The 105,820-nt window shown below is 37.2% G+C and overlaps 1 protein-coding gene across 4 annotated transcripts; it reads left to right on the forward strand.

The window, feature by feature from the left end:
* Positions 1-45,556: 45,556 nt before the first annotated feature.
* On the forward strand, positions 45,557-105,585 carry Arhgap5 (Rho GTPase activating protein 5). Of its 4 annotated transcripts, none has more exons than XM_048362944.1 (7): positions 45,557-45,627; positions 58,394-62,279; positions 81,011-81,158; positions 92,705-92,782; positions 95,711-95,842; positions 97,458-97,563; positions 100,624-105,585. In XM_048362944.1, the coding sequence occupies exons 2-7, from the start codon at positions 58,560-58,562 to the stop codon at positions 100,949-100,951; spliced, it is 4,512 nt and encodes a 1,503-aa protein (XP_048218901.1). In that variant the 5' UTR covers positions 45,557-45,627; positions 58,394-58,559; the 3' UTR covers positions 100,952-105,585. The 4 variants fall into 4 exon arrangements, with proteins under 4 accessions (XP_048218901.1, XP_048218903.1, XP_048218899.1 ...); XM_048362946.1 differs by lacking the exon at positions 45,557-45,627 and adding an exon at positions 45,734-46,021 and having other exon boundaries at positions 81,014-81,158; XM_048362942.1 differs by lacking the exon at positions 45,557-45,627 and adding an exon at positions 45,735-46,021.
* The last annotated feature ends 235 nt before the right edge of the window (positions 105,586-105,820 follow it).

Here is a 105,820-nt window from a genome sequence, read left to right on the forward strand (position 1 = left end):
TTTCTATCTACTGGTAAAGTTCTAACTTCTTCCTAATTAGTTTGAAATGTATAATAAGTTGTCATGGACTATAGTTACCAGAACTAATGAGAATCACGTATTCCTCCAAATGGGTATTTTGGTGACACTGAGTTGGGGATACTGGTGTTTAAACTCAGGGCCTAATGCTTGCTAGGGTATGGTTGTACCACTTGAGCCAAGCCCCTACCCTAGAACTTGGTGCCTATTATATAACCTCCCTCAGTACTCTGTTAGCCCTGCCCTTTCCAGTCTCCACAACCATTTTCTTCTATGAAATTTTTTTTAAACATTCTACCAATGGGAACATTCAGTTTGTCTTTCTGTGCCCCATCCCTGTTGATGCGAATGTTGGAATTTCACTCTGCATGGCTAAATAATATTCTGTTGCAATTATGTGCCACATTTTCTTTATTCCTTTGTCCATCAGTGAACACCTTGGCTTATTCTATATCTTGGATATTGTTGATAGTGTTGCATTAAGATGGAAGTTAAAGGGATCTCTTTAATACAATGACTTTTATTTCTTCTAGACATATACCCAGTGGTGGGGTACTTGGATCACAGGAAAATTCTATTATTAATTCTTAAAGGAACATCCGTACTGATGTCCATAGTGGCTGTTTTATTTTACGTTCCTAACAAAAAATTTAAGAGTTTTACTCCTTTCTAGCATTTATTATCTATTTGTTATTTGAAGGAAGGTGGCATCTTAGTGTGTTTGATCTGCATTTCCATGATGATAAGTAATGTTGAATGTATTTTATATACTTGTTGGCCATTTTGTGATTTTTATTAAAGAACACATATCATGTTCTTTAATAGGACTGAGGCAGGAATCCCATGTGTTTGACTTCTGACTGAGACACAATGAAGGTGGTTTACAGTGTGTTAGATACTTCACTGGGAGAATGTTACATGATCAGAACTTTTTTTTTTTAGTTTTATTGTCAAGATGATGTACAGAGGGGTTACAGTTACATATGTAAGGTAGTGAGTACATTTCTTGTCAAACTTGTTTCCCCCCCTCATTTTTCTCCCCAGGACATTTTTATGACTTGTCATTATCCCCTTAATTCAGGTCTCAAAGTTAGTTTCCTGATTCTCTGTAAGAAGGTGATAAATGGTACCCAATCATTTTTAATAACCTGGATTTCATCAAATGTGGATACACAATATTCCAGTAGATGATCAGAGGAATGCATGCACCATTCTAAACAGGAAAACTAATTGCAGTTGGTTGCACCAAAAAAGACCTAGAAAGGTGTATTGTATAGTGAGATAAAACAAACAAACAAACCACATGTTAAAGCTGTACTTTTCATCTAGAACAAGGAGAAAACCCTCTACTATGGCTACAGGAATCGTTTGGGTACTCATGCAAAGTCAGAAAGTGGGACAACCCCTTGCCAAGGAAGCGTTTGCCCCCTGTACACAATGCAGTTGGATTTAGGGCGGCTTTTGAGCAATGACTGGGAAGTGAAAGATGTGGTGTTCTGTTAGCTGGGATTAGGTCCAACATGGCTACCTATGCTTTAATTCTTTCCACGTCATTGTAACTAAGCTTTGCAACCTCTCCTTGGGTCAAAAACATATCTCTACTCTAAACTAGCTGTCATAGGTACAGATGGCTAATTTTCACCTTCATTAATTCACCAAACACATACTGAGTGTTTGGCATATCCCTAACAGGCCTTGAGAACAGTATAGTGCAGTATAGCACACCTTGTCTTCTTAGAGCTTTCAGTTTAGCATAGGTGTTCCATAAATTCATCAACTAACTGTATACTGTAGTTACTAGAGGGATTTGTCGGAATACAGAGGAGAGATGCCTAAGAAGGCCTTAGGAAGTCAGTGGAAACTGCTACCAGTTGCCAAGCAACAATGCCTATTCAGACTTGAGTAAAAATTCCCTTTGTGCATATTGTTCTCTTGGTGTCCAAGGGCACAAAAATCTCTTTTAGATGTCCACCATTTTTTTTTGTTTGCCATGAATGCCACCTCCCTATGTTCTGCTAAATGGGGTGGTTCTGGATGACCTATTGTAACCTCTTGCTTACCTCTACCTGGGCATGCAGGTCACACCGGTTACATGCTGTCTCTCACTTTTCCAGGCTTGGAACAAACGCTGTTCTGGGCACAGGTCCAGTCGAGGAGCCTGGCCTTCGTCATTATCTTTTAACCAAAGCACAATGTTAGCCTTGTCTCTTTTATTATGCCAGTAGCCTGCATTAATCAAATTTTAACATTGTTATCCTTCTATTCATTTTCTATAGCCAGCATTCCTTTGCAACAATGATACTTACTTCTTCAGAAAAATCGTTTTTATCTAAGATGGCAGAGGCAGAGCTAGAAAAGAAGCTAACTGCAAAAGATTTATCTAAACAGAGACTCATATAAAAACAGTTAATATCAATTCAATACAAATTAAGAATCTATTGCATGCTAGATATAGGCAACTTAAATTTAGAATCTATAACTTGACATGTATGCAAATAAATGAGTGGGGATGGTTGAATGGATGGATGGTTATGAATAAAAGAACAAACATATAAAGTAGAGACTTCTAGATTCTCTCCTAGATCCTTTCTACCCTTGTTCAGACCTATGCTAGTACTACAGTTACCATGTTTTCTCAAGGCTCCAAGTATTTGACATGCTTATGTGAATGAACCTATAGGATATTTGACACTGATTTCCTGAGAACTAGGACTTGGGTGCGCTCTTCCTATAACATGTAACAAAACAAAATTTTGGATTGATGGGTGAGGGAGAAAACAAAAAAAAGAGTTATCGTGAGCAAAGCATAATATATGCATATCTGAAATACCACAGTGAAACCCTTGGTGCAGTTAATACTCACTAAAGAAATGAATGGCAGGAAAGTAAAACAGGGTCTGCTAGAAGAGTGACACTGGCGGGAGGAGGGAAGGTGAATCAGGATGGACATGGTCAATGCAGTCTACGTGAATGTGTGAAAAGAGCAATGAAAACCATTCAAATTGTTTTAGGAAGTAGAAATAGGATTCAGGAGAGTGATGTTGATCTGGACTAATCATTTGCATGTGTGGGAAGCTCATAGTGAAACCTCCCGTGTACAACTAATGTATGTCAATTTAAAAAAATGCTATTAGACATGTCCAAAAAATCCTCAAGGCGTTCTGACAAGGAAAAGAAGGCTGCCTTGATTTGGAGATGGGGCTCAGAAGATTAAGCATTTGCTTAGCAAGCCATGAGGTCCTGAGTTAAATCCTTTGTACTCCCCCAAATTAATAATAATAAATTAAAAGAGGATGTCTTCCCACAGGAATGGGTGTGGAGGTTAGCTGGATTTGTTCATCAGGAAGGGGACAGAAAGAATGCTGAGCGAGGGCACAGAGGAGCCCAGGAACGCTGGAGGGTGGGGGTGAAGCTTGAGCCAGGATTGAGTTCATCCCGAGCTTCCGGGCAGTGAGGAGCCCAGGTGAAATGGGAAAATAGGAAAGAAGGGAAGTCCAGCCATGCCCCTTGAGTTTCACAAGGCAAACAAAACCAATGAGAAACCCACAAAACCCTTCTTTCCCAGCTCAGTTCAATTCCAGAAGTCAAGGTAGAAACCTGAAAGAAGTCTAGTATCTAGTCCAACACTTGCCTCTTCAAATGAGAAAATTGAATGGCTTTAAACATTCTACCCAGTGATCAAAAAAAAAAAAAAATGCTGCCTTGCTGCAGCCTTGCTGTGGCTTTAGGCGAGTTACCTCTCCAAGACAACTTCCCCATTTACAGTGGATGGTTAATGGGATAATTCAGTGATCATATATGCTAAGTACCTAGTATAATATCTGACATGTAGGAAGTATTGAATTAATACTAACTAATATAGTTATAAATATCAAAAATAGTAACTACAGTGTTATTGAAGTTCTTTGATTCTGCCAGCAGGGCTCAGATATGGTGGATCGTCTGACTCCCTTGGACATTTTAGGAAGTTGTAGGCTTCCTGGTTCACTGCAGACCCATGGAATCTGAGCTGGTGGGGAATCTGAACCTTTAGAACAAGGATTAGAAGTAACTGTTCATATTTGCTGCTGTTCAAATTTAATTTTCTTAGTCTTTAGATGAGAGCAGAGAAGCATTTTTTCCAGTGGTTCAGTCCTCCTCCTCCTCCTCCTCCTCCTCCTCCTCCTCCTCCCCTCCTCCTCCTCCTCCTCCTCCTCCTCCCCTCCTCCTCCTCCTCCTCCTCCTCCTCCTCCTCCTCCTCCTCCTCCTCCTCCTCCTCCTCCTCCTCCTCCTCCTCCTCCTCCTCCTCCTCCTCCTCCTCCTCCTCCTCCTCCTCCTCCTCCTCCTCCTCCTCCTCCTCCTCCTCCTCCTCCTCCTCCTCCTCCTCCTCCTCCTCCTCCTCCTCCTCCTCCTCCTCCTCCTCCTCCTCCTCCTCCTCCTCCTCCTCCTCCTCCTCCTCCTCCTCCTCCTCCTCCTCCTCCTCCTCCTCCTCCTCCTCCTCCTCCTCCTCCGTAGTTGTATGTAGGGATTACAATTCCATAAGTCTGGTTATGAGTACAACGATTCTTGGTTACTGTCACCCTTTCCTTTGATCTCCCCCCACCTCCCCCTCTGTCCTTACCACAGGTAATATAGTTTCCGGTGCCCTCCCTTTTGCCCCCTCCCCACCCCCACATGTTTTCACTTCCTGGTATTCGTTTTGATAAACAGAACTACAGGAGTTCTGAGTGAAGTGCCAGACACGTGAACCCCATTTTAGAATTAAACCCTGAGCCAATCAGATTTGTACCTGTGTCCTAATATTGCTTGCTTGAACACCTGATTGTTGTAACCTTGTTCTTTGCCTTTATAAGCCCTGTGTAATCACAGCTCAGGGCTCCCTCCTAACCTCCGCTGTGTCGGTGGGTAGGACGAGGCCCGAGTTGCAGCTCGCTTAAATAAAGCCTTGCCTTGCTTTTGCATTTCGGAAATGTCTGAGTCTCGGTGGTCTTCTTGGTGGTGGTCTTGCGACTTGGCACAACATGAGGAGTTACACCTTTGGATTCATTCCTCACATAGGCCTTCTGATTCCGTTACTTAAATGTAGTTACAGACACAAGAACTGATGGTGAAGGAAGGGCTGGGATTCTAGGGAGTTAGAAATACACATTTGTGATCAAAAGAAACAGTTGGGGATTGGAGGATAAGACTGGGAAAAGAGGTATTCATTGTTGGTAGAAATGATTAATTATGCCTAGGTTTGCATGTACACTTGCATGCTTCTTTATACAGTATAACATATGCAAATACAGCTTTAATAGCATGACTTGTTTGCCAATGTTGAATGCTAACTGTAAATAATTTTTATTTTCTGTAGTGTTTAGGAAACTTCAATATGGCATTTTCTGGCAGACAGTTTCTATCTTCTAGATTTAGCAACGTATTAAGTAATCATTACAAAAACATTTTTCACTTAGTACTAACAAAAGAAGTCTAGACAACAATTTGTGGTTGTCTATAGAAATGGAGCATAGGTAAAATAAGAATAATTTAAAGTTATTGATGAAAGAATTTACAATGTAGCCTATAGAAACTATGAGTGGCTCAAGTGGTAGAGTGACAGCCTTGAGGAGAGAAAGCTAAGTGAAGCTGTGAGCCCCTGAGTTCAAGCCCAGTCCCAGTATAATCACACACACACACACACACACACACACACACACACTCAGAGAGAGAGAGAGAGAGAGAGAGAGAGAGAGAGAGAGAGAGAGAGAGAGAGACTATAAACCAGGAAGATGATGGCTCAAGCCTATAATCTTAACTACTCAAGAGGCTAAGATGTGAGGATTATGGCTCAAAGCCAGCCAGGGCAGAAAAGTTCATGAGACTCTAATTGAAGTAATCACCAAGAAGCCAGAAATGGAGCCGTGGCCAGCTGGTAAAGCACCAGCCTTAAGCAGCTCAGGCCCTGAGTTAAAGCTCCAGTACCCTCCCACTCACTAAAATATGGCCTATAGTTTTCATTTTTTCCTTCTTTTTGCTAATGCTAAACAAAAATAGATCATAAAAGGTTCCACTTTTTTGTGGTACTGGAAGTTAAACTCAAGGTATTGAGCTTTTGAGACAAGCACTTCACTACTTGAGCCACTCCGCGCTTTTAAGATCCTCTTTACATTTTATGATGATGTCCATCAACAGCCAGCAAGAGGGTAGTAGAATGAAGAATAGAAAATCAGTAGTCAATGCCTAGAAATACAGTACAGACCCCAGAAGCCTCATTTTTTGCCTCATCCCTACCCCTAGACCATTTGTCATCCATCTGTATAAGAAGCTCAGAAACCCTTGTTTGACAGACGTCACCTCCAGAGATTCTGACACAGTCAGATGTCTAGACACAGTCAGATGTCTAAGGGTGGGCCTAGGGATCTGTGCCAATAACAATTCCCTTCACTACCTCACACAATCCTGGGATTTTAACACTTGGAGAAACAGTGCCCGGGGAAATGTAGAGCCTCGAAACTCAGTGGCATCAACAACCACATCACCTGAGAAATTTCGAAGGGTAGAATCTCAAGCCAAGGCCCCTCGGAATCTATACCCACAGGCACATTCAAGTTTCAAAAGCACTGGCCTAGGGCAGGCATCTTCTTTCCTTTTTGCCTGCATTACCCTATCAGTCTTTTCTCTTCCATCTTTGCTCTCCTAAGTCACATGAGATTGATTATATCATGGCTCTCAGGATGCAGTCCAAGACCTTGTAGGTCTCCCTTGGAGAAGGGCCAAGCAATACTAGCACAATTAATGCTATGGCCTGCATTTTTTCTTTTTTTGTCAGTGGTCGGTCATGGGGCTTGAATTCTTAGCCTGTCCCTGAGCACTTCAGCTCAAGGCTAGCACACTGCCACTTTGAGTCACAGCACCACTTCCAGTTTTCTGGTGGTTTATTGGAAGATAAGAGTAACATGGACTTTCTTGCCCAAGCTGGCTTTGAACAGCGATCCTCAGATCTCAAGCCTCCCGAATAGCTAGGATTACAGGCATGAGCCACTGACTCTTGGTTTGGCCTGCATTTTAAAATGAAATTTGTCAGAATATTCAGTATATTCTTGTGTTTACTTGTGTTTACCAAGTAGGCCAATGCCACCAGATGCACAGCAAATCACATACTCTTGCTCTTTATAGTCATTCCCTCAGAATCAGTCTTACAATATATTTACCTCCTGCTTCACTAGTGAAGAGGATGCATTGACTAATACAAGTGTCTATGGCAATGACCTCTTAAAGCCATTAATGCAATACTAGGCTCTGAGAACAGCCTGAGTAGTTACAGCTCAAACAGTTGAGTTTCAAATGAAAAATAACTTCCTGATCCTTGGAGGTTATGAAAACCTTGGAGGTTATGAATTTATATTTGTCACTCTCTGGAGAGTGATATGATTGAAATGGTGTGAGTGACAACTCCAAGGCTGAATGGAGCTCAGAAGAGAGCCCCTGAGCGTAGACTGAATGTACAAGTGCAGTGTGGTGGAAAAGCCAGGAAAAATATGACTGGACCACTGAGCAAGGCAATTTCAGCTGAGTGTATTCACCTTTGTTTCATTCTTGCTGGGGCTTTCCAATAGATTACTATTCCAAAGTCCTAACCTAACACCAACTACCTCTAAATTAGAGCGCTCTCTCTCCCTCCCTCCTCTCTCTCTCTCTCTCTCTCTCTCTCTCTCTCTCTCTCTCTCTCTTTCCTCATCTTTCCAAGTCATGGGCTCTCTGTCTTGGGCCGCCGCCCCCCCCCCCCCCGACTTTTCTCTTCCCTCCGCCCAAATCCCTGTCTTTCCTGCTCCCCCTCTAATTCCTTACCTCTTTTTCGTACTCTATGTTCCTCTACATCTACTTTCTCTCCTCTCCACCCTGGTCTGTTTAATGAAGATTCAGCTCACCTCCCAGAGGAAGTGAATTTCCATGTGGATCAGCCAAAGGCTTGCATATGTGTTTGTTGGTTCTGATTTTATGGAACTGGAGAGTTCTGTATTATCCCATTATCTCGTCTATGTTTTTTAATTTGCAAGTGTTTGCCATAGATTATTATCATGCTGTTTCTCCATGGAACGTGAGTACTAGTTTATCAAAATGTCAGCATTAAGACCAAAAGTCAAACAAATTTGCTACATTAAGGAAAACTGTAAATTTGCTGTCAGTTAAGGAATCCTCTTGAATTCAAAGTGCAAGCCCAACTGAACGTATTTCTAATAATTGTAAATGTGGGGAATGCAGTTGACCCAAATGTTCACAAACTTTAATCTTGTGCCTTGTTAAAATTTCTCAGTTTTAATAATTGGAGCCAACTATTTATGCTATGATTTCCAAGAGTTATCGGAGAATACTGAAAATATATAATCAGGCTCATTTTGCTAATTTCAACTGTTGGAACTAACATCTACTCCTCTTTTATTCTTTTGGAACACTAATGATGATATACTCCAGAATAACTTTCTTCTTCAAGTTTTAATTATAGTTTGGTTGGAAACTTGAACTATTTGAATATTGAAAATATTTGGCATTCTGGGTGCTGGTGGCTCGTGTCTGTAATCCTAGCTACTCACTCAGGAAGCTGAGACCTGAGGATCATAATTTGAATCCAGCCAGGGCAGAAAAGCCCAAGAGACTCTTGTCTCTAATTAACCTACAAAATTCTAGAAGTAGAGCTGTGGCTCAAGTGGTAGAATGCTGGTCTTGAGCAAAAAAGCTCAGGGATAGTGCCTAGGCCCTGAGTTTACGTAGCACCAGGAGAAAAAAATGACCAATAAGCCATAAAAACAAATGTTATAAAAGTTCTCATTGTCTTATCTTGAATTCAAGCAAAAAGAGACAGTGTACTGGAGGGGCTGGGTGCTTTCTCTTAGATTTTTCACTCAAGGCTGGCACCCTATCACTTGAACCATAGCTCTGCTTCCAGATTAACTGGAATTACTGGTAGGCAATTGGAGAGAATAGTCTCAAGGACTTTCATGCCTGCGGAGGCTTTGAACCCAGAGACTCAGATCTCAGTCTCCTGAATAGGATTATAGGCCTGAACCACCAATGTTTGTCCTAAGTCTTGTACTGGCTTAAGTCTGTCTGTTTGTCTCTCTTTGTCTGGCAACATTCAAAATAATGAAGTTCCAAAAAGACAAAAAAATTTCCCTGAATCTAATTATCAAAAAGCAAATTCATAGCCTGGTGTTTGTGGTTCATGCCTATAATCTTGGCTACTCTTCTGGCTGCGATTTGAGGATTATGGAGATCTAAGGATTATGGTTGGAAGCAAGCCTGGGCTGAAAAGTCTAGTCAGCTCTTATCTCTAACTGACTATTTAAAAACCTGGAAGTAGAGCTGGGATTCAAGTAATAGAGCTCTAGCCTTGAGCACAAAAGCTCTGAGACAACACCAAGGCCCCGAATTCAAGCCCCAGGGCTAGTACACACACACACACACACACACACACACACACACACACACACTCACACACACACACTCAGCAATTCATCTTGAATGAATATTTCAATCATCACATCCCTTAAGCCACTTTCTCAATTCAACCTCGTTTCTGATATATGCATTTTTATGTGTGTTATAATTTGGAGAAACTTCTTAACATATGGTGGGAAAATGCAGTTTTGCCTATGTCTTATTTCTTAATGACCCACTTTGCAGCAACTTCAGGAAAGTGGTGAAAGCTTCATCTGGCTTCTCTGGGAGGGCGAATCTACTGGGATAGAGCATAGATTTACATGATAGGTAGAGGGGCCTTTCTGGTATCAGCTACTATTGCTTACACACACAAAATAGTAGGCACTCAAAAGAGTGGAGTCATTAGTGGTTGCAAAATATCCTAAGGGTACGGAAGTGATTTAGTTAAGAGAGAATAAGATGGGGGCTTATGTGTCAAAGGGAACTGGATCCAGTAGTAGCATCAGTGCTTAAAAATGACATTGGTTATACCAGCTGACCTTGATTCTTTGCCTTTAAAACAAGGTGAGTATATACGTTTAATTTTATTGAAATGCTTCAAGCTATCAGAGCAATATCTGCCTAGCACATGGCATCTTTTCTCTTAAGAAAATTATTTTAGGTGAGGTTTGGCAATGGTTTTTAACATAGGCAGCTTCACATTTGAGATGCTGTATGTGCATGTCATAGGGAATATCAGCTCCTAATGGAAGAGAAGCATTGGCAGAATATTTTGCTTCCCTAAAAAAAGAAAGATGGGCTGGCTTGTTAGAAGTTTGTTCTTTTGAAACTAGTTAAAATTGCACGAATAGTTTAATAAATCAGTATTTTGTACTCTAGGTTGAATGATCCAGCTGAAGTTATTCCTATCAACTGTGAATCTCCTTGGTGAATCAATAAAACAAATAAAAAACCACAAGTACACAACCGAGGTCATCCTATGTAATCTTACTGTTAGGCACAATTGAGTTTCTGGAACCTTATTTCGAATCTTGACCTCCAAGTGTTTATATTTTAGGCTAGCACACTTCAGCAGAACTTCCCATGGTGAAGAAAACTGTCTATATTGAAGATGTCTTCAGTATAGAAGCCACTTGGGCAAATATGATTAGTATAATAAGAAAATTAATTTTTAAGTTAATTTTTAAAAATAAATTATAGTTTAAATAACCACATGAGCCTAGTGATTATCTTACTGGATAACCATTGTAATTGAATGCCCATAAAATTACTCATGACCATCCATAAGAAAATATATAAAGCAACTTTTAGATGCAGGAAAGCAAGCCTAATCCTGTAGAGACAGACAGTAGGAAAGAAAAGGGAAGATGTTTGGTCTTCAGGAAACTAGACCAGTGACCTAGAAACAAGAAGAACTTAGTGCTATTACTGAATAGTGAGGTGATCACCCTGATGGATGCTGGGCATTTCAAATGCATTGTATATATCTTAATCCTTAACCAACTGATGAAGTAATTACTACTATTATCCCTAGTTTATTCCGTGTGTGTGCACGTGTGTGTGTGTGTGTGTGTGTGTGTGTGTGTCTTGGTACTAGGCTTGAGCTCAAGGCCTGAGCACTTTCCTTTAGCTTTTTCACTCAAGGCTGGCACGCTGCCACTTGAGCCAGAGCTGCACTTCCAGCTTTTCTGTGGTTAATTGGAGATAAAAGTCTCATGGACTCTTCATTCTGGACTGGCTCGGAACCGCAATCCTCAGATCTCAGCCCCCTGAGCCGCTAGGATGACCGGTGTGAAACCGTCAGCACTTGACTTTCCTTATTTTATTCTTACAGACCAGATTCAGAGAACTTAAATCATTTCCCCAAGATCACAGAGTTAGAAAGTAGTATCAAGCTTTGGAAACTGGATAGTTTTCTTTCAGATGTCATATTCTCCAATCACTTCACTCTACCACATAGGTTAAAAATTAAAATCCAAAATTATCCTACTTCTTTTCTCGATTTGTAAATTGAGGGCCCAAAAAAGTATAGCATTTAAGGGTTGCTGGGCTAGGATGACAGAATGTATTCTATATGGAACACCTAGCAGTACCTGGTGCATAATAAGGATTCAATCAATCTTCACTCAAACTTATTATGCCAGAACTAGACTCAAAAAAAGCAAAGAAATTAAAGCTTGCTGCAGTAGGCATTAATCAACCAATGCAACTCTTGGACAAAGGATTGACATGTTGAAACTGTCGCCAAGGAAAAAGGGCAGAAGGAAAGAGGAGAAGGAAATCTACGATCAAAGAGGTCTTCAAGAGGCATTTGCAATCTTGACTAATTCAACAGATGGAAGGAATGGAATGCTATTTGCCTCCTAGAAACAAAAGTGACATGCATTGATTGGGGATCATTTTTTTTAAATTTCAGAAAAGGAAAATTTAAACCATCCAAAATACCATGTCTAAGAAATAATTGCCATCAGTATGTTGATATATGAACTTTTAGATTTTTCTGTTTGTGCCTATGTGTGCTAATTCACTCTGAGTTTAACTATATTAACTTACAGCAAAAGTCATATATTTGGAATGTCGTTCTGTAAGTTTTCACACACACACACACACACACACACACACACACACACACACACACACACTGAGGGGAGAAGGGATTTATAATCTCTGTCTTCAGTCCTTTCTCTTATTCCAATTCCCAGCCCTTGGTGAGCACTGATTTCTCTCTGTTTCTTTGATTTTTTTCCTTTATTGGGATGTCATGTAAATAGGTTCATGTATGTTCTTCCACTTAGCATGACATTTGAAATTCATCCATGCTGTTGCAAGTGTGATTGGTTCATTTTGCTTTATTGCTAAGGGATAATTTCACTGTCTAGAGATGCCATAGTTTGCTTCCATTTACTAGTCAAAGAACAATTGAGTTGTTTCCAGTTTTTAGTAATTATGAATAAAGGCACAAAAGAAATTCAGAGGTTTTGCATGGAGATAAATTTACATTTCTGTTGAGTAACTGCCTAGGAATAAATATTTAATTTTATGTTTTAAAGGCCCAACTGCTTTCCAGGGTGGTGGATATGACCTTTTTTATTCCCTTCATCAAGCAGGGAGTTCCATTGCTCTGCATCCTGACCAACACTTGGTATGACCCATTTATTAAAGCATCTCAAAAAGGTATGTCATTTTGTATGTCATGGTATTTTTCATTTGCATTTACCTTTAATGTTGAGCACCTTTATTCATGTAGCTTCAGATAGAGAACATCTTATTTCTTATTTCCTAGCGGTATGCATTTATTTCTGCTTCCCACCTTTTGTTATTTGCTAGGACCTTCAATTTGATGGTAGGATTGGATGTTTAATAAGAGTGGTAAGAATACAGGTCCTCACCTTGTCCTTGACTTATGGAGCAATTTTTCACATTTAATATGATACTAGCTATAGGGAGTTAGGGGGAGGGGGAAATTGGATATGTTTTGCTAAGTTAACCCATTTCCCTTTATTTTCTGGTTTGCTGAAAATGTCATAAATAAACATGGAATTGTTCATATACTTTTTATGAAAATTAACATGATCATATCATTTTTCCTTCTTTAGTCTGTTGATATAATGAATTGCATTGCTTGATTTTCTAATGTTAAGCTAGCCTTGAATTCCTAGGATAAGTTCCACTTTGTCATGATACATTATCCTTTCCATATGTTGCTGGGTTTGATTTGTTTGTGTATGATGTGTATTTTTTAAGAAAATAAAATCAAGATGACTTCACATACATATATACATGCATATGCTGATTTGTACTTTTTTTTAAATTTTATGTTTTTTTAATACAGAAGAAATACATTTAAAAGGAAGTGTTTTCAGATTATTTCAGTAGATTAATTTTCGCTATTCTGGGGGGCTGAGGGGTACATCATCCTTATTCATATTTTTTAAAAACTAGGATGAGAGATTTCCATCCCTATACACCAACTCTTCTAATTAGCTGATAGCCACTGAAAAGAATTATTTCCATCTTTGACAAAATGTGAAGAGGAATTTGCTCTAAATTTCCAAGGCCAAAATTTGTAATGCTAAGAATAAAGAAATGAGAGTAGATCTCAAAAAGTCCCCCAGCTGCTTGCTCATGTCTGAGGAGTCTAACAGCACTGTTGTACGAGAGTAGTCTTAAATATACATAAAAGAACTGTGATTTTTTTTCTTTTCTTTTTTTTTTTTGCCAGTCCTGGGGCTTGAACTCAGGGCCTGAGCACTGTCCCTGGCTTCTTTTTGCTCAAGGCTAGCACTCTACCACTTGAGCCACAGAGCCACTTCCAGATTTCTTTTTTTTCTTTTTCTGTTTATGTGGTGCTGAGGAATTGAACCCAGGGCTTCATGCATGCAAGGCAAGTACTCTACTGCTAAGCCATATTCCCAGCAAACTCTGATTTTTATAAAGAATTTTTTATTATAAAATACTTATGCTTTATAGATACATACAGAGGTATGGAGGGAGAGCATAGCAATCTTTTGATAAGTTTTTTGAAATGTGCTCTAATCTAGTGATGTTTCTTCCCTAGGGCAAGTATGTTTTGTTTTTCATGTTAAAAAATGAATACTGCCTAGTCCAGAAACATGCACTGAAGATGGGAATTTTCGGTATTCATGTCAGTCTTGTTTTCTTAGAAGTCCAACAACGTGATTTGCCCTCCAAGTTCTATTTTAGAACACGCAACTAGTTCCCCTTCCTATCCTCATGGCTTTGTTTTATATGTGAGACAGTGCAAGATAATAGCGCATCTTGCCAGAGGCCTCAAGGATACTAAGCATGTTTTTTTTGGAAGGTTTCTTTTGTCTGTTTTGCTTTTTAGGGATGTCTTTCATTCCCAATCTTCAGTTAAGATGACTCTGGGTCCTGAAAACATTTGTAAGAGAAGATGGACTTCAATGTTTGCATCATTTCCCCTGTTTTATACTCTCCTCGCATAGACCACAGCTGAGAGTTTCAGAGAAAAGGCGCTTTCGGCAAGTGCAAAGTGGTATTGTCGTGTTGCTACTGGAGCTGGCTGTGAGAGCCAAGAAAATAGGACAGAATAAAAAGGAAGTAAAATAAGTCATAGTGAAACCTTCTCCCTCGGAGAACGGAAAGCAAACATTGAAATATTGCTTTTTCTTGGCTTCTTATTAAAGGGGAAATTTGCCTACTGTGCTGGAAGAAGTCTTTTATTCATCGTTCAGGGGATGTAAGCCGTCCAGCCTGAGGTTGGTTTTTGTATGCATAACCCATTCTGTTTTTTAAGGTGAACCAGTTGACGGTGAGTATTGAACAGATTCAGCATTTCTTTGATTAGAAAAGATGTTGATCATTGAATCATTTTAACTAGACCCAATTTCTTGAAACAATTCCATTTAAATGTTAGCTGCAAAGTCTGTTTATATTTCTAAAATATCTTAAGTCATTATATGAGAGTATTCTTTTATTGTGGAAATAGATCAATGTGTATAAAATAAAATGCTACTTGCATAGTTTGTAGAATTTATCATAGCTTTGTCACTTTGAGAAATGTTTAGGTTTATGATATTGTAAATTAATCGGCTAATAGGAAAACACCACGTTTACAGGTGTAGAACTATAGTGCCACATTGCACAATTAAATATCCTAAGTTCTTTTTTCATGAGTCCAAAGTCATTGGTCTAAATTACAGTTATATGATTTCTGTTATGATTGCTAGTCATTGATATAATTTGACTAATTATTGCCTAAACAATAGAAGTTGGCTGGGACTAAAACTGCAACAAATGCTTTTTTTTAAATGTGAAAACAACAAAACTAAATGTGTTTTTCTTTTGTCATTCATCAAAGCTACACTTAATCATAAATACTGTACAGTGGTGGATGTGGTGAAGAAAGCCTTCTTTATCTTCTAAGCTATCTTTCTGGATGGAATAGAAGGCAACCCTCCAGAGAAAAATAAATGGCTATGTTTAGAGAAACATCACTTTGACTGACTAATTGGAAGGATAGTGAAGAAAAAAATCCCACAGGCAATGTTCTGGAGCCTGTGACTTTATAGTCAATACTCCTCTTCAGCAGAGCAAACATTCCTTTTAATGACATAAAAAATCCATTCAAATTGAAAGTACCATCTGCCTAACCTTCTAATCTGACCACATGTTTAAAAATTACTATTACCAGATAAGGAAATAGTTCATGAAACATAGGACAGATTTATGTCTAGATAATATCAATGTGCTTACAAATGAGAATGCTGCCTTTCAAAAAGGCTCTTAGGCAATTTTATGTGTTACATGATTTACAAAAAAATTAACATTTCCAGCCATTTCCAGTAATTTTGTTGTCTCTTTTGACCATAAGCTGCAAATAAAAGAGGAAATTTGGTCACTATCACTTTCCAAAGCCATGAGATCTGTGTGAGTGCAGATAACACAGAATCACCCAATTCAGAAGAGAAAAGCTAAGGAAGAAATGGTGTACACATAGTGCCCCTGAGATGCTATGTTGCTTGGATTTCTTAGCATCTGTTCTAGAGCCGAGAAACTAACTGGTCTCCTAAAGATGAGACTGAAGGCCAAGCACTGGTAGCTCACGCCTGTAATCCTAGCTACTCAGGAGGATGAGATCTGAGGATTGCAGTTCAAAGTCAGCATGCTCAGGAAAGTCCATGAAATTCTTATCTTCAATTAACCACCAGAAGTGGAGCTGTGGCTTAAAGTGGTAGAGCTCAGCACAGTGCCCAGGTCCTAAGTTCAAGCCCTATGACCAACAACAACAAAGAGGAGACTAAAGGTACTACCACTGAGATACTCCAAATCCTATGGTCAGAGATAGCAACCAATTTCTTCTAGGCACCACAGGTAGAGAGGTCTTCTCAACCAGAGTGGCATGAATAAGAAAGGTGATATGAATAAGAATGGTCACTTGTTACAAAATCTAGCTAGAGAGTTACTCATTTTTCTCAACTTCTTAGTGGAACTTTAGGATTTGGAATGTGTTCATAGAAACCATAGTTCAATTCTGCTGAAGTTGTTGATATCTTTGTTTTGTTTTGTGCTGGGGCTGGGGCTTGAACTTAGCACCTGGGCACTACTAAGATTTTTTTTTTGTTCAAGGTTAGTGCTTTACCACTAGAGCCACAGCACTACTTCTGGATTTTTAGTGGTTAATTGGAGATAAAAGTTTAATGGACTTTCTTGTCCTGGCTGGTTTCAAACTATGATCCTCAGATCTCAGCTTCCTGAGTAGTTAGGATTATAGGTGTGAGCCCCTGGTGCCCAGCTGAATTTTACATCTTTAAGTAAAAGAGTAACATTTGGAAAGGGCATGTCTTCCATGCTAGTATCACATTCCAAAATTAACGGCGTGTCTTCTGAAATACTGAATGAAATAAGCTTCCTTCAATGGAGTAAATATAGTATAAGTAAAAATGTAAATTCCTTATTCAAATCTCATTTAAATATTTTATGCTGTTGGGGGGAGGGAGGGGGGCATGAGGGACAAGGTAACAAACAGTACAAGAAATGTATCCAATGCCTAACATATGAAACTGTAACCTCTCTGTACATCAGTTTGATAATAAATTTTTTTTTTTTTTGGCCAGTCCTGGGCCTTGGACTCAGGGCCTGAGCACTGTCCCTGGCTTCTTCCCGCTCAAGGCTAGCACTCTGCCACTTGAGCCACAGCGCCGCTTCTGGCCGTTTTCTGTATATGTGGTGCTGGGGAATCGAACCTAGGGCCTCGTGTATCCGAGGCAGGCACTCTTGCCGCTAGGCTATATCCCCAGCCCCTGATAATAAAAATTTGAAAAAAAAAAATAAATATTTTATGCTGCTTACCTGAGATCTATTTCTCATTTCCTTAACAACTGATGACACACAAGCAAGATGAGCTGACTGTTGTAGAGCTGGACTTCTGAGAGCAGAAGGAAGCTTCCTTTTATTCCTGACTTCTGGAAATAGGCATGCCATAATGGTTACATATGTCAGATCTGGAACTGAGCTGCCTGGGTTAAATTTTGACTCTGCTGGTAGTGGAGTTTGAACTCAGAACTTCACACTAGCTGAAGAGTTCTTAGGCCAGTTTTAACTTGTCTGTAAAACAATATACAATTACATCTGCCTCAAAGAATTCCTGTAAAGATTAACCAACATCATTTATTTCAAACATTTGATAAATTTTAGCTGCCATTATAATTAGTTCATTTCATCTACTTTGATAGTCCTTCTTCTGGCCTTTAAGACAATAGCATTATTCAGAACTGTTACTATTATTCAGAATTATTTAGCATACCAGAATTCTGGATATGTAAAGACCAATTCTTGAAAGTGTTATTTGTTCTTTGGAGCAAATTAGATAAATTTCCAGCAAAGGCCTGTCTATCTTCCTCTGTCTGTGTGTATGGGCCCCAAACTTATAAGAAATTAGATAACTGAGTGCAAGTTTCACAGGCCAAGTTAATTTCAATGATTTATGTTTGTTTGTTTGTTTGTTTGCTGTCCTGGGCCTTGGACTCAGGGCCTGAGCACTGTCCCTGGCTTCTCTTTGCTCAAGGCTAGCACTCTGCCACTTGAGCCACAGTACCACTTCTGCCTTTTTCTATATATGTGGTGCTGGGGAATCGAACCCAGGGCTTCATGTATGCGAGGCAGGCACTCCTGCCACTAAGCCATATTCCCAGCCCCATTTCAATGTTTTATGAAAGCCACAATTATAGAAGTCCATGGTCTAGTGAGGACATACTCTTCTTTCTTGTATTAGTAAAAGGAGGTTTGTAGTTCTACCAGCCCCTTTCAGGCTTACAGAGCTGTTTTAGAAGGTGCAGGAAAATGAAGCAGCAGAAGGTGACTTAGCATTTATACAGCTGGGTGCCCACCTGGTTTCTGATGGCCCAGAGATAGTTTGTTTCTGAGTGTATGCTTTGAGTTACATGTGGGTAAAAGGCTGTTGACCAGAATTACTTTTTAAGTGGGGAAAAATAAGTTATTGACCTTTTAGGTCCAAATTTACAGGTATTATTTAATGACTAGTCTGGAATGTTTCCAAAATTAAAACTTTTTATGGTACTGGGTTTGAATTCAGGAACTTACACTCACTGAGTCCTTCTACCATGTAACACACTCTGTCAATCCCATTGTATTGTGGTTTTTGTTCTGTTCAAGAGAGGCTCTTACTTTATGCTTCGGCTGACCTGGATTATAGCCCTCCTACTTGTCCTTCCCTTTGTCTTTGAGATGATAGGTGCTCTCCACTTTACTCAACCATTGTGCTTCCTCCATAGTGTGGGACAATAGGCACACACCATTAGTTGAGATAGAGTCTCATAAACTTTTCTGCCTGGGCTGACCTCAAGTCCTAGTCCCTTGGTCTCCATGTCCCAAGTAGTAAGATTACAGGCTTGAGCTGTAACACCAAGCTGAAAATTGAATTCTTGACCTAAAAATCTAGCCTTTTCATTTTAACTCTTGAGCTTAACTTTAAATACAAGTATATAGACTATAGCACTATTATACTCTTTGGCTATAGAAAAAAACATTTTGTCTTTCTTAGATGGTAAAAAACCATAAACTGAAGAAGCCAAAGTCAATTTACAAGCTCTCTAATATCTTGTGAAGGAAATAGTTATCAAATACATACAAGAAGTATATTTATTCTTTTGAAACATGCGAAGTTATTTCAGTATACTTCCCTATGTGACTCTACTATGCTGTAAATCATATGAGATTATGAATGTATTGAGTTTACTTACTATGGTGCTTTGGGGAATGTAGTATAATTGAAAGATTTAAAGATAAAACTAGCATCAATTGAGTTGAAAAGTTCTTTTTTAAATAAAAGCTGTTATATTAAAACGTGTTGGAGAAAATATTGCACACAATCTAAATGAGAAATTAATGTTTCCTCCAACATTGCAATAAGTAGTGTATCTCAACCAAGTTCATAATTGGGTGAATTGTTTCTTTGTTATTGATGATTCAGATTTTCCCTGAAATAATATATCTCTTTATTGAATCTGCAACCAAATTCTGCTGCTAGATTAATACATTTGAACAAGCAAATGGGTGCCTTCCAGAAAGGTGTTGCTAAACCAGAGGGGAAAGAGGACTATTTCAAGGGAAATAAACATTTACAGTATTTTCTAAAGATGCAACAAGGTTATTTCATGATTTTCCTCACTGAGGTGGAGCCATGTAACCCTTTTGCTAGGGTCTTCCTTCTCTTTTATAACTTGTAATTTCATTTGTGTGACTCATTTCACTTATTAAGTTTGTCTCCATGGACACTAACCATGTAATGTACCATTCTGTGGACATTTTTATCCAAGATGTAACTCAGAAATTCTTAACTTGTGTTTTTAATATCATGAGGCATATTCATAAAACTCAAGGACAATCTTTAGTTCTTTAAAAGAAACTCAAAATAGCTTTGAACTTTGAGATGTTATTGAAAGTTAGAATGAAAGATAATAGAATAACTTGATTTCTAAGATTTGAAATACTATATGCCTGAAACATTCTTAGATACTGATGCAACTATCTGCTTGAGGAAATCGGTTACTAAGCAAACAACTGAATTGCTTTAATGATATAACTAAGTTGTAACTGTTTTCCTCTTTGGATTCTTATTATCTTCTCCTTATCCATCTAAAGCACTGTGGCAATGTTATGAATTAATAAAGAAACTAGACTGCTGCTTACATTTTGCCATTGAAATGTTTAGACTGTAGGGATTACTGGCATACTTTATTTAAAATTTTGGCTTTCCCCATCCAAATAAAATCCTAGATTTGTGATTTTAGAAACTCTTTATTTTACTTGTGAAAAAATTAGGTCCACAAATTTAAAGGAATTGTGTGTATTCCCAAATTTAGCAACAAAATTTTACCTAGAAGTTCAGGCTTCCTTACCAGTGTTGTATTTTTTTCCATCTACATCAGATCATCTAATTGGCATAGTACATATATCTTAGAATGACTAAAGTGACAAAGAAATAGTAAATTGAAAATTAGAAAATTGAGATTTTAATATTAATTTTCATTGTGTGGCCTGAGAATGATTTATATTAAGTATCTCTGGATGCCTATTAAAAATGTAGCTTCTTCCTAGTCATTAAAAGTATGGTGGGGGCTGAGAATGTGGCCTAGTGGTAGAGTGCTTGCCTAGCATGCATGAAGCCTTGGGTTCCATTCCTCAGCACCATGTGCACAGAAAAAGACAGAAGTGGCGCTGTGGCTCAAGTGGCAGAGTGCTAGCCTTGAGCAAAAAGAAGCCAGGGACAGTGCTCAGGCCCTAAGTTCAAGCCCCAGGACTGGCAAAAAAAAAAAAAAAAAGTATGGTGGTATGTACCGTTAATCCCATCAATCAGGAGGCTGAGGCAGGAAGACACAAGCTTGAGTCTATGTAGGGCTACATAGTGAGATGAAAAAAAGAAAAGAGCGAGAGGGAAGGAGAGAGAAAGAATGGAGGGGAGGAAGGAAAGGAGGCAGGGAAGGAGGGGGCAGGAAGGGAAGGAGGGAGGGAAGAAGAGAAAAAGAAGGAAGGCAGAAAAGAAGGGAAGAAGAGAAAGGAAGGAAGGAAGGAAGAAAGGAAGGAAGGAAGGAAAAGAGGGAGGGAAGGAAGGAAGGGAAGGAAAGAAGGGAAGAAGAGAAGAAGAGAAAAGAAAGGAAGGAAGGAAGGAAGGAAGGAAGGAAGGAAGGAAGGAAGGAAAGAAGGAAAGGAGGGAAGAAGGGAAGGGAGGGAGGGAAAGACTATTTCAAATCTTTTCTAGACCTGCGAAATATCAGTCTCTAGGCTTGGGATCCAGGAATACATAATTTAAACCATCTCTCTAGGTTATTTTTATGCACATAGATTTGCATTTCATAGGCCAACATTATCATGCATATTTTACTGGAATATTGTTTACTATGTTTTAACTTGGCATAATAACATAATATGTTTTCATTTGAGCAACATATAATGTGTTTACAGTGAATTCTCGGGAGTGATACTGAGAAGTACTATGATGAAAATGGAAGGGCATTGAATTTAGGTTTCAATCCAGATTTTACCACCCTGCTATGTGGACCTGGGCAGGTTACTGAATTCTTAAGAGTATCCAATTTTTCTTCTTTATAGTAAGAACAATGCTATTCTTATAGCATTGCTGAGAGATAATGGCTATAAAATACCTGGCAGGCATTCAGCCTGGAATAGTAAAAGGCATGCAACTATTAATTACTGTCATTACCTAGGCTGAGATAACTGTTATTTCCATGCCTCTCCCCCTTATCTTATAAAAAGTGGAAATACATGAAATTCTTTATTGTTTCAAGCCTGCATGACTAGTGAATTATTTCTGTCCTTTGCTCTTCCTGTTCTCCACTATCCTCCCTACCTCTTGGCCATGGTACTGTTCCTTAGTCTCTTCCAAAAGAAAGAGGAAAGAGAAAAGCCGAAATGTATCTCAAAACATCCAATTTTCTTGTAAGCTACTCGTTTTAGAAAAAGATTTGGTTTGAAAGAAAGTGGCTGAGTCACTGGCCAAGATAATATTTTTTCTGAATATTCTGAGTTTAACTTACCTGTTTTTTTTTCAATGGTTTCTCTTCCTGCTCTAATAAATGATAATCATCCACTTGAAATACCTTCATGCAAAAACAATGTTTTTTTTAACCTCATTGCTATAATGAAAGGATATTTACACATTTTGAATCTTGTTTCCTTCTTTTTCTTTTTTAGGGAAACCAAGATTTGCTTTAAGGAAAGTCATTAAAATCCTACTGAGAAAGAGCCCAAGTATGAAGTAGGTCCAATGGGAGCTCCTGGTCACGCCCTCGGGCATGCTGGCTAGAGTTCAGCTCATCGGAGGTGGGTGTGTTTGTGCCCAAGCCCTAAGGCGAAGGTGTCTGCTTAGAGTGTGCAGCTAGGAGCCTTGATTGTCTTCTAAAATGCTCCCGGATTGAGATTCTTCTTCTTGAAAAGCATTGTATCCTAGGTACTAGGCATCTTCTGATTGGAAGGAAAGACAACTACCACTGAGCTGAGCAGTGAGACTTTGAAGGTGGTAACCACTCAGAACATGACATAAAGGTGAGTGTGGCAAGAGGACCATTTCACATTAACCATTTTGGTGTGTAGTCAGATTCCAGCAAGAGGGTACAGAGCAGGCGTGGGAGTCCTTTGTCCTGATCTTTTTCTCTTTCACGCTTGCCCTTGTTTTCACACCCAGGATACCACAGTATATCTACATTGGTACTGAGAGGAACTAGAACAGAGAACAAAGGAAGAAGGAAGTCATGGGTTTACCTTTGGCTTGGTTGACTGAATCTAATTATCTGAAAAGCACTTTCTCTTCAGATAAATGATTGTTCTTTTCTTTTTATGGTATTCAGGGCCTCCTACATGTCGTCAGGACTCTTACCACTGAGCTATATCCTAAATCTTTCTTAAACTTTGAGACAATGTGGAGTGACGATATTTTTTAGTCCAAGTTTTATGAGGTTCCTGCCACTGCTAGGATTCAGGATCTACCCGGGTAGTAATAATACTAGCAAACTAATTAGATTGGAACAATAATAATGGTGATGATGATGAATAGTAAAAACAGAAAGAACAACATCTAATGTTTATGTAGCACTTGTACCTTGTGGATTATCTTTTCCAATCCACTTGCAATAGTTAATGAATGATAATAATAATTTAATGGCACTTTACCACAGCATTGTGAAGCTTGATGCATGGTATCAAGGACTTTCAGTCATAGGAATGTGATGTGAACAGAGCCTTAGGGCAACAGACTAGGCTAGTTTCTCTAAATTAACCCTGTTTGTATGTGTGTGCATGCACACACCTGTGTTTCTATGTGCATACATATTAATTCATAAAGCCTCAAAATCATTTAGGTAGTTATGTTGATTCTGGGAATTGGGTTGCGAGGTACAGCTAAGTGAAATTTTTACCTTAATATCGCATCCTTTCATTCAGATCACAGCTTCCTGGGAAGTTTCCAATACCGCAAGTGCAAATGACATACACATCTCTAGAAAATTCTATTGGCAGTGCACCAACAAAGGAGAATTAGAGCATATTCTCTTAAGAAGTCACAACTAGCCCTGCATTTTATTTTATTTTATTTTTATTGTCAAACTGATGTACAGAGAGGTTACAGTTTCATTCGTTAGGCATTGGATACATTTCTTGTACTGTTTGTTACCTCCTCCCCCATTCCCCTCTCCCCCTAGCCCTGCATTTTATAGACCTTTGTTATCCTTGTTTTCTCACTTGTGTTTTCTGCTTTAACACTTTATTTCTTAAAGGTAGTTTATTTAAAATCAGTGAAGACAAACTGGAGTTACTGTAATGTCCTTGAACATATCCTCTGTGGAAAGGCTATAGATTTTGGAGGAATGCCTACTTCGGTGGTTTGGACTCCACAGCTCTGCTCTTGCTATCACTTATATGACCTTAAATAAGTCTTTCAAGAATTAGAATAATCTACAAAATGGACAGTGAAACCTCAGGGATATTGTGAGAACCAACTGAGATATCTGTGTAAAAATTATTAGTATATAACATGGCATAAATGATCTGTAGTCAGGCATCAATCATGCCTGTAATCATAGCTACTCAAAGTCAGCTATTCAAAGCCAGCCAGAGCAGGAAAATCAGGGAGGCTCTTAACTCCAATTGTTGAGCAAAAAGCCAGAAGTGGCTCAACTGGTGGAATTCTAGAGGAGTGAAAACACTCAGGGACAGCTCCCAGGCCCCAAGTTTAAGCCCAATACCAGCGTATACACAAAAAAATGTGTACATAATTTCTTCTTGTATTATCTAGTCTTCTTTACCCATTCTGCATCCTACACAGAGCAGCCTTTTTTTCTCTCTCTTAGACTATTGTGGCTACAAGTAGACTATATGCTTGTCTGCTCTTTACTTTGCCATAAGCATTATCACACACACACACACACACACACACACACACACACACTTACTTTTATTCTACTCTTGTCTCAGTTTTCTGCAGCCTGCAGAAGAAAGCATAAGCTCCTTGTCAAAGTATGCAAACCTTCCTCATCTAGCTTTAGATCTGTTGACTCATTTCTTGCTGATCCTGAACTATTTCTTTAACCTTGCCATGCCCTTTTATGCCTCCGTGTCTTTCCACATATTTTTTTCTCAGCCTTTAGAATGCCCTTTCTGTCTTCTCTAGCCAGTAAATAACCATTATATTTTCTTTTAAGGTAAATTTAAATGCTATCTCATCCTGAAAACATCTCTGAACTACCTTATTCCAAGTTATTAACTCCCTCTTCTGTCTTTCTGGCTTCAATAGCTCTTTGTTTATATCCCCATCATATCAACATTATGCGATGATTAAAATGCAAACACCTAGCAATACCACTTCTGTTTGTGTGATCCTGGGTAGTATTATTCTTTGTTTGGAAGATGAAGACAGAGTTGTTTTAACTATTTAATGAGATGATCCATGTAAAATACATAATATTGTGTCTAGAACATGGTAACTGGGCTCACTGCTTACTTACCTCCACTGTAACATCTTTACAGCTCTGTCGATTTGTCTTTGTTTGACAGTGAGCTACTTCATTTTTGTATCTCTAGTATCTAGCCCAAAGCAAGAACACAATAGATACTTAACACATATTTGTTGGAAAAATAGAAGTGAGCAGGCATGCTACCTTTCATCTTTATTGACAAAGAGAAGATGCTAAAATGTATAGTATTTTGAATGATGGTGCATTAGCTGTCCTTTCTGCCCCATCATTTAAATACTCTTACTAGCTGTAGAATACCAACCATCTCCTTCCAACTCCTACCAATCTTATTAGACACTATTTGCAAAAATTACAAGGCCTAAATATCTCTGGGTACTTATGGCTATAGAAACTATTCTGATACCATCCCCTAAAAGGAAGAAAATAAGAGTATTCTTGAGGATGCATATAAGTGGTGAAAGTAAAGAAAATTTGCAAAGTAGATATCAAAGAAGGCATCCAGGAACATGATTTAAATCCTCCAGTTTCTAGATAGAATTTAATGTTGCTGTTTTTAGGAAATTCAGTTATGTCATTAATAATTTGATTCTGAGGTAACTTTAAAAATGGCACTGTTAGCCAAGTAATCATGGTTAATGCATATAATCCTAGCTATCCAGGAGGCAGAGATCTGAGGATCACGGGTTGAAGTTAGCCTGGGCAGAAAGTTCAGAGACCCTTATGTCTAATTAAGCACCCCAAAGAAGCCAGAAGTGGAGCTGTGGGTTAATGGTAGAGTGTTAGCTTTGAGCAAAAAAGCTCAGGGACAGTGGCCAGGCCCTGAGTTCAAGGCCAATGTAAGCACCAAAAATAAAAGAAAGTGGTCTTTTTGTACTTGAAATTCAAAAGTCAAACCAAATACCATGTTTCATTGTAATGAACAATATCTGCCCATTTATTTTCAAAGGTGAGCTTTGGTAATGGGTATGTGAGTTTTGGGTTCTAGTTCTGGAGCAGGTCTTCACAAGTCAATTATTATAGCTAAGTTTATAATTTAGTATCCTAATAGCTTTGCTGCTTATTTATTTAGACGGTTTAAGATTTTAAAAAATTATTGTTATTATAAATGCGATATGCACGGAGGTTACAGTCACGTAAGTCAGGTCATAGAGTACATTTCTTTTTGGACAATGTCATGCTGAGATTTTTTTAACACACTTTTTTCTGCATTTCAAGTTAGTCGTTTGTAAATAGTGAGGTGAAGCCTAAATGTGATGGCTGAATGAACCACATACTTAAAAGACCTAGTACAGTGATTGATGTGTAATAGATGCCCAATACATGTTATTTTATTTCTGATCAGAAGTTCGTTTATAACATTGTGTTTTATTCAGATTCACTTGTTTACATATGCGTCAAACACACTGTAAAGTGAATTTATCCAGGGCAGGGATCATGTAAATCTCAGCTGCAGATTTGTAGCACGGAGCATACTGCTTGAAACATAATTGATGCTTAGTGAATATTTATGGAAAGCAGAAAAGTGGACAGAAAGAAAGGATTGGAGAACAAAGTCAAAAGGGGAAGAGAGAGTGAGCTAGAGAGAGTAAGTACTAGGCAAATTGAGTACCATAAATCAAACATCCCTGTAATTTAGGGATTTGTTAATTTTAAGATTTTTTAACAAGTTCCAGTATTATAAAAGTATATGAATACTCCTTCACAGTTTTGAATGAAATGAAAAAAGCCATAAATATCCTTTTAGCTTTATACCAATGAATAAGCATCAGTGAATTAAAAGTGCTTGTCAAAAAATGTAACAGATGTGAGATAAGGCTGTGATTTTGATGGTATGTGTCATTTCTGTCTGCAAAATGTGAAGAGTGTCACCATGTTTCAGGACTCTAATGTGCCACTTAGAAAAACTTTTCATTCTGCAATCTACTTGTTCTGTGACCTAAAATGCATGTGTTCAATGTCTTTTCCTGTGACATACTTGACACAGTGCAAAAAGATACAATCTGTGTAGTCTAAAGTTGCAATGCATACCAATCAGAGGTGTTATGGTTTTAGATTATACAATTCGGTATCTGAAAATATCTCACATCGAGAAAAGAACAAGAAGGTGACACTGAGATACTTTTCAGCTTTCTCAAGTAGAGGAATGGAGACAGGAAGGGTGGGCAAATGCAGTCATAATACTCAATGTATACATATGTGAAAATGGACCTAAGTAAACTGAGGGGATGCATGGGGGTTGGGAGAGATGGGGGAATTATGAACGAAATGAGATCAAGATTTATTGTACTCACAAACTGAATTGAATTGAAACCCCTTTGTACTACCATTTAAGGATATATTTTTAAAATTAGTCTTCTAGTACCTCTTCCCTAGTGTGAGCTATTGATCCAGACCACCTTTGTCTTGGGCTGTTGATTGCTATTGTTATTCTTGTCTCTTGGTTAACAATTGGTGAATAATGATTGTGTGTGTGTGTGTGTTTTAATTCTAGAAAATCTTTAATCATAAAAATTTAAATAATATAATAACAAATGAATGACAAGTTCTTTTTTGCTATCTCTGTACCATTTTCCTTGGGTATATACCTTCCAAACCTTTCTTGTATATTAAATTACAGCTATATGTACATATGCAGACATATTTTTTCATAAGTGTTCTCCAGCTACATATTAATTATTAATTACACTATTAACCAACATTCTTTAGTCATATATCTGAATCTTTTTGTTAGTACATATGAAAGAAATCATTCTAATAATTCTAATAGTTACATGCCATTCCATATTAATTATAACATGATTTATTTAACCATTCTCCTTTCAATAAGAAAATTTTTCATCTTTTTCACGAGTATAAACAATTAGCAATGGATAGTCTTGTTTATTTTACCTTTCCATAGGATACAGTTCTAGAAGTAGAATTGATTTGTTGAAGGGCCACCTAGAATAATCTATTTCATTATATCATGATAGCTCTTGTTGTTATTCTTTCCTGCCTTGTATGAATTTGTAATTCCACTCTGCTTTCACTGCATCTTCAAATATATTGAGGTGTCGATATAAAGAAGCCTTAGGTTCTTAAGCAGACGGGAGACAAAGGAAAAATTTTGTGTCACTTTTTTTTTTTTTTTGGCCAGTCCTGGGCCTTGGACTCAGGGCCTGAGCACTGTCCCTGGCTTCTTCCCGCTCAAGGCTAGCACTCTGCCACTTGAGCCACAGCGCCGCTTCTGGCCGTTTTCTGTATATGTGGTGCTGGGGAATCGAACCTAGGGCCTCGTGTATCCGAGGCAGGCACTCTTGCCACTAGGCTATATCCCCAGCCCCTTTGTGTCACTTTTTAAAATGTATTATTATTATTATTATAATGAAGATGATGTCCAGTTACATAAGTCAGGTAAGGAGTAGTTTCTTTTGGGGCAGTCACTCCTTCCCCGACTCTCTCCCATTTTTCTTCCCCCATCTCCACCCACAAGTGTTACAGTTCATTTTCAGCCTAGTGTCTAATGAGCACCACTGCTGCACTGGTTCACTCTTGCCATGCTCCCCCCCCCCCCCCCCGCCAACTAACCCTGCAAAAGACATAGAAATGAACAAACAACACAAAAGGAAAAGAAAACAAAATCAGCAATGAAGAAAAAAAAGTGTCTTGTTTCCATTTCTTGGGATTCATTTTGATAATTTTTTTATATGATCAGAGGCACATAGGCATTGTGCCTTGGTGCTCCTCCCCTAAGAGGATACTCCTTTGGTCTCACTGTGTGTGTGTTCTATATAATTCATCATGTTCCAGTGCATTTTCACATCTAGCTTCCACATATGAGAGAAAACATGTGCCTTTTGTCTCTCTGAGCTTGGCTTACCTCACTTACCATGATTTGTTCTAGTTTCATCCATTTACCTACAAATGAAATAATATTATTCTTTATAATGGCGTGTACATTTCCATTGTGTATAGGTACCACATTTTTGATCCACTGTTGTAGGGTATCTGGGCTGTTTGCACAACTTGGCTATTGTGAATAGTACAGCAATAAATATGGATGTGCAGGTGTCTTTATGATGTCCTGGCTTATGATGTTCTGAGTAGATGCCCAGGAGTGGTATGGTTGAGTGGTAGGGAAGATCCATGTTTAGCTTTATGAGAAGTCTCCACACTGTAATCTAAAGAGATTGTATTAGTTTACATTCTCACCAACGGTATAATAGAGTTCCTTTCCACCCCCTTGTGTCACTTTTGTTAATTCAGTCAAAATTTTTAGTGGTATCTCAATATTTGGGCTTTTCTCATAAGACTTGTTTCAAAATTGTGCTCAATTTCAGTTTTATGTGTATTTACCTTGTACCACATTCAAAGAGAATTAAATTATTTAAGTGAAGTATTCATTTAATATTGTTCAGCCTCATTCAGATGCTGGTTGCTTACATGTGTACTCCCAGCTACTCAGGAAGCTAAGATCTGAGGACCATAGTTCAAAGCCATCCCAGGCAGGATAGTATGTGAGTCTCCAATTGACCACCAAAAAGCCAAAAAGCCAGAAGTGGAGCTATTGCTTTAGTGGTAGAGTGCTAGCTTTGAGAAAAAAAAAAAAAGCTCAAAAACAGTGCCCAGGACCAGAGTTCAAACCCCCAAACTGGTACACACACACACACACACACACACACACACACACACACACACACACACACACACACACACCCCAGCCTGGTGCTAGTGGCTGACACTTGTAATCCTAGCTACACAGGAGGCTGAGATCTGAGGATTGCACCTCAAAGCCATCCCATGCAGAAAAGAGTGAGAGACTCTTACCTACAATTAATCAACAAAAAGCCAGAAATATATTACAGTAAGGGATAAGGGAAATAGTCCTTGATATGGGTCGAAACTTCCTAAGATCCAGAATCACAACGAATCAAAGAAAGACAGGATGAATAGGATTTCATCAAATTGAAAAGTTTCTGCATGGCAAAGCTAGCAAGATAAAAAGAAAGCTTAGGAGAGGATATTTACTAGCTATGCATGAGCCTTATATCTAAAATATATTTTAGAGTTTAAAAAATTAACCCCCCCCAAAAAAAACAAATCCTCTAAGAAACAACAAATCAATTAGTTAATGGGATAAAGACTTAAAGAGAGACTTTCCAGAAGAAGTAAGATTGGCCAATAGACATATGAAGAGAAATTCAACATCTCTGGCCATAAAAGAAATACAAATCAAAACAACATTGAGATTCCATCTCACCCCAGTAAGAATGGCCATTATCAAGAAAACTAATAATAACTGATGCTGGAGAGGATGTGGCCAAAAGGGAGCCCTACTACACTGTTGGTAGGAGTGTAAACTGCTATGGAAAGCAATATGTAGGTGTTCTTTTACATGTACTTTAGTATTAAAAATAAGACAATTCACTTCTCTATGCATTCTATTGCTTGTGGTGAGTGCAGCTCTTAAGAACTTCAGTGTTCTAGGACAGTTAGAGGACCTCTGTTCACAGTCTTTCTGAAATAATAAAAAAATAGTTTAAAAGTATTCCTCATTTTAAATTTACCATGTTACCTCATTGCAGTTAGAATGGCCTTTATCAAGAAAAATAACAATCACAGATGCTGGCAGGGCTGTGGCCAAAAGGGAATGATACTACACTTGGAGAGAATGTAAACTTGTTCAACCACTCTGGAAAGCAGTATGGAGGTTCCTCAAAAGACTAAACATAGAGCTTCCCCATGACCCAGCAATTCCACCCCTGGGTATTTATCCTACCAGACCACCCTAAAGCCACCAGCCCAACCATGTTCATTGCAGCATTGGTTACCTTAGCTAATATAAAGAACCAATCCAGATACCCCTCAGTGGATGAATGAATCAAGAAAATGTATATCTACATAATGGAATTCTGTGCTTCTATCAGAAAGAATGGCATTGCCCCATTCACAAGGAAATGGAAAAGACTTGGAAACAATTACATTAAACAAAATAAGCCAAATCCAAAGAAACATAGATTGCAGGGGTTCCCTCATTTGTAATAATTAGAATATGCCTATAAGCCTATAAGTCAACACAATGGATAGTGAAAGACAAAAAATTACACCTAGACATGATAAATTAAACAGGACTTTAAACCTTCACACAGTGAGATCAAAGGAAGATATTCTTAGGAGAGGATCACCAGGATTCAATAGCTATGTGAATAAAATGATGCATATGGAAATGAACTCCAAGAATGTAAACAAAAGGGTTTTTATTGTACTTTTTGTCCTTCTCTAATTTTTTTCTGTTGTTTCCCTTCTGTTCCTGTTTTTAATTTCTGTACCCTTTTTCTTATATGTAAGGTTATCTGATTTGGGGAGGAGAAAGAGAAGCACAGAAACAGTGGGACAAAGGGTGAACTAATTCAGCAGTGATACTCATTAGACACTATTGGAAATGAACTATACATAACTTGGGGGAGAGGAGGGTTGGGAAGGAAAAAACTGGGAGGAAAAAAAGGGATATGGTGACACTGTTCAAAAGGAAATATACTCATTACCTTATTTATGTAACTATAACTCCTCTGTACATCACCGTTACAATAATTTTTTTTTGCCAGTTCTGGGGCTTGAACTCAGGGCCTGGGCACTGTCCCTGGCTTCTTTTTGCTCAAGGCTAGCACTCTAGCACTTGAGCCACAGCGCCACTTCTGGCTTTTTTTGTGGTGCTGAGGAATTGAACCCAGAGCTTCATGCATGCTAGACAAGCACTCTACCACTAGGCCACATTCCCAGCCCACAATAAAAAACGTAAAATAAAATAAAATAAGGCAAAAAAAATACCCACAAAGACAACCAGAAGTAAAGATGTGGCTCAAGTGTTAGAATGCCAAACTTGAGAGAAAAAGCTAAAAGATGAAGAACCCATACCCTAAGTTCAAGCTCCAGTACTAGCACATGTGGGTACATGTGCACACACACACACACACACACACACACACACACACACACACACACACAATCTTATTACTTGGATTTGAAAGGACAGACCAAAAATGAAAAAGGTAGATTGTGCAATGATAATCCAGTTCTACTGAAGCCTATAGGAATTTGGATTGTGGGGCTGGGAATGTGTCTTAGTTAGGATACAACTATATGAATCATGCTTTGAGTTGTATCTTATTCTTTGAGAGTTCCAGGAAAGATACATCAAACCTCTTAAATATAATACTCAAAGGTTAATGGTGGAAAATGGTCAGGTTTTGTAAGCATGCTGGATGATGGCTTAAACATGGGCCATTTGGCAATGCCTCTTGTCTTTCTTCTAGTTTTTGTACTCTTTCCCACCTATCCTATCTGTTATGGTCACAAAGAAGAGTTGACCTTCTTTATCACATTTATTGTTAAACCTGCACTACAGTTTCAAGAATTAGAAAAGTTTAAAGTGGAAAAGGGGTCCCAGAAGACCATTGATTCCTATCTCTGGCCGGCAGCAGTAAAATTATGAGCAGTAGTCTAGTGTAGTCACAAGCCATTTGTTCTTCCATGACTCCTACTATGTTTTTTTTCTTTTACCTCTTTTTTTCATTTTTTAAGAAAATAGTAGATAATAAAACCAGAATGAAATAAAATCAAATCAGAATTCAAACAACCCCCATCCTCCACACCCTATGCACAAGTGTTTATTCCTCAGTCCTTACTTAATTCTATTTGCTGTGATTGTTCCTTTCTCTTCCTGCAGGATTTGGGTAGTCATAAATTCAAGGAAGTATACCTTTACTGCCATGGATAGTGTCCCTCTATCATGATTATAATGGTTGTTTGAAATTACCCTTCTGTTTGTCACTCACATTAAGCTATGTGGATGGGGATTATTTCTTTATCTTCATATATTTAGAACCAAGCTCAACATCAAGCACTCAATAATGGCTAAACAAAGGATCAATAAATGACTGAACAAGCAGTCCTTTCATAAATATCGTAAGTGTATTTTCATCTGTAGGAGAAAGGAAGGATTAGAAGTCCCTATCTACTTTCTAACTCTGTATTGAGTGTTCTTGTTGGCTTAAATGCCTCATTTGGATCTTAAAGACCCTTATACTAATAAAAGCTTGGTTGGTAGCTTGTGGTACTATTTGAGAGGTGATGGATCTTTAGGGGGTGGGGCCTACTGGGAAGAAGTTAGGTCACTGAAGGCATATGGCTAAAGAGAATATTAGGACCCTGGCTCCTTCCTTTTTCTTTTTTTTTCTTCCTGGTCAGCATGCGATCAGATCTACCCTACCACATATTTTCCCTTTGATTTTGCTCTACTGGTCCAAAATGATGAGGTCAAATAGTCATGAGCTGAACCTCTGAAATGGTGTGACTGAAATTAATCTTCATTTCTTTATTTTATTTGTTAGGATGAGTACAAGAATTATAAGACCTGTTTCAGAACCAAATATTCTGTTAAAATTGCTAAACAGTGGCACTTGGAAAATATAGTTAAGTGTGTGCATTTTTTAAAATCATTAAACTGAAACAGGATTAGCAAGATTTTGAGTTCAAGATTAGTATAGAAATTAATTCCTGAACAAGGACATTGTCTTATTTAATTGTTTCCTGTGTGATTATGTAAAGCTGAAATTAATTTCTGAAATTCTTTTTCTTCTAGCCTTGAAAACTAGTAGTGCTTCTCAACTTTTTATTTGTGTCTGTGACTAGAATCACTTTTGCTATCACCTTCATCATGCAGCAGCTAATCAAGGGCCTTTTTATACTCTGAGTTCCTGAATGGTTGCTTCTGACCCTAATTATCTCATGCAGCACTTTCCAGTTTGGATCTGAACCATTTCCTACTCAGGGTATTTTTAGGAAGATCCTTCTCTGCTGACTCTGCCTAGCAGTCCTGGGAAAGCTTTTTGAAGAGACTGCTCAGCATCCTTAATCTGCATGTGCTTAATCAGGATGAAAAGCTGTTCTAGTGGTTTGAGAGTCATTTTCTGAGAATGTATCTATCTCCACACAGCCAAGTGAACTGTGAAGGGACTTGAACCCTCATTTGGGTTTACAACGTGGTTCAGTATTCCCGTTTCATTCAGGAATGAGACATATGAAAAGAAGGAAGGGCTGAGATGACAGAAGTCAAAAGTTCCACACTTGTGGTTGTGTGGAAGTTCTGAAGTTCTGAGTTTCAGTTCCTCATGTTTTAGGCTCTATATTTCTCTTTCCCCTACCAGTGACCCCCCTGGACCAGTCTCATGTTTGTCTCATACTGACATGACTCCTTAGCTTCTTATTCAATGTGATTTTTTAAAATACCTATCTGAAATGCAAACATACCCTTGTTAAGCTGGTATTGATTTAATCTAGAGAGTAGTTCTAGTACCTCAAATCGAAAGTTTCTCTTCCAAACACACTGGGTGCTCAGTTGCTCTTAAAATAGTGGCTATTCTATTTGTTGGGGTGAAAATCTGTTCATCTTTACATTCTCAATATTTTAAAACAAAAATTTCCCCTATAATTCAAGTTTATAATGATGGCATGGTTAGGTATAGAAGTATTAGTCACCTAAAATATCCATTCATGATTCAAAATGATAAAAAAGGCATTTAGATATGTTACATATTAGAAATTATACATTATAGTAGTTATTAGAATCTCTCAAGTTTTTCCTGAAAGTGATATTTATATAAGTAATAATATATTAATATTCTCCTGATTCCCAATGACTATTAATTTAGCATTTGTGTGGTTTATGCCACTTGACTATAAATAAGATTGTGATGCATTAGAATCAGGGTTCATATATATTTTTTCATTTATACTTTAAAATGTTCTGTTGGCATTGCTATACATTGACATTTAAGTCTACATATGACATTTAAATCCAGCTGTGGATTGTTGCTAAATAAAGGGCCTGATGTAATTAAAGAGGTTTTAAAGCTCAAAGAAGCCTAAAAACAGTGGCTAGTCTAACATTTTTAAATTGTAGATGAGAATATTAAAGTACTAAAATGATCAGCTCTAGTTAAATCTAACATGTGGATTCAGAGCCCTTCAAGGACTGACTTGCTAAGGAGCTTCCAATATGCATACCAAGCATAACGTACAGACTTACAATATAGTCTTCCACAGGTCCCATTTTTCAAAAGTAAGTAACTATAATAGGGGTTTTAAATGTGTGTGTGTGTGTGTGTGTGTGTGTGGCTTGAACTCAACTCTTATTCAATAAACCAGTTGGACTGTGGATCCACAGTCTGAATGTTCTGTTCCCTTTGTAGGTTCCATTCCACCTTGACATTTGTATCTTATACCTATTAACTCTCAAAAGATTTACCAGTGTATGAAGAAACATATCTTCCGTATGTGGGGAGCTATTATAAGATGTGTTTTTCAGAAAGCAAGATAGCATCACAAGGCATGTTACATAAGAAAGTAGCCAACATCTTCCTTCAGGCTGCTTCTCCAAAGGAGAATATGCCCCTGTTTTTCTTTGCATTTTGAGGGCATGTGTTCGAAGTCAACTTGTGTTTCCAAAAAATCAAGCTTTTTAGTCTAATAAAATGTTAGCCACATAGGAAAACTTGGTTTGGTTTCAATAGTTTTATATATAGCACATATCACTAAAGAATTATAAATGTCATTAGTATTGAATCGTTTAGTACATGTCTAACTTAGTTTTTAATTCTAGAGTTTTCTAAATTCATCTGAGAGTATTGATGTTTTAAGTATTAACTGTGTTATGATTTTTATTTTCTTTACTACTACTACTACAGAATCTACCGCTACTGTTATGACTATAACCAGGAAGACTTGTTTGTGTAAAAATTCCGTGTTTTGCTTGTCTTAAAACCCCTCCCTTTATCACTTTTCTTGGAATGTTCTGCTCAAAGTTGAGTTACATTGAAGAAAATGGAAACAGTATATGAAGGAGGAATGGCTCTTATGAGATGGAATTTGTGGAATGCCCTTATTTTGGATGAGTTGCAGACTTCCAAATTCCACAGAAACTGAAATAAAAACAGTTTTATGCCAGTTAAAACAAGATCTTACTCAGTCTCAGAATGGCCTCTATTTTATTTGGTGCCATGGTCCTAACCTAAAGACTGTAGAAAACCAAAACTATGAGACCACAAACCTGACAAAAGAAAAGAAAGGTAACAATATTGATTCAGATTATCTTTAACATTCAAAATGTGACTTTGATGACTCACAAGAGTGACTTGAATGAACTGTCACATCACAAATGTGATTTGAAGTTGTTGATCATTTTGATAAAGGAGAAATTATCAATTCAAATTTGTCACTCTCCAGAACACTGTCTATCATCTATCTCCATCTATCTATCTATCTATCTATCTATCTATCTATCTATCTATCTATCTATCTATCTATCTATCTATCTATCTGTCTGTCTGTCTGTCTGTCTGTCTGTCTGTCTGTCTATCCTATTTTGCTGGCTATATTTGGGTGATAAATTGAGATGTAGTTTTATAATGTAATAGAAGTTGATAGTTTGTTTTTCACTAAACATTGTAATCTCTAGGCCTACTTCTTAGTTAAGATCCAGTCCTGAAACAAAAAAAAAAAAAATGAGCTTGTTGTAGGTGAGAATCATACCTTTCATCTTTCTATATCTTACCTGAGCAGAGCTTTGCACAAACTGGGTACAAATATATTTTCTTTCAGGTTATTTATTTACATTTTTGTGTAAATTCTGTGTAAAATTTGAGGTCACAGTGAACTTTCAGAATATATAAAATCACAAATGCAGCCCATTTGTAAATAATCCACAGTAAGGAAGGGATTAGTAGAAGTAGTTAAAGAGGGCTCTTGATCTGTGGGTTGTCAATATTTGTAAAGTATTTCTATTTTGTATAAAGTCTCCATTTTCGATTGGGGACATTTCCTCTTTAATTTGTACAGTATTCTCTACGTCTTAGGAAAATCAGATAGCCAGTGTTCTAAGCTGGTACTGTACATAATGGCAACTGATCAGAAAACAGTTTGTAAATATCCATTATTGTGATAAATTCAGTTAAAAGTGCTTATTTAAATGGTGGGCTTCAGCAGTAAGTTATTGGAGTTAAATGATGAGGTGATTGGGAAGGTGAAAAATTTTATCCTCTGGTACATTCAAAGATTGTCAGCAGCCTGTTCCATTACAAAGCAAACATACAGAACAGTGCAAAAGCCAGAGTCTTTTCTTAGAATTAGGATGACACTTGGGATGTGTACCACAGTAACATAAACCTGCAGGCCACACTGTGGACATACACATAGTAAATCAGAAGCGAGTATCCAAACGACAGTAACGTCCTTCTAATCCCTAAATCACTGTGGCACATGATTTCTTTGGGGCCAAGAAGTTGCCTTGTACTGAAAAACATTAAAAGGCATGGCAGTATTCGGAGGCATCAAATGAAAGATCACTTTGAACTGCTCCAAATTTATACTCTGTTGGCTTAAAAGAGTTAATTTGCTTTCAAAGACACTGGCTGAAAATGAATTAGACACCAAGGAGAAGGCTAGTTGTAGTCACTGCCTTTTGATTGATAGGCCTCAATAGTCTTGCTCAAGGCTCATGTTACTGAGATAGTGATCCTAATTGTAAGTGGGCCAGGGACATATTGCACACTGTTTAATAGTTCTTCACTTTCACTTCAAATAGAGAAACTGGCAGGGTGCTCTCCTGTTTGAACAAGGAAGAATAGGAAAATTCTAAACAACCATTTATCACCAGAGAAAGGAAATGGCTCTAAAAATGCTGTTAAAAAGAGAATATTCTATTCAATGACAATGTATCTTTTATAATTCCTGCAAGTTAGGAGAAGGAAGTACTACTAACATATAAGGAAATGAATCATAAGAGATATTTCAGGGACCATTAAAGTTAATACTGGGATTAAGAATAATTTTAATGATTTTTGAAAATCCAGTTCAAGAATTAAGATTCAAAGAAGCTCAACTGGCCAGGTACCTGGTGGCTCATGCTTATAATCCTAGTTAGGAGGCTGAGATCTGAGGATCACGGTTCAAAGCCAGCTCGGGCAGGAAAGTCTAGGTCCTAGAAAGTCTGAGGTCCAAAGAAATGCAATTCTAAGTCACAAATCCAACTCCATTTGAAAATGGACAAAAGATTTGGGGAAAATAATACACACACACCTCTGACTAATAAGCACAAAAGATGTGTAACGTGTTTTATCCTAAAAAGAAATGTGAATTCAAACTGTAATGTACCAATTTATACCTGTTTGAGTGGCTATAATAAAATGGACAAGGTATTGGGGAGAATTTTGAACATTCATCCATTGCTGGTGGAAATATATAATGATATATGGCATGTTCTCATAAGGTTAAACACAAATTTATCTTACGACTTATCAATTCTACAGAGTAAGTTAGGTACTCAAGAGAAATGAAAAGATATATCTGTACAAAACATTTGTATATCATTATTCATGGCAGCATTTCTCATAATGGCTAAAAACGGTAAAAGTAATCTAAATATCAATTAACTGGTGAATGGATAAACAAAAACCCCCCAGCATATTCATGCAATGGAATGCTGTTCCACAGCGAACAGGAAGTACTAAAGCATGCTAAAACATATATGGATCTCACAGTATTAGGTTATGTGAAAGAAGCCAGATCCTTAAGATGTTTCATTTACATGAAATGTTCAGCATAGGCAAATTTCTGGAGAAAGAAAGTAGATTAGTGGTTGTCTGGACTAAGGATGGAAAGAAGACTGAAAACAAAGGAACAAAATGGAGACTAAATGTGGCTTGAAAAGATTCACTAAAGAGAGTTATTAAGACCTTGAATGAGCTATTGCATGCTTTGGATTGTATTGCTTGGAGGGCAAAGGATGAATAAATTTGCAGTTTCAAAACATGTGGACTAAGAAATATAAGGCACCCTTTGGCAAAGAAAGTACAGAGCAGATAACTTTATAACAGTATGGTACAAGAGAGCTTAAAGTCTGGAAATCCAAATGCAATGAAAAATAGATTTTAGGAGTCGGGTTTGAAAGAACATAAATTTACTTGGTTTCAGCAGAATGAACGATTTCTCTTGTTCTATGTTATTTTATTTTTTCAATCTTTTGAGGGAGGCATGGAGTAAGAGCCCCAAACAAAACCAAAAAGGAAGCTGAAGCTAAGAGTAATGGCTTTGTCCTAGGTGTGGTATTGGGTGTGGGTGTGTGTTAAGTGCAAACCAGGAAGAAGTAAAGCCTGGTCTGTGGGCTAGACTATACAAAAAACTTCAACTAAATAATGATAAGACTGGCAAAAGGACTAGTTTATGAATGAGTAAATTTCAGCTTAGGAACATTCAATTACTTCTGAAGATCACAACCATAAGCAGAACCACAGATAAAATTCATGTTTCCTGATTCCCCAGTTCAGTCGTCTTTCCCATACAGACTAATTTGTACATGCAAATTGCTTTGCACTTTAGTGAGGCCCTCTTTACCTTTTCTTTGAACTGGTCAGTGATTGTGCTGTGCTAAGGAATATACAGAAGTAGAATCGTTCTATAATGCCCCAACTTGAAAAAGTTCAATTATTTGAGGTTGCAGAATACAAAGGTAAACTAAGTGTCAGCAAATCCAGGTGGAAAGTCATCCAATGAAACATACTTGATCTGAAGGGAAAGAACAGAGTCTATACAGCTATAAGCTTGGCTGTATCAATATCAATACAAAGTATTATCTAAACCTGAAAGCAATACTCACAGGGCTATTATTATCAGGTTTACACATTTAAAAATAAGAGTCATCAAACATAATAAAACGTATGTGGTTCGCTTGATATATTTTGGTCTTTAAGAACAATAGCAAACATTAAAAAGAAAGAAAAAGAACAGTAACAAAAAGTCACCAAAGACAATAGAATCGATTTCATTCCGTTACATCAAGGTTTGCTGCAAACAGAATGAGGCAATGCCATTGGTAGCCTGTATGTGTCCAAGAGAAGAAGGAAGGAAGGAAGGGAGGGAGGGAGGGAGGGAGGGAAAGAAAAATAGAGTATCATAAACTAAAAGGAAACAGAAAAAGAATGGAAAAAAAGAAAAAGGATAGGGCAAAGGAGAAGATAAACCCATCTGTGGTAAGTAGTTCAGTTGCTTTAAGCAGTTTAGCTTATCCTGCTTTATGCTCAATTCTACTAAAATTCAAATGTATTGATATAGGAAATGATATTCTTGCAGAAAATTAGAAAATACAGAAAAGCAAAAAGAAAATAAACCTTACCTATAATTTCACCATCTAACTTAAATCCCTATTAACATGTCGGTCAATAATATTGTCATCTTGTTTTCACACATTTTCATTTTACAAAAATCATCCTGCCTTTATTGCTTTGTAGCCTGACTTTGCTTTATACTATGGTTGTTTTTCTACTTCAATGGATATATAGTTCTAAAACATCATTTTAAATAATTGCCTCTAGGGTTGGGGTTATGATGTGATGATAGAATGCTTACCTAGCATTTATGAGGCCCTGGGATTTATCCCTACAACCACTACCTCCACCCCCACATCTTCCACTTAAATTTAATTGTATAAAAATTGATTTGTAGGGTACATATAGCTCTATAAATGTTTACTATATCACTTTTATTTTTTCAAGTTTATAAAGTCTCAGAATTCCTAATAAATACTTTTGTGGCAGAAAATAAAAAGCAATTGTTTAATGCCCATTCCTATAGGGACTAGAGCTAGAAACAAAGGGAGTTATTTAACATGAGCCTGTCTGGGCTGTGCTCACAAGGGATGGGAAATCTAATTGGGGAAAGACGATCATTGTTCTGTTCTTTTCTACCTAATAGATGTACATGAAGGAAGCTATGTCAGTTAGGAAAGTCACAATGTAATTTGAGAAGTATATAAATATATATTACTGAACCAGAAAAGTAGACATGATAACTTTGGATTTCCGAAGAAAATGCAGAAGCATAGACTGGCAAAGCAAATCTTTACCATCTATTATAGTTTATAATAATAGGGAAAACTGACCTAGACTTAATTGCAGAGTGATTAGCTAGCTATCTTATTGCAGATGCACATACTCTTCTGTTGTACTAGTTCTTTAGAATGTGCCCTGGTGTTTCAGACCTACAGACATTTGCTTATAGTAACTCACATTTCCTTATAGAGAGATGTTATATGAAGAAGTGTTGGATGTTCTTGTGGTAGGACATCAAACTCAATGTTCACAATTCAGCAATTTCTTTAAATGATTTGTTTTTTCCAAAGTGATTATCTCAGTTGGTGCTTCAAAACATAATCTAAATCCTTCTGTTAGCAGTAAATCCACAGAAATCTATAAAACCTAAAGTGTTTCTGATTATTATCAAACATTTGTTGAGCTTTTGACTAATGATCTTCTATTTTAGTATTGTTTAGAGCCAAACATTTATTCAAGAATCCTATCCAGAGAGACTTGCAATAAAAATTTGGTTTAAAGAGTGAAAATAAAGGAAGTTTAAAAAATTAAAATAATGTTCATGTGGCTAAATACTCAAACAATACAAGTTCTTGTTTCCCATTGAAATGATCTATAAATGACAATGGTAACAGACTCAAAAGGAAAATTGAAAACCTTCAGTTAGCAACCCTTGCAATTATTTTTTAGCTTTCTAGGGTTAAACTTTTTGGGGTTGATTAAATTCAAGCTGCGATCTTTCATAAAAACTCAATGGAGGGTCCAGATGGCCCAACAATACCTCCTTTTGTGAGAGGAAATAACTTGAAGATTTTTGTCTAATTAAAGTAGTTGTGCTGGTGGGACCTGAACGAATTATTATTCTTTTAAGAGGAGTCTACATTACAAGTAATTTTTATAAAATACTAATCATTTCAAAAGAGAGTGCTATTTTCACTATTTTAGCTATGTCCTAGAACCAGAGTGGCATGAGCATGACATTTTGAAGCTAGAGTCTGATAGCATCTTAGGGATTTCAGTCTGAAAATACAATTCTGGAAAATCAACAGAACAAGGCTCTGTGGAACAAAATGCCAAGAAGGTCAATGCATTACTTTCCTCTTGTTCCAGTTCCATGCTCACGACTACCTTAACTCTTGTCAAAATATTTTGTACAGTAACAGCCAAAGCATAATTAGCACCTTTTCTTTATGTTGAAAATTCCATTGGTAATCATAAAACAAATCTGAAGAAAGCCCTTAAGCACCTTACTAGAGGTGCTATTGGTATGCCATTATTTGTGCCTTCTTCCCCCGCCCCTGCCCCCACCTGGAGTAGTAACACTTCATCTTAATTTCCCCATGCCAGTAGCTTTAACTAAATGAAATAGAAATAATTCTAGAGAAGAGATGGTGATAAGGTAGGAAGGGTGGGAAATGAGTTTGAGAAATGTAGTAGGAAATTAGACAACAATCTAGCAAGTTGTTTGTATCATTAACTTTTGTGTTTTTCCTATAATCAAGGTGATATTCTGAGGTAGTTCGTTTTCTAGAAGCCTGTCTTGTATCAGACAGAAAAAATATTGGCCAATTTTGTCATGACTGAAAAGGTCCTACATTTGACTTTTCTTGTGTTCTTTGTTGAGGCTACAAAGACAAAAGCTGTTATGATCAAAGATTTCCAGCAGGGGGTGTAGCCACTTCTGTAGGGTAAATTCTTTTGCGGTCCTATTACATTAATTCATTTGAATATTGCCATTACTGATGGCAGAGAGTGGAATTACTAGAACATTTTTATATGACTGTCATCTCTTTTGATCCAAAAAACATATGCATATCAATACTTTATTAGGGTATGTTGAATTAGAAATTTGTGGAGAATATTTAAATTAAAAACCTAAAATGCTTGACTGAAATCTTATTCTGTGCCAAATTTTTCAAAGTAAATGAAAAACAAAGCTTTGGGTGATTTTAATCATCCAATACAGCAGAACAAGTGCTTGTGCTTAATTTTTTTCCTAGATAAATTAATGTGAGAGGCCTTGGTATTATTTATCCTATCTCCTTTATGTTTGCACTCATGTGAGTATAAAGAATAAATTCCTTATTTCTCAGGGTATTTCCTTGGGTGGGGAGGGTGAGTGTTCTAAAGTTTCTACCTCTGATGGAGTGGCTCCTTATCAAGTTTTAAGAAATGATGTCTATTTCCTTTTCCCCATTCTGCTCTGTAATGCTCTTACTTGTACATATACACGTAAACATTATCAATCGCAGAATTTTAGCCCCCAACCCCCATTTTCAGATTTGTTGGTACAGGAAAACATGTGCTGTTTTTTGGAGAAAATCAAGTAACATAAAAATCCTAACTTACTTGTACCAGTAAATACCTTTAAGCTAACAGTATTAATAAAAAGGTAATTTCTTAGTTTCCAGACCCTATAAGTCAAGATGGATGATGTAGGACAAAAATATCAGCTATGAAATTAAAAAGAAAACATTTTTAGTGTCTTAAAAAAATGAGATTTAAAATCGTTTTCTTCTCAGTATCTTGCCCTGTAACTGAAAATAATGCCTTTTTATGTTAATATTTCCTTTAAAGCTCCAATTTATTTGACTTGTGTTTATATGGTACAGGTCCATGGTTAAAAATCATTTCAGGGTGGACATGCTATAGTGTTGAATATTTTACTGAAGGTTATGACTTTTAATTGACTTCATGTAATTTTCCCCCTACTTCTTTTTAAAAAATTAATTTTACTGTTATTATTAAGGTGTTGTACAGAGAGAAGGGTTACCATTTCATAAGTCATAAGCAGACTTTATGTAATCTTAAAGGCTTTTAGTACAAAGATTATAATATGCATGCAAATATATTGGCTTTCCAGCCCCTATAAATGGTATGAGTGTAGGATGAGTATCATATTTTGCTGGTTTGGGCACTTGTCTCCAATATCCTTTTCTCCCCTAACTGGTTTACATTTATTGCAAGTTTTCCTCAGTCCTTTTCCTTACCTTTTCAGTTACATTGTAACTGGAGCACCTATGGGTTTTTTTTTGCTTGACACCATTCAGATACAGGAGGAGGCAGAGAAAGGAATTTTAGTCCCGAGCTTTTAAAATTAAGCAGCAGAGGAACTAGACATGTCTTCTGTGCTTCTGTCAGTTCAACTTACCTTTGAGAAAATATGGACAGTGGAGTGACATGGGGGAAAGGAACAGAACTTCTGTTGGAATATTGTGACAGATTTACTGACAAATATTTTCTAACAGATTTTCTTTTTTTTTTATACCAACCGGCAGTTTTTGTTTTCTTTACTGACAGATCGTAAATGTACTTCTGGTTGGCAGCAGCTGCACCATTATAGCACTCAAAAGCAACCCTGGCCAACTTCAGTACCTTATGTAACACAGCCTAGGACAGGGAAGAGCTGGAATTCTCTAGGATGGTTTTCACGTGTTAACTTTCTAAGATGAAACTGCTTTTCGGTGCAAGAAATAAACCCTTTCCCTTCCGAAGACAAATGATTCCCAATTCGCTCTTTTTTAGATTTCTCAAGAATCATCTAGAACAATGATCTGGGGGGTGTGGACCGGTGGGTTTTTGTCTTTTAATCCGGAGGCAGTCATTATCCAGGAGTTCTCTGATGACCTTGGGGAAGTCCCAGGACTTCGTCCCCCACCCCCCCGCCCCGTCCCCGCGCTCGCAGGGCCCTGGGCGCCTTCGCCCCGCCAACGCAGGGCCGAAGCGCCCGAGAGGGACACCCCGGCGCGACCCCCAAACTTGGGGATAAACGTCTGGAAGTCTCAGAAGCAAAACCCACCGGATGTGCTCGGGGCGGTCTACAACGAAGCCGGGGTGACCGACCGATCGCCAGGCCGGGCGCGGGTGCGGGCGGGGGTCACCCCACCTCCGGACCGTCGCGCTCAGCGTGCAGAAGCCTCTGGGGCCTAGGTGGCCGTCCGGCGTGGACGGGGAGACGGGCGCCTCTCCTCGCCGCGTGGAGTTGGGGCTTCCCCCGGCGGAGAGCGGGCTGCACACCGGGCGCACTCGCCCGGGGCGCCCGCTCCTTCTCCTCGTTCCCGCCCCCCCCTCCTCCTCGGGGTGCCCGGGACCCCGGAGGGAGGGAGGGAGGGAGGCGGCCCCCGCCAAGCCCACACCAAGTTCCTCGGCTGCGGAGTTAGGGCCGCAGGCAAAGAAAGGGAGGAAACGGGGAAGGCTGTGCCGCCGCCCCGGCGCGGAGGCCGGGACGGAGGCGGAGCGGCGCGCCGCGGCCCGGGGAGCGCGGAGCCGAAAGACTCACGCCAATGGGTAAAAGGGAAAAGGTGAGAAGCGAGGGAGCAGGCGAGGGAGCCAATGGGCGGGAGGGGCGGGGGGGGCGGGGAGGGGCGCGAGCCAATGGGGGAGCGGGGACGCGAGCGGGGACGCGGCCCCTCGCGCGCGCGCGCGCGCTCTCGCTGGCTCGCTCGCTCGCTCGCTCCCCTCCCTCCGGCGGGCTTGCTCGCGCCTTCCCGGGCTCCCGGGAGACGAGGGCAGGGGCGGGGCCGTGCGGTGCGCGCGGCGCCGCAAGGCGCGGGAGGCAGGCAGGGAGGGAGGGAGGGAGGCGTTGCGAGGTGAGGGCGGCGGGGACCGAGGTGTGCGGGGGGGGGGGGGGAAGGGGGGCGGGCTCGCGCGCGGGCGCGCGCCCGGCCCCGGACTGCGCCGCGGCTCCGCCCCCAGCCCGGGGGGCGGGGTGTGTGTGTGTGTGTGTGTGTGTGTGAGTGAGAGTGTGTGTCTGTGTGGGGCCGTGCGCGCGCGGCCGTGCGCGCGCCCGCGTTCCGGCGGTGCGCGCCGAGAGAGATGCTGAGGTAAAGTTCGGGGAGAGAGGGAGAAGCGAGCCGTCAGCGCGAGGGAACCCGAGTGGCCGCCATTACTGAGCCCGGCGCGGCCGCGGGCGCCGGGGACGGGGGGGGGAGGGTCGGGGCCGCCGCTGGTGGCCGGGGAGGCCGGGCGGGCGAGCCGGGCCGCGGGGTGCCGTCGGGCTCCGGGTTTCGGGGCGTGTGTGTGGCGGGGAGGGGGCGGTCGGCGGCGCCCGGGGAGCGCGCCGGGGCCGGGAGGCGAGCCGAGAGTGGAGGAGGAGAAGGAGGAGGCGGCGGCGGCGGCGGGAGCGCTCCCCAGGAATGTCGCTGCTGCTGCCGCCGCCCGCGCCGCGGCCGCTGCCGCCGCCGCCGAGGAGGAGACGGCGGAGACCGACGCTGTTAGGTAGGGACCTGGAGCGCGCCGCCGCCGCCGCCGCCGGGGCCTTGGCGGCCCCCGCCCCGCCGCCCCGCCGCCGGTTCCGTGGGCCGGGGCCCCGCGGCCGCCGGGGGGAGGTGGGGGGAGAGCCTGGCGCCGCCGCGCTCGCTCCTCGCAGGCCGGGCGGGAGCGGCGGCCGCGGCGGGGAGAGACGGTCGGCGTGAAGGGCAGGGAGGCCGGGGAGGGGGCGCCTTTCTCTCTCCACAGGTGACGGGGGGCGGGGGGCCGGGGTCGGCGGAGGCCTGCAGCTGCTGGGGGCCGGGCGTCCGCTCCCCCTCGCCGCCCTTCACCGGCCCGGGCCCCGGGTAGGGCCGGCGCGGGGCCGGGGGAGGGGGGGGGTGGAGAGGAAGGTGGCGGGGCGCTCGCTGTTAACGAGTTCCACCTGGGAAGCGAGGCCGGGAGGGGAGGGGAGGGGAGGGGGTGGGACGGTGGACGACGGGAAGGTGGGCGCCGATCGGCGGAAACGCGACCTCGGCTGCAAACTTAAAAACCCTCCGCGCGGCCCCGGGGATCGGCCCTTTCACTTTTTCCTCCCGTTCGGGCCCGGCTCCTCCCCGGGCTCTGGCCACGAAATTCCCATCTGCTCCGAAGCCCGGAGCCGGGGTTGCGAGAAGTTGCCCCGCGCCGGCCAGCACCCCCCCGACCCGCCCTGCCCGGCTGTCGGGGACTTCGGATCCCGGGGGCTTGGATCCCGAGGTTTTTTTTTTTTTTTTTTCCCCGCTAGCATAACCTCTAGATTCTTCCCTCCGTTTCCACCAAAGAAGAAAAGTATCGGGGTGGGGGTGGGGAGCGGCGCGGGAGCGCGCGTGCACTTATCCCCACACATAAATACGCGCACTCCCTGGCACCCTCCCTCCAGCTCGATTAGAAATGCAAGGGAGGTGGAGGAGGCTCTGCGCGCTGCCCGGGCCGAAAGGTGCTCGGGAAGTAAGGGCGAACTGGACCCGGACGCCTAGGGAAAATTCCGGGAAAGTTGTAGCAGAGATGCTTATACTTTGATACCGTGGGATTTATAGGAAACCAGTGTGGACAGCCGGTGTGGAATGAGAATTTCGGTGGTTTAACCATAAGCGAAAACACACACGAGGCCTGTGTGCTCCCTTTAAAAGGCAAATTTACATCGAAGATTTGCCTTTTCGTTGGTAGATCCGGACACAATGGCAACATTTTATTTTTAAAGGTTCAAGTGTAAAGCAGAGAACTTAAGTTCCTGTGTTCACTTAGTTTTTTTTTTTTTTTTTTACAAATGTGCTCTCTTCTACAGGTGTTGGAGAATCCGCTTAAATCCCAAACCAGTGGCCAGTTTAAACAATGTTAGGGGATGTGTATCAGCATTGGAGATCTCACTTTGTGGGAGATTTCTCTAACATCTGTAGAAAATACATCTATGTGTAACTTCGGAAAAATGTTTCAGTTTAAGGATAAGCTAGTAAGATATGTTTGGAAATGTTTTTTACTATCAGTTATAGCTGGTACTCTTACTACTGTTCCACATACACATACATACTTGCAGTGTATAGGTGTGTATCAGTTCTTTATATTTAACTTACATATCTAGTTATCTGGTAAACAAGAGAGTAGCAAGTATGGGTCACCAAAACCTTGTGATGGCTTTGGTACATTTTATAACTAAATGCATTATGTTCGTTTAAGAGCTGTTGATCTCACTGGCAAGGAGCATCAGTCAGATGGTAGGTATTATTCTGTTATAGACAACTATGGGTTTGATTGGCTTGTGTAGGTTACAGTCTTTAACGCAAGTCAGTATGTCTTACTTTACCATTCTCTGTACATTAATTATTAAGTGTATTGGGAGTGGAATTGGTTACACTTTGGTAGGAGAATTATCAGGGTTTTTTTGAACATCCTGCCCATTTAAAATGTTATTAGTGATTCTTAAAAATGTGCTGCAAAATAAGCATCTTAATTCTGTCACGTGGCACCGCAAATATTTTGAAGATGGTCTCCTTTTTTATTCCATTGGAGAAGACAAATTATTTTGATCTTGAAAAGTTGTGGATTTGAAATATGGTACAGCATAAAACAAGTCTCATAATTCATTTTTTAAATTGAAGTACCTTTATTAAGTACTCTCATGTAGAGTACTAAAGTTTTTCAGTATTATCAGGACATAAAGTAAATGTTGCCTTTGATGTTCACTTTTGAAACACAAAATAGCACAATAGGTCTTTCAAATTTTTATTATCAAACTGATGTACAGAGAGGTTACAGTTTCATACATTAGGCATTGGATACATTTCTTGTACTGTTTGTTACCTTGTCCCTCATACCCCCCTCCTCCCTCCCCCTTACCCTTTCCCCCCCTGAGGTGTTCAGTTCACTTACACCAAACAGTTTTGCAAGTATTGCTATTGTAGTTGTTTGTCTTTTTTTACCCTGTGTCTCTCAATTTTGGTATTCCCTTTCAATTTCCTAGTTAGCACAATAGTTTCTTAACTACAGAAAAAAATTTATCACAACTTGTTTCCAGAGATACGATTTTAACTTTCTCTGAGATATATGACCCATACTTTTTCTTTGCAGATCAGAGTATGCCAGGGAAATTTGGGTTTTGAAGGAATTGTGAAATAATTTAAATAAAATGTTACATCATTTGGTAGTTTGAGTTTAAACTCTTTTAAAAAGTCATTTTCTCAAATTGGAAAACTATTAGAAATTAAAATAGTGTAATGCTAAGAATTTTTAATATGAGTTTCATTTTCAAACTCAGTTCCTAGGGGCTGGGAATGTGGCCTAGTGGTAGAGTGTTTGCCTTGCATGCATGAAGACCTGGGTTGATTCCACCGTGCCGCATAAACAGAAAAAGCCTGTGATGTGACTCAAGAGGTAGAGTGCTAGCCTTGAGCAAAGAGAAGCCAGGGACAGTGCTCAGGCCCTGAGTCCAAGCCCCAGGACTGGCAAAAAGCAAAACAAATATAAACAAACAAACTCAGTTCCTAAAAAAAAAAAACTAAAGGTTCTTTTCCCTCCCCCAAGCTAGAGATGCCTTGAGACAAGCAGCTGACAAGCCACCCTCTGAAACCAAGGCTGCTTTTGTTTTTATCTGTGAAGGTTATCTGCATTAAAAAAATGTTTAAACCTATAGAGTGTAATTCATTAATTTCATGACTTTTAATTAGCACTCATAGTGCATGGCCCTGGGAATGCAAAGATAAATAAAATGGAAAAATTGAGGATAGCTCTACTTTTAGTTAGAGAGGTGGCAAATTATAAAGGAGTAAATGGATAAAAGTACTGTGAGGTATGGAAAAGAGAACAACTATTTCTATCATGGCCTTTTTGGCAGTTCTTCACAGAAGAAGAAATATTTTAATTTTGAGTGTTTTAGCTACCAGTAGGAGTGAATGTTTGAGGGAATCAAGGATTGTCTTTCTTCACTCCTTGAAACTGTACACAATGCAGTGAAACATATTGTTAACTTTTGACTATGTTTGTGGGTTTTATTCCATAGAATTACAGGTATTAATTGGGGGGAAAAGTTATATATAACTCATGATTTAACGTTTAGAATGTCACTAAGATGTTACCTGGTTAGATTCACAAGTGTTTATCATGAATAGTAAAAGTGAGGGTTTTTATTTTTCTAGCTTTTTATTAGCTTTAGCCTATTTCATTATCTCTAGTATTATTTTTGAGCAGCTAGGCACTGTGAGCAGAGTAAGAAAATATAAAAGATTTCTTAAAGCTCCTATCAGAGGGCTGGGAATGTGGCTTAATGGTGGAGTGCTTGCCTAGCATGCATGAAGCCCTAATTTCGATTCCTCAGTACCACATAAACAGAAAAAGCCGCTGTGGCACTGTGGCTCAAGAGGTAGAGTGCTAGCCTTGAGCAAAAGAAGCTCGGAGACAGTGCCCAGGCCACTGAGTTCAAGCCCCAGGACTGGCCCCCTCAAAAAAGCACCTATAGCGTTGATAGACCGTGACAAAATAGGAGTACATTGTCAGTTCAATATAGAATACATGAGCTATCGTTTAAAATTAAGTGTGAGGGGGCTGGGGATATGGCCTAGTGGCAAGAGTGCTTGCCTTGTATACACGAGGCCCTGGGTTCAATTCCCCGGGTTCAATTCCCCAGCACCACATATACAGAAAATGGCCAGAAGTGGCGCTGTGGCTCAAGTGGCAGAGTGCTAGTGAGCAAAAAGAAGCCAGGGACAGTGCTCAGGCCCTGAGTTCAAGCCCCAGGACTGGCCAAAAAAAAAAATAGGTATAAGGTGACTTAAAAGTAACACAGGATGAGGATAGTGAGGGAGCATAACAAGTTTAGGTATGTTAATGACTGAATCGAAAGTACTGGTAAGTGCCAGGTGCTGCTGGTGTACTCAGATGGCTGAGATCTGAGTATCACTGAAGCCAGCCCTAGCAGGACTTGTCCTTCAGACTCTTATCTCCATTTAACTACCAGAAAACCGGAAGTGGAGCTGTGGCTTAAAGTGGTAGAGCCTTGAGCACAAAGCTCAGGGACAACAAGCTAGGCCTCAAGTTCAAGCTCCCTGACTGACAAAAAAAGAAAAGTACTGGGAAGTGTTAGGACAAATTGACAAATACAAGATAAAAATGTAAGAGTGGAAGTTTGTACCTGTGATCCAAATTGAAATATTTGAGGAAAGCCTCATAAATTGTATAACTGTCTATTCTACCTCTATTTGAAATTGTCAGTTTTGGAGGGGAAAAGCCTTAACCTCTCATATGGGATATTATGTCTTCCTGTTAATCATGTCCTCTTAATGATTTAAGTAGTATATTTGTTGTTTCTATGCTTACTTTTTCAGAGCCACAATAACACCTGTTTTCTCTTGTTGACTGTTTATGCAATTAGTAGGAAAGTAACATTTCTATGATCTGGAGTTGGAAGATTCAGATTTCTGTTTCTTTGTATTAAGTATATAACATTTTACATGTTTCTAAGAATATAAATAATTTCTTAGATAATTTTCTGAAGTATAAGATTTGTCTGTAGGAATAATACCTGAAACCCAGGTGATAGCCTCCCTCATCTGTTGCTCAAACTGATTAGTTTTTCATTAAGAAACATTTTTTTTTTAATCTTTTAGGTCTGGCACTAGTCACTGTGTCTTGGATTGCTCTTTTCAGTTCTGATAGCCTGCAGTATTTGAATGTTTCTTGAGCTTTGTGCCCAAGCAGATTTTGACTTGTACTTTATGTTCAAACTAAGCTGTTGTCTATTACAAGTTCTAACTTTTGTTCGTCCTTGAAGAGTTTTTATCTTACACATTTTATACCCAGCCCATATTTCTCGCCACTAGGCCATATCCCCAGCCCACCCAGCCCATATTTCTTTCATCATTTTTGCTTACTTGTTTTTGTTCTGGTACTAGGGCTTGAATTCAGGGCCTGGGTGATTGAGGCTTGAGCTTTGGGCCCGGACACTTTCTCTTAGCTTTTTTACTCAACATTGGCTCTTTACCACTTGAGCCACAAATCCACTTCCAGCTTTCTTTCCTTTCTGGTCATTAAGACGAGAATCTCAAGGATTTCCTGCTCAGCCTCCTGAGTAGTAGGATTATAGGAATGAGTCACCAGCACTGTTTTTATTTGTTTGAGACAGGCTCTTAATATGTATTCAAGCTGGTCTCAAACCTCATCCAACTGCCTTAACCGCCAAAGTGCTGGGATTGCAGTCATTTGTCACTATATCCAGCTTTCTTCTTCCCAATATGGCTACTGTGCTCAAAACACCCTGTTCACACACCGGGAATGAATTCACTTGAAAAACCAAACCTAGTCTATTTTCAAGGTTCATTCCTTTTTAGTTACTGAAATTCAGAGTATTTCAGGGATTTGCAAACTATGGCCTGTGAGGCAAACTAATACCTATTTTCATATAATGGCTTTTGCATTTTGAAATGTCTGGCAACAAAATTACAGGAATAATATTTTTTGATCTGTAGAAATTATATGAAATTCAAGTGTCTATCCCTAAATAAAATCTTACTATAATACAGCCATAACCATTTATTTAAGTATTACTATGACTACTTTTACACTAATGGCAGAGTTAAGTCGTGTGACAGCCTACTATAGCATACAAAGCTAAACTATTTACTGCCTGTCCCTTTATAGAAAAACAGTTTTCTAAGTCCTGATCTATTCCAGTTTGTATTTATCTCTCCTTTTCTTTGAATTTGTAATGCATTTATCAACTTCATAGTGTAACTTACTGCCTTTATCACTTCAGCTGTGGTACTATAAAGATTCTTTAAAATACAATGGGTAAAAATGCTTTTCAACCCCACACCCTATCTTTTTAAATCTATAGTTTTAGTTCTATACCCCTTCCTCTGATTATTTGATCTGTTAATATTTTCATCATCAAGTGTGCTCATCTTTTAAAAAGTTATTTGGTCTTACCCCAAGTCATTTACATAACAAAAGTAATAATTCCTCTTCTGTACAGCATTGCAATATTAAATGACAAATTATGCCCATCTCCCACTTAGTTCTGCATAGTGATAGAGGGGACTGAATCGGAAGATGAGCTTATTCATAATATTAGCTTAATGGACTTACCTCTACATGCCTTTGAACCTTTTAAAAACTGATATAGGCAGACAATGGTGGTTCACACCAGTAATCCTAGCTACCTAGGAGGCTGAGATCTGAGGATCACAGTTGGAAGCCAGAGCCAGTCTGGGCCGGAAAGTCTGAGACTCTTTATCTCCACGTAACCCCAAAAACCTGGAAGTGGAGCTGTGGATCAAGTAGTAGGGCACTGTCCTTGAGAAAAAAACTGAGGGATTGTGCTCAGGCCCTGAGTTTTAAGTCCAAGCCCTGGTCCTGGAGTGCACGCAAGCATGCGCCCACAAACGTGTATGCATGCACACACGCTCATTGATGTAAGGCTAAGCAGATAGTAGCTGAGCATAATAAATACTCATGTATTGTTTTCCTAGGTGAAAATGACCTTTAGGTCTTCTGTTTTTAACTACTGAATAAGGAAGTGGACTAGGAAGAATTTAGAATCACTCACACCAAGGTCTAGGGGACATGTTATCAGAGGGAATGGATTAATAAAATAGTAAATCTGCATAAATCTAGGAGTCGTTTTGGTCCTTGGTTGTCAAATACTTTCAGCAATGAAACTTTTTTCAGATGGTAATTTAAAGCAATTAAAAATAGATAAAGAGCACAGTTACCTTTTTAAAGTCGACCTTGGTAAACTCCCAGAGTCCTGCCTGCTTGGAGTCTCCTCAAAGTACTTCCACAGAATTGTCAGGCTTACTGTTTGTAAAGTCGTAATATGTATTAATCAACTATAAGTCTTGAAAACTAAACTTTTAATATTAACATATCCTGCTATGTTAGAGATTATTGGCCCGTAGCAATCTGTGTTTTTTATTAGTTATTCCTGTAATTGTGACTTTAGAATTATCTAATGGTTTTTAGGATCAAGTGTTTTGAGCCTAGAGGTTCACTCATTTATTCATCAAATATTTATTGAGCATCCATTGTATGTCAGGGACTCTGGGTTCTGGAGATTCAGTACAAAAGGAAAATAAAATTCCTGTGCTTTTACCTAATTTAGTCACAACATAAATTGTGCTTTTATTAACCTAATTTATAGGAATGATGACTTAGATTCTTTTAAATCCAAAGATTGTGTCCTTATATGGTAGGGATCTTGGTTTAAAGGTAAAATATATGGAATGTGATTATTGCCTTGGTGAATTTTTTAGTTGTCATGCTCAAGTGTCATATGCTAGTGTCATATGCTAGCGAATTTGGCATTTTTAATAAGCATTTATAAAAGTAACATTTGAGGGCTGGGAATGTGGCCCCAGCCACATTCAGCCACCCCAGAATGTGGGTGGAGTGCTCCCCTCATATGCATGGGGCCCTGGGTTTGATTCCTCAGCACCACATATATAGGAAAAGCAGGAAGTGGCGCTGTGGCTCAAGTGGTAGAGTGCTAGCCTTGAGCAAAAAGAAGCCAGGGACAGTGCTCAGGCCCTGACTTCAAGGCCCAGGACTGGCAAAAAAAAGTAGCATTTGAATTACCATATTCTTTTAGAGTCTTATATGAATTTTAAAATGAAAAAGGTTGCATTTTATATACAGATGTATATGAGATAATTTGGGCTAATTTCTATCTTCAGTATTTGCTTATGTAAAGGATATTTATTTGACAAGACAGAATAGATAAAATGAAAAGGCTTCTACATAATTACATCATAGGGATAAGAGTTTTTTTTAAGTCTTTATATTGCCAGATATTCTGAGTCAATTATATTAGGGTTATATGTTCATTTTCTTAAATTTAGTTTGTGTTGTAAACACGTCATTGTAGATCACAGTTTTTCTTCACTATGATGCCTTCACTTTTGATTATACTTTTTGTTTTACTATTTAGGATTTATGCTTTACTGAGAACCATTATGTAAGAAGCACTGTTTTATAGGCTCATTAGATATAGTTATAGAATAAATATAGATATGTGCTTTTCTGGCCCTTTCATTAAGTCTACAGTGGAACGGGGAGAGAGAACTACAGAAAAATAACAAATAAGTTGTGTAATATATTTGGAGATATTGGGGAAAGTAAGTGCAAAGGCAGGAACATGTTTAGCATCTGTTCCTCAGTATGATTGTGATAGAATGACAATGGAGTATGACAATGGTATTAGAATAGATGAGAAAAGACTGGAAAAGGCAGACCTTGTAGTAGTAGTAGTAGTAGTAGTAGTAGTAGTAGTAGTAGGTCATTGAAAAGACTTACTTGTACTTTAAGAACACTGGAAAGTTTTGGACAGAATAATGGAAGGTTCTACTTTCTGCTTTAGAAAGCATTTGGCTGCCTTGATTTGAAGGAAGGAGAAGGGAGCGGGATGAAGAAGGGAAATTGGAAAGCTTCAGAGTAATTTTGAACCATGCCTGATAGTATATAGCATCTGGTATCACAGTAAAGGTATCAGGCGCTATGAAATTACAAGGTTTTTTTTAAAGGTACAAATAGGAATTTCCTGATATAACATGATAACTTAAAGGCAGGAATTTAAAATAATTATTCCCTTTATTAATGAATGCAACAATGTTTTGAAAAGGCACAAAAATTCTATTATATTTTAAATTGTACATGAGGTACAGCAAAGCCTTCTACTAGTACATGAATACTATATGTAATGAATGAGTAGGTCAGAGTAATTGGCATATCTTATCATTGCAAGCATTTTTTTGTGTTGGGAACATACAAAATCTTCTTTGTTAATTTGAAGTATTATTGTCAGTTTTGGTTATCCTTCTGTACTACAGAGTATTGGAAGTTATTTCTACTGTCCAGCTTCATTCTTATAAACACTAACCATCCTGTCTCTCATTTTTTCTTCTTCTTTGTGTTCCTCAAGCACTGGTAACTAGAATTCTGTCTCTAAAAACATTTAAGTTTAAATGCTGAATTAATAAGAATCTATTTGTTTTATTTTTGTAGATTACTTATTCGATTTTTTTTTAGTTTTGGAAAGCTGCCTTGTAAGCATACAATGTTTGAATAATCTAGTAAACTTAGAAAAATTATTTTCATAAACTAATTTCATTTGCTTTGCTGGATATAAATTGGTTATCCAGTTAATGCATTGTGCTTTTCTGTAAATATCCATAAATGGTTTAATTGTTCTTTTGCATATTTTGGGCAAAGAATGTTACCCTTGGTGCTAGATACAAGTATTCGGATTAAGATCTTTAATAGAATTGGTTGAGACAGCCTCAGTTTTATCTGTTATTGTATTTATATCGTCCAATTAGTGCTTGTAAATTAAATTTGGATTACATCCTTTTCGTAAGTTTTATGAGCATCCCATAGTTGGAAAGAACCAAATTAGGAAATGGCTTTTGTTTGCTAGGTACTTCACATTTTACATAATTGTTCAGTTTGTATATTTATATAAGTAAGCACCCTTGTTTTATAGAAAACCATGTTGTAAGATGTTTTCGGGCTTTACCATTGCCACCAACTAGTAAATAATAGATTTTGAAATCAGTTCTATTTACTAATGATTTCTACTTCCCTATGTTGTGGGTTCAACATAACAACATTTTCTTCAGAGGTAAACCTAGTGCTTGGTGCCAGTGGTACATACCTGTAATCCTAGCTTCTTTGGTGTTAAATATTAGTAGGAGCATGGTTTGAGGTCAGCCCAGGCAAAAAGGGAGACCTCCAATCTCAACCAATGTTGTGGGTATGAGGCACACTTCTCATCACAGGCCATGGAAATGTAAATAGAAAAATCTCAGTTCACGCCAGCCAAGGAATAAATGCAAGACCTTGTGCCCAAAATAACCGAAGCAAAAAGGACTGAAGGCATGGCTTAAGTGGTAGAGCACCTGTCTAGCAAACAGTAGGTCCTCCTTGGCCCTAGTACCACCAAAAATAAACAGTGAACCTCATCCACATTTTATTTGACAATCCGATGGTGACTGGATAATCATTAAAATTCAGTTGAGGCTGACAGAATAAGTTTCTAGAACAAGAACACATCTGTAATTCTGTTTAAAAAATTACTATGGTTGTGTCAGAAATATTCAGGAGTTTTAGTTTATAAGAACAACATCTCTGCTAGTAGTATAGCAGATATGTATTATAATTGAAATGTTTCTTGCAATTAAGGTCAGTTTTGGAGAAAGATGACTGGTATAATCTTTTTAATTTTTGTTCTTTTATATTTGTTTTGTTTAGGTTGGAGATCATTTTCATATGTTTATTTGCATTATTGTATTTTCCCTCTTGTGAAATTTTGAGGTGGTAGAGATAGTGTATTGTTTTAAGTATAACTTCAAAAGAATATGACTATCTTCAAGTAAAAAATTGTGAAATATTTAATAAAAACAGATGACCAAAATTAAATTTGGTGCCATTCTTGAAAGTTACTTTATGTTCCTGGCATATCTTTTTTTTTTTCCTTTATTGAGACAGAGTCTCATTACATATAGCCTAGTCTTGTCTGAAAATTACTTTCCATGTAGCTCAGGCTGGCCTGAACTTAGGATATTTCTGCCTCCGTCTCCCTATTGCTGAGGTTATAGATGTATGTCACCAAACCTGGCTCAATAATTCTAGATGATTGCTGTAAATACATAATCTTAAAATTGTCTAGCTTGTTACTCAAAATGTAATCCTTAAGCAGTAACAACTGAGAGGAAATAAATTCAGAACTCAAGAGTTCAAAAACAACTTTACAGTAATTTTATGTGTATGGAATCTGTGAAAAAAATTGAAGTGTGTGTGTGTGTGTCTGTCTGTGTGTGCCAGTTCTGGGCCTTGAACTCAAGGCTAGGACTGTCCTGAGCTTTTGCTCAAGGCTAATAGCGCTCTAACCCCTTGATCCACAGCCATGTTCTTCTTCTTGGGTAGTTTTTTGGAGTCTGACTTTCCTGCCCTGTCTAGCTTCAAACAGATTCTCATCTCAACCTCCAGAGTAACTAGGATTACTGCCATGAACATGGATTTTTTTTTAAGTTCAAGTATTGTATTTTACACTTGACCTTATGGATAGAAAATAAAAATCATTTCTTTTTACTTTAGTTTGAAATTTAATGACCTATTTAATTGCTGTCATTTTATCATTCTGTGTCTCCTCTTTTCTTTTTTTTTTTTTCTGTTAGAAATCAAGTCCAGGAAATTGTACATGCTAAACTTGTGCTCTAGTATTGAGTCATATTTACAGACTTTATCCATTTTTTTCTGTTTCCTGTTCAAGTATTTGCTATTCTTCATACTTTTGGAATATAGAATTTGATTGATTTTATGGCAGTGCTGAAACTTACTGAAATTTTTTTCTTTTAATTCTAGAAGTTAAGTTTATACAGAATTCTGTTTTAGGGAATAAATTTTTAGGAACCGAGTAGAAAGCAGGTAGTAGTGCATTTTTTAGAAGTTAAGGAAAACAGGAATATAGTTTAGTGATAGAGTGCTTAATGTACATAAGACTTGAGTTCAGTCCTTGGCACAGTGAGAAAAAAAATTTAGTGAAATTAGTAAGGGAATTATTAAAGTAACCAGTGAACTTTAATTATCAGCAGAGCATCAGAAAAGGCAGGAACATTAAGAGTAGAAAGAATTCGGGTTTTTTTTTTTATCAACCTCATAAGAAGGAGTAGAGCTAAAATTCACATTTAGTTAATGAGTTCGCCTTAAAGTTTATGAACCATTTCATTAAAGTTATATAGATTTACCTTAAATTTCAAGGTTATTTTCATTTCTATAAGAGTAAATTTATTAACATTTCTGAAATACATGTAACATTATTTTGCATGAGCATTTGTTATATGTAATTCTGATTAAAATTTGTCTTTTTTATCTTTCTAGGAAGATGATTCATCTGATTTTGAAGACTTGTTTGAGGAAATGAGGGAAATACAAAGAACCAAATATAATTCTGAAATCCAGGATCTGTATTTTGAGATGACTTTATTTTCAGAATGAAAAGCATATGTGGTTACCTTTATGAATGTAGAGACATGAGAAGAAAGTTATGATGGCAAAAAACAAAGAGCCTCGTCCCCCATCCTATACTATCAGTGTAGTTGGACTCTCTGGAACTGAAAAAGACAAAGGTAACTGTGGAGTTGGAAAGTCTTGTTTGTGCAATAGATTTGTACGCTCAAAAGCAGATGAATACTATCCAGAGCATACTTCTGTGCTTAGCACCATTGACTTTGGAGGAAGAGTAGTAAACAATGATCATTTTTTATATTGGGGTGACATAATACAAAGTGGTGAAGATGGAGTAGAATGCAAAATTCATGTCATTGAACAGACAGAATTCATTGATGACCAGACTTTCTTGCCTCATCGGAGTACAAATTTACAACCATATATAAAACGTGCAGCTGCCTCTAAATTACAGTCAGCAGAAAAACTGATGTATATTTGCACTGATCAACTCGGCTTGGAGCAAGACTTTGAGCAGAAGCAAATGCCGGAAGGGAAACTCAATGTCGATGGATTTTTATTGTGCATTGATGTAAGTCAAGGATGTAATCGGAAATTTGATGATCAACTTAAATTTGTGAATAACCTTTTTGTCCAGCTATCAAAATCAAAAAAACCTGTAATAATAGCAGCAACTAAATGTGACGAATGTGTGGATCATTATCTTAGAGAAGTTCAAGCATTTGCTTCAAACAAAAAGAACCTTCTTGTAGTGGAAACATCAGCAAGATTTAATGTCAACATTGAGACATGTTTCATTGCACTGGTACAAATGTTGGATAAAACTCGTGGCAAACCTAAAATTATTCCGTATCTGGATGCTTATAAAACACAGAGACAACTTGTTGTCACAGCAACAGATAAGTTTGAAAAACTTGTGCAGACGGTGAGAGACTATCATGCAACTTGGAAAACTGTTAGTAATAAATTAAAAAATCATCCAGATTATGAAGAATATATCAACTTAGAGGGAACAAGAAAGGCCAAAAATACGTTCTCAAAACATATAGAGCAACTTAAACAGGAACATATCAGAAAAAGAAGAGAAGAATATATAAATACTTTACCAAGAGCTTTTAATACTCTTTTGCCAAATTTGGAGGAGATAGAACATTTGAATTGGTCAGAAGCTTTGAAATTAATGGAGAAAAGAGCAGATTTCCAGTTATGTTTTGTGGTGCTAGAAAAAACACCTTGGGATGAAACTGACCATATAGACAAAATTAATGATAGACGAATCCCATTTGACCTCTTGGGCACTTTAGAAGCTGAAAAGGTCTATCAGAACCATGTACAGCATCTAATATCAGAGAAAAGGCGAGTTGAAATGAAGGAAAAATTCAAGAAGACTTTGGAAAAAATTCAGTTCATTTCACCTGGGCAGCCGTGGGAGGAAGTTATGTGCTTTGTTATGGAGGATGAAGCCTTCAAATACATCACTGAGGCTGACAGCAAAGAGGTATATGGTAGGCATCAGCGAGAGATAGTTGAAAAAGCCAAAGAAGAGTTTCAGGAAATGCTTTTTGAACATTCTGAACTTTTTTATGATTTAGATCTTAATGCAACACCAAGTTCAGATAAAATGAGTGAAATTCATACAGTTCTGAGTGAAGAACCGAGGTACAAAGCTTTACAGAAACTTGCACCTGATAGGGAATCTCTTCTCCTTAAACACATAGGATTTGTTTATCATCCCACTAAAGAAACATGCCTTAGTGGCCAAAACTGTACAGACATTAAAGTGGAGCACTTACTTGCCAGTAGTCTCTTACAGTTGGATCATGGACGTTTGAGGTTATATCATGATAGTACCAATATAGATAAAGTTAACCTTTTCATTTTAGGGAAAGATGGTCTTGCCCAAGAACTAGCAAATGAAATAAGGACGCAATCCACTGATGATGAATATGCCTTAGATGGAAAAATTTATGAACTTGATCTTCGGCCAGTTGATGCCAAATCGCCTTATATTTTGAGTCAATTATGGACTGCCGCCTTTAAACCACATGGGTGCTTCTGTGTATTTAATTCCATTGAGTCACTGAGTTTTATCGGAGACTTCATTGGAAAAGTGAGAACTGAAGCTTCTCAGATCAGAAAAGATACATATATGGCTAATCTTCCATTTACATTAATTCTGGCTAATCAGCGAGATTCCATTAGTAAGAATCTACCCATTCTCAGGCACCAAGGACAGCAGTTGGCAAACAAGTTACAATGTCCTTTTGTAGATGTACCTACTGGTACATATCCTCGTAAATTTAATGAATCCCAAATAAAGCAAGCTCTAAGAGGAGTCTTGGAATCAGTCAAACACAATTTGGATGTGGTAAGCCCAGTTCCTACCAATAAAGATGTATCAGAAGCTGACTTGAGAATTGTCATGTGTGCCATGTGTGGCGATCCATTTAGTGTAGATCTTATTTTATCACCCTTCCTTGATTCTCATTCTTGTAGTGCTGCTCAAGCTGGTCAGAATAATTCCCTATTGCTTGACAAAATTATTGGTGAAAAAAGAAGGCGGATACAGATCACAATATTATCGTACCACTCCTCAATTGGAGTAAGGAAAGATGAACTGGTTCATGGGTATATATTAGTTTATTCTGCAAAACGGAAAGCGTCAATGGGAATGCTTAGAGCATTTCTATCAGAAGTTCAGGACACCATTCCTGTACAACTGGTGGCAGTTACTGACAGCCAAGCAGATTTTTTTGAAAATGAAGCTATCAAAGAATTAATGACTGAAGGAGAACATATTGCAACTGAGATCACTGCTAAATTTACAGCATTATATTCTTTATCTCAGTATCATCGGCAGACAGAAGTCTTTACTCTGTTTTTCAGTGATGTTCTAGAGAAAAAAAATATGATAGAAAATTCCTATTTGTCTGACAATACACGGGAATCAGCCCATCAAAGTGAAGATGTTTTTCTACCATCTCCCAGAGACTGTTATCCCTATAACAACTACCCTGATTCAGATGATGACACTGAAGCACCACCTCCTTATAGTCCAATTGGGGATGATGTGCAGTTGCTTCCAACACCTAGTGACCGTTCCAGATACAGGTTAGACTTGGAAGGAAATGAATATCCTGTTCATAGTACCCCAAACTGTCATGATCATGAACGCAACCATAAAGTGCCTCCACCTATTAAACCTAAACCAGTTGTACCTAAGACAAATGTGAAGAAACTGGATCCAAACCTTTTAAAAACAATTGAAGCTGGTATTGGTAAAAACCCAAGAAAACAGATTTCTCGGGTGCCTTTGGCACATCCTGAAGATATGGATTCTTCAGATAACTATGCGGAACCCATAGACACAATTTTCAAACAGAAGGGCTACTCTGATGAGATTTATGTTGTCCCAGAAGATAGTCAGAATCGAATTATTAAAATTCGAAACTCATTTGTAAATAATACCCAAGGAGATGAAGAAAATGGATTTTCTGATAGAACCTCAAAAGGTCATGGGGAACGGAGACCTTCAAAATACAAATATAAATCTAAAACCCTGTTTAGTAAAGCCAAGTCATACTATAGAAGAACACATTCAGATGCAAGTGATGATGAGGCTTTCACTACTTCTAAAACAAAAAGAAAAGGAAGGCATCGTGGAAGTGAAGAAGATCCACTACTTTCTCCTGTTGAAACTTGGAAGGGTGGTATTGATAATCCTGCTATCACTTCTGACCAGGAGGTAGATGATAAGAAGATGAAGAAGAAAACCCACAAAGTAAAAGAGGATAAAAAGGTAAGTTCACTATGGTTAGATAAGTTTATAATGCTGTTTATATTTGTAATCTTAGCTACTCAGGAAACAGACCTGAGGAATGTGGGTTCAAGCTAGTACTGGCAGGGCAGGAAAGTCCATGAGACGCTTATCTCCAAATAACCATCAAAAAGCTGAAAGTGAACCTGTGACTCAAGTGGTAGAGCACTAGCCTTGAGCAAAAAAGCTTAAGAACAGTATTCAGGTCCTTAGTAGCAGCGCACACACACACACACGTATATTTTAAGGTTAATAAATCTGATAAGATTTGTTATAAGACTATCTTGTTTAGTAAGTATAATCCTTACCTATTGAGTTTTATGAATACCTTTTGGAGGAAAATTATTTTTATATATAATTATTTATATAACCTGTATTTTGTTTATTCTACTTGAAGTAGGTTTTGCCTTCATGTACTTAGGCATAAAAAATGGCAGTGAATCCTTGTTCTTTCTGTAGAAGCCCAGATTGATTGGTTCTTTTCTCTGTAATCCTATATGTTTTCCATTGTGACCACCAGCTTTGCAATATTAATTTGATATACCTGTTTCACTCAGGGATGCAATTAGGATAAAATAGTAACAGTTTTATAGTTGTGGAGATTTATTAACTTTTCTAGGAAAGTCTTTTGTGTTTTGAGCATAATAAGTTTCTGAAATTACATTTTTAGAATTCTGACTAAATTGGTTTCTGTCTTTTACATTTTTAATAGATGTTAAATCATCTGATGGCATTAAGCGTTAAAAATATAAATGTGTGTTATACTTCTGTTAAACTTGTGTTTAGTACCTTTTTATTATTTTTTTTTCTGCTGTGACATTGCAGAAACTTAAATTACTGTTTGAAACTTCATTTCACATAATGGTCATTCAAGAATTTTGTGGTACTAATTGCATTCCAGTAGCTTTTATTCCAATATACTGAAAATTTCATCAGTTGGGTGCATAGTCTTGTAAATTGTCAATACATATTTCCTGCAGCTGATTGCTGTTAATCAAGTTCAATTAAGATATAAATATTTTGGATAAACTTAGTCTACATGGTTTTTCTATGTACAATAACTTGCCACTAGAGTTGAATAAAACACATTTTATTTTCAAAGTTTGAGTTGTTTTTATTTTATCACTGTTTCTTAGAGTAGGCATGAAAACTTTTTAAGTGAGACTTATTTAGACACTCAGTGTTTTGTTTTGTTTTTTTCCCCACATGATATATACTACCATTAGTAAATATCTCTGGCAACTCCTCCTCAGAAAACATGGGTGTTTTGTTTTGTTTTTTGTTTTTTTTTGGCCAGTCCTGGGCCTTGGACTCAGGGCCTGAGCACTGTCCCTGGCTTCTTCCCGCTCAAGGCTAGCACTCTGCCACTTGAGCCACAGCGCCGCTTCTGGCCGTTTTCTGTATATGTGGTGCTGGGGAATCGAACCTAGGGCCTCGTGTATCCGAGGCAGGCACTCTTGCCACTAGGCTATATCCCCAGCCCAGGGTGTTTTTTCCTTAGTTTGCATATATAGATTGAGCATGTTAAATCTGAAAATCCACAAATTCTGAAATGCTCCAAAATTCAAACTCTCTTGAACCTCAGTATGATGCCACATGTGGAAAGCACCATGTATGGAAAACTCTACACATGACCTTACATAATAGGTTATAGTCAAAATAAAATGTAGGTACTCTACAAATGCTGTATAGAATTACTGTGTATGTATGAGGCATTTATGAAAAATAAGTGCATTTAGTGTTTAGATTTGTGCCTCATCACTATGCCATCCTATATATGAAAATATTACAGAATGGGAAAAAATTTAAAATCTGAAACACTTCAAGAATTTCAGGTAAGGAATAGTTAAATCTATATTGCTAAAACTACCAAATACTAACAAAAATAAGAGAATCCATAGTATTTCCCTTTTAAAATTACATGTATAGGTGTTGCCATTTTGCTCACAAATGTAATTATTTTGGTGGCTTTTTGCTTTAGATATAATTTCAACATAGGTAATAATTTCAAGAATACTAATTGAGCCTGGCCCCAGTGATTCATACCTGTAATCCTAGCTATTGAGGAAACTGAGATCTGAGGATGGTGGTAAGCCAGCCTAGGCTCAAGTGGTAAGCACGAGCCTTGAGTGAAAAATCTAAAAGATTGTGTCTTAGCCCTGCGTTCAAGCCCTAGTACTGGCATGCACACATACAACACACACTCACTGTCTCACCCTTCTTCCCTCCCTCCCTATATAGCATAGTAAAGGAGTTCCTATGTGTACTTAATCCAGATTTACCAGTCGTTAACATTTAGCCCCAATACTTAAGCAGTGAGTGTGTGTATTTGTTTGAGATTCAGTTGCAGATATTGCATTCTCTGCCATTAAAAACATCATTGAGTATTCCTTAAGCAACAATGTTCTTTAATAACAGTGTAGCCAATGTTTTCCCATATTATTGCATGGCCTTTGAGAGGATACATAGGTAGTTAAGCATCACACAATTTTCTACTTGTTTCTATCACAAATGGTTGATAAGATTTCCAGGTTTTTCATTTTCTGTCATTTTTTTTAAAATTGTGGTCTGTTTGCATAAAAGTTTGTTTTTTTTTCAAATTTTTATTATCATACTGATGTACAGAGAGGTTACAGTTTCATACGTTAGGCATTGGATACATTTTTTGTACTGTTTGTTACCTCCTCCCTCATACCCACCTCCCTCCTCCCCCTTTCCCTTTTCCCCCCTGAGGTGTTCAGTTCACTTTCACCAAACAGTTTTGCAAGTATTGCTTTTGTAGTTGTTTGTATTTTTTAACCTATATACCACTGTTTACCAGTATACATGGTTTCCAATATACTCAGATAAGATACAGAGATAGTGTAGGAAGGGGATACAAGAGGATCCTCAATAATAGAAGCTACAGTTACACATGGCACATTGACAGTAGTTACAACAGTGATATAACAATCGTTTCCATAACATGGAGTTCATTTCACTCAGCATCATCTTATGTGTTCATAAGGGTATAGCTCTTGGGCTCTTGTGATCCTCTGCTTTGAGTTGCCTAAACCTGTGCTAATTATTCCCTATAAGGGAGACCATAGAGTCCATGTTTCTTTGGGTCATTTCCTTACAAATGGGGCAATGTCATTCTTTCTGATAGAGGCATAAAATTCCATTGTGTATATGCACCACATTTTCCTGATCCATTCGTCTACTGAGGGGCTTCTTCAATTGATGCTCCCAATCTCAGCTTCCATTTGGTAGGATGACACCATGCCCAGCTATTGACTGAAAAAAGTAGTCTTGTGCATATGTCCAGATAGGGGTGCCAAATTTATATTCTGGATTTTTTAGCCTGACCTTAATCCCAGTTGATGTATAGATAATAATGTTTCTTGAATTTAAGGTTACTGTTCTTTGAATTGAATTCAGACTCAGACCTGATTTGTCCCATTTAGTGACTTAACTATGCTTCATTGATTCCAAATTCTTCTTTTTTCAAATGTGAAATCTGAATGTATCCAAAAGTTGATAGCATATTTGTAATTGAGATGATATGTAGTTTCCTTAAATTCTTTTTTAGAGGCATATAAAATAATAGTACTGTTTATAGTCATTGGTTTCTTAGGTGTACCAAATAACATAAACATTGTGTTTAATGTTTGTTACTTAATGCCTTTCCACTTGTGTCAGTCTTTTCCTTGCTTGGACTAACATGGTAAACGGCTTTCCTTTCTTTCCTTTTCTTTCTTTTTTTTACCAGTCCTGGGGCTTGGACTCAGGGCCTGAGCACTGTCCCTGGCTTCTTTTTGCTAGCACTCTACCACTTGAGCCACAGCACCACTTACTGGCCTTTTTTATATATGTGGTGCTGGGGAATTGAACCTAGGGCTTCATGTATGCGAGGCAAGCACTCTACCACTAGGCCATATTTGCAGCCCCCCTTTTATTTTCTTTTTAGTACGAGGGTTTCAACTCAGGGACTCACACTTGCTGAGTTTGCTTGCTTAACTGGCACTCTTACCAATTGTGACACAACTCTAGCTCAGTTCTTTGCTGATTATTTTGGAGATGGAGACTCTTGCCCTTTTCTCCCTGGGCTGGCTTTGAGCCTTAATCTTCTAGGTCTCAGCTTTCTGAATAATGAAAATAACAGATGTGAGCTACCAGTACCTAGCCATAAATTGGCCTTAAATCATACTTTTACTACTTTCAGTTAATTAAAGTCACATTCTCAGCTTTCTTTTTTCTCACTTTTTAGTTGCTTCATGCAAAAGTGTATGTTTCTATACATATATGTATACATGCAATATATATCTAATTAAAAACAAACTTAGTATAACATAGATTTAACAGATTCATACATTACATTTATTTTTCCCTTTTTTGGTAGTACTGGGGTATAAACCTGGGTCCTTACACTTGCAAGGCACCAGACTCTACCACTAAGCCACACTTCCAAGCCTTTTTTTAAAATTACATATGTTGAGATAGCATCTTGCCCCATCCCCCCCTCCCCCCCAGGTTTAGGCCTGAACTCTGATTTTCTCCCAATTTATGCTTCTCATCATAGCTGAGTAACAGGTGCATGCAACCATGTCCAGCTTCTTCCATTGATGGGATCCTACCAATCTCAGGTTCCATTTGATATGATGACACCATGCCCAGATATTGATTGAAAAAAGTGGCCTTATGTGTATGTCGAAGCTGGCCTCAAACCACAACCTTCATGAATTCAGTCTCCCGGGGCGCTAAGATTAGAGATTTTAACCACTGATCTCTAGCTTATGCATTATATTTTGAATTCTAAGAACATTGGATTAAATTCTTTGAGTATGTCTAGAGTTAACTATATAACCCCCCTCTCTATATGTGTGTATACATATATATGTAACTAACCTCTTCATTTTTCATTCATTGCAGAATACCTAGAGACCACTGTTGTACCCCTTAGTTTGCCTAACAATTCTCAATCCCCCCCCCCCCAACATGGCATTATAAATCTAACTTAGGGCCTTGTACATGCTTGCCAAATACTCTACCACTGACCTACATCCTTAGCCCTATAAAAATGCTTTCCATACTGTCAACTAGACTGAGTAATTGAACTTATATTTCAAGAAGCTGAAATGTTAAGTTGGTAGACTGACCCTAGATTTACAAAGTACTTTTAGAACAATTGAAAGAAATGTGGTTAAGATTTTAACATGGTGAAGAGACCATTGTCTTAGAACTAGCCTTCTGGGATTTGAATTTAGGTTCATTGACTTAACTACCTATATTACTATATAATTTATCTGTTCCTCCATCTAGGATAATGGAAGTAATCATACTTCTTAAGGCTACTCTGAGAAGTCAATTAGTATTTATTTAGAACAATACCTTGAACATGGTAAATTTGTTGAACAAAAAAATTGTTTTATAGTACAGTCTGTGCGTATGTAAAAGAAACATAAGGATAGTTTCACAGAACATTATGAAAAAAAGCTAAGCATTTGTTTCTATTGTTTTAAAGATCTTTTATGTGGCAAAAGTCAGTTGTATAGTGGCACAAAACTAACAAGTAATATGATAAGGAAGCTCCCCTAATCATGAATAACTGAAATAGTATTACATTTCTGTGTGTCTTTACTAAACTGAAGAACTAATAAGAGCTAAAATTTGTTGGTTAAACAGAGCTTGAGCCATAGGAATGCTGTTTTAGAATTGAAGTTGCAATGAAGGAAGAGATTAGTGTTGCATAATCTAGTTTTGAGTTAAATATAAACATTTAGCTAAAAAGTGATAAAGATTCAGAGGCTACATGAGCAGACAACAAAGCTAAAAGTTGATCTTTGAAAAGACTGGACAAACTTGGCAGTGTTGATGATGAACTAGACAAACTCAATGGAGTATATGCTCAGTAATTCACTGGGAAAATATTAATCGTTCTATACGATGCATTGGTACTAGTTTGCTGAGTTTGTTACCATATTATCATCACTACTGACGAAAAATGTTTGAAACATCTTGCTCTGAGGATTTTTATTTTACTTTTATTTAAGTAGTTGTACAAAGGTGTTTCAACTCCACAAATCAGTTTGTAAGTATAATGCATCGTGATCAGTGTCTCCCCTTTCATCATTCTCCTTTATCCCATCTTTCCCAATCTCAACCATCCATAATTTACCTAGTTCCATGTTTGCTCCAAGGGTTTAGATAAGGGACTATGGACTATTAATAACCAAAAACTCCAGCTGTATACACAGGGGAAATCTTAACCAATTTGGATTTGTAACCACATATGCAAAAAAAATCTCTTAATGCTAGAAAATTGTATTTAGTTTCCCCCAAAACACATCAGAGTTAAAATAATATGTAAGTGGATATAGAAGTAATGCTTATAAAATTAGTAAAACTATAAGCAGACCAGTAGGGACAGGTGAGATTTTTTTTTCTAATACTAGAATTTAAACTGCCTCATGCTTACTTGGCTTGCTTGCTTACTCAGGGCTGATGCTTTACCACTTGAACCATGCCTCCAGCTCTGCTTTGTGCTGGTTATTTTTCTGCAAGTCCTGGGGTTGAACTCAGGGCCTAGATACTCCCTGGCTTTTTTACTCTACCACTTGTGCCACAACCCCATTTCCAGTTTTTTGGTGATTGGTAGGTGATAAGTCTAAGATTTCCTACCAGGCTATCTTTGAACCACAATCCTCAGATCTCAGCTAGGATTATGTATGTGAGTCACCAGCATCTGGCTCCTGATAGAACTTAGCTAGGAAGATCTATCAGAGTGGACTTAGGAGTTTTTAATTCTGGAAGCATAGCGTGCGCATGCTATTCATCACATGTGGTGAAGAGAACATAGTATATCAAAGGAGGTCACTGTTCCTTCATTTGTCTAGAGTAGCAGTCTTTCTGTAAAGAGAGTAAATATTTTAGGCTTTGAGGATTATACATTCTGCTTAATGGGTTAGATCTAATATTGTAGTGCTAAAACAGCCATCAATAGCATGTAAACTAATAAGCATGTCTTTGTAATTAAAATTTTCCAAGACAGGTGATAGACTGGATTTGGCCTTCGGGCTGTAAAATTTTCTTGCCTTCTGTTGGAGTAAGTATAAGAAAACTTAAGAGTAGGAACCAAATTCTGAGAACTGTTAACAGTGTAGGAATTTTTGGTTAGCCTAAAAGTAATTTGAAACTAGAGAGTAAATATATTTATTTCTTGAGATGACTTTATTGCAGGATGTTGAATGGGTTGAGTGAAGGCTAGATAGGATAGAAAGGTTCAAGAGTTTTTAGTATTAACAATAATAGTCTTAGAAAAATTTATGAAAGCTTGGAGCACTTGGAGCAGGAGAATGGGATAGTTTTGAAAGGTATTTCAAATTTGTAAGATTTGACAGTACATTACATATAGGAGTAAGGATACTCAGAAATCTGAAAGACACTTCCAAGGTTTCTGTACTGTTTGTAACTTCCCCAATAATTATGCTGTTCATGAAATAAAACATTAAAAACTTGCCAGGTTTGAAGTTGATAAGTTGAGCTGTTTTGAGTCCAAGTGAAAGCATCAAATAGTTGAGTTAGAAATTGATATTTAAGAAATAGTGCTGTTAATAGATGAAATTCCCTTGGTAGTGAATATTGATGAGTGCCTTACTTTTTTTTTTTTTTTCCAAACAGTGATACTGGGATTTAAACCCAGGTTCTTACACTTGCTAGGCAGGTTCTATGTCACTTGATCCTACCTCCAACCCTAACAAAGATCTTTGTGAAAGTGCCAGTCTTTTTTTTTGGCCAGTCCTGGGCCTTGGACTCAGGGCCTGAGCACTGTCCCTGGCTTCCTTTTTGCTCAAGGCTAGCACTCTGCCACTTGAGCCACAGCGCCACTTCTGGCCATTTTCTGTATATGTGGTGCTGGGGAATCGAACCGAGGGCTTCATGTATGGGAGGCAAGCTCTCTTGCCACTAGGCCATATCCCCAGCCCCTGAAAGTGCCAGTCTTGATGGCCCAATAATAGAGATTATCCTTAAGGAAGCAGACTAAGAATAAACCACAGGGACTTGGGTATGGCTCAGCGGTAGAGCATTTTTCTAGGATGAAAAGGCCCTATTCTAATCTTTAGCTCTATGTAAATTGAAAAAAAAATAACTGGTCCTATCTTAGCTGGTTTCTCTACCTGTAAATTAGGAGTTAATTATTTACTTTTGAATTGTGATAAAAATTGGAAATGTCTTTCAAGTGCCTGGCATATAGAGGAGCTCAAAACATGGTAGTGTAGTGTGTGGCAGGCTTGAAATATTTCAATGTATTCCTTCTGTATTTTATAATAGTTATCTATCTCATTTGTTGGAGTCATTTTTCTGACTCATTTTAAAGTTAAATACTCCTATGACTTTTTATTCTGTGTTTATGAATTCCTTTAGAGTATTATTTTTACTTTAGTTTTTAAGTCTAAGATGGGAGCCATACATAGCCTAAAAACCTTTCTCAGGTTCCTTATCTGGAAATAATAATTTATGGGTATTTTTGGCCTCTAAAGATGACTTAGAGGTTTGTTTCTTTTAAACTGAACATAGTTGTCATTTCTGCCAGAGAAGGGTTTTTATGCTTAGCACCTTAGCTAATGTTTTACATTCCAAAATGAGGTTAGTGTTTCAGGAACAAATCTCCAAGACATTCATGATTGCAACCAGCAGTAAGAAGTTTTTAAAAATCATAACTAATTTTATGTAAGCATTTCTACATAACTGAAATGAAATTTCACAATATTTTCTGTTAAACTGAAAAAAAGAAATTCTAAGAGCCTGCTGTCGGTGGCTCACACCTGTAATCCTAGCTACTCAGGAGGCTGAGATCTGAGGATCGTGATTCAAAGCCAGTCCAATCTAGAAAGTCTATGAAACTCATCTCCAGTTAACCACCAGAAAACCAGAAGTGTTGTAGCTCAAGTGGTCAAGCCTAGCCTTGAGATGAAGAGCTCAGGGACAGCACCCAGGCCCAGAGTTCAAGCCCCACGACCTACCAAAAAAAAAAAAGAAAAAGAAATGCTGGCCGTGACCTACTGGTTAGGTTTTATCATCTAGTGTTTGAAAAGAAGTGCTTTAAGACAATCAAGCTGAATGAGGAAAGTTAGTTATATCATGATAAGAAATGGCCAGTTCTTAACTAGTTAGTGGGAGATGAGTGTGGCATACCCATGTATATATATTTTTTTCTTCAGTGTCTTTCACTTTTGTTATCTTGATTTAGGTGGAGAGTAAAATACTTTTGAGGTGTGTGTGTGTGTGTGTGTGTGTGTGTGTGTGTGTGTGTGTGTGTGTGTTTGGCCTGAGTACTGTGCTTTGGCTTTTTCTGTCAAGGTTAGTACTCTTACCATTTGAGCCATACCTCCATGAAGATGAGTCTCAGACTTTCCTGCCCAGGCTGGCTTAGAATTGTGAACCTTCTGAGTAGCTAGGATTATAGGCATGAGCTATTGGTGCCCAGCCTGATTTGTGACTTCTAAAACCTCACAATATTTATTAGTTAAAATACCATTTAAAAATAATTGATATGCCAGCACTGGTTACTTACTATAGGAAGATACATCTTCCAGATCCAGTGGGGGGTAGGCTTGCACTTTGATCAAGAAGTGCTCATTTAAGCAGAGTCTTGGATTGCTTTGAAGGTGGTCATTTTTAACCTGTTTTCGGGGAATTACCTTGCTTAGATTAGTTGGGAGTCGATTACAGGTATTAATTTATAACCTACTAGGACAGAGTGAGAGTCATCTTTATATAGAAAGTATGCTTAGAAGAATGAGAAAGCCTTTTTTCTCAGATGCTTCAAATGTCTACTTTTCTAGTCTCTCTTTGTCTATAGTTCCTCCTAACCTCTAGTCAGAGAAATAGAATTACACTACTGAACTTAGATTTGAGCTTTTATCTGGGTGAAGTTCTAGATGAAGTTGGCTTTCTTCCAAACAGCAGTTTCTAAAGAATGAGAATCCATAGGATACTATGGGTAAGATTTATATCCTGCTTATAATTCATCTCCTTGCCCTAGCACAGTATTTTGTACTATGGTCAGTAAAAATGGCCTTAGTTTTATACTGTGAATAATAGATCTAATAAAAGGGTCTGTTTAATGTCAGTTTATTTTGAATCAAGAACAGCAAGCTTCTTAGGAGGCTGAGGCAAGATTACTTGCACCCTAGCTTTTGAAACCAGCTTGGGCAACATAGACACTGTGAATGAATAAATTGAATGTATAGATGAATAGATGGATGGGAGTCTTAAAATTGGCTTCTTTAACAGTATTCCCATACTGGCCACACTGGTTTATGGTATTGTATAAGGGCAGAGATAGTGAACTTACTTGCACTTACATTTACTGCTATGCCTAAGTTTGCTATTACTGCACAAAGCTTCACATATGCTAGGCAAGTGCTGTTTTTGTTTGAGCTACATCCTATGTATTTAAATTTTAAAGTGTAGGTTTGTTTTTTTTAATTTTAAAGTGTTGAAGTATGAACTCAGCTTCCTGTGCTTGCTAGGTAGGTGCTCTACCACTTAAGCTATACCCCAGCTCATGTATTTCTGATTCATGTGTTCTAATAGAGGATGTTTTTAATACTCTTTAATTATAATTGTAAAGAGTATTATCTATATATGTCAAGGAGGTACTTCATGTAAAAGAATATTTTGTTTTTATAAGTGATAGTTGTTACTATCTCAAGGCAAGATAAATATAGATGACCAATTTTGTGGACTACAAAATCTGGTATACTACAAATTGTTCTACTCCAAGGAGAATTATTTTAGATATTTCTAGCTTTGTTATGTGATGTTTTCATAAAATGCCAGCTGATATTGCCCAGGAATTCTCAAAGAGACAGGGTTTAATTTGTAATTTTTAAAGAAGAGGAACCACAGTGGGCAGGCTTCTCTTTGAAAGTGATAATTTTTTATTTTTCTAGTCCTTAGGACAGAATATAAGGAGAAACCTTATGATTGTATCTTAATTTTGTCTATATGGTACCTTGCAAACTTTGTATAAAATAATTGCTTTCAATTTTTATAAGCTTTAATAGAATTCTATTGTTTTTAAGATGTTGTACAGAGGAATTCCATAGTTAGAAATTATTTTAGAGATCTGAGGGAAAGTTTGTATATAATCCCTGGAAAAGTACACATGCACAAAATTTTAACTGGAGGGGTGGGGATATGGCCTAGTGGTAAGAGCGCTTGCCTTGTATACTTGAAGCCCTGGGTTCGATTCCCCAGCACCACATATACAGAAAATGGCCAGAAGTGGCGCTGTGACTCAAGTTGCAGAGTGCTAGCCTTGAGCAAAAAGAAGCCAGGGACGGTGCTCAGGCCCTGAGTCCAAGGCCCAGGACTGGCAAAAAAAAATAAAATAAAATAACTGGAGTTTTAAAGATTTCACGTCCTTCCTAAAGGCTAATTTATCAGGAATATATGTGTAGCTGTTTCCCAAACTTGAATTCATTCTTGGTCCACATTTCTACTAGCCTAACACAGTGGTTCTCTACCAGAGTCTATTCACCTCCAAGGAAGTCTGGAGGCATATCTAACTCAATAGAAGTAAGGGTAGCTGTTAAGCATTCAAAAGTCACTGGCTATTTCCTACAGTAGGATCATGCTGAAGCTGAGATACCTTGGTATAGCAGAATATAGTCTTTAAGGAAGTACCTAGTAGTTGGGTATACATGGCCTGCCCAGGACCTGTTAGTAAAAAAGCCAGATTTTTTTTTTCATAGGTTGTAGCTTTTAATTCCCATGATTGAGTAGGAATATGCCTTTAGGAAAGGAGATCAGAGCTATGTTCTATTGCTCTTTAACATACTTTTTTTGTATGTATGTATATTTAGTTCTCTGAAGTTTTTCACATGTATGTGTATCTATGCCACTACAGTGATAATGCAAAAAGTTTCATTACCAACATATCTCTTGTGTTGTTTATAACCATACCACCCTCTTATATTTAGTTATAACCACATCTCTTCCCATCTATAGTACTAATCTGTTTTCTCTTTTTATAGTTTGTTATTTCAAGTATGTTACATATAGTATATAACTTTGTATGGTTGACTTTTTTTTTAATTGGTCATAATTCCTTTCAGATTCAGTTGGGCTGGGCATGTTTCAATTGTTCCTTAGTGCATATATATACTTTGTAAAGTTATTGGAAGGCATAGGTTGTCTCCAGCTTTTTACTCTTATGGATAAGGTTGCTGTGAACATTTGAGCACAATGTTTAGGTGAATAAATGGCTGCAGATCTTCTTTCAGAAATGTCCCTAGGCACTTCCCTTCTTATGTGTAAGGTTTACCATTTAAAGTCTGGGCCTAAGCCTTACATTTTTCTGTTTATGTGGTGCTGAGGAATTGAACCTAGGGCTTCATGAATGCTAGGCAAGTACTCTACCGCTAAGCCACATTTCCAGCTCTTTTTTAAAGAAGCATAAATTACTGGTTGTCAGCTTTGGCTGACCCAAGAGACTTACAGTTATTTTGGATACGTGAGTATAAGGTTTAATTTTGGTTTTGCTGGTCCTAGGGCTTGAACTCAGGTCTTGGGCTCTGTCCCTGAGCCTCTGTGTGCTCAAGGCTATCACTCTACCACTTGAGCCACAGCACCACTTCCAGCTTTTGCTGAGTTTTTTTGTTTGTTTGTTTGTTTTTGTGATAAGAGTCTCATAGACTTTCCTGCCTCGGCTGGCTTTGAACTGTGATCCTCATATCTCAGCCTCTTTGATTAGCTAGGATTAGAGGTGTGAGCCACTGGCACCTGGTGGCCCTCCTGTGTGCCAAGCAAAGGTTCTACAACTTAGCTGTATCCAGTGCTTCATTTAAGTGGACAAGTGACTTGATCAGATTTTAAAGATCACCCTGGAGGGGAGCAAAGGTTGAAATTGGGTCCCATCTGAGCCTGCAGTCCAAGTCAGGAAACTGGTGGGTTTGACTGTGGTAGCGATCCTGAATAGAAAAATTTTAACATGCATTTTGGTTACTTTGGGATGGCTTGCATATTTGCAGTGAGGGAAGAAAGTTATCAGTCAACACCTTGGTTTTGTCTTTTGCCAATTATTGACACGTGGAAGCATGGAAAAGCACAGGTTGTAAGGAGGTAGAAGTTCTATTTTGATGTGTTAGTGTGAGAATTGCCTTTTTTGACATTTATATGGAAATAAAGTTTGGAGCTTGGATCATTGTGGCTCAGGGAACAAATAAGGGAGTATTCACATGTAGACAGAGTTCCTCCTGGTTCTGTGTGTGTATACCCCTTCTGAGGCTTGAACTAAGGGCCTGGGCACTGAGCTGTCTTGCTCAAGCCTAGCACTCTACCATCTTGAGCCACAGCTGCATTTCCAGCTTTTTGGTGATTAACTGGAGCTAAGAGTCTCACAGATGGGATGACAGGCATAAGCCACCAGCACCTAGCTAAACAGTATCATTTTTTGTACAACCTTTTACTCTGCTGTTCATAGTCTTTCCATGCCACCTGTTCCCTTGGATCTTTTTCTCCATATATTACCTAGTTTTATCATCCACTTCTTTAATTACCAGGTGCTACATCACTTTTTTACATTCTTCACCTGAGACTGGTGAGAGCTGTGGCGACTATTCTCATATTCCAGTGTAGATTGCTTCCTGTACAAGAAGGTTTACCATTTAAAGTCTGAGCTTAAGCCTTACATTTTGTTATTTTGACACTGGCATACTGTTTTATATGTGTTATTAAAGGTCTGGCAGCGAAGTGATAGTTCTTCATTATAAAGTGTATGTTGCTTGAGGGCATTTATTTTTACTGATTTTTGCATCTTGCATAGTAACCTGTTATACACATTGAATGTTTTTGTTCTTCTGGTAAATTAATCAGCAATATTTTGTGCATTTATTAATAGAAACTTTATATGGTAAAGGTTCCTTAAGTTATTGCTTTTAGTTTGCTTACTTCTTTCAAAGCTTACTAAGTATCTACTATATGCTAGACAGTACTTGATACAGGTACTTAACAGAGAGGAAAGTTAACTCGATTCTAGATAGTATTTTGGAAGTAGACATTGTCTACCAGCTGAGCCACAGCTCTACTTCAGTCTTGGTGGTTAATTGGAGATAAAAGTCTCATGAAATTCCTGCCCAGGCTGGCTTCAAACCTCAGTCTTCAGATCTTAGCCTCCTGAGTAATTAGAATTACAGATGTGAAACTCTGGAACCTAAGCCCGTTTATTTTTAAGAACAAAGCTTTATTTTGTCATTTTTAATCTCTTTCCCCAGTTGTCATTCACTAACATACATTATCTCATATTCTCATACCTATATCATCCCACTTTTAAATAGGCCATAGCTTTTGATTCTGTCTTCTCTATTAATAGTTCTTGTACTTTATAATTTACTTTGAAAATTATATCCCTTGTGAGTTTTCAGGTTTTCCAGTTCAGTCAGGCAAAGAAATTCAAGAAATGATGAAGATGGATGAAGATGAAGATGAAGCTCTCCTGTTTACCTGATTCATCATCAGCAACATTAGCACACAGCACATCATACTGTTCGCTGACTCATCCTAGCAGAGACTCACAGACTCTGCATGGCTTCATTCTGTCCATAGGTTCACATTCTGTCCACCAGCACCATTATCACATCCTGTTTCCCAGTGGTATGGGTATTCTCAATAGGCATCTGGCCAACAACTATGGTTCCATAAGGCAGTACATGCATACCTAGTGTGAAGGTTATGTGTAGGGTTACCAAAGGTAGTGCATACATACATGACCTAGTTCCATGAATATGTTGAATCAACTGAATCCTACTCCTTGGAAAGTGCAGGTTATGTGATTTGGTTAAGTTATGTATTACAATAGTGATACAGTAAAAAAGTAATTTAGTTGTCTTTTCCATTTTATTCCTTAAGAAATTTTTTTTATTGTAAAGGTGATAACAGTTACATACCTGAGTACATTTCTTTTTGAACAGTGTCACATCACCCTTCATTTTCTGTATTTTTCCTTCCCGGACCTCCTTGCCCCCAACTTGTATAGTTCATTTCCAGCATAGTGTCCAGTATCACTGCTGAATTAGTTCTCCCTTCTATGCTTCCCCTTCCCCTCCTCAAATCAGATAAACTTACATACAAGACAAAGGGTACAGAAATAAGAAACAATGACAAAAAAAAAAGAAGTAAGCAAACAGTACAATATCCTTTAATGTTTTTGTTGTAGTTCAATTTTCAACTTGCTGTTTCTAAAGAGATTTTTATGGGTAGATTTTTTTCAGGTTCTTTACATTTCTTATTGTCTCATTTCTTTATCTTTTATTTAAAAAATTACAGCTAATTTTTCTGGTTTGGTTTACTGGACTTAAGTGGGGTGGTTTTTTTTTTTTTGGTGGTTGTTGCTGTGTTGCCAGTCCTAGGGCTTGGACTCAAGACCTGAGCACTGTCCCTGGCTCCTTTTTGCTCAAGGCTAGCACTCTACCACTTGAGTCACAGCGCCCACTTCTGGCTTTTTCTGTGTATGTGGTGCGTAGGAATTGAACCCAAGGCTTCATGCATGCTAGGCTAGCACTCTACTACTATACCACATTCCTAGCCCTGGACTTAAGTTTTGTTCCTATGGTTTGGTCACCAGTGTTGTGGACTTAAAAAATATCACTAGAGATTTATTTTAGGGCCTCACACTAGCATCTCAACACCTTTTGCCTGGACTGGCTCCAGACTGTAATCTTCCCACTTGTGCCTCATCAGTACCTGGAATTACATATATACCCTCCACACCCAGCTTGTTTGTTGAGATGGTGTCTCACTAACTTTTTCTTAAGACTGGCTAAAGCTGCCTTCCTCTTCGTCTCTTGCCTCCAGAGAAGCTGGAATTAGAAGTGTGAGCTGCCACATCTTGCTATGTTTTGTAATGTTACCAATTACAATATTATTTGAGGACATTTCTGATATTACTGAAGCAACAGGAGCATTTTCATTTTCTGGAAAGAGCTATTTATTCCTCTTCCTGGTCCTGTTTATATTTACTGAGAATTATAGCTGCTGGACTCTTAATTGATAACATTGTTTACATTATTTGCAAATGGGATGTTTATTTTACTTTGGGTATGCTTTTGAAGAAAGGAGATTTGCTTAAATTTCTAGAAAAAAGACTGAATATTTATATTTAAGCAGAAATTAAGATGAACCCTTTCATGGATATAGTAAGTAAATAAAAATGGATTATTTTAAATAAGAGAGAGATCTTATTTTCAAAAGATATGTATCTGATTATAGATCCCATTCCTGACTAAAGGTTCATCAGAAATCATCTCTATAAGCTACTCATTTTGCTCTTGCTTTTCAGAGAAACTTAGTAATCATCCAGTCTTAATTTATGAAAAAGGTTATAACTTATATATGTTTTTTTAAGTTAGTGTGAGTTAACTCATAGTAGTAGTTGGCAACTATTGGCAGAGGGATGGATCATACAAGGATGAGGAATGGTTTTCAGTGGCCTATGTTTGGAAGAACTCTCTGAAGTGAGTTGAGAACTATGGGTTACAGGGTTAGAGTCATGGTTCAAGTGGTAAACACCAGCCCAGCAAGCAAGCTGATGAGCTACCACAAAAAGGGGAGATGGGCGGGGGGGGGGGGGGGGGGGGAAGCAGGGAGGACCCAAAGACTTACCACTTACAGAGAAAAAGCAATTGCATATTTTCTTCATTGTAAAACCAATATAGACACGTAATCCAAAACTAGATAAGTGTTTTTAGTTAAAAAAAATAATGAAGTCAAACAGATTCTTCAGTATAGCAGGATTGTAACATGATGGTCAGAACAGTTCTTTGTTAATAAAGTATTCCTTAATAAGCCAGAAAATAATTGCTGTAAACTATTTGTCCTTTCATTTTCCTGGATTTCTAGCACTAAACTTTGTTGTAACTGCAGAATGGAGTAACTTAAGCTTTTTAACCTTCTGGATCTAGGAAGGTATTTGCTGAGCATAAGCCAGAGAGAATAGAATCTACCTTATTCCCCCCCCCCCGCCCCTTTTTTAAAACTAAGTATTCATGGTTTCCTAAAGTTTAGTGTCACTTTTCTCCTTCATCCCAAAGAGTAAAGATAGAATGGTGACATTGATTCCAGAGGTTTGGTTGACTTCCAATACCCAGTACTAAAAAGAGAGTTCCTAAGATTTGATTGCCACAGTCACAACTAAGTAACAGTAGTAACAGCTAGCTATTGTTAGAACTTTGTGGTGTTGGAGTCGGCTGTTGGAATCATCATTGCCTCAGATTTCACTTTCCCAATAAAAAATAATGCAACTTGTAGTTTGCAAATTGGGAAGCACCTTAGTGTTCCCAAGGAAAAAAAAAAGGAACAGCCATTTTACCCTCTGTTTTGAAGTTACAGACTCTTCATTTCTACTTTCTTACACATGGTTCTGTTGGTGATCATTTATAAAGAATAAGAATCCAGGGCATTTGACTAGGTGGGTTAGATTTTTAAGCCAACATGCCAATTGTCAACTCCTGTTGACAATATTCAAAGCACCTGCATATACTGTGGGTAATCTGAGTATATAAACTATATCGCTAGATAATATTGTGTATGAGGATTTAGAAGTTAGACTTCTTGAGCTCTGGCAGTTGCTGGGGGGAAAATCCTGAAACCGAAAGGGCTTAGGTTCAAGGTAACTATTCCTGAACATGAAAACACTTAAGTATTCAAGATACCATAAAAAAAGAATATTAAAGAACTTAACCAAAGAAAAAAGTCCTCTAGAAAAAATGGGAAACTAAGATGAGAACTTTTTTTCAACCTTGGATGCTGTGTTTATTTTCCCTCTCATTCTTTCCCCTCTATTTTGTGACTAGAAATGATGTTTTTGTCAGTAATGATATTTAGAACCAGTATGAATATATTGGTGCCAGAGACAATACAAATTTCCAGAAAAACTAGACTGAAAAGGAAACCAGAGGTGTCAGTAAAAATGCTCCAACATTCTCTTAGAATTTCTGACAACTTTTCTCATCTCACTGTACTTCTTAAAGTGATTGTATGTATTGAAATCATCTACACTGATATCTGCTACACTTCAGAAAAGATTTAGAGTCTCAGCAATTTGAATCCAGACAATTCAAATTAAGCCACTTTTTAATACTAACTTAAAGTTAAATTCTGAAAAATTTTACTTAATTTTGTATTTTACTATTCTGAAAATGTTTTAAACATTCTTGTGAAAAACTTAGCAATAAAGAAATAGTCAGTAGATAGGAAAATAACAGAAAAGAGAGAACTGGGCATACTAAGTAGAATTATATAGCTTCACTATATAATCATCTGTAACTTATTTGTTCATACAAGGGTAGATTTACACAAAAACTTGTTGGATCTACTTCAAAGGCCATATTAACAGACCACCATAAACTGAATTGGATATTGCTTACTCCTAATTTGTCCTTTAAGTTGGCATTGAAAAATGCTTTTTACTGTCTTCCTCCATAATCTTCCTAATCTATACCTATCTAGTCTTACTATTTGTGCAAGAGAACTTTTCCTTTTAGTCAGCTGTTTTTTTTCTCTTTGCTTTTGTGTGTCCATTGCTCAGAACTTAATCAAGCCCTTATTGAAGGACATTGTTTGGATGTGTCTTAAATATTTCTTTTCATCCAAAAATGTGTATTTACATTGCTTGATAGTCTGAAGGAAATTAATACTAATAGTTTTAACTTGAATATGTTTTCTTATAGCAGAAAAAGAAAATTAAGAACTTTAATCCACCAACACGTAGAAATTGGGAAAGTAATTACTTTGGGATGCCCCTCCAGGATCTGGTTACAGCTGAGAAGCCCATACCTCTATTTGTTGAAAAATGTGTGGAATTCATTGAAGATACAGGTATGATAGAAGTGTCAACACATGAGATTTGATTTGAATATTTGTTTCACCAACAGTTTGTCATATGTTTGGGATTTGATAGGCTAAAATTTGAAGGAGATTTATATTTATATTAGCATAGTCTTGAGTATTTTTTTTATTGTGAGCATTTACTCTTAATGTAACCATCTGATATTTGAAAGAAGTTTTTTGTGGTTAACCAGCAGTGCTTTTGTTTGCTTTCTAATGAGTCTAATAAATGGCTAAGTTGAAAGCTAAAATGTTAAACTTACCTAACTGAAGAATTTAGAATGACTTGATTACTATATTAAGCTGTTATTAGGTCATTATGATTTGAATCAGTAATTTTAATGCTTTCAGTATTTTTAATGTAATAGTGGTTACCTCTTTTTAATCTAATACTAGCTACCTGTTTTACACAAGAATTTTTTTTCAAAAAAATTTATTTTCCTCTTAAAACTTGTCATAGTTACAGATATGCAAAAAGTAGCTCACTGTATTTGTGATATTAATGTTTATTTAGTCCTAGCTATTTTGTGATTTTTTATGTGGTTTGAATTACAATATTGTGAATATGCAACTGTCATCATTTAAATAATAAGTTTCTTCTTATGATTATTTTGCATAATATAAATTAAAACAAAAGGCTTGATAGTCAAAGGTAAGAAATGAAGCCAGAGATTGTATTTGAGCATATTTAAAATGAATTGCAGGTTTACTATGAAACTGGTGATTAAATGAACTACAAATTTTAAATGATGTAAAAATATGAGCTAAGTCAGTTTTAGCTTTATTTATTCTTAATAAACTTTTTTGCATTGTTTTAGTATAAAAAATTAGCCATGTCTAAACTAAATAATCAGGCTCATTTTTGCTCCTATGTGTGCCTTGCCCTTTACTTTATTAATTGGGTCTGTACTTATTGGTTTTTCTATTTGGTGAAGAACTTGTAGTTTCAATAAGGAAGTGGCATATGGGGAAATACTGTTACAAGTATTATAGTTGGAATAGCACATATCCTCTTTTGTGAGTTAAGTGTTAATTTACAGAGCCTACATTGGATATACTGTTATTTTTCATTCAATGAATACTTGAAGTATGGGTTGTTGGGTTTATTTTGGCATATCTGTTCATGTGTGTGTGTGTGTGCTGGTACTAGAGCTTGAACTCAGGGCCTCATGTTCTTGCTTTGCTTTTTCCTCAAGGGTGATGCTCTACTATTTGAATCACACTTCCATTTCTGGCTTTTTGTTGGGTAACTTGAAATAAGAGTTAATGGGCTTTTCTGCCTGGGCTGGCTTTGAACTGCAATCCTCAGATCTCAGCCTGCAGAGAAGTTAGGATTACAGGGATCAGCAACTAGCACTTGGCTTTGTTCAGAAGAAAAAGTTTTTTTTTTCTTTTTGGTCTTGGGGCTTGAACTCAGGGTCTGAGCTCTGTCCTTGAGCCTCTGCTCAAAGCTAGCGCTCTACCACTTGAGCCACTGCACCACTTTTGGCTTTTTCTGAGTAGTTTATTGGAGATAAGAGTCAGAGACGTTCCTGCCTGTGCTGGCTTCAAACAGTTATCCTCAGATCTCAGCCTCCTGAGTAGCTAGGATTAGTAGCCACTGGCTCCCGGCTCAAAGATTCTTATAGTATTAGTTTTCCTTGTTTGGATTTGAATAATTCTCATTTTCTTTAGCAGTGTAATTAAGCCTAGTGGATATGAATGAATGGGTTAAGATAACTTTTCCTTAGGTATTGAAAATAATAACTATGGATTACTACTTATTAATATAAATTTCTTATTACTATATTTAAGAATTTGGTTTCTTGCATATTTTCATAGTAGTTGAAAGATTTGGTTTGAAGACAATCAATTTCAAGTATAAGATAAAATGAAATTTTGACCTAATTCTTACTACAGCTTAAATTAGTCCAGGTTAGCTAATAAGTAGTTTGTGCATTTAAGTGCTTTGGTAGAAATATACTGAGGTACTATAAGACTAAGAATAGAATAAAGATTAGCACCAGTTCTCTTGTAGAATTACACTTTGATTTTTATTACTGATTTTACAGCTGCTAGCCAGTTTCAGCACCAATTTCCAAGTGCTTAAAAGCTCAGTTTATGAGCTGAGTATGGTGATACATTCTGTAATGCCAGTGGGGTAGGCTGTAGCTGAACTGGAGGAGCAAGATATGGAGCTCAGCCTGGGCTACATTGCAAAGCTCTGTCTTAAAAAACCAAAAAACAAAACAAAACAATTTTCAGTTGGCAATTTGCAATATGAACTATGTAGCATAGCCATCTTTGAGGCTTAACTTGGAGTCATGGAAATACATTGCAGTTGCCCATTATTTAAAAATTATATTTTGCTTTTTTATATGGCATTATAGTTTGAATTCAGAAGTCTCACACTTGTTATTGTTAGGCAGGCACACTTGTGCTGAGCCCGATCTTTTGGGCTGTTATTCAGTTTATATTTTTGAGATAAGGTCTCACTTACTGTCCAGATATGCACCTGGTCTGCAGTCTGCCTATTTTATTTTAGGCTTCCTGTAGTTGCTAGGATAGCAAGAGTGCATCATCATATCCAGTTACCTTCCACTGAGATGGATTCTTGTTTGCTCAGGCTGGCCTTTAACCTCAGTCGGTCCATCCAGCAGACTTACATGCCACTGTGGACTTTTTGCTGAGTTGGATTCAAAACAGTGATCCTCCCATTCTTAGCCTCCCAAGTAGCTAGGTGTAAGCAGCATGTAGGTGCCTAGCAATATTTTTTCTTCGTAATTCTGAAATACAGTAAATTCTTTGTAAATTCTGAAATACAGTAATATGAATGACCATTGTTCTTGTTATAATCAAGTTCAAAAAGCTAGATTGTTTTGAACAACCTTAAAGAAAACAGTTTTAAGAAATAAGCTTAATTTATTACTTTTTATTATAATTTACATATAATACTTTTTTTTGTTGGTGTTGGTAGCAGTTGAACTGTGGGCTTGGGCACTGTTCCTGAACTCTTCAGCTCAAGGCTAGCACTCTACCACTTGAGGCACCACTTCGAGTTTTCTGTTGGTTAATTGGAGATAAAAGTCTTACCGACTTCCCTGCCTGGGCTGGCTTTGAACTGCAACCCTCAGATCTCAGCCTCCTGCGTAAATAGAATTTTAGGTGAGAGCCCCCAGCACCCAGCATACTAAGTTTTAAATACTTGAATTGTACAATATGAGCTTTGATAGCTTGGTGGCCCCAGAACCACCACTTTGCACTTGAGATATAGAATAGTGGCACTACCTAATATTTCTAATTTTTTAAATTGTTGTTGTAAAGGTGATTTACAGAGGGGTTACAGTTACGTAAGTCTGGTAGTGAGTACATTTCCTTTTGAACAGTCACTCCTTCCCTAGCTTTCCCAAGATTTCCCTCCTGTCTCTCCCACAAGTTGCGTAGTTCATTTTCAATAGTGTCTAGTGTCATTTCTGCATATGTTCACCTTTTGTCCTACCCTTTTCTGTGTTCCCTCTTCCCCTCCCAAAGCAGATACACTCACATACAAGACAAAAGGTACATACAATTAAAAACAGCAACAACGGAGAAAAAAATAACAAAATCCCTGTTCCCATTTCTTGGAGTTCATTTTGATGGACATTTTATATGATCATTGCACAGAGCTGTTGAGCCTTTGTGATCCCCTGAGAGTATTCTTTTTTCTTTGGCTGTCTAGAGACCTATATAATTTATCATGTCCAAGTGTATTTTTTAGTTGTTGTTTTTTTTATCATCCAATGTGTTAACTAGTAGATTTATAGGCACTTTCTAGTTACAACAAATGAGGGAAACCGTGCAACCTTGTTTCTTTGGGTCTGACTTACTTCACTTAATATGATTTTTTCCAAGTCTTTTAATTTCCTTATGAATGGCATATTCAGAATTCTATTGTGTATATGCCACATTTTCTTGATCCATTTGTCTGCTGAGGGGTATCTGGGTTGACTCCATATCTTGTCTATGGTAAACAATGCTGCAATGAACATGGTTGTGCTGTTAACTTTAGTGTGGCCTTGTTTGTGATCTATGGGATAAATGCCTAAGAATGAAATTGCTGGGTCATAGCGAAGTTCTATGTTTAGTCTTTTGAGAAACCTCCATTCTGCTTTCTGGAGTAGTTGAACAGGCTTACTTTCCCACCAACAGTGTAGTAGTGTTCCCTTTCGACTACATCCCTGCCAGCATCTGTAATCATTCATTGTCTTGATACTTGCCATTCTAACTGGGGTGAGGGTAGCACCTAATCTTTATAATAAAGTATATGTATAAGGTTAGCTATTGTGTATGTGTGTGTTTTAATCAGTGCTTTAGCCTTGTCACATGCTGAGTAAGCCCTCTGCTACTGAGTTACCCTCCCAGTCCTATTATTGTTTTTTGGGTTTTTGTTTTAGGCATTTTGTCAGATTTAGAACATACTCTTTTTTTTTTTTTTTTTGCCAGTCCTGGGCCTTGGACTCAGGGCCTGAGCACTGTCCCTGGCTTCTTTTTTTGCTCAAGCTAGCACTCTGCCACTTGAGTCACAGTGCCACTTCTGGCCATTTTCTGTATATGTGGTGCTGGGGAATCGAACCCAGGGCTTCATGTATATGAGGCAAGCGCTCTTGCCATAGGCTATATTCCCAGCCCTAGAACATACTCTTAACATTTCTAATTTGCTGAGAGTTCTTCTACATGCGATGCGGTTTTTCTGCATTGTTGCTACCATAACAACGTCCAACAAACAAGATGTCTTAAAAGAGCATGAAATTAATATTCTGCCATGGCTCTAAAAGCTAGAAGTCTGAAATCAAGGTGTCAGCAGGATTTTTCTTTCCTGTGACAGTGAGTAGAATCCTTACTTGCTCTTGATTCTAGTCCTGTTCCTTGCTTTGTGGCTATATCATTCCACTGCCTTTAGCTTGTGGTTTTTATGGACACCAGTTACATTGGATTAAATAACACCAAATATCAGTTAATATGATCTTACCTTGACTTAATATATCATCAAGGAGCCTATATACAAATAATCACTTTCTGAGGTGTTGGAGGCTGAGACATAATTCAACCCATAACACAATTTATACCTGCTTTCTTTAATGGTTTTGATGTGTGTGTGTGTGTGTTTGTGTGTGTGTTTGTGTGTGGGGGTGTATTTAGTATGAAGATGTTGCTTTTATTGAATTATTTTTTTTGTGTCAACTGAAATAATTGTGTGAATATTTTTTTCTTTTAGTCTGTTAGTATGTGTTATGTATTTTTGTTTTTGTTTCAGGTTAAACTACTCATGAATTCCTAAGTTAAATCTCACACATATACCTATAAAATGTGTTGTTGGACTCATTTTCCTAGCATTTTGTTGAGTTTTAGGTTTATGCTTATAAATGTTGATTTTTTTTTTTTAAGCTTTCTTGTATTTTTGTCGGACTTTGTCATTCATGCCTCATAGAATGAGTTTAGAAGTGTTTCCTCGTTTAGAGTGGTTGTTGGTGTGACTGGTCCTTGTGCTTGAACTCAGGACCAAAGTGCCATACTTAATTTTTTCCACTCAAGGCTACCACTCTACCAACTCAGCCACAGATCCATTTCTGACTTTGGGTAGATTAGTTGAAGATAAGAATCTCACAGATTTTACTGCTCTAGCTGGCTTTAAATCATGATCTCAGATCTCAGCCACATGAGTAGCTAAGAAGAGAGCCATTAGTGCTCTGCTAAAATGGTATTTTAATGATATGTTACTGGCTTTAAAAGTATGCCTTCATCAGAATACAAGATATTTTTACATTAGAGAATTAAGCTCTCTAGTTTATTTCCTGAATTGTATTGTTTTCAGTTTCCTATTTTGTTACCAGCTGCTCCCACTGCTGCTAATCTCATTTTGTTTTTGTTTTTTGTTGGTTGTGGGGCTTGAACTCAGGGCCTGGGCGCTGTCTTGGAGCCTCTTTTGTGCTCAAGGCTAGCCCCCCTACCACTTGAGCCACAGTGCCACTTCAGGTTTTTGAGTGGTTAGAGATAAGAGTCCAGCAAGGACTTTTCTGCCTGAGCTGGCTTTGAACTGAGATCCTCAGATCTCAGCCTCCTGAGTAGCTAGGACTACCGGTGTGAGCCACCAGTGCCTAGCACATTGTTTTTTTAATTGTAGTTTCTAATGAGCTTTGAAGTCAGGAAAACATGGCCACATTAACAGAAATTATACTTTTGGTTAAGTTAAATGAAATCTAGAAATCTTGAGGTGTTTTTCCTCTAACGGAATTATATATTTTATTGTTAGGGTATTACGATATCTTTTTGGTAGTCACAATTGTTTTTACTTGAATTTTTTTAACTTATAATAGGTGATCACACAACCAAGCTAAGTAGGAGTGGTATTCTTTTATTTACCTTAATTTTTATTTCTATGTGAATATAACTCATCTGGAATACCCCATTGTTGCAATTGCATTATACAGAAGTAGGGACATTTTTTATTCTTGTATTTCTGGTAAAAGTGAGTTGGAAGGATAAATTCTAAAGGCCTTCTCCATATATTGGTCTAAATATCATGTGTTGTTCCAACCCATCAGTGGTGGGTGAAATAACTGAGGTGAAGTGGATACATCTGTTTTTGTGGGTTTTTTTCTGAGACCAGGACTTGAACTCAGCATCTAATGCTTTTACTGGTATTCTACCACCTTAGCCATGCCTTCAATTCTGCATCTTTGTTTTTATTGCTAATGAAAATATAATTTAAAGCCTTTACTGCTTGCAGTTTGAAATGTCCACTTATCTATATCCACTGGCCTTTATATTCCCTTCCCCTTTGTTTATTTGTTTATTTGCTTTTTTTTTTTTTTTTTACATATCTTTAAGTTACTGTCAACTTCATTTCAGCTTAGAAGATTCCTTATGTCATTTCTTACAGGACATGCTTACTAGTTTAAACCCTCAACTTTGTGTCTCTGACAATAAGTTTTGCCAATAAGAATTTGTGATACTGTGTTTGATAATAAAAATTTGAAGAAAAAAAAAGAATTTGTGATAGGAAGATGGTAGTATCATGGTTTCTGAAAACAAATAGGTTGTTAATGTTACTAGAGAGCTTTTTTATATGACAGTTTAAACTCTCACTTATTTATGTTTTTTTCTCCTCAAACTGAATAATTGGAACTTTAATTTACAGTAATTCTTTCCTTTGGCTGTTCACTTCTGCTGTTGAACCTCTTCATTGATTTTTTTCATTTTAATTATTATACTTTTCTGCTGTAGAATTTTTCCAGGGCTTTTCAAAATTTAATTTCTTTACCTTTATTGATGTTTTCCATTCATTGGCTCATTTTTCTTATGGCTTCCTTTTTATGAGTTTTTTTTTAAGCAGTTGATTTAAAATCATTGTTTAGTAGGCTTAATGCTTCCTCATGGAGTTTCTAGTTCTTTTCTTCTTCAGTAATGAACCATACTTTCCTGTTTCTTTGCTTGCCTGTTCATTTTTGTGAACTACAATGTGGCAATTCTGAGAATTAGAATTTTCCTTTTCATCTGGGTTTGTTTTTGTCAATTATGTTGTTAACTGTTTTTTTTTTTTTTTTTTGGTCATATGGCAGGCACTTGGTGAGTACCTTGTGCTTTTATTTTTTTATGGTAATGTATGCTTATATTAAAAAAAACAAAGTGTACTATTCTGACACGCTTTCTAGGTAAAGTCACCCACTCTTCATATTTAATGCCTAAAATTAATTTATCATTTACAGTCTAGGGAAACATTAATTCCTTCATTATATCTCAGCTTTTTTGGAGGGGTTATTACATATATTTAACAGTATACATTTTGACATTCACAATGATGAAAATTGTTCTACTGTACATAGCTTATGAAGTGTATGATCTTTAACAATACAGACTCTTTCTCCATTTGGGGTGATATGTACTTTACGTTTCTTTAGCAACATCTTCGTTCATTCCTTCCTTCCTAATCCCACCCATGAGATGCTTGGTTCCCTTTCCTCAGTGTCCGATGTAGGGATGGTTTGTTGTTAACTTATTTAGTGACTGCTTGAAACAGTTTCTGTAAAGCCTATATTCGTTGTCACTTTTGCCCCTAAGTCTGTATTCCATTAGCTTAGTGTCTTAATAGTTTCCTTAAATTCTTGGAGCCAAAGGAAGAAAATACCTAAGTCCTGAGGTTGAAAGAAAGACAAGCCTCTGTATCTTTCCTTCTCAGAGCTGTTAGGTTGAAATCCACTATTTCAGTTCTTTCTAAATAAGGTCCTTAGCATTTCCTCTGGCACTTGGCATCTGTGTCCAAGGTCAAGGCTGTCCTCATGGTTATCAGCATTCTCCAATTATGGGGGATAGTAGGGTATTAACACTTATTCTTTACCAAGAGTTCCTCTGGTTGTATAATTATTTTTTGATAGATTCTAGACTGTAAAAAGTAATTCTGGAGCTGGGAATGTGGCTTAGCAGTAAAGTGCATGCCTAGCATGCATGAAGCCTTGGGTTCAATTCCTCAGCACCACATAACCAGAAAAAGGCAGAAGTGGTTCTGTGGCTCAAGTGTGGTAGATTGCTAGCCTTGAGTAAAAGGAAGCCAGGAACAGTGCTTGAGCCCTGAGTTCAAGTCCCAGGACTGGCAAAAAAAGAAAAGTAAAAAAGTTAATGCTGGTCCTTTAGCAGATCATGAGTCACTTTTGTGAAAAGACTAGCACATTTGATGTTATTTCCCATGAACTTATTTGTTTAATATATGGGTTATTTATATATCTTAATTCTATGATTTGTAACAATTATTTCAACCACAATATGTATTCACACAGTACTGAAACCCTGGTTTTGTGTTTCAGTAACTCAAATGGAATTTAGACTGTTTTCTAAAATTTTAGTTTTCTTGGTATTCACAAATATATGGTTTCAAGGAGACTGCTGTTTAGGGAAAACCACAAATGCTCAGGATGCAGTTTAAACACAGCTCTACATTAATGTAGGTCCAAGAGCTGCTTCCTTGCATAACTGAGCTGAGGCTTGCTATAAGGTCTATATTAATAGCCTTACTTAAAAAGTTCTTGGTTTAAAGGTAGTTCTTCAAACTTCAGAATTTTGTTTATTTTGAGGGTATTTGGCTACATTTTTACTCTTGTTGATGGAATGTGTAAGATAGAAATTTTGGATGATTTGAGTCCAAGTGAAACTTGAATAATTCACATGTAGGTAGTTGAGTTGGTATTTTGCTTTTTCATTTCTGTTACTAAGAGGAAAGTCAAGATTTTAACATAGATGATTAAGTACGTTATACAATTAAAATTTAGTCTGCTGTTAATTATAACTAAGAGCTTTCTCAATGTTTAATTGGCTGTATATTTAAAAGAATGTTCAAAAACATCTCTAGGTATTGCTGTGTTCTCTGAAATGGAATAACTCTTTATTAGTTCAGAAGAAACACTGTACCTTCTAAACCTTGAAAAATGGAAGGACACTGCTAATATATTTACCATTGAGTAGAATGTACTTTATTAGAGCACATTGTAGAAAGTAGTTCTTGGTAATACTGTAGTTACAGATAAAGTGCGCCGAGTTCTAAAAAAGAACAAATTACTTCAATTAGAGTTAGAGACCGAGGTTTTTTTAACCATTTGTATTAAGAACTAATAGTCCAATTCACAAAGGGAAGAAAAACTTGATCCAGAGAATACTGAGATGTAGTTCATTTTGTAGGTAGTATACATAGGGAATGTAAATGAGACATAGAAAAGGACACTTTGGAACTAGATGTAAGAACTAATGGTTGAACATTAAATCAATAGGAATTGGGGTATTACACTTTAAGAGGGAGGTCCTGTTTGTAATATTAGAGTGCCTAAAACAGAAAGTAAAAAAGACTTTATAGTTCTTCTATTTAAATAATCTACCAAATGTCAGCCACAAAAATAACCAGTAGGAAATAATTTAATATTTTTAAAATTAGAAATTAAAGTGATTGTACAGGACTTGTTAGGTAAGTTCAAAACAAGAAGGCAAGCAGTTAGGAATTACAAGCTATAACTCTTTGACAAGACTTAGTGTTATTTACATAGGAGGAATTTCTTCCTCAAGGAAACCTGGGTTTTGTTTCGAATGTTTTTTAACTGATTAAATCAGTCCACTCACATTAGATTAACAGTTGATTGAATAACCATTGTCACTTAACTATGTGACACATAAGTGACCATTATGCTGTCTGTACTTAACAAAATTTGTTAAAAATCAGTATATGAGCCCATGTGCTGGTGGCCTCTACCTATAGTCCCAGCTACTACTCAGTAGGCTGAGATCTGAGGATCACACACAGTTCAAAGCCAGCCTGAGGAAGGAAAGTTCATGAGACTCTTCTCATCTCTCCGACTTCAAAAAAAGAAAATGGAGCTGTGGCTTACATGATAGAGCACTACCCTTAAACACAAAAGCTCAGGGACAGGGAAGGTGAACACCAAAATGGAGAGATAAAGGGTAAAAGGAGAACCAATGAAACACCAATACTTAGGAGACAATAGGCTGTAAGCCAAGTGTACAACTAGGGAGAGGGTGGGGAGGGAACCGGGGAGCGGGGGAAGGTGGAGAAAACGGAGGAGGTAACAAGTTTGATAAGAAATGTACTCACTGCCTTACATATGAAACTGTAACCCCTCTGTATATTACTTTGATGATAAAAAATAAATAAAAAAGCTCAGGGACAATACCTAGACCCTAGGTTCAAGCCATAGGACTGCCATGTGTGCACATGAGCATGTGCGTGCGCACACACACAAAATCAACATATATCTTAAAAATTTTTCTAATTTTACAAAGGCGTTGTCATTCACCAAAGTTTTCACTTCTTTTATAAAATAGATCTGTAAACTGCCTAGTTTCAAACTAATGAGATGTTTGAATTTATGGCAGTTCTCAAGATAAAGAACTGAATATAAAACTGAGTAACTTGGGGGGGTGAGGAACTGTTGGGTGCTGGTGGCTCAGGACTGTAATCCTAGCTACTCAGGAGGCTAGACCTCAGGACTGCAGTTTGAAGTCAATCCGGGCAGGAAAAGTCCTAAGACTATCTTTAACCACCAGAAAACCAGAAGTAGAGTTGTGGCTCAAAGTGGTAGAGCATTGGCCTTGAACAAAAGAGGTCAGGGACAAGGCCAGGCCCTGAATTTAAGCCTCATGACACCTGCAACAACAACAAAAAGAACTTTTATATTTGTGGTTATTTTGTTTGGTTTTTAAGTAGTTTTGTCTCAAAAAGTTGTGTGTATGTGTTTTGTTTTTCTTTCCTTGGGGTTTTGAGTTGTACTTAGTGGGAAGAAGAATTAGGTATAAATTGCCTATCTTGTTTTTATTTGAAGCTGGATATCTTAAATAGTTTCAAATAGGAAATGGTCCATTGAAAGCTCACTTAAAAATACCCAAAAATAGTCTGAAAATATTTTATCGTGTTTTTGATAAGTTAATAAGAATTTAAGATTAAGTGCATTCTTTGTTATACATGTGTGTAGAAGTACATTATGGACATATATGTATTTGTAAAAACATGTATATATATTTCACAGGATTATGTACCGAAGGACTCTACCGAGTTAGTGGAAACAAAACTGATCAAGACAACATTCAAAAGCAGTTTGATCAAGGTAAGATGGTAATCGTGTAAAGCTAAATCAGTTTAGTTATTTCCCTTATTGGAGTTTTATGGCTTTTTTTTTTAAATAATGAAATGAATGGCCGAGAGGGGAGAGTTTAAAAAGTAAGATCTAAAGTACTAACGACTATAGATGCCACAGTGAAAGACAGGGAAGCTAGGAAAGTGTGGTCTCTATACTAGGATTCTAGGCAGTTTCAGGAAGTTTAAATAGTAGATTTTTATAACACAGTAGGATAAAACGGAAAGACAGAAACAGTTTGAAAAATTGTACACACACACCCATATATATGTGTGTGTATAATACATATACACACACCACATATATATATACACACACACGTGTGTAATGCATGAGAGATAGAGACAGGATCTCACTAGGGAGCATCACAAGTTCAGGCTAATCTTGAACTTGCAGTTCTTTTCAGTCCTCCTGCCTCCACCTTCCATGTGCGGAGATTACCATTCCTGTCATTTGTAATATAAGCATGAAGGCAAAAGAGAGGCCTTCTTTCTTCCATAAAAAAGGAAATATTGAAAACAAAAGCACTGTATTGGAACAGACTCTGCACTGTATTGGAACAGACTCTATCATAGGCCCAGAATGAATAGTGTGAAGTCAAATTTATAAGTTTTGTCTTAGACATAAACAATCTATTTCACATCCTGAGGCTGCAAGGAACAGTATAAAGCACCAGTTTGAGGAAGGATAAGGTATATGACGGCTCATGTACTCTCCATTTTTTCCCATGTTTTATACTCTCAGCTCAATCATCAGTCTCACACATAAAACTTTGTGATTGGATTTGTATAAACTATCAGCACAACTAAAAAGGAAAAAAATATATATATATCAAAGATAGTTCTGTGACAAAGTTTTTTCTATAATATTGAAAAATTTAACATTGAATGCAAAAACAACTGCTTTCAAAGAATATTATATCATCTCCTAACCCATTTTTAGTTTTAAATTTACATTAGAGAAACTGTAGAATTTACAATTTTTAGAATGTCACTTCTAGGATAGTAGTAAATTCCAAAGCTCTTAGATTTGACTCTTTGATTTTGTTTTCTAATTTTGCTACTTTCTTTGTGCATCAGGTACGTTCATCTTTCTGAATTTCACTTTCTTCATGTATGCAAGGGTGTGCTACAGGTTAAGAGTAATAATGCATGTGAAAAATTTTCTGCTGGGCACCTATGACCCATCTTGTAATCCTTGCTACTTGAGAGGTTGAGTGAGATTAGGAAGATTATAGAGAGCTTGAGATACAGGAAAATTTCCCCTAGCTAGTCAGAGAAAAGTCTGTAAGATCCTTGTTTTCAACTCATAGTGTGGTCAGCTACACAGGTGGCTGAGGTTGGGAAGTTCATGGTTCCAGGCCAGCCAGGTAAAAAATGTTTGAGACTCTGTCTTAACAAAAAAGCTGGGTATTGTGAGGCATTCCTGACAACCCAGCTGTGGTAGGAAGCATAAGTAGGATCTCAATCCAAGATGGCCCAAGCACAAAGTGAGACCCTGTCCCCAAAATAGGCAGAAGCAAAGCTGTTTGGAGACATGGCTTAAGCAGTAGACTGCTTACCTACTAATGTTCACTAATAAAATATTATGTAAATTGGTCAATCTGAGGAAACATTTGTAACTATTAAAATTATGTATGTGTAGAAGCACTCTTGTAATCCCATATTTTCAAGAGGCAGAGTTTGAAGCATTGTGTGAAGTCCATCATAGGCAAACAGCAAGATTTTACCTTAGCCAATTGGGTATAGTGGTTTGTGTCTGTGATTTTAACTATTTGGCAGGCATAAATAGGAGAATCCATTTAAACTGCTTGTACAAAAAGTGAAATAAATTCTAGCCATAAGTAAAGCCAAGTAAAGAACTGGGCACTGTTGGCTCATGCCTGCAGCCCTAGCTACTCAGGAGGCTGAGATCAGAGAATCTTGGTTCAAAGCTAACTTGGGCAGAAAAGTCCAAGAGACTGTCTCCAATGGACCAGCAAAATGCTAGACTGGAGGTGTGGCCCAAGTGGTAGAGCACCAGCCATTAGCAAGAAAGCCAAGCAATATTAAGTCCTGAGTTTAAGCCACAGTATCAGCACATACGCAACACACACACTCACAAAATCTGTACTGGAACTCTAGCTCAAGTGGTAGAGTGCTTACCTAGAATCACAAGATCCTGAGTTCAAACCCCAGTACTGAGGGGGCAAAAAATAAACCTGCTTATGTGAAATAAAATGTCAATTGGTGATTCTGGGTTAAGTATATTAACTTTGCCAGTTTCCCAATCTAAACAAAATGTTTTTTCTATGAAGTTTTCTATGAAGTTTTTCTATGAAGCTATGAAGCTTTAATAACCTTGGATAATATCTTAAAGATAAAGTATAGAATGTATATACGGGTGCTTTTCTTTCCTTTTCAGTGATGGAAAAGCTGAAGGAAACATGCTTTATAAAGTATACGTAAACAATAATTGTTTCTAGGTGGTGGGATTTTTTTTCTATTTTCTGGTCTATAATTTTAGATTTAAATGATTTATTAATATTAAATAAGTTGTATGACACACCCTTAGTATGTTCCATTCTTTTTTCTTTTCTTTTAGGTTAGTTTACTACAAAGACAATTATTTAAATTTAAACTACTTTAGAAAATTGTTAAACATTTTCTCTCTAGTTTCTTATGGACTCTTTAAAAGATGCCTGTGGAAACAGGAGAAATTAAATGAGGATAGATATTTTTATTTTAAGACTTCTTTCTTGGATTTCTTTGCCCTGATCATTATAGTTTGTCAACCTCTGAAGAAAAATATCTAGTTAGAAATTTTTAATCTTTTAATCTAGAAGTACCTATTGAGCTTATCTTCTACAATAAATTAAAATTTCATTATATAAGGTAAAATTTTACTTTTGTCTTGTAGATCATAATATCAGTCTAGTATCAATGGAAGTGACAGTAAATGCTGTAGCTGGCGCTCTTAAAGCTTTCTTTGCAGATTTACCAGATCCTTTAATTCCATATTCACTCCATCCGGAACTTTTGGAAGCAGCAAGTAAGTACAGATTTCCTTTCTTGAGAAGGATGATATGGCAATTTTTGAGTAGTAATTGTTGAAGTCGGTCATGCACTGGGATTGTAACTTTAAAAATTCAACTGGCACCGAGTGCCAGTGGCTCATGCCTGTAATTTTAGCTACTCAGGAGATCTGGGGATTGGGGTTCAAAGCCAGCCCAGGCAGGAAAATCCATGAGACTCTTAGCTCCAATTAACCATCAAAAAGTCCGAAATTGACCTGTGCTCAAAGTGGCAGAGCACTCCAGGCCCTGAGTTCAAGCCCCCGGACTAGTAAAAAGAAGAAATTCAGCTGTTTTAGAAGTAAACTTAGAATTTCTATGGATAGAACCCAGGAATATGCAATTTTATCTATCCTGCCAGATATATACTCTAAGAAGATAATTATATGTGTGCATTGAGGTATTTATATTTTTGAGGTATTTTACTTTGTATTTAGCATTTTTTATTTATTAGCTCACAAAAGTTCCACAAAGGGGGGATTTCATTGTTACATTCCATATGTTTAGAATATATTCTCAATCTCATTGTCTTTTTTCCTCTCCCTTTTCCCCTTCCCAAAGAATTTCAGTAGATTTCCTTGTTCTATTTTCATAGTTGCAAGCAATCTATTTCAACTATAATTAACTTTTTTCAAAATTATTCTCCCAAATTTGAGGTATTTTTAATTCACACTCAAAATTGTTATAAGAAAAAATGCTTCAAATAAATGCATGTTATGGACTTCAATAAAATACTATCCTGTATATTGTCAGCACATATGTATCTTTCATGTTTTTAATCAAATTTATCTTTGCTTTACACCTGAAGACAGAAACAGATAGAATACATAACAATAGGAGTAAATAGTGACAAATGAGAATTTAAGTACTTGATTGTATTCCCTTGATGATGTAATATCCACATTAGCCTCAAATGAAAAAGGAAGAATAGGAAGCAATCTTTTATCTCCATTTATTTCAGGAAGACGTTTCAACTACCATTTTATAATGTGCCTAAACCGTGAGAGTAACTGTATTAAATGTTTATACTATGTAAAGGAAATTTTTGGATAGGCAAACATTACAAGAGAGCCATATATTTCAGCCTATGAAAGGCTGTTGAACTGAGAACTATTTTACACCAATTTCATGGTGCATTGAAAATACCTAAAATTCCAATTTAAAAGGTTATAGAAGATAGCCTGTGCTCATTTATTAAATATTGTCTATTACTGCTTTTGTTCCAAAATAACATACGCTCTTTACCAGAAATATTGAAAGACTAATCCATAAGTAACAAGTTAATTTTCAAGCAGTTATCTAGTTATGTATGTAAATTACATGAGCAAATTACTAATACACTTTTTATCAGTGCTGAATCACTTTGGTCATTAGTGAATAAATTTACTTACGGAAGGGCTGTTGCAATAGTTGATGTGAATAGGTAATGTTAAATTGAAGTGATTTAATTTGGATTAGCAGGTTTTTTAGCATTTTTGTTGCTTATCTTAAATATGCTTCAAGAACATCCTTAATTTTTGCTAATCTTAGCAAAAAGCTTTTTTCAAATATTTTTAAATATGTGTGTCATGCAAATTTTTGCTTCCTTCACAGAAATTCCAGATAAAACAGAACGCCTTCATGCCTTGAAAGAAATTGTTAAGAAATTTCATCCTGTAAACTACGATGTATTCAGATATGTGATAACACACCTAAACAGGTACTTGTTTTGTTTTTTGCAGTATAAAATGCACTGCAGATTTCAAACATGTAAACTTCATAAATTGGAGTAATTGTAAGATATTTTTAAAAGGGCAACAACCAAAACATGGTTCATTTTTTGATCTCCTTAATGATTATCTGTATTTTTTATTTATATCTAAAAGGCTATATGATTATGGTTTTGTATCTGTAATAGTTATGTGTAATAACATAGTATTATTTTGTCCTTTTTCTTTAGTATTTACATATATAGAATCATAGAATTTTTATTATAACAGTTAAATAATAAACCACATTAACCTATTTGGAGTTGGAAAAACTAGAGTCCAAGTATTTTGTACTATTTTCTGGTTAGTAGTAAAGCTTTGCCTAGCATGTATGAGGCTCTAGTTTCAGTCTCTAGTACTGCGAAGATAATAAGCCGCATTTTTGTTTATTTTAACTAATAATATCAAGGCCCACCCAATTAAACACATTTTATTTTATACTGCTTGAAAGGGCATTAACTAATGTTTAAAGCTTTACTATTACTTTAGTGTTTAATATAAAATTGCATTCTCATTATTCTCCTCTAAGAAAATCCCACTCAGCATATAGTATTTAGACTAGAAGGCTTTCCCTTTTTGAAAAGTAACTTGTGATTGATGTTATAATAATAGTGTGCATGGGTATTGTGGGGTACCTTGCTGTCAAGTAGAGGAATAATTTATGTATATGTTGTTTGACTAAAGTAAAAATTCGACCTCATTAAGAAGATGAGGGGAAAGGAGGCATGTTCAATGAATTATAGAATTTGTCCACTATAAGCCCCAATACCCTCCCCACCCCATCCCCCCCACAAAAGAATCCAGGCTATTTAACACTAGTAATTCAAATTCCTTTAGTTAGACCAACTATCTTTTTACCCCATACATGAACTAAGTGTTACTGTATTAAAACTTGATAGCAGTTAACTAGCAATATCAATTGGTCATATATTGACATGACTACCTTAGAAGGTTCTCAGAGTATGGCCTCAAAACAGCAGCAGTACCTGGGAATTTGATAGAAATGCAGGTAATCAGTACTTACCGCAGAATCAGAACCGACAAAATACTTTTCAGCAGTTTATGTCTTAACAAGCTAAGTTCTCTTAAATGCTAAAAATTAACTGTGTTTTAACTGAATTTTCTTACCTATATACCATTGGTCCCTCATCTATCACCCTTGACTTAACTAAAACATTATTTCTTCCCCACTTTGATGAAGCCTCCTCTGGCCACCCTCATTTCTAACTGACATAGTAGCTTTCCTCTGCACTTTTAAACTGTTCAGTTAGACCTGAAACTATACTCTTCATGTCTTTCAACGTTATATAGTCATTTCCAGTCCCCATTACTTGCCTTCTACGTGTAAATGCCAATCTGCTTTTAATAGCGCCTACCATCTATTAATAAAAGGTTGACTTTATTCTGGTTTTCCAATTAAGTCTCTCAACAAATATAATTACTTTTACCACAGAACTTTTTTCCCACCTGTCTAAGTATCAAAACCATGGCCTCACACATGCTTGACCCTCTACAACCACTTTGCTCTATCCCCAGCCCCACAGACTGAACTTATTTTGGTCATTCCTAGCTCTTTATCACTTGAGCAATGTCTCCAGTCTGGCATTTTGCTGGATAAATGGTGATGGAGTCTTGAGGACTTTTTCCTTCCTGGTCAAACTTTGAACCTCAGTTCTCCAGGTCTCAGCCTCCTGAGTTGTAAGGCATAAGCCCAGGAGTCTGGCTCAGAACATTTTTTAGTCCACATATTTTATTTACTTTAGAGGAACTTAAATATTCAGTAGAGTGTTTGTTTTGTATGTGCTAGTACAAGTTTTTGAGCTCCTCACATTCTAGCTTAGCTTTTTTTGCTCATAGCTGACCCTTGAGCCCTGGTTTTTGCTAGTTATTGGAGTTAAGAGTCTCTTGAATTTGTCTGCCCAAGCTGGCTTTAAAATAACTCTTAGATCTCAACCTCAAGTATGAGCCACTGGCACCTGGCCAAGAGTTTCCTTTGATTTGGATTTAACTTTCTTAATCTATGAATTTAAGGGTTTTCTCCTGACCTGTATGTTTCCAGACTGTTTATTTATATCTGAGATAAGGAGATTGTATAGGTTCCTAAAGATTTCTCCCAGTTTTATAATTTTGAGTTACAGTTTGAGATTTGCCTCATATTTCTTGATATGATGATACTTAGTATGACCATTTGTAAATTATTCTTAAGTTATATAATTTAAGGTAGAATGTATTACAAACTGTTATTTTTCAAATGATTTTTAATACTATGGAAGGTAATTAATGATTTAAAATTGTTTTACAGACTTTTAGAAAATGTTTTTCTTTTTTCTTTTTTTGCCCAGTCATGGGGCTTGAACTCAGGGCTTGGGCACTGTTCCTGAGCTTCATTTGTTCAAGGCTACCACTCTACCACTTGAGCCACAGTGCCCCTTCCAGCCTTTTCTGTTTATTTGGTACTGAGGAATTGAACCAAGGGCTTCGTGCATGCTAGGCAAGCACTCTACCACTAAGCCACATTCCCAGCTCCTAGAAATCATTTTAAAAGCAAAATATTTTTGATTAGGTGGATTAAATAATTTCCCCAAATCTGGTTTAAAGAGAGGGCATACTATGGTTTATTTTAATATCCCACAATAGTCTAAGAATTTGAATACACAATTAGAATGAACTGTTTGGAAACCTACTACTATTTGTCTTGTGGCCCTCTTACCCTGGAGGGAGGGATAAGGTTTGATTTCCCCGGGCAAATTAAGACTTTCTATGTGTTAAATTTTAATAGGAAGAGTTTTATGAAAAATTTCTCTAAAAGACCAGCAATCACATTTTTTTAAAAATCAGGTATTTATTGCTGTTTTCTATTGTAGAATGTAGTTGAATGTAGAATAAAGAGGTTTTAAATAAAAAATAACACTAAACAATCTGAAATCTTTTCTGTATAATGAGAAATCTTCTGGTTTTGGGGTTCTTTAATTGTAATGAGCTCTGATTTGTATTTTTTCCTTAATTTTCAGGGTTAGTCAGCAAAATAAAATCAACCTAATGACAGCAGACAACTTATCTATCTGTTTTTGGCCAACGTTGATGAGACCTGATTTTGAAAATCGAGAGTTTCTGTCTACTACTAAGATCCATCAATCTGTGGTTGAAACATTCATTCAACAGTGTCAATTTTTCTTTTATAATGGAGAAATTCTAGAAACTGTGAACGCTGTGGCCCCTCTACCACCTACAAACCCTGGACAGTTGGTGGAATCAATGGTACCACTTCAGTTACCACCACCATTGCAACCTCAGCTGATTCAACCACAATTACAGACAGATCCTCTTGGTATTATATAAGTAATCACTGATTGCAGACAGCCTGACATTGGACAAAAAAAGTCTAGACATGCATGTTTCAGGGTTCAGTAGTATATTTCATATTTCATACAAATAATTCACATTCAAAATGAGAGATTTTCTCTTTGAACTATATTATATTCCTTATTCACTTCCATTACAAATCAAAGACCATATGGTAAGCATGACTGGAGAGGTTTAATTTTTATAAACAAAAATAGCTATAAAATACAAAGCTGCTGCTGCATGCAACCTTATTGCAATCAGTATATCATTCCTGTGGCAATTTCTGTCACATTATATTGTGAATAAAATTTTTCTATAGAAATTAAATGATTTAAAGACTCACATATATGAAACATTTAATGCTTCTCAGCCTGCTTTATGGCTGGTTTTGTTACTCAGTGTGCTAATTTGGGTATCTTAATTTACATTCTAGCAGTCTGTAGATAACTAAAAGCCCAGTTAAGTATTTTATAATTTCAGGCTACTATGCCATGCTTGGGATGTTGTTTGAAAGAAAGAAAGAAAAAAGAATACATGTAACATATTTCACATTTCTGCACCTTCATTGTACTTCTGAGTAAACCTGTGGATAATTTGATGAGGTATAAATGAGCCTTTTTCTTTTATACACATACCAAGGACATGCTTGTGGCTAAAGTGAGTTGATAATGTGGTACAAAGGGTAGTTGTCACCAACTCATTTCTTTATGGTCCATAATAAAAAACATTTTGTATGCTGTTAATTCTGTAAACAGATGCATGTTCAAAAGATCTATGATGGTCTTATAATCTTAATCTAATATATTTTAGATATTTTAATTTTTCCCTCTTAGGGAATACATTTAGTATAGTGTAGAAAAATACTTCATGACATTTTCATATAAGGTTATATAACTTTTCATACATAAACATAAAATTTGTTGTAGAAAATTCTTTAAACCAAATTTTAATCTAGGATTTCAATTTAATCTGTTCCTTGAATCTATTTTTATGTGGCCCTTAAGAACATATCCAAAATATCCATTGCTAATATAGCAATAAAAATACTTTGGGTACTGACAGACTCGTTGGAGTGTGTATATATAAAATCACAAACTTGCATTCATATCTTTTCTGTGATGTGTTGTGTTAAAATCCAAAATGGCTTTTGCACCATTTTTTAAACGTCTTTTTTTTTTTCTTTTGATGTTGGTACTGGAGTTGCTATAAATGACTGCTGCTTTTGGAGTTAAATGTTTGTTAGTGAAGATACACCCGGAGCACTAATACACAAAAAAATTCAGTACAGGTAGCACAAATTTTGTTAGACTTCATTCAGAATTGTTTCATTATCATACCACCATTATTTTTCTGGTAAGGGGAAATAAGGTTTTTCCACTACTGGTATGTAGTAAATGTAGACACTACATACATACTAGTATGTAGTAAAATGTAGTAAAGAAGAAGTTAACTGATTATTGTTATCTTCATACTGCAATTTTTTAAATTACCTTACATGTATTATAGTAAATAGATAATTTAGAGATTCAAGGCTCCTAAGAGTTTGATTTACTTCATTTTTCCCCTAAAATAACTATTTCCTAGAATTGTACTTCCAATTCTCACTTCAGAACCAAGATGTCAACAAGAACCAGGCTGCTGTTGAAATACATGTATATTATAAATTATCTTATTTGTGTTACACTCTTACATGTTATATTATCTTTTCTAAGAAAACAAAGTCCCTATTGTTCCTATTGCAAAGCACACAGGAATTAAGAAAGTACAGTAATTTTTAAAAAAAAATCCGGTAAATGTAGTATTCTTAACTTGTTCTATATTACTTATGCCTATTGTCTATATAGCTTTAATTTATAGCTGTCAGTTTAACATTGGCATGTCTGGCAAAGAAAATTAAAACTTTAAGAGTTTTATAAACTGTTTCTAGGTTGCTAAAGAATTTATTTTTCTACTATATATGGTATAGACAAAGCATCAAACTATGTACAGGGAAAAAAAAAGCCTGAATATTTCTATTGGAAATAGGCTGAAAAGAGAATTTTCAGAACTGTTTGTGTCTTTGGTTCATTCTATCATAACTCGGCTATTGTAATATGTGAATTCAGTTTATTTAAGCTGTTCTCTTTTTATACCATGTTAATTTAACATTCATTTGCATTTAGTACCATCTTGTTACTATAATTAGCATTTATCATTTTCCACATTTAATCACCTTACACCTTTCCTAAAACTTTTTTTCTGCATTTCTATGCATTCTGTCATTGATTTGACACACTTCATAGTGAGTCTTTTAAATGTTCTACATATGGTTCAATTAACTAGTAGGTTACAGTTATTGAAAATTAAAGTCCAATTTAAAGCTCAGTCTGTTACACTGAATTGATTGTGTTTGTTTTTGCCAAGGGTTTAGCAATGTTTTTAAATATTAGAAAAATAATTCTAAGAACAGAGTAACAATATTTTTTCTGGTAAGTTACTGAAACATTTCACGTTTTAGGGGGATATATTATTTATGAGGCTTCTTAAAAGACTGAACAAATGGTCTCATAATTATGGATAAACATTAAGGCATTTTACAATATTAAATAAAATTCCATCCACACACATTGCCATTGTTTCATTCATGCTTAGAGTTATTACAATATTGGACTTAACAATATCTAGATTAACAGTATAAAATGCATAGTGGTACTGTCTCAAACTTTCAGTAGCATTTTCAGAGGCCAGATTCTATTCAACAGACACCTTTAGGAAATCCAAGTAATTTACAAAAAAAAAATAGACAAAATATTTTTGTTTCATATTATATTTTTAGTAGTGCTTTTTCCCCTTAACATTAACAAATTGTAAATACTGTGGGTAACAGCAATCTAATTTAGCCAGAAAGCAGCTTTTATTTTCCATGCTGTTTGTAAATAATACCAACCATTTAGAATTTTTTTGAGGTGCCAGAATATAATTTCTAATATCTCTTAGATATAAAAATAAAAGGGAGCAATTGAAATAAGAACTTAGGTTCCATAGTGACTTTTAGTTTTTTATACAGTAATAATTGTGATGCTATTTGTCAGCTGGATATAAATATATATACATATATAATTTTAAAAAGTCAAAAGTGGTTTGTTTCCTTGTTCTAACAGATGTGCTTCACCGAGAGGGTGCTGCAATAAATTGTCAGCCAAGCCTCTAATGTAGAGTACCGTGAATAAGACATTAATTTATACTTTCCTCTATTTACCTTTTTAAGTAAGCCAACAATTTTTCAAGTAAAATGTGAAAAATAAGTTTAGTCAATATAATGAGAATTCTGCTAGGGAAATTTATCATTGGGCTTTCACTACACAATGAAAGGAGATTTAAAATTCATTCTGGTGTCTTTGAAAATTGGATATAAGTCATCAGGAAAATGAGATAATGTATGATTTCTAAAACTCAGACTTTAGCTGAATCTGAATTTTTGAGGTATAGCTAAACATTGTTTTGAACCACTAGAAATGTTTTTAAGCTTGTTCTCCTTACAGCAGAGCTTTTAATGTCAAAGAATGTAATTTTTTTTTTTCTCCTCTTCATGGTTTGGAAATCCAAGCCAAACTTTATGGGTATATGCTGGATAGACCTGTCGGATTCTGTGGATTTGGTGAGGTCATTTTGTCTTGAAACTTTTTAATTTTGCTTTTAATTATGTAATATATTTTTCATCAGTGTTCAGTACTTGAATTCAGGACTTGAATGCTTGCTAAGGCAGGCATTATGCCACTTGAGCCATTCCTCCAGCCCAAATAATTCTTGGAAGGATGTTTGTTTTAATGCATTATGGGAGATGTTTACTTTTTATTATATTTGAGTTCTTGAAATTTGCCTTTCCAGGTTGCCAAATATTTGAAAAATAAACATTTTTGAGGTGTAATAAGGCAAGGGAATACTCTTAAATCATTTTTTATTATTGTGACATCTGTATGTACTTTTTGAAGACTATTCATTAATATTTCATTCTAACATCCTACATTTGGTGTGATCCACATGTACATAAAGCAGTTCAAACCTACTTGGAACTTCCACTATTTAGTTGAACCTAATCATCATCAGCATGACCGCCTCCCACAGACAAAATGCAATTTACCTTTCAGGAGGAGTGGAAAGCCACAGAATCTCATTCATGTCTTAGTTAAATTGTGTAATATGAGTCATTTGTGGAAACTGCTCACACAGGAAGAATGTTTTTTTTTAAGCTAGTGAATAAATTCACAATGAAAGTTAATATTTTTATTTCAAATGGTTAAGATTACTGTGAAAAAATTTAATAATAGCTCTCCCATCCTAATAGTTACTTAACATGTAGTCTATCACTTTCGTAGTGTTTCAATTTTTTCCTATTTCTGTATTAAGTTTTATTTCAATATAATTGATTAGGATTTATACCCAAATTGGTTTTAAATATGTGTCAGTCTTCCCTCATCAGATCATTTTCTTGTGTCCTTAACTGTAAATGGTTTGTCCTATATTCTAAGTACTTGCTGTGAATTTTTTTTTAAAGATTCTTAGCAGCTTTAGATTTGGAGCTCTTAGATTTCTTTTCTCTAGGTATTTGGTATATTTTTACCCAAATAAATGTCTTAGGTGTTCAAGAAGCAGGCTTATAGTATTTAATTTCCTAAAATAAGAATCAGTATACACTCTCCAACACTTACTATTTCTGTAGAACTCAGATTATTCAAATGTGTAGATGAAGTGAGAGCACCTGCCTGTCTAAAAGGACACATTCTTGAGCTGTCCTCCCAGATACAGTTCTCAGGGCTCTATTGCTAGACTTTTCATTTGTTGGAAATGAGGCATAGTTACTGAAAATTTCTGAATTATAATACT

The sequence above is a fragment of the Perognathus longimembris genome, chromosome 14 (assembly GCF_023159225.1).
Source record: "Perognathus longimembris pacificus isolate PPM17 chromosome 14, ASM2315922v1, whole genome shotgun sequence".
In the NCBI taxonomy this organism is placed as follows: Eukaryota; Metazoa; Chordata; class Mammalia; order Rodentia; family Heteromyidae; genus Perognathus; species Perognathus longimembris.

Coding starts and splice junctions, on each gene's coding strand:
- Arhgap5 (XM_048362944.1), top strand. CDS start 58,560: ATGATGGCAAAAAACAAAGAGCCTCGTCCCCCATCCTATACTATCAGT. Junction 92,783..95,710: donor TCAAAAGCAGTTTGATCAAG/GTAAGATGGTAA, acceptor TTTGTCTTGTAG/ATCATAATATCAGTCTAGTA. Junction 97,564..100,623: donor GTGATAACACACCTAAACAG/GTACTTGTTTTG, acceptor CTTAATTTTCAG/GGTTAGTCAGCAAAATAAAA.